At 36.5% G+C, this 144,179-nt stretch overlaps 1 protein-coding gene across 2 annotated transcripts; it reads left to right on the forward strand.

The window, feature by feature from the left end:
- The first annotated feature begins 1,411 nt into the window (after nucleotides 1-1,411).
- LOC124368694 (homeotic protein distal-less-like) lies at nucleotides 1,412-103,999 on the forward strand. Of its 2 annotated transcripts, XM_046825991.1 has the most exons (6): nucleotides 1,412-2,676; nucleotides 42,552-42,736; nucleotides 95,069-95,273; nucleotides 96,517-96,775; nucleotides 98,228-98,284; nucleotides 101,101-103,999. In XM_046825991.1, the coding sequence occupies exons 1-6, from the start codon at nucleotides 2,298-2,300 to the stop codon at nucleotides 101,117-101,119; spliced, it is 1,104 nt and encodes a 367-aa protein (XP_046681947.1). In that variant the 5' UTR covers nucleotides 1,412-2,297; the 3' UTR covers nucleotides 101,120-103,999. The 2 variants fall into 2 exon arrangements, with proteins under 2 accessions (XP_046681947.1, XP_046681948.1); XM_046825992.1 differs by lacking the exon at nucleotides 98,228-98,284.
- The last annotated feature ends 40,180 nt before the right edge of the window (nucleotides 104,000-144,179 follow it).

Raw genomic sequence — 144,179 nt, forward strand, 5'->3', positions numbered from 1 at the left:
AACTCTCTGATAACGCGCAAATTTTGTAAATGAAAGGTGTAAATATGCAGTGGAGGATATTTCAGGAACAGAGAAGAGAAATCATTTTGAAACGTTTTTTGTCATAAAAATTTTTAAATTTAACTTTAAAATGTATGTTTGGCATTTACGATGGTTTGGTGATGCAAGAAATCGATAAACGACTACATACAAAACATATTATATCATATGTATGAAACATATGTTGCCACATTAAAATAAATTCAAGGTGACTTTACAAAAAATTTTTGTTTGTTTGTAACAGTACAATTAACTTGAAATGTAATAGAGTCATTTATTATTAAGGAAAAATACTATGTTATGATATTTGTAAATAAAAGAAACTCTAACCCCACAAATGCGGTTATTTTTAGGTGTACTAAAAACATGGTAACGCGTTTTGCAAAACGTTCCAAAATATCTGAAATGTACTCGACCGACAATTTTGAAACTTACAAAAGGTGCAAATTTTAATCTGGGATTTCTATGGACTCTTGTTTTTCTAGTGAATGGATATTTCCAACCAAAGCGAACAAATAAATCGGCAGACTGTGACATATGGCATCCTGATCACAATCGTACCACATAGGACGTGAGTGTGTGGTGATACCACGTCTATATACAGCTCGTTCTGCATACAGCATGCAACATCATCGCTACCAACATGATGTCTTCTATTTGGGATTTATTGCAATTTTGTTGTTAGGAGCGGAAGAATGTGCTGAGCGTAGTGTCAGTTAAAATCTGTTTTCCTAAACATCGGACATTATACTTGAAGGTTAATTAGAAATTTTGTACTTAGCTCTGACTACAGAGAAATAAATCCTATATGCAGTTGGAACGATAAAAAGGAGGCAAAAGTTAAAATTTTTCAGGTCGCCAACAGCACGAAATTGAACAAATGATTGAGCACGAAAAAATGAAATCATGTTATAAGACACTCACTAAATATAAGCACGAATAAAGACACAGTTTATGTATTAAAAATAGTGTAAATGAAAGGGTAAACATTTTTATTTGATTTATCTGTTGAAGAAATATAGAAGCACTGGTAAAACAACACTAAGCACAGAATATGAATGTAACTAGTGGAATAGGGGACGCTTCCAGGGTAACGGGTCAGGGATAGTGTGGTGACAGAGTGTGAGGAGAGTATCCTAGCGGCCTGCGCTGCCCGGTTCTATCAGTGAACTCTTGGAGCGAGCGCATTTCGAGCTTTGCAAGTAAAATAATATTCGATAAATGAAGGCGGGTCTGGAGGCGGCTCGGCCAATGGCAGAAGAGGGAGGTCGGGGTGGTGGGGGGACTCCGCCCTCCGGGCTCCAGCGGGTGGTGCTGCGCCCTCGCGGAGCCGGCGGGAACCTCGGCAAGGCCAACCACCGGGAGAAGTGGTCGCGCGAACCGACTCATTTCTTAAGTGGTAGGCTGTCCGCGCACGTCGTCGGCTTACGCGCGCAGTCTACAACTTGTTTGTTCGGATATGTGTTTTTATCTAAAAACTACAAATTATTCGGTCGATTTTCGGAATACCGGTGAGTTGTGCGTGTACCAGGGCCATCAGGACCTAACCAGGGCGCGAGTTCTGTCTCGGGCTCACAGTGGCATCAGTGATAAATTGCCTGCATAATTTGTGATTATTTAGATAATCGATGTGCATTACGTGGGGTTGTGGTAGATCTATGTTGTTATCTGTTGTGCCAGGGAGTGTTTGTGAAAACTTGACTGAGAAGTTCTCGAATTACTCTTCGTTCTCGGATAATTGTTGTTCCCCCGTGATAATTGTGCTCGTTACATCTGACCACTGACTACCGCCCGTGCTCCTGTACACACTCATCGATTTACTCGACACCGAATCATTCACTAAACTCTTGTTTACGGTTGTGTTTTTGTAAAAGGACTTTTACGGGGCAGTCACTTGGAGTGGATAGATCGGTTGTTGTTCGAGTCGTGGTGGACTTTGAAAACGGTTCTCTGGTTACTATGAGTACGTCTTCGTCAGTAGAGTAAGACATCGAGATGACTTCGTAATCGACCCTACTGGCGACCGGAGACGCACACATCCAGTAGTGAGGAGTCCTCCCGTGATGAGATCGACAGAGCCGGGGACCTCGTAGTGCCACACACTCCAGCCACCAGTGTCCAGCGACTCCGGCCCAGGCCTGGAGAGTTTCGTCCCTTCGTGTTTCCACAAACTGACCACGCTGAATTACACGGATCTCGGGAGCCCCTTCGGATCGGGCGGGAGTGCAGGGGGTTCCAACACCCCTACACCCACGACGATGGCCGCAGGAGACACTCTGGAGGGTCATCACCACCACTTGCTGGGCGCCGGGAGCGGCCCTCCCAACCACCAGGACTCCGGCAGCTCCACCCCGGTGCCGACCTCCAAGTCCGCGTTCATCGAGCTCCAGCAGCATCCCTACAACCCCTCCGGGATCCGCTCGGCCTATCATCCTCACCACTTCAACCCGCACCAGCCCGGGCCCGGGCAGCCCAACTCCGGCAGCGGACCCCATCACCACGGTGTCGACCCCTCGGGATTCGCCAGCCCACGGACCGCACTCTCTGCCTATCCTTTCCCTCCCATGCACCAGAACTCGTATACAGGATACCACTTAAGCTCTTACGCGCCTCAGTGCCCTTCGCCACCCAAAGACGGTGAGTCCAGTGCAGATTTGTTCCTAGTCCGTAGTTTCCCCCCTTGAACTGTCAGGGCTTCCTTCTGTACACACAGCACCTGCCGTAGTTATCTGGTGGATCGCGAGACTTGTCGTAGACAGTTTTCATCGGAGATGTGCAGGTTAAAACAGTAGTAAAAATTTGAGATCGAAGTCACGCCCTTAGTTCGTTCTCAGAATTGTGAACCATCGTAATGTTACGGCATTATCACAACGATAATATCTTACACTGGTCAGGACTGCAAATATTTACACTAGGGCTTGCAGGACTGTCCACTGTAATTATTTTTCAAAAACAAAATGGTTCGCTAGTTTTAATTTGAAATGCACTCTTTATGAATTTACACAGCTTCTTTTTAAAGTATCGGATTTAGAGTATTAACGTAAATAAATAAAAATAACTCTAACATCTACTTCATTGTTTTGTATATCCGAATGTTCATAACATTGTTTTGATAACAACAAATTAACCCTCTCACCCTTTTGGTCTTGATTGTTCTGTTTCATGTGTTAAGAACTTAAATCGTTGGAATGTCTGTCACATATTTTCCGGGGGTTTGAGTCACTTGTTGATTTTTGACCGAAATAGCGAATGGGGTTTTTTAGAGCCGAGGCAAAAAATAATAATAAAGTGAAATTCTCTTACTTTCTGACTTAGACGTGAAAGGCCAAATATTTTAATCAACTAACTAAATACACCTCTATATCTATGTCAATTAAAATTAAAAGACCTAAATTAATAACTCTTTAGATGTTAGTCTCTTATGAATGAATACAAGATACAACTATATATGATAATGATGTAGCTTTTATACTAATAATATCCAAACATTATAAAATACCGAAGTCGTTACTTTTATTGCAATTTGATAGTTGTAACTGTGGTCTAATGGAAAACATTTCAAAATGAACAGAACATAATAAAGATAAAATTATGTTAAAGAGATTTGTAAAGAGTGTTAGTAGGGAAGCTCTTTCTCTTTCGTGGATTTTAAAATAACTCTAGAATAATGCTAATTTTAACTAACTTAAAATAGTATATTATATGGATTTACATATTTTGTCCGTCTGTTAATGGTTATTTATGGTATAGAATTTACTGAAAAACCCCCTTCAGATAATAATTGGAACGAAAATAGTACTTTGAAAATAAACACACAAACAAACACAAAATGAAAGGAAAAACACATTTTTGTAGTATCTGTTTCCAACATGCACAAGGGGATTTATTTAATTTAAAAATGTTTTTCACATTCATTTTAGTGGTTCGCAATAACATTATTTCACAGTAAAAAGAACTTTTTAGGTTAATTGGGAAACGTCAATTAGTTTTATTAATTTTTTCAGTTTTGAGTTAGTCACTCTTTAATACATCTAGATACAAACGAAAAAAACCCAAATCGTAATAAATACAAATAAATAGGCACACATTTATTACTTCAAATCTCGTCAATTTTCAATTCGTACTTAATATAATTATAAAATGTGTTAAACAAGGTAAAAAGACAACATCATATCAAGTATCAAGTGTCTTAAAAATGTTATAATGTGAAAAAGAAATATTAATAAAATATTTGTGTTAGCCTCTTATTTAGTTCAATATTTCTGGTTGGGTGACGTTTGTCTTTTAAATATCAATGCTAACCACCATACTAAGAAATAGTTGTAGGTATGCAGTGGTATTTACGTCCCTTCCTTAAATATAATTTATTTTATTTCCACTAATGAAAATCGAAGTACTTACAATAAAAAATATATAATGGTATTTTAGGGATAGGTAGTTTAAATATATGTTTATTTTTATGGTTACGAAAATCGACTTTGTAAAACCGCAATAAAAACATAACATACAAAAATTGGAACTAGGAGTTAATTAATAAATCTGTCTTTATTTCGGTTATGTACGAATTCATGCAGTACAAATACAGGCTTATATTATTTACCAACATAATCAAATTAGTGGTATAAATCACAATGCTGTGTACAGGATCTGCCTTTGAAATAATTGTTTTTTATATAGATTATTCTAAATCTATGTTAACCTGCTATAATAAAAATGAATATGATACAACCACATTTGAGGACCCATATTTCTTAAAACATATTTTATTTATTTATAAATTTAAGAACGATGTTTAGTACTGCAATACAATGGTGTAAAACAATTATATTTGCATGAATAGATTAGCCGTTAGAATAGATTTTTAGCGTAGACTATAAAAACCCGTGTTAAGGAGCCATAGTAAAATTAAATATAAAACGCTAATGATTTTAATATGGAACCTTCGCTAAAACTACATTTAAATATTTTATCTATTAAAAATGTATATGTTTAAGAACCAATAAGAAAATAATAACGAAATTGTATTATTTGGAAACCAGTAGAATACACAGATTTTATTGTATTTACGTTATTGAATATCGACTTTAGGTACCATAATACAAATCCAATAAAAATATTTATTTTAGGCATCATTAAAATCACAATTTTCTATAACTGACAATCGTGTTGGGGGTTTGTATTAAAGGCTGAATTAGTTAAAAAGTTTATCAAAATAATAAAGCACGATCTTTTACGTTCTCGGGATTATCGGCACTCCATATTTAGCAAAGTGTTGTATCGCAAAATACATAAACAGTATACGAGGCTCGTCAATTACAATAATAGTTTCTTCATTTAGTATATGCAAACTTATATTTATCAATTGAATTATTGTAATAAAAATTTAAAAAAGTCGTTTACGCGTTTGTACTGTAGTAATTTACTATACTCGTTTTGAATTCGTGCACTCAAATTGGGAATCCGTAAAGCAGTCATAAAGTTAAATGTATTCGAAACAAAAACACCGGTATTGTTGTATTGAGTCCGTTTGAGAATTGGAAGCTTCATTTCGACCGATCATATGTCGGATTATCCAAATAATAAGGGCTATAAGGGCTTGTGTTGTGCCGTCGACATGACCCCCGCTGTGCTGCAGCCGCACACCGCACCGGTACCGCCGCTTCGCGCCGCGCGGCTAGCCGTCCGCTTGCATCTTTCCTCGATTTTAGGTGGTTTATTACATCACAAAATGCACATATTAGTTTATTACCTTATTTATTTTATAGTTAAATGTTTGATAAACGACCAATGCATTTTAAAACTTTATTTTACTGAGCGATCTAAAATATTTAAACACAATGTTAGATATAGTTTTAAAAAACCTAAATATGATTTTTAATTGTGAATAAGGGCTCTTTAATAAGACAATTAATTTAGTTTTCTTACGATTTTATCGTAAAATACGATAAAAACCACAGGGTAATTTAATTTTCTAAATTATAAAATAGAAAGCTGTGTGTACTAAGCAATAAATACATTATTAAAAAAAATCAATTTGATATTTGATTTCAATATTTTTTGGATATATACAATTTTAAAATATATTTGTAATAATTATTTTATTTTTGTGATACTTCACGTTTCCTGATTCATGAATGTGGCTTTTACACATATAAATCTCTCGTTAAATACTCTCATAGTTTTTTTTTTTTAATTTTCTGAACCCATTCAGACTTGTCAGGCAATGCCTTATCACTAATAGTTTTTCATTATTTGTTCACTAATTAAATTTCAGTGACTGATTTGTAATTAAATGTGTGACCTGTAATTTATCAGATAGGCATTAAGGTTTTGATTATTTATTAATTATAAGTGTTCTTTGTGCCCTCAGTGTTATGACATATCGGGTTCATAAGTACGGAATAGTTTATCAACATATTAATCACTAATTTTTATGGCCACCTTTAAAAGTCGTATGCTGTCATTTCAAATTAAATATAATAAAACGTTTTTCGCAAAATTTCACCAAATTTGAGATGACTTGATTTTTATACTGTTACATCAATCTGAATATCGGTTATAAAATGTATAAAAATTCTTTTAATATTACAAAAATATAACAATTTTAACAATTGCCGAAGTATGAAAAGCCCTTCTATAATATAACAATATAGTACAATATAATATAATGTATCAGTTCTATATAATTTGAATATTTCGGTTAAACATCAGGCTTATTATCTGTGGTTATAATAAACTAAACATATTGATAAAAGTTCGTTGATTATGTTAGTATTCTTTTGTGTTTCTAATAAAGTAAGTGAAAAAAATATAATATTAGAATATAATTACACTAGGTAATAAACTAAATGGCGGTAAATGTTAAATATAGTAAACATATGTCATGTTTTCAAACATGTTTAGTAATTCTGTTTTATCAGCTCTAGGTGACCATTTCATTAAGCAAACTAAATATGTTTTAAGTGTATTCAGAAAATTTTCTAGAACTTTAGATGAATTTTAAACACAAGAACAGTTTTTTTTTTACTTAAAACACCATTTCAAAAATCGTTTAGCATTATTTATGAATATTATTGTTGCCGTGATAAGATCGAAATAAACAATTTTCCAATACATTTTCAGGAAACCACCAACATATTCTATAGGAATATATTAAAGCGTGCTATAATAAACTTGAAATGAAAGATGATAGTCGAGTTCACTTTACTAAAGTGTTAATACCAACTCTTGGATTTTCCTTAAGTTGAATTCACTTTTAACAGTGAGGATTGTACAACTATCTGCCAGGGCAGTAATGATTTACTATTGACTAAAAATCGCCTGTTTTCCTCACTATTTTTACAGAGCACAAAGACACTGTAAAACTAACGCACATTTACGGCGGCGGAGAACCGCACAAATGTGCGTCTCTATCGCTTGCTACAATTTGATCTAGTACTTTTTTCAATACCAACGTCTTATTTATAATAATTAAATCGCGATAAGGTTTGTAAATTTGTTTACTCTATTGTACATAATTACATGTTCTATCAAAGTAATGAAATTAATCATTAGCATATAAAGGTGTTTGTAATTTAACTGTAAACCATTCTGTAATTCAATTAGAATATATAAATCGAAATATAAATCTATAGATTTTAAATGTAGTTTTTCAATTAAATCCTAATAAACACTTCGACAAACATTATATTGGTTATTATCTACACTATCATAATTTTTAAAGTTTTCAACAAAAAACGTATAAGTAAGTTAATAGATTTTTAGATTAGATCTTTGTTATATAATAATAAAATATACTCTTTAAGGGTTTCCTTGAATTTATACGGTTTTGCAAACATCTTATGATGATGCTTCCTAACGAAAGAATGCCCAAATATACGCTTAATTAGTGATTTATTTTATTTCTTGTTTACTATTTTATTAATTTTACTAGATGATAATATAATTAAATAAACTATTACGCATTTTACCATATAAATAATTAATACATGTTTATGCTCAATTATACTGATTTACATATTTTTCATAATTGTAAGAATATCGTTAAATACTATTTATTTATAACTGTATTGTTACAAATAATAAATATGTCATTAATTATATATATTCCAAACACCAAATTATAATGCCTTTAGGATCTCAAAAATAATGATTCATAACAAGTTATAACAACAATTAATGATATCTGTGTGACAATGATTATAATGTCTAATGTGCAATAATTTAAACATCCATAGAATTACGTCCAGAAAAGTAAAACCTGTAAACAATAAACAAAATTAATTAAAACTAAACAATTGAATGAAACAGAATTTAGATAAATAAATTACAATTACAATTGACTGTGACTTCTACAAGGGAAAATCTGAATTGGAAATAAATTTACCACAAGATATACGAACAATACAATAATAGCCTACTACAACGCAATAAACAAAACAAGTGTTGTATAAAAGTAAGTAATAACAACGTGTAAGTTATTCACTAGTATTTACGAAATAACAATACGTTATAGAATATTCCAATTATAAGTAGGCTAAATGCTTTATAGTTATGACTTAGTGCCAAGAAATGTTTTTGAAATTGAACTAAATAATAGTATTATAGTTGTAGTTAAATAATAGGAAGGCAATAGAACTACATTCGGAGTTGTCATAATGATTCTTTTTATTTTTAATATTCTTTTTGTTTTATCTGAGATTTATGTTATTATATAAATCCAATATCACCATTTTTATTACTAAATATGTTTATATTTCCAGTGGGGTGTATTTAACTACATTAATAAAAACGCGCTTTCAAGATTTTATTACTTCTTAACAAAATATAGGGGTATGAAAATAAAATAAATTCAATGTTAGTTTTTTCATATAAACTTAAACAAGCCAGTTCACTTTACGCTTTCAAAGAAAACATCAACAGACTCACACAACTGAATACAAAATATATTGTTATGTATTTTATATTCAGTTATGTGTCTCTTACACCTCAAATTAAATTCTACAATATAACTGTATTGTTATATTTTAAATTAAAGAAGAATCATATCCAATAATTAAGATTGTCTATAATATAATACATTGAAATATATTCTATGGAAACATACGAGAATATCTGACATTTTATTCATAATAATGACTTTTTGTGGTTTATTTTTTTACGTATTCAATACTTTTACTAAAATGGACTCCCCATAACGATGGGGTAACCTTAATCCTTTAAAATATTATACACACGTTTGTATAAAATACTTGTGGTGTGTTGAGATTAACTTGAAATTACTATTTCCTTATATTTAAATTTAATTTTTAACTTTAATTTAAAATATTATTAGTTACATACGAAACAGAATTGAAGTAACAGTGTCGACCGATGTTGTATAAACTATGTTTTATTCGAATAATTATTGGTTTGAAAACGTTACTTAAGCGAACATAGTAATGCACTCCCACACAACTGTAAAATGAATGTTAAAAATGAAAGTTGCAGGAAGAAATATACTTGGTGTCTGTTCAATGAGCCCACGCCGGCTGTTGCTCAGACATCTTAGATTAGTTTCGGCTGGAAACTTAGATTAGTCTTCAAAAAACAAAGAGTCGAGCGTTATCGTATACAGTGAAATTCCAGTAACCAATTGTTATACTTCTAATATTCTGTACACAGTACTGAAGATAAAATTTCTTTGATATAACATTATTGTGTTATATTTTGGAATCATTAATAAAAACGCGTGTAGTTTAGTTTCTTATTTATCAAAACAATTACTCTTCTACCCATCGTCTATTTACTCAGTAGTTTATGTTATGTAGTAAAGAAAAACTTTCAATTGTCTACTAATTTATCTCCAGGTTTAGGTTGAGGCATGCGCTTATAAAGCTCAGAATTTCAACTTTCAAGATCCGAAGGTATACAAAAAAGAATAACAAATGTCACATAGTTATTAACACATTGTACATTATTGTGTGACATGTTTAATACACAACGGTAAATTGATTATTTTAATCACAATAAACCTTTTTATATGATAGTAGTAAATTAAAAATGCTTGTATAGGAAAGCTATTATAGTCATTAATTCAGTTTTCTTTTAATGTTTGTGAGACATTTTCTTTGAAACGATATAGTGTTGAAAACTGTAGCAGAATAATTAAATTGAAAGAATGAATGACTTATTTTTAATGCACATGTTATAGAAGTTCTAGTTGAAAACGGAATGATTTCTTGTTTAAAGTAATTTTAGCGTTTGTCTACTTTAAAACTAGCGTTTAAAAATCGATTTGTATTTAATTCAACACTCGTAAACAATGGACAGTTTTATTTCTGGCTTCCGTTATTGTGTTTCAGTAGCGGCGGTGTTGGTGTGGGTGTTAGGCTTTCAATAATACCCATAACCGCACCGCGGGTAAACCGATGGTTAGGCGGGGGCAGTGGTTGGTCATACTCGACTGGGCATTAATGTGCGTAGATAGGCGCATCGCGACGCTCTTGCTACGCTCTTTGCTACTTGTGCAGTTCCGAGCGTAGTAGGCCCCTCAATAGTTTCTTATAAATAAATAGTAATGTATGTTCCACGACGAGGGGTTCAAATGAGACCGCTTCAGCTGGACAACTTGTAGTAAAATGTAACCACACACGCAACTTGTAATCGTTAAGATATGAACCGATGGGGAATCCTACTACAAGTGAGTAAAGCGAAAAGTATACCACACTAAGGGTTGATTTTCATAAACCCTGAAAGTTTTTTTAAAAATTAAGTATTAAATAGCCCAAATATATTTTACGCGGGTTTTATCGATAAGCAACCCTTACTAAGGATAAACATATTTTCAATAACAAGTAGTAACAAATAGAATAGCCCACAAATTAAGGTCCATTAGTAATTAAAATATATATACTTTTTTACGAACCTCATATTCATACTTGAAGCTTGTTACACACATCTATATATTTTTTTTATAAACCTCATATTCCTAGATTGGACGCTTGTAATACACTTGTCTTTTTAGTTTTTTACGGACCTTATATTCCTAGACTGGACGCTTGTTATACTCGTCTTTATACTTTTTTACGGACCTTATATTCCTAGACTGTACGCTTGTTATACTCGTCTTTATACTTTTTTACGGACCATATATTCCTAGACTGGACGCTTGTTATACTCGTCTTTATACTTTTTTACGGACCTTATATTCCTAGACTGGACGCTTGTTATACTCGTTTTTATACTTTTTTACGGACCTTATATTTCTAGATTGGACGCTTGTTATACTCGTCTTTATACCTTTTTACGGACCTTATATTCCTAGACTGTACGCTTGTTATACTCGTCTTTATACTTTTTTACGGACCTTATATTCCTAGACTGGACGCTTGTTATACTCGTCTTTATACCTTTTTACGGACCTTATATTCCTAGACTGTACGCTTGTTATACTCGTCTTTATACTTTTTTACGGACCTTATATTCCTAGACTGGACGCTTGTTATACTCGTCTTTATACTTTTTTACGGACCTTATATTCCTAGACTGGACGCTTGTTATACTCGTCTTTATACTTTTTTACGGACCTTATATTCCTAGACTGGACGCTTGTTATACTCGTCTTTATACTTTTTTACGGACCTTATATTCCTAGACTGGACGCTTGTTATACTCGTCTTTATACTTTTTTACGGACCTTATATTCCTAGACTGGACGCTTGTTATACTAGTTTTTATACTTTTTTACGGACCTTATATTTCTAGATTGGACGCTTGTTATACTCGTCTTTATACTTTTTTACGGACCTTATATTCCTAGATTGGACGCTTGTTACACTCGCCTTTTTAGTTTTTACAAACCTCATATTCTTAGACTGGACGCTTGTTAAACACGTTTTTATACTTTAAAAAAATTCATATTCCTAAACTGGACGCTTGTTACATACGTCTTAATTAAAATCTATTTTAGGTCATTTTTCTGATAAACTTAAATTTGAAAAATGGCGTGTTGTACAATTCAGTGTTTAAAGGCCTTACACGACCAACATTTGAGCTAATTCCTTCTAATTTTATTCTCTTCTAGAAACTTTTTGTCTCTTGAACTACTGTGCACCAGAATTATTTTTCACCGACCGGTAGCGTAGCAAACTCCCGGTTCTGAATCGGTACGAAGTTTTACTATCATAAAATAAACCAAGTAGAAGTACTTCCTCCTACCCGATATCTATCAACACACTTGTATATTTAACTTACACGGAAGGCTATAATAGTTACTCGTATTGTAAGATGATGATTGAATTGAAACTATTACTGAAACTGCCATTGAAAGATTCGTTTATAATTTACGTTTGTAACCTACTATAATACAGTAGTGTGTTCACAATAACAAAAATTAACTTGTTATTAAACTATTTTAAATTTACAATTAGATATGAAATCGAAATTAATTTAACTTTCTGTCACTAAAATAAAAACATAGCAAACTTGAAACTTGTGTAAAACTGTTCCGTAATCAAGATTTTTGCGTTATATACTAAAAACAAATAACAACGAGTTAGAGGTAAAAGTTTGAAACTATTTAATACACTAGCAAACACAAAGATTGGTAGTTACAACGAAACTATACTTAAATCTAATCTAATTCGTGTTTTGATTTTGGTTGTTATATTGAGATAATATAACAATGTGTGTTTGGTAATTGAGTACCTACAACACATTGTAGCCTAGTATGCGACAACATTTTGTATGCGGCAGTTTTTACCAATTCTGGAGAAATGTTTAACGACAAAGAAGAAATACATAACAATAAATAAATAGCGATCAAAACAGCATATGCACTGAGCAAAATTACCATCGTTTACAATAAATAATATTAATTGATGGCATACCGAACATTAATAATAATTACTCTTTTATCGCCTGTATAAGCTAATAATAATAGCAATCGTATTTCAATTACTATACATAAACTACTGTACTAGACATTAGTTATAAATCAAAACTAAATAAAAAGTTGAACGGAAAATTATGACAAAATGCACATTAATAACTTAGACACGTATAATAATATTAAGTTATATACGTGGTAGTTTAGAGCTATGAGTTCGGACTGTAGGCCACCAAACTAACCTACGCTACAATCTACGTCGCTTCGAAGAACTCATTTGTCTTGCAAATCGGATTTTGTAGTAGATACCTTCACAAGACACACTTAACAATAATATTCGGTTATATCTGGGTCGTTATAAACAAGCCATCATCGTGTACACTAATACTGTATAATCATAATGCGTACCAAACCGAGCCTATTCCTGGAGAGGGAAATTGAGCTACTATTTCTAATTGCGAATGAGTAGAATGATAATGATATTTGAAATACTATTAACCTACTGTTGTAAAATACTGATAAAATATATGTGCTCTCGTCTGAGTGAGATTTCCATGACAAGATATAATTTTATTAAAACTTAAAGTAATTTCCACAGTTTTATCATTGCTATTTATAAATACTATTAACCTACTGTTGTAAAATACTGATACAATATATGTGCTCTCGTCTGAGTGAGATTTCCATGACAAGATATAATTTTATTAAAACTTAAAGTAATTTCCACAGTTTTATCATTGCTATTTATAAATACTATTAACCTACTGTTGTAAAATACTGATACAGTATATGTGCTCTCGTCTGAGTGAGATTTCCATGACAAGATATAATTTTATTAAAACTTAAAGTAATTTCCACAGTTTTATCATTGCTATTTATAAATACTATTAACCTACTGTTGTAAAATACTGATACAATATATGTGCTCTCGTCTGAGTGAGATTTCCATGACAAGATATAATTTTATTAAAACTTAAAGTAATTTCCACAGTTTTATCATTGCTATTTATAAATACTATTAACCTACTGTTGTAAAATACTGATACAATATATGTGCTCTCGTCTGAGTGAGATTTCCATGACAAGATATAATTTTATTAAAACTTAAAGTAATTTCCACAGTTTTATCATTGCTATTTATAAATACTATTAACCTACTGTTGTAAAATACTGATACAATATATGTGCTCTCGTCTGAGTGAGATTTCCATGACAAGATATAATTTTATTAAAACTTAAAGTAATTTCCACAGTTTTATCATTGCTATTTATAAATACTATTAACCTACTGTTGTAAAATACTGATACAATATATGTGCTCTCGTCTGAGTGAGATTTCCATGACAAGATATAATTTTACTAAAACTTAAAGTAATTTCCACAGTTTTATCATTGCTATTTATAAATACTAAACCATGACAGGTACTTGAAGCGGCCTTACAAAATATAGTACCGTTAAATTAGTTAAAATTTTAGAACATTGATGTCATTTAGCAAACGGCAAAGCTATTCCGAAAGTATATTATCCCCAGTATCAATTACTATTAATGACAATGGCAGAGGTCCCAGTACAGAACTTTTGGGGATTCCTCACCTATTTTGTCAGGAACTTCACTTCGAATAGGAATCAATTGATACAAATACTTAGATAACGCTTGTAGGTTAGTTTTTCACAATTCTATGTTCCCAATTTGGTCGTATGAAAAGAAAACGGCACTCATTCAAAACCACATGATGTGAAGATGTTAATCCGTGAATATTTTCACACATTTATGCAATACTTACAGTAGAAGTTCAAAAGAACAATTAAATGAAGTAATTAACTAAGTGTAATCTTAAGTAAAGTTGCAATATTAAAGAGGGTTCTTCCTCTATTAATGCAATTGATTTTTAGTAATTTTTATACTTATTATATTATACCCCAAAATTGAAATCATGAAATAAGACGGTAATGATTCTTATATTACTGCGTAACCGTTAAGAATCTCAGGATAAATTAACTGATGTTTTCAACCTGTTTTAAGTCCCTTTACATACATGGTTTAGTACTACAAAAAAGTATTTCCTGAGTAATTTATCACCTGATCGCTACTAATAAAATAAATAACTGTTATCAATTTTATGATAAACATTTCGTTTCTTGACTTTCTTGGATTTATACGAGATTTTGTAAAATATATTTACACCATAAAACAACCACCGGTTTACAGCTAATGATAATACTATATTAATTTGATCCATTACTGTTACTGCAGATCTTGAGTTAAAAAGTGATGCATATTACGATTATGTGACTTATACTGTTTATTAGTTAAACGTTGTTAACGCAAAAACGGACAGACGCTAATCGAAACAAATGAAAACTATTTTGTTATAAGTACTTTTGTTCATTGTAGGCTGTGTGATCACTTCTATTAACGTGTGAAAATTCATTGATGGCCATCAATTCTTAGTTACAGGTATAGCAATTCAGTTACGATTTATGTAAATATTTATTTATGAAACATCTAAACATGAGATAGAAAGAAAATGTCAATCCATGTAAGATACATTATAATACATCCACGCTGTCCTGAAGGATTTGATAATAATTTCTACTGTGATCGACTATATCTCCGGGAACATTATTGAATGTTCAATTCAAATCAAGAGAAGTAACTGGTTAAGTAAATTTGTTTTGAGATTTAAAGAAATCATAAATATTACTAACATATGGTCAGAACAAAACTAAAAAAACAGAGTGGACCTCGACTTAAAACAAGAAAAACCTTAATTAATTGTTTAAGCAAATCATAAAAAAAACGCACTAACGTAATTTCAATTATAAAACCAACTGACGAATTAAATAAAGTAAATAAAGATGATTTATTATAAACATAAATATTTCCATATTAATTTAAACATCTTACGATAAATATGACACCAAATTAATAATAGTTGTTACTAAACACAAGTTACATTCACGGTTGTGTGTGGTTCAGATTAAAAAATGAACACATCACTTAAGAACATTTGTAAAAACTATATTGGTTATTAAATGCTAAATATTACTTTTTATACTTCAATAAGAAACTGAAATAGCGCTGAAAGGTTGATTGTAATTTAATACCTTATTAGAATCTTAAAAATATAATTATTTATTACTGTTAATATTTTGTAAAGATTAATTGTCTTCTTTTACAATTATACGTAATTTAGTGAACTGAACTTAGTTGAAGTTTGGATTTCTTAGTTCATTTTGTATCTTACTCTTAGGCTACTTATAATTCAGCACTTAACATTTATATCATCAAAGAATAATAAACCACGAGCTCATATATTGTAAGCCATTCAATAAATATCAACCAGCGGTTCTTTCAAAGATACAAAATCGTTGAACACCTACAAATCATGCCTGATATATTACGTTTGATCATTTTACTTAAAATGATTTATTATTTGTATTAGTTTATTATCGTGCAATGTCGTCATTTTAAGCTGGTATTAGTTTAACTAAGCTTAAGAAATACTTCAATCTTAATACTTTGAAGTATTCTGAGTAAATACAACACTAAAACGTACATTTTCGGGGAAAGGCCCCGTATACCTTTTCTTTACCCTCATGGGATTCTGTATCTCTGTAAATAATTACATTCTTATTGTAGAATCCCTAAATCCCTCTTTCCACAAATGAATATTCTGTACTAATTCCGAGCTATCACGTTCGACAATGTGTACGACCCACGATCGTCTATGGATAGACAATAGGTATGGATAGTATCCACGGGCCCACGCGAATTAGGAGCGGAGACCCGAGTAACGTTGATACTGTGTAACGGCTATCACACAACCGAGTGAAAGCGTTATGACCCGTATAACGTGTTAATATGTTCACGCTGGAAATCAAATCTGCTAAGGTTAGTTAAGTCATAATTTCGTCGAAGTTATGGGTTTGTCGCGTGAAGTTTGACAGTGATCGCACACTGCAGTTACATGTATTATGTAGTCGGCCATGCGTCGTTTTTCGCACCTGCTACACCCCGGTCAACCTTCCATCACACGCCTAATCACACATGTGTATATTTAGAACTACTCGTCGCCAATACTGGAAACCGTGTTGATTTTCCAAAAAAGAACGACGTTGAACTGTAAACCGTTTTATTCTCTTTTCTCCAGAGAGGTTTGCGAAATACCTCATGTACAAATCAAAAGTCTTACGCAACTTTAAGTTCATAGTTGTAATCAGATCTAAAGGACGACGATATTGATATGCGCTTTTTTCAGTGTGAACGTGAAACACGATTTGAGGAAGTAAAATCTTTCTATTTACGGAAGTGTAATATCCTCATTACACTTACTGTGATAATTTAACGTTTTTATATTATGACGTCTTTTTCTGGATATGGCTACAAAATTTCTAATTTAATAATAAAAACAATAATTCCTTGTGAAATAATAAAAACACTTTGGTTTTATATTTTTTGTGTTCAGAGAAGTCGTATAAAAAGGGTAGGAATTGAAAATTGATAACATATTTTTATTTTCAATTCCTACCAAAAATCGGTTACATAGCCTTAAGAACACATTTGTGATTGAAATGGGAATATCAAATTTGTGTTAACAATTTTAGAGTAACGTTTTTATGATTATTTAAATTGGGTTTTTTCATACCACAAAGGATTTATTAACATCAAAAAATTGGAGGAAACGTTATTTTTGAATGACTTTTCAGTTACACTCCTTGCGTATTATTCCTTATACGTAATTCCTATTAATACCTAGTACGCTGACACGGAATAATTTCTAATCGGATTTAGTAATGAAAATGGGCATAAACATTCTTAATCCTGCCTTTCTCACGATCCGAGGACAGTCATTACTGCATTCATTAACGAGTGTAATTAAATTTTTATTGCACGAATACCGTTTATTATGGCTTAAATGCGGGACATGAAATAAATCCAATAACGTAATAACTCTATTTCACGTCGAAAGTGCAACTAAAATATACACTTTTGTATAGATATATGCAAGTAGGTTGAGAATGGTAAGTTAGGAAAGTATTAGAACTGAAAACTTATCTTGTATAGACGAATAAGAAATCAGTTAGAGAAACTAAATAGACGAACAAAAATAATCGAATTAAGATTCAATCACGTAGTCACTCTTTTGTTTGTTTTTTGTTTAGTTGAAAGTTTATGGAAAATTTCAGGTCTTTTTATTCCTAAAGATTATATTGTACGTGTCTGATAATTTCTTTAAAGTTAAAAATACACGTAAACAGATTTATTTTTGATAGTCCATTTAAAATCCCCCCAGAACTAAGAGACTCTGCCTATGTAGGAAAAATCCTTTAATCGATGAAAAACTAAGTTGTGTTCTCATACAATTCTACTTTGCTCTCTTTCCCTGAAATTGTGAGAGATCATTCACGCAAAATTTAAATTATTTCAGGAACGTCGGATTTATGAATGTTAAATCGATAATTTCGAGTGATGAAATACACGACGCAGCATTATTTTAAAAAAAACTGTTCACTTTTTTCAACTGTTACTCAGCTTGTACAGTTATAAAAGATAATTTTTGATACGGTTTAACAAAATATTTGACATTTTACGAAACGAGCTGTTTAAAAACACTCACTAAAAAGTATCTTTAAATGATACCTTGAATAAAACATCCAACTGATGATTTCCAGAGAAGTACATGACGCCTATGTCTATGTGACATTTGCTCACGGGATACGCGAAAAATATTTTGCTGAGAATAGCTCGTCGGTAATTTATTGCCGAAAAATTATTGAAAAGTTATTTTTGTGCAGGATAAACGGGATTGTGTTTGAGCCAATGGAGCAAAAAGCGTAAACATTCTTTGACACTGAAAGTAGGCTACAACAAAACAACTGATTTTGGATGTTTTGTTATTAGTTTTGTTTCATTACTAAAACATCATAATAAAATATAACTTAAACATCAACAAATACTTATAAATGAAATTTATTATGAATTTTTTTACAAATAAAGTATGGTGATACTGTTGTGTCATCCTGACGAGTTCGTATTTTTTCTAGTCCCCAGGATCTCGGTAGATTCACAGGTTAGGGAACAGGAATCATTATATCAAGAGTGTAATTCGTTTCCTTGAATATAAATGTTGATGTGGTAGAATGAAGCTTAGACGTTGAGGAGTTTGATGTCGAGGCAGCAAAGTGAAAACACGGCCAGAATCAAGGTCAGTTGTGTACAGGTACAGGATCTCGGTAGATTCACAGGTTAGGGAACAGGAATCATTATATCAAGAGTGTAATTCGTTTCCTTGAATATAAATGTTGATGTGGTATAGTGAAGGTCTACAACATCTATGTCCCTCGGTTTTATGTATATGTTCCTTGTGAAGTGTGACCACTACCTCAAGCATGGTTCTACCTCAGGTTATGTACAGAATTTTATGTTACTCAGGCGTTTGCTGAAGCATATTTTGGTCTCAATGTCGTATTTTGCAATGAATGCTTAAAGTGTGTTACTATTATTTATAATAATTATAATGGTTTAAAGTATTTGCAATTTCATCTGTATGTTTTCAACGAAGTTGGAAAATAATTCATGGATGGAGTCAGTATCCAATCGACAAATCTCAGGATTCACTTAGGTTCTCAGACAAAAACAAAACAAGGGTTTCCTGTAAGAAATGGAACCTAAAACAAATTCTTTGAGTTATTGGTATAATATGTTTAACATTATTGTGAAGAATCATTTTATGTAGGTGATGCGATAATTGTAATTGGTTGCACACAAGAAATCAACTTCTCTAGAAATTGCTACTGAAGAGACGAGATAGTGAACTTCTCTGTTTAAAACCTCTAAGTTGTGTTTGATACTACTTTTCCTCGTGAATGAGTTTGAAAACATTGATACTGTTGATGCGATCAAAAGAGGATTAGTTGGATCTTAAGAAGGCACACCGGTTAGCTGCCAGCCGCGCATCTGAGGGTTCACTTTTAACAGCTGGCTAAAATTTAAAACTGTGTTGTAAATAGAGATTCCTGGGGTTTAGAGCCTCAGTGCTAATGACTTATTAACAGTATGCTTATCTATTAATACCAATTGCTTATAATTAATATTCAATTACAGGTGTTTGTAAGAAAAGTCCTCTGTATAGTAAACTATTAACAATTAATATTTATATATAATCGTAATATTTGAACAATTTGCTAGCATTAGAACACTAAAGTCTAAGTACCTATTGGTGAAAAATTTATAGATTTGATAAGAATTTACTATATATAACGGAGTTAAGAATTTTAAGCCCGTTTAAAAAAGCGGACCTTAAGTTTCCCGGTCGGCATGTAATTAGGCAGCCCCCTTACATTTACTCTCGGCGTGTTGTTAATCAATTTTCACAGGTGTGAGTAAATATACGTAGCTGACAAACTGTTAAATGTTCTGTTATTATAAAAAAATAAAATAGTAAAACAACAGATATCATCTGATTTCTCATTAGTTGTCCTGTTAAAGCATTATCGTGCTTTGTTCACTTTAACAGGCTGGTGCGTATATTGCAATTAAAAGGTTTTACGGCTTACCAGTTTGATATGGATATTTTTATCTTCTTTGATTTTATGGTTACGTGATGTAACCATATCTGCATTATTTTATCACTTCGGTCGACGTAACCACATTTTCCTGGGCCGTAATTTTGTTTAAAAAGTACACGGTGACAGTTAAATTACCAATTTTAAGTACTTCCTATTTCTGGTTTAAACGTCTATCGGTTCCATGAAGGTTGTTCTACCGCGTACTTATTTTAAAGTTTCAGACCGATTATTTTCGAAACAACACGTGATATCAAAGGTTGAATATAATGTTTTTTATATTTTTTATAATTTATTTTATTGTAAATGATGTGGCAAAATCTGTACTCTTTGTTGAACATGCAACAGTAAAAGGCTGGTACATTAGTACATCAGTCAATTTATAAATCAGTATTCATTGATATCAGCTTAATACATACCATCTGACAGTAACAAATTCATCAATTTCGATGAACAATAGTACAAAAATGCTTAAGATATTATGAATGCAATTTACACCTAATAATACATAATAATAGAGAAGGCAGTAAAAGAACAATTCATACAGTGAACAACCACAGTCTTTGCAAATAATTTGTGTTCTTTTTATTCACCTAACAGTAACAATACATGGCTTATGTCCGGTGGCAATAATTAATGAACTATAACATAAAAGTGCGTTGTAATAAAAATACAGTGACATAAAGTTCAAGGTCAAAAAACAGTTAAGGTCGAGCAGAATATTAGCTAGCATACATAATAAATAGTTCATAAACATTTAGTAAGTGCGAGATTGAAAAAGATTACTATATCTTAAGGCCGTGATCGAACTATGGAGATGAATAATAATGATTTAAAATGCCGATGTTAATGTACCATTAAAGAATTAAATACGTTCAGAACATTTTACATAGGAAACAGGTGTACCAAAATTGAAACACACTAGTTAAGTTATCATGCAACTAAACATATTTGTTCATAAATGACGTTATATATTTATATATTTTGCACATAAAATAACTAATATGAGTGGGCGTGGGCTTAGCTTATTTTATGGTTAGAGGACATCGACTATATTTTCTTTGCTAGGCCTCTACAGAATAGTTTCTCTCGATTTGTAAAAAATTAAATCCATTCGAAATTATATGGACAATAACGAACTCAGTGAATAGTAGTTTGAATTTCTAGCTCGACAGTTCCATTAAACCATTAGTGTCCAGTATTGTGTGGAGGTGCTCCCCCAATTTGCAAAATTGTCAATCAATGCCACCATCTTCTATTTAAAGTTTAACTATCAGAATACTGACAAACGGGATATCAATAAATTTTGTATGTTTGATTAGAAAGATATTTACGTTCAAGAATCGGCTTATAATATGAATATAAAACACGTGTTACGTGAATGTTTACAAATGCATACATCTCACATACAATGCCATTAACTAGTTTATAATAATACTAACTGACTAAAATTTACTAATATTTTAAACAAACCTTTTGTTTCGTAAGAGCACAGAAATTACAAAATAAGTAACTTTTCTGAAATTGTAATATGCCCAAGTTTAGATATTGAATCACACCAATCAGTTAAATGTTAAGTAATAATGAAAGATTTAGTTTAAAACAATATAAAAAACTACAATTATTAAGATTGGTAGTGTTGTGATGTATTTTATTATCTTATTGTAAAATCATTTTTTATTAATTGTTAAAGTCCATAAGCAGCTTACAACGATTGTAATAATGAAATTATAATCTGTGAACCATTTCTACTAAAGTCTTCTAAAATTGAATCGAGCACTGTTCCCAATTTTGAATCGGAATTGTGTGGTACTCAAAATGAGTACGAAAATCAAATTAACGCATTTTGCATTGACCTTTAATTCGGTTCTTAACATTGGTGGAATATTTTCTGTAACCACCGTCACCTTCTATGTACTATATGTGTAACGCGAGTAACAGTGCGGGGGTTTGTGAGTAGATTGAGTAACGCGAGCAGAGAGCCCCAAGGGTAGGAGGTGGCTACGAAATTTGAAAAGCAGCTTCTCTTACACAAACTCGTAATTGCAGAAAATCTCCATCTAGGCAGCAGTGAGCTGTACAATAATTGAATGTACCTTGTCCTTGTGCCAGATAGTGGATAGGTTGCATGGCGCGGTTGCTCGGTTAATTCGGTACCACGACCACACAACCACACCGGTGGAGGCCACCACCACACGGTTTACGTCATCACACCCCTTTCGACAACCGACTCGACACCGTCCACCGAAGACGACTCACGATCTCGAACATCAAATCAATAACGTCAGTGTTTGGTCGGTACACTGTAACATGTAAAGGACGTCACTTGATACCATGATACAAAATGCCTATCAGTTACTATAATGTTTGCACAATCTTTAAATATATCGTTGTCGGATACTATGCAGTACTAATCATGCACTTGCAGTTAAGTATGTATATATATATATATATATATATATATATGTATATATATATATATATATATATATATATATACATGGTAAAACCCTTCAAAATTTTCGAAATTCCCTAACCCGTGTATTTACAGATGACACCCCACCTGAAGCAACACTCCTGAAAGAAATAAAGAACCTTAACATTCCAATTTGTTTGAAGATTATGTGCACAGGATTTTAACCTCTAAATTGAAAAGCCGAAGGATAATGTGTATGGTGTATTTTGCTACTGCATTTTCTCAATACCGTCCAGGAAAAGTGTACATAATTTGAAATTCACGAAAAATGAAAACAATTATTGGTAATTGTTATTGTAATAACCATTTAATAGTTATTATTATTGTAATTGATAATAATTACTACTAACTACTAATTACTATTAACTAAGTAAGTTTACTGGTATCATACTTCAAATTTATTTATTTATTTTATCCATTTTTGTAATTAGGGACATTCAAAACACAATTTCAGCTGCCCTTAGGCAATACGTCTACCTTAGGACAGGACATTTTGCCTTAAGACAAAAAACATTTTGCAACATGCTGTACTCCATTATGCTGAACGTTTTGTTCGATGAGTTAAAAACCTTTCAAATATATGGGATTCACAATGTGAAACTGACCCAAATAACTTTTTACACACAATAACATGTTATTCTTATAGATTTTCCCGAGAATATCGTCTAGATTTAACAGTAAGAACTATCTGACTAGCCAATTCCCACGGTTAAATCGGTTAATAAAATATAAAAGAATAAATTAGTCGTCCTGGTACCAGACAAGGGCATATAAAGCCGTCTATCGTAATCAGTAATCTGTGAATAGCGTCTAAATGAATATATTATAATCACTGGAGAAGAATTGTTTCCGCTTTTCGAGACATCGGGGTGTGTCATCTTCCATTTACTTTATGTCTTAATCATTTTTATGCTCATACAAGCTCGTGGATCGCATGTTAATGTAATGGACCCGATCAGATCTGTATTTACACTACAATTATTCAAACCTATTTTCTTCTTTACGGTTTTAATTTTTTTCATGTAAAAGGTATTGTAATAATTATAAATTCAGTACATTAGGCATTTAGTTACATAAACGATCCTGGCTCAATGGTAATATTTGTCCAGGTTTGACGACGAAGTGAGGATCATTAATGTAGTAAATGTGAATATAAAAGACCTATTTTTGTGAAAATTATTATGAAATCAGTTTACCATAACTGTTTATGTTAAATAAAACACCTGGTTATTTGCACGTAGTTAATTAAAATGTAGGTACAAAACATGTATATCCGAAGGAGCAGATTTATAATAATAAACAATATTTAAATTAAATATGTTGTTCACAAGGCTAAGAAAAGTATTGCTAGAATGCCTTTAATTTAATATTTAATAATTGTATACTCGTTCTTTCCATAGCATAAAAATGATTATGCTACCAACTATGTAGTGGTGGTCTACCATGCAAGTACCCCAAAAGTTCCGGTTCTACGAATGATTCATTCTGAAATCAGTAAAGCTGTAGGAATTCAATTTATTTTACAGCTCTTAGTTTTATAGATTACCTCGGAACTCTTTTACAGCCATTTTCTGATTTTTTGTTTTGGATTCATATTTACCCTGGGATCAGAAATAATAAGTATAGCGTCTAAATTGTATTTAGGCATTAACCCAAATTAAGTAAAAATTACACAAAACTGTAATACATCTAATTTTCTTAAGCTGTATAAGATGTACAAAACTATAAATATCAATTTACAAATGATTTCATCTTAAGATATTTTATAATACGAATAATGTATAGGATGCAACTAAAGAAATTGTTAATTTGTTTTTTAATAATCAAATAAATTCCTAAGAAAACTGTCAGTGTTCAAATAATATGTACATGAACTCGCCGAATCTAAGTATTACTTTATGCATTTAACTTCGGATTAATTCCACACTGAATGTGACGTTTTGCGGAGTTTCTATGACAATGAGTTGCCGAGGGAGATAAGTTCACACTTAATTAGACGTATAGTGGAGATTCTGAGATGATGGGTTGCCGAGGGAGATAAGTTCACACTGAATTAGACGTATAGTGGAGATTCTGAGATGAGTTGCCGAGGGAGATAAATTCACACTGAATTAGAAGTATAGTGGAGATTTTGAGATGATGGGTTGCCGAGGGAGATAAGTTCACACTGAATTAGACGTATAGTGGAGATTCTGAGATGATGGGTTGCCGAGGGAGATAAGTTCACACTGAATTAGACGTATAGTGGAGATTCTGAGATGATGGGTTGCCGAGGGAGATAAATTCACACTGAATTAGAAGTATAGTGGAGATTTTGAGATGATGGGTTGCCAAGGGAGATAAATTCACACTGAATTAGACGTATAGTGGAGATTTTGAGATGATGGGTTGCCGAGGGAGATAAGTTCACACTGAATTAGACGTATAGTGGAGATTCTGAGATGAGTTGCCGAGGGAGATAAATTCACACTGAATTAGAAGTATAGTGGAGATTTTGAGATGATGGGTTGCCGAGGGAGATAAGTTCACACTGAAATTAGACGTATAGTGGAGATTTTGAGATGATGGGTTGCCGAGGGAGATAAGTTCACACTGAATTAGACGTATAGTGGAGATTCTGAGATGAGTTGCCGAGGGAGATAAATTCACACTGAATTAGAAGTATAGTGGAGATTTTGAGATGATGGGTTGCCAAGGGAGATAAATTCACACTGAATTAGACGTATAGTGGAGATTCTGTGATGAGTTGCCGAGGGAGATAAATTCACACTGAATTAGAAGTATAGTGGAGATTTTGAGATGATGGGTTGCCAAGGGAGATAAATTCACACTGAATTAGACGTATAGTAGAGATTCTGTGATGAGTTGCCGAGGGATACTCGTCTACACGTGCCAATCAGAATGTGACCTAACTGAATATGCACGTTTAATGACGACCTCGTGTGCAAGTCATATGACACCTCATTTTACCATAATTTATACGGTGACTTACAGGAGACGTGAGTGAAGGTAGTAAAATCTCAGATGACAAGTGAGTAGTGTTGTTGCAGGCAAATTAAATACTCAACCTTTCACAGCTGTAACGCTGTCGGGTAGTTTTAACCAGTTGTTGACAGAATTTGCGGGGTTAATAATAACACTTTGATTTTTTATGATATCACCAGATTACAGCCGTAATTCGTTTCATTCTGATACGATTTCTAATAATCGCCAAAGGGAGGGACAGTCTGTATTGAAGGTATAGAGGTTCGTGCCGCGAGCTGTTAGACATGACCGTTTGTACCCTTTAAGTTCGTCCAGGTGCTGACTCCACACACCCGCATATTCCTTGTCTTTCTTAATTGGATGAAATTTAAAAAGCATCCGCTATAAAAAGTTTTTTATAACGATAATCTGTCTGTCTATAGATTATTCATGAAATGTGTATGAATTTATAACGGTTTGATTAGGAAAGCTTAAATGTTATGATGCATTAGATGTTACAACTGTTGGAAAGGAATAAACCCAACGTGATCATTGTTTCTCAGAAATGTGCCTTATTCAAATTATTCTAAGAGTACCTAATATAAAACAGCTCAGTTATTGTGTAGGCATTGTTGTTCTAGAAGTTTGTCTTAGAAGGTGTCCGCAGGTAGTACAAAACTGTACATACAAAAGTACGTATATTAAAACATGAATAATCAAAATGTAATCATTGTCAATGTATTTTGAAATCCTCACACTGGTTTACGGCGTACTTTAGCTCACAATATTTTTAAATAAGAGCTTATTTTATTTAACTGCCACAAACAATTAAAAATATTTATTGTGTAGGATGAAGCTAGGTTAAAGCACGGTTTAATTGAAAGTCATATACATCCCATTTGAAAGTATTTAACAAGGATCACTGTTTAGAGTAAAATTGTTGTATCTCCCACATAGCTAAATAGTCGGAAAAAACATAAATCAGGTTATTTAGGTATATAATAGCATGGACACATTTAGTGCGTAATTTAATTAATGACGAATAGCTTTGATTTGATCACCATCCTAGAATGTTTAACCTATTCAAATTATTAAAAATATCATCATGACAAGGCAAAAATGGATATACCATATAACATTATTAACATTGAAATATTAGTCTTACATTAAACATTTTGAAATGTTGCACTCTCACAATGGGTACCATGCCTTTTTTATTTTACTTTTTTTCTTATCACCATGAACGTTTTATTTCAATACTCTTTAAAGAGACAATTTGGTAGATAAAAATCTGTTATAAATATGTTTTGATAATTTTTTTTATTAAAGCACATATTTATGCTGTCATTCGCTAATTCTTTCAATTCCTTGGTTGCCAAAAACCAAATTCTAAACATAAAATAAACCATACAGTTTTTAGAAAGTTAGGCTATATAATTTAAACAGTTTGCTGTACAATAAATAACTGGGAAATGAATGTTAGATATACTTCACTTGTTGGCTGAGCGTAAGCGAAGCATATAACTAAGGGCGCATGACAATCAAAAGTTTTGCATGACAGTATAACAATTTTGATATAGAATTAAAACTTTGCTTGATGCTTCATTTTTTGCCTAGGCATAATCCAGTTCATTGACGGTTATGTCCCTCCATAAGATTTTTCTGTAGAGTGTTGAAATTTTACAGATTTCGCTTCCACTCAGGGGACTAGCAAAATTCTTCTTTCTGTCTGTCAGTATTTATGTCTGTTTACCGCAGAATATTTCGGTAATATATTAGGATACAGACTTGAAGTCTGCATGACAGGTAATTTTTAACGGACAACATCAAGGTTGATAATGGTGCACGGTTTTGCTGAGCGCTAGTGAAGCTTATTTGAACGCAGGATATTACGAGAAAAGATTAAACCATTTGAAAACTTTAAATTTTGTTTTCACTCACGGAGCTTTTAAATTTCTTCTTCAAATTTGTTTGTCTGTCTATCTGTTTGCTGCAAGATATCTCAAAAACAGGTTGAGATACGGACTTGAAGTTTTCAACGAAACTCCAGCAAATCCAGTTACACAACACGTGCTTTAGCGTACTCTGTTATATCGAAAAAAATTAAAAATTATTTTTAATTTTTTTCAATCTTTTTTATTACGTGTTTCAATTGGTAAATACGAGTATAAAGTGTTAGCACGCATGTAACAGTGTCAGGAATATTACATTAGACTGTATCAGATACCAATTCAGTGTCAGAGGTGGGGCTGTGAGTAAGGGATAAAACCGAATATATAACTGTTCCAGTTAATAAATGTATCATCAAAGCGATCGGTAGCTGGCGTGAGGACTGAGTACGTCTCAGATCAAATCACGTGAGGTACAAGTAAACGAACCCGGGCGGTTCATCGTAACACAACTGTTTAAATGTTTATATTCCCGTCATATTGGGTCGGACGTCTCCTGTCGTAGTCACGGCACGATACAATTACTCCTTTCATTGACTTCATGTCGTCTTTTACTTTCATCACCTAACATCTGAATGTTTCATGGCCGACGAAAAGTGCCGCCGAGACGAGGTTAGTTACATTTGATCCCTTCCAATCGTCGTTCGGCCGTCAGCTAATAACTTACTCACGCGAGACTCGCCTTTTATTCGTTTATTAAAGGTACCACCGTTATTAGCCGATATCAGTGTGAATTTATAACTATGGAAAAGTACTTTTCTTCGGTTACTGAAGGGAGGCATTTACGGTTATTTGGGCTCAGCAGTGTCAACAGCTATGAAAAATACAACAAATAATAGCTTAAACAGCCAATACCATTATCGGCATTAATGGCACAATGGAAAACTATGCAAATTAACAAGGTAAAAGTAATGTAATAAGCAAAAAGTTCACAATCGGTGCCCTTGTTAATATTCCACACTATAAAGGTTAACACATTTAAAAAGTACAGATTCCAGCAATTGAATCGAAAAGGAGCTAAATAATATATTATTACTTATTACTTTACTTTCCATATAATATATTATATTAGCGCGTTACAGTGTTTAAAGCGCTACATTTATTCTCAATTTCTGCTAATCATTTCAGTTGAATATCCTTATATTTAGTTACGTGATACTGCTACGAATTTAACAATTTTTACAATTTTAACTGAGAACTTTCGTTTTTAGACCATTGTTATAGCGAAACCCCTAGACGCGGTGTAAAAAAGGATAAATCAACGCTGTAAATGTTATAATTGGGATGTCTTTTGTATCGGTATAAAAATCTATATCAATACTGAGATTTAAATAAAAATACTTCACCTCCTAGTTTGTGTTAAATCTAATAAATGTTGATCGGTTTTTAAATTAACGCTTTTGTAAGTGTACATTTTTTCATTGTTTGTTTTTCTTCTTGTAAATTCATTGTACAGCCCCGTTCTCCATGGCAAGTAATCATCAACGGTTGAGTATCCCCACATACATTGAAACATTCTAACGGTTCGTCATTACTAGGAATTTTCAATATCACAAATTCAGAAAACAAACATAGTACATATAGTTGATAGTGAGCGAGAATGATTAGGAACCTAACGATATCCATGTCTGATTAATCGCATAATTTTTGCACACTTTGGATTTCATAGTCAGACTTATAATTATTACATAACTTTAAGAATGGGTTTACAGTGCTCAAAGCCACAAATTAAATTAACACTCACACGCTTGATGTAAATAAACTTCGTCCATATATAACGGAACTACCAAAACGCATACTTATTTTTGAGGACAACTTATCAAATCATTTTAAATTAAACACATTTTCAATTGTACTTCACTGTAAGAATATACAAAACGGTGATCATGAGATTGGGATGAAGACGGCTTGAGCATTGCAGAAGTTACAGTCTCATCACCATATCAGTAATTATGAAAAAATGAGACAGGTGGTTTCTACGTAGAAAATTGCTTGAGCATTACAGAAGTTAAAGGTTTCATTGGCAGATCGAACACTTCTGTCATACGTAGACTGACGTACCATAACCCAATTAATAAATAAAACTGCTTTCTGATCATTCGTTCCGCACACACTGCAGTTTTGTATTTGATGTAAGTGTCGCCGTTTTTGGCCAAAATCTCTCAGGTTAGGTAGAGTTATGGTGTTAAATTTCGATCACTAATTTTGACTATATTCTGTGCGGAAAAGCGAAAGGGCTTAAGTCCGAATCCACTAGGTCTCGACGTGAAATGACCGGTTTCGTTAATTAAGTTATATTTATTACATTCGTAGTTATCGTATAAAAATAAGACTGAATACGATTTAGTTCGGAAACTTAACAGAAAGGCTGACTTTTAAATACGTAAAGCTATTCTGACATCATTATTGCACAACTTTTACATTGCTCGTGTTTAGACTAATTTTCTTTACGTTTGCATGGAGGTTTATACAATTATTTCAATATATTATCATATAAAACCATATTTTGTTTGCGAAGTTTCTAGTCGATTAGAACGGCCAGCTGTGGGAACGTATGTAGTGATAACGGTCTATTACGTAATCACTCAGGGTCTACGTTTATCGGGACAGAGTGTAGTAAGTATGGATAAGATAAATGTAAGTATACAAGTCGGCTTAAAAGTTTGGCAGACGAATATACCAATGGCGCAGCGGGTACGGCGGTTATCGCAAGATAACCAGATCAAGCAAAGTCGAGCGTGGCCGCTGCTTGGATAGTTGACCTGCCCGGCCATTGGTGGTGGTTCGGAAGTCACCTTTAAGCCGTTGGTCCCCAGGTTAAGTGTTAGAGAGGGCTTCTTAGCCCCTAACTTCGCCTGGTAAAATAAGACATTCTTTACTTTTTTTTATCCAATTGTTCACTGATAGGGTGTAAAAGGCCAACTCATTTTGTAAATGAATATTGTCAAATTGAAATTAATTTGCACTGTGCGTACTTTCTTTCATACTTACTTGTCTGTTGGTCCCTTTTTTTAGAAACAAGTAATTTTCCTGTTACTTGTTACAGTACACGAAATAATAATTGATTGCCGTTCGTAACATCTTCATTTCTATGGACCATGCTCTCAAAGGAATTTTAAGAGTATAATGTAATGCTACCATGGACTGTTAGAGATGGATATATTCCTGCAGGCGGATGTAATGCCTGCACCTGCCAATCTGATGCATGAAACGAAGTCCCGCTTTAATTTATCTTATTATAAACACATCGTGGTTCTGTTTTTCGTATATCATAAAAATCTATGTTACAATATATTCCTACAATGAAATTTAAGTGTAATGCTATGGATACGAAGCGTTAAACACGAATTTGAAAATTTTACACTTATCCGAATTTGCAAATTTTAGGGATGGAGTAAAGACTAAGACTTACAATCGGAGTCAGTTTTGTGGCGTATTGTCAGTTTTTGGAATAGAGTTCTAATGGTATTATATAGTGTAGACAATGAGGGGTGAATCCATATCCCCAGTAACATCACCCACATCATGTAGCATTACGACTGTCGATGTCGGCACTGATGTCTTGAGCTGATAAGCGCTGAGCTGTTGTGTCAACATGGCCGATGGAGGTTCAATGCCCAGTAATTGATAACTGCCTTCGATGATGCAGACATAAATATTCATGTACTTGAAAGGTTGTTGATAAATACGGGGAAGCGTTTAAATTTCTCGAGTGACATAAAACGTGACAATTATTTAGATTATCCACTTTCATAGGAACCGTCCATACAAATACTGGATGAATGTAATATACCAAACGGAAAATATTTGAAAAATTCCTTTCCGATAAGAGGCCTGTAATTTAGATATGTTAAATTACCATTATTGAGATAACGTGCGTGGGAGGAGCCGTACGATTTGGGATCAGGAACCGTACGTTGTACGATCAGTTACAATTGATTCTGCTGGTTCGCTGTTTAAAGTTTCCTAAAAAGCTTTGAAAGAGTTTCGTTTTAATACCAGAATTCGTTTTCAAAGATTGACCCGTCTGACTGAACTAGGTACCTGAATCATTGCACCAATACCTACAGTCCCGCCCTGGATTACTGACGGAGATTAAGGGTGTGCAAGTTACTTTTAACTACTAATTTTAACTACTTGGTTACTTTTTAATCGTTCCAGAAATGAAGCCAAAGGCGCTAAGTGACAGGTTGTAAACTATTAATATTTTGTATTTACATGTCCCACATACGAGTGAAATATATAACTTGAAACCCAGTTTAAAAAAGGTAACTGTATTACCATCAAAATTTCATCAGACTCTCTTAACAATTATCACTACATTTTAATTTTAAATACTGGATTAATTTATATTTAAGGTTTCAATATTTCAACATCCTTTACTCAGCTAAATAATAATTGAATGCTTTGTTTTATAGTTATTCCCCATACATTTTTATAGGTGTATGAAAGGTTAGATAAACATGCTGTATTACATTACTTAAGACTTTTATGAATATTTATTGTTTCCAGTTTTAATAGATTAAACCTCAGATTTTGAAGCTAATTACGAGTAAACTTAAATCTATGTTGCTTTTTTACTATATAAGGCATTAGGTGTAAATACACTACATTTCAAAAAAACTGGAACACTTATTTTTATAATTATCCATTTGTTATGTTTTATAATGTGTTTAGGTTGCAACAACTGGTTGATTTTCCTTCAGTTGTGGTTTACTACTGTGACAACTATCACAATACATGTAGTTCCTTCAAATAACGTACAGCCTTTTCATTGACACAAAAACCAGCTGTTTTAGTTTTTTTTGTCGAATGAAAGTTCAGTTAAAACCCATAACGAATATCCCTGAGAGCAGCGTTCCTTAAAGTTATGTTTATAAAGTCACAATATAAATATGAATTACGTACCTGGCGATACGTTTACCAGTTTGGATTTTGCGATAAATCTTTGTTCGATTAGGAAATACTTATTTATTGACGCGTGATCAGCTGTTTTTGTGGCAATGAAACTTCCTCAATAGGCGTGTCTGCAAACACTGTCAAACTCCATAAAGTACTGTCGCAGAATTATGGATACCTTGAACGCCAACTTTCCAGTAAACAAATCATTCAGTAAATTAACTTTGGTCAGGTAAGAACAGAAGTATATATCAGATTAGGCATCAACGAGGATTTAACAACCCATTGTACGGTTTAACGATACGGCATTAGATGAGTTAGGCCTCGAGGCCAATTCGATGAAACGGATCTCACTTGTGCCCCTGGGGGACACTTTTAGAGGAAAGCATAAATAAGACATGAGTGGATAAAGTGTATTCAGAAACCTTGAAAAGTGAATATTTTAAGAGTGAAAATAATTTAGAAAAATGTATTATCCTTTAATGTTTTTGATCCGATGAGGATGGAATTTGAACACCAAATGTGGTGGAGGGGAAATGGAGGAGAACTTTGTTTATATCGAAAATGTTTCAAAACTCACTAACTTGGTGGCATTCCGTTCTTTAAATGAGGTTGATTGAGGTTATTATATAGAAGAGAGAAATTGTCACCATGTTGTTTTGGAGTTTTTGAAAAGTAAATTTTAAATGGGCAAAGGTGAGTGAAAAAGCATTACTTACTTTGCTGTGTACTAATATTAATTATAGAGAAAACTACCACATTTCGAACCCAATAATGTGTTATTAACATTAAATAACTCCGTTAACTCAGTTTTACCCTAAATTTTGCACTGTATATTTGAAATGTATAAATAAAAAAAATAATTTTTCAATAGAAAAAGTCTTATATTATGTCGGTTTATTGACTTTTTGATATAATTAAAACAAAAATGAATCATTAGTTATTAATTAAATTTACGAGTGTTACTGAAATATATTGAGAGATTATTAGTAACATTTTTAGGTTAGCTGAACGATCTTCTCCTTTAACAGAATACAATCCAGAGCGATTCAGTATACTTTGGTTTGTCTCTCACTCTGTCACTCTGACTGACATTTCACATCTACAACAGTTCTCAAACCCTGTTCTTCACAAATCAGGAGAAATTTGAGGAACGTTCTCTTTGATTTAGTCCTAACTAACATTTCGTCTTCTTCCGGAGTGACAGGATATTCAGGATGGGCAAGGAAGGTTAGAGGTAGGGCCGCCTCCTACTACAGGAGAAAGCTGGAACTACTTATATATCGGCCATGTCGCCACCACCGTACCAGCCTCTTCCATGGGGATGGTAATCTCTTATATGTCGGCTTGCAAAAACCTTCAACAATGAGGGATTTAAAGGCCCCGCTTCTGGACATCCATGGGTACAGACATGAATGACATTTCTTTTTGTTCTGCTCATTGTAGTTTCTAATTGAATTTATAATTCAGCCGGAAGTGAACACTCCTGGAATCGTGTCGTCCTGTAGATGGTTTAACTAGGAGACTCAAAAAAACGACATTGGCATGTAACTCGGCGTGGAAATTGCTCTTTAATTTCTTCTCGTTTTCCCACAAATTGTATACTCACTTTATCCACACATTGCATACTCGCTGTACCCATAAATTGCATACACACTTTATCCACACATTGCATACTCACTGTACCCACAAATTGCATACTCACTTTATCCACTCATTGCATACTCGCTGTACCCACAAATTGCATACTCACTTTATCCACACATTGCATACTCGCTGTACCCACAAATTTCATACTCACTTTATCCACACATTGCATACTCGCTGTACCCATAAATTGCATACTCACTTTATCCACATATTGCATACTCGCTGTACCCACAAATTTCATACTCACTTTATCCACACATTGCATACTCGCTGTACCCACAAATTTCATACTCACTTTATCCACACATTGCATACTCGCTGTACCCACAAATTTCATACTCACTTTATCCACACATTGCATACTCGCTGTACCCACAAATTGCATACTCACTTTATCCACACATTGCATACTCGCTGTACCCACAAATTTCATACTCACTTTATCCACACATTGCATACTCGCTGTACCCACAAATTTCATACTCACTTTATCCACACATTGCATACTCGCTGTACCCACAAATTTCATACTCACTTTATCCACACATTGCATACTCGCTGTACCCACAAATTTCATACTCACTTTATCCACACATTGCATACCATACTCACTTTATCCACACATTGCATACCTACTTTATCCACACATTGCATACTCGCTGTACCCACAAATTGCATACTCACTTTATCCACACATTGCATACTCGCTGTACCCACAAATTGCATACTCACTTTATCCACATATTGCATACTCGCTGTACCCACAAATTTCATACTCACTTTATCCACACATTGCATACTCGCTGTACCCACAAATTTCATACTCACTTTATCCACACATTGCATACCTACTTTATCCACACATTGCATACTCGCTGTACCCACAAATTGCATACTCACTTTATCCACACATTGCATACTCGCCGTACCCACAAATTGCATACTCACTTTATCCACACATTGCATACCTACTTTATCCACATATTACATACTCGTTGTTTTAGATCGGAAATGACTTACGACCAGTGGAATCTAATCTGAGACCCGCCCCGTTGCTGATACAGTTCCTGGTGTCATTAAAGTCACTACGCCACTGCCGACTACTCTACCGCCGACTACGCGCTGTCGTTTCGCCCCAATTAGTACTTGTGCCTTCCTTCTTTCATACCGTAACACCATCTTCCTTCTTGCTCTCCTATAATTACTTGTGATACATGTCGTTCATATTAAATATTCCAGAGATACCTGTCGATGGAAACGATGTTACCGAAATTACCATGAAATTACTGCGGATCACGTTATTTATTTATTTAACGGATCCACAATTTACAGTAGTATCAATATAAAGTATGTTTAATGAAGTGGAATACACACTATACGAATAACATTCATTTATTAATCTATGTTGGAACATATTATGAGTATACAGGCTTTGATAACAGATAAGTAGTGTTTAGTTGATCGAAGCAATGTAATGGCAATAAGCTATGTAATCTAAAACAATAAACATAACAATAGCAGTAATAACAGTATAACACCGTAAGGAACAATGACAAAACCTTAACAGTAATGGAGGTAATAATGTAACAGTATAATCAGTACAACTTGAAGATTATTTTCAGCGAACTTTAGGAAAAGGGCAAAATAGAGGAAAACAAGAATGAACGCAACCAACAATGTGGTCCTTTAGAGGCACCACCAAAGCAACATATGCTCGCCGACATCACATATGGGCCTTCGATGGTACCATAGAAAAACTGTTAAACAAATAAATGTGACAGTGTATATTTTCATACCTTTCACTAATTGTCAAGCAAATAATGCAAATTATGTTTTTAACTTCATATTGATATCAACTGCTTCACACAATATAATTATAACTTACTGAAATAGCGGTCACTACGGATCATATTATCAGAGGTTAGATGTAAACTGATTTTTGGACATCTCAGTGCTATCTTAATGCACTATGTTGTAATAGTTCTTTGTGGTAGGCGTAGCTACAGACTGTGTTTCGCAACATTTCAACACCGTTAGAGCCCGTATAGAGGATGAATTAACACCGGAAGATGGCATACCAGTTTATCGAAGTGCTACATCTCTTGTCTTAAAGCGGTGCTTATTACTAATAGACATAATTAATTTTGAAAGTGTTTGTACTTGGATAATTAGGCTCGGATCAGGTGCTCTTCATCTGAATCAATATTTAACCACAGTTTGTTTATGGCAACAGTTTGTTTAGTTGCTCCTCTTCCAGCCGTCTCGCGAAGCCCACTTTCCACAGATCAATTAGTGGAGGGTGGAGTATGATAATGACGAGTATACCATAACTTATACACGGTTACTTTGTTACTTTTACAAATCTTTGACTACGATCCACATCTGACGGTTTGCGACTTTTGCATTTTGTACTTTTTAATCCCAAATCAAAAATGTAATTTTTTTAAGTAAAAAATTACGTACTTAAATAATCATTTCTTATAAATACGCTGTTGTGGTGCATGACGTCATACTACTTCTATGTGCTTAATGAGTTCCCGTAAACATTTATTTTTCTTGTTCGACTTCAAAAGTATTAAAAACTAACTTTGCCTTGTACGTTACCGAATAACATATAATTTGAATTGTACGTATTTCAAAATGCAATTCAATTCATGTAAAGTAAATCTCATTGAAGAAACAGTGATAAGCACCTTTTTAAATCTACATTGAACTAACTGTCTCAATATCATTTTATGAACCGCGTTGACTTCTTACTTCTCAAGTTCAAAAAATGGGAACAATAAACACAAATATTATGATTACAAATATAACATTTGAATAGTTACCATTTGAATTGCCTAATATTCCATTTGTTCAGTATTAAAAAGTAACCTGTCACACCATGTCCACACATTATATACTATCCCGAATAAATTCTTGAAACACCGTGTTTTCTGTGTCTTCAGCATTTTAAAATACCGAAATTATTTGCAACAACACTATATTTACGCTGTATATTCAGCATTAAAATCTAACGCAATATTATCTATCATACCATATTTACTTTGTCTTTAGCATAAAAATTATCCCGAAATCATTCATCCTACTATGTTTAGTTTGTCTTCAGCATTTTAAAGTACCAAAATCATTTGTAACAACTCTATATTTACGCTGTATATTCAGCATTAAAATCTAACGCAATATTATCTATCATACCATATTTACTTTGTCTTTAGCATAAAAATTATCCCGAAATCATTCATCCTACTATGTTTAGTTTATCTTCAGCGTTTTAAAGTACCGAAATTATTTGTACTCCACTCATCCATTCCACCATTTTTACTTTGTCTTGAACATTACAAATTTTCCATAAATTAGTTGTCCACCGTGTTCAATTCGTCTCGGCATTAAAAAGTAGCCCAAAACTTGGTTTATTTTAAGTCGATATCACTTGAATAATGAAATATCTGAGAAGTAAAGCCGGGTGCAAAGTGTAAATAAAGCCATTATTCCTCGCCAGATGCGATCCAGCGAAGTGCAGGAGGACGAGCGCTCGGGAGATACGGGCCGTTGGTCAGGCTGCGTTAACGTACGAGTATTAACCGCTTCTGATTGATATGCGGCTCGAATCGGTGCCCCCTTAAACAAATAAAACGATTTTAAGAGTGGAAATCTTATTGATTGTTAATAGTGTTCGGTGGACAGCAACAAATTGAGCGTGGCCGGCCTTGTGATTAGTGGACATGGGGGTATTAGGCCACTCGCCTAACGTTTTAATTGCTCACATAACAAGGCTCATACATCGATCCTACAATAATCGATTTGTGCGTTCGATTAAGCGTAACAGTTTCGTCTGCTGAGGAGACCACGACATCCGAGTAATATCCGAGTTATTCCGTCCCTCCGTACTCGGATATCTCGCTGTTTTTGTCGTATCCAGCTTTGTTTTCCTTCCCACGGTCGTTGCTGATGTTTTTAGATCAGTTTTGGATGACTTATGGGTTGACGCCCCACCCCCCCCCCCCACTAGTCGATGGACACGGTTTCCATGTCAGAAGGTCCACCTCTTGTATGAGTTTAACAAGTATCTGGCGATAATAATTAGATCAGTGAGTGCCTTTTAGTTTTACATACCAGTAGAAACTTTCAATTGAAGAGCAATCGAATATTGTGTCATTCATTAATTTTAATCTTGTAAACATAGAATGTATTAATGGTATTCAATCAATAGCCTACAACATGTAGTTCAATTTGAATTGATTTATATTAATCGTTGAGTAACGATTTTAGTATCAACAGAATATTCTAGTTTTAAAATCCGCCGTTCCAAGTGACTATAGAAGTGTTATATATCACAAAAAATGTGTAATTAAAAGAGTAATCTCTGCTGCTGGCTGAAGACTTTCAGTCCAGTGTTCAAGAAGGTGTTCAATGTTCTCGCATCCAATTTGAATGCACATATTGAACAGTATCAGTAGAGTTAGTTCATGTCCTAATTCAATTTTGTATTTGTATATGTATATGTTTAGATAAAAAGAACTTAAGCATATATTAGGTGTCTTGTAAAAATTAAGTTATTATTTTTGTGCACTATAAACACTTTGTGCACAGGTAAGGCACAACGCAGGTGATATTATGAAGGTAAGGATATAGCTGATTGTTGTGGTTCACAAACAGTACTGTGACGTAATGGTAGTGAATATTTTTTAGTACTTGGTTTTTTGAAAGTGCAATATCGTCCTTATTTCTCAACGATTTTCACAAACTGATAGTGATATTATTGCAATGTAGTGAAATTGTCTAACATACATGCAATAACTGTGACTTATTTTATCATATGTCGCAAGATATTTACGCTTGAAAAATTGTAAGAAGCTGCCATATAGAAAATTAAGCTCCTAAAAAGTTACAATTCTTCCTATAATAAGACCCTTAGGTTATAAAGCTATATACCAAATTTCAACTTATTACAACAAGTTCTTAAATTAAATAGTTAATTAAAAATGTTTTCGAAGTTGGTTCAAACTAAATTTAGTTTCCGAAAGTTTGAATATGATTATTTTATTGAATTAGGTCCAGGAATAGGAACTGAAAATATTGTTCAGAGTTCTGGGACGTATGAAGGGCAAATATCAAAAACGAAAATGTTTTAATAGTTTATTATTTATATTCATTGCAACTAACAGATAAGTTGCAAACCACACCTATTGTCTAGCAAAAAATTAATAAAGAATACAAATCTTATATAGTAGAAGAGGTAAGCATGAGTCATCCTTTGAAGAAGACGGCACATATTTATCATTTACAACTTTGAGGTTAATGATGGGTTTTCTTCCTCTAATGCAGTATTACTGAAAGCTGCCCCATTAATTTGGGTGTGTAGTCAAAACCTTTGCATTTATTTCAAACTCATCAAATATCTAAAACGATTCCAGACAAGTCATTCAAAATAGCTTGCTTACATGACACCCCACTGACCGCCGCGCCGGTCTACGGGTTCAATACTGTCTTGTTCTCTCTGGTTACTTTATTTGAAAATAAACTCTGATAGTTACCAAAGATAATATTTAAAGACATTTTTAAACCCAATTTTATTGCAGGACGAGTGTCGGGTATCGCGTGACAAGGAATCTTGCCTTTACATTTTCCAGATCTAATATCATTTATATCCTTTCATGAATATTATTTATCATAACTTTTGCTGTATTTAAAGTTTTCTGAGGAAATAATCAAATTTCCCAATGTCCAATGATTGGCAAAATCCCTGAATGCATCTACATTGCAATTAGTAACAGCCACATCTTGAACATGTCAAACATCTTATCAAACTGCTCTCGATATGACGTTTTATTTTGTATAGGACATAAGATATTGTAACTTAAGTCTTACAACCTGGCTCTTAGCAAAAGTCATTACAGTAGTTTTCAAGATTTCCAGCGCAATATTTTATAAGTTTTATCTATTTATCGGCTCATTGGGATAAAATTAATTCTGATAAAAGATTTGTCTGCCTAAAATGTTGGAGCCATATTTTTGCAAAACGTCTAAAACAGTATCTTGTTATAAAAACAACCCTAACAAACCTCTATTGATAGTTCATATTATTCAACTTTCTTATATAGTTTTCTTTATATTTATTAAAAAATAAAACTATATAAAAAAGAACATAAATTACAAATTTATTTTTTAACGAAGTAAGTAACGAATTTTTTAAAACATTTATAACGTTCAGCACCGCCTTTTACTATGGCTTAGTCATTGCAGTTTCTGTACTCACCTTATCAACTGTAGTAAACCATGAGTGGGTTCCCAAAAGTCAAATTTGAACTTTTGGCCCAGCTTAGTGAACACCCATGTGTTTTTTGTACGTTTTAGTTTTGAGCTTTAAAAATTTACACAAACAATTGCGTTTTTTAAAACTTATGTCAAACAAGTACAAAACCGATGTTTGGAACCCAAAATGTTTGTCAAATTCTTAGATAGAAAGGTGATTTCTGTTGCACATCAAATGAATGATGAATTGATTTCCACAGTTAAAATATAATGCAAAACAATATAAATACTAGGAAATTACCTGATCACTTTTCCAACTAATTGTGATCAAACAACAAAAGATTGACACTAGTTGAACAAAAACAAATATTGTACTCAGGCGACGCTGTGATGGTAAATCAAATATTTACTTCTCTCACATTGATAATTAAAACATGGTGAAAATGCTTATGTAAAAAGGGGATCTTAAAGATCAAATAATTCTTGTATTGAAATTTCGATTCTATCTATGCAACTATGCAAATATGCATTATATTTAGTGTTTACTTGCAATTATCTATAATTTCCGCCCTATTGTCACAAATAATTACAATGTAAATTAAAGTGATATGTCACAAAAACTTAAAAGGCCATACGCCCCTCTCTTACAATTAATAATTACATAACACTAATATGATAATAACATTTCTTAATTCAAAATTACTACAACAGTGTTACAAAATTATTGCGTGCTGAGAAAATTAAGCTTAACAAAAGATTTTTTAGGTTTATCAATCACTTTTGTATATAAGCATTTAAATAAAATGGTCTTTGTGTTCTCAAAGATCGGGATTCCTGGCTTGTTACACTTATCTGAAAACGTAAACAAAACCAAAGATAACACATCTGGTGTATCCAGATTTTAATACCATGTATCGGAATCTTTGGTACAACGCGATAACGTTATCATTGTATTTTACAAACTCCCCGATTGTATCAACAATTACGTTTACACAAAACCAGTGTTTCAAAATTTCCGTATCGATATTGATATTGGTGATCATATGATAACGGAGTAGTGTTTAGAAATTTATACTAAATATCAGATAAGTAATCAATCGTGAATTCTACTTCATGTACTCGAACTGCAAACGTTATTTTACTTGAACGCCCTAAACTCTTATTATTTATTGAAGTTCTGTTGTGGATATGACTTACACTCTTAAAATATCTCACGGATAGGTAATACTTTGGTAAAATTTAGTAATACCGCAAAATAGTGTAACGAGCACCGTCACTCACATTCAGAGTAGCCTAGAGTCGCGTGTCGATACCTACGCAGTCGACTCGGACAACAGAATCACTCGATGGAGTGATAGGATTGACAAGTGAGGTGGACAAAGCGTGGAGAGTTGAGCTCCGAGCTGCCAGAGACCGAGGCGAGGCGAGGGCGAAGACGGTGGAGAAGACGGGACTTAGCCGTCAGACAATAGCTTCGCCGTAGCATTGTTATACAAAGATGCGTCTTTGTCAGCAAAATAGGTCCTATAACCGAGCCCATACACAGCCAGGCCCTCTGGAATTTGTGGGAAACAAGACTGCAGAGCGGTTTACTATTCACTTCATCCGTTGGATTATTAGTTTCATTATATTTTTTCATAGGGTATCGGATAACCGAAATATAGTTATCATTGTTTTTATTTACTGTCAACAATATTCTTATTTTCAATGCCAAACGTATTTATGGCTCTATCAGACTAATCGATTGTTCCTTAAATTATGTATTGTTACTAATCTGCATTACAACATTACTCGCCTTGGTAGTTTAGTATTTTAAATGGCTCTACACTAAGTTTATCATTTTCTTGTATTTGATATTAAAGTTGTACACTGGTGTTGCAGAGAAGTGCGGGGTAGATGACGGCGGACTGAGGGTAAATGGGAAAGGAAAGAAGATGCGGAAACCGAGGACGATCTACTCGAGTCTGCAGCTTCAGCAGCTGAACAGAAGATTCCAGAGGACACAATACCTCGCGCTACCGGAACGGGCGGAGCTGGCGGCATCTCTCGGGCTCACACAGACTCAGGTAACCCAGAAACCAGGCCTAATCGTGTATGTGGTACATCCGTAGCATAAACGTTACTGATGGTTTAACACTACCTCAGTGAAATGCAATCAGTAGAACGGGCGGCCGATTGAGTATGTCCGAAGGCTCAATCGCAGGTACTGTTGGTATTGAATTTCACTCCGAATGGAACCAAACAGTTTCTTGCACTTCCATAAATACGTAGTACGAACAAAATCAATTACATCTGTAAACAAACACAAACGTATAGTCCGGCTCGGTTTTGTTCAAACGAATAATGATAGAGAATTTTTCCCGTCATTTCGTTATACAGTGGTGGTTTCCAGATGGTCGATGGTGTGCATCGTAGCGTGTACTATTGGACCTAGTACCAGGTACGTGTATTAATTTTGACCAGTGCCGAGTGCGACAGGCCTGGCGACCTTCGCTCTTTTCTTGGCCCTGCGTTCGACCCGCTGCTAGTCAGTCAGTACCTCCTTTCACACAAATTAAGTTAGAACAGTTTAAAAAATAAATGTAAAACACGTTATAATATAAAGGTTCCAGTGGTGTATGCAGACTAGTTCGGTGTACAGCTATGGACCCTGAAAGACGCTTTCGGCTTAACAGAAAATGTAATATTTGCCCGACTTAACGATTCCAACAAGCCGTATATAAAAGTCTTATATAATTCGTAAAGAGCCATTAATTAATTGTTGTTCTGAAGGCCCCTTAAATATAATGCGTCTCCAATTCAAAAGTGTAATGAAATTCGGTTCTGAAAAATGTAATAGGAATTAGCCTACTACGTGCTACAAGAGTGGAGTTTCACTTCATTTAAGATAACATGATCACATCGCTGAGGAAAATTATCATAGCTACGATTACTCTTTTGCTTACTGTGTCGGGTAGACTTTAATAAGCGGCCTACACTCGTTGTTCGAGTGTTATTATCGAATGTTTCGATTTTTTTTTATCCGAAGGAATAATTCGATATTACGATTTATTTAACTATGCATATGATTTCAACTTGTTAGTTATAGTAATTTTAATGTAAACAATAAACAACAAGAAGTAACTGAGATTTTGAACCAGGCAATGAATATGAAGAAAATATGTGAGATATTTCTCACAAGTGATGAGATTTGTTTATGTAGTTTCAGCATGTGGGTTTGGCTCCTGGTATCACACGGGCAGAATTCTTTTTTCTCTATTTCACAAAAGTGGTTACTCATTGACATCAAACTGGGCAAGTTATAAATATTGTAGGGTTTCTTTAATATCTAAATATATGCCATAGTTGGTTTTGTTGTTTAGTAATGTTATTGTTAAATATATGTTTTTACAAGTGTAATGTACTAGAGTCTTCTTGTTATGGTAATTTATTATAACTCTTATTGTGTACGATTTTTACGTATCGAAGTTGGATAATATATCGAATTGTTCTATAATAGCAATCGAATAACGAGCCGCTTATTAAAGTCTCCACATTGAGTGAATGTAGCGCGATAGAGTGATTATTTTAACAGCCAACATTATGTTATGACCTTACAGCCAGTAAAATAAAACTCAACACTAATTTTTAATACTGAACGCTAAAATAATAATATTTTCAGGATGTGAAACATGGTGTGTTCACAGAATACGCATAGAAAGTTGATATGCATGGGATTGAATAGCGAAAAGTTGTATCGCATTTTCATACTTTCTTTATTGTTGTAAACATGTAATTCCGCCTTTTCTTCCAGTAGGATAATTATTCATGCTAACCTGTTTCACGCAATTTTTAATTATATAATTTTCAAATTGTATTGTAATGGATACGGACAGTCCGGCGCTAAACCAAATAGATACAAATTATTTTCATTATTTAAAGCACACACCCAAAATTTTCCCAAAATTCTGCTTCGTATTTTGTCAACATAGATTGTCACTTGACATTTTCACCTAATTACTGATTACAGTGTGCAGAACATCACTCGTACTCCGGTTGTTGTATTACGTAATGCGAGTTATCGTAATACCGTTCACAGTTCACATGATAGATTGACTGTATCTGCGTACATGGTAGGCGACGGTAGGGCGAGTGGGCTATTAGCCACGATATACGATGGGGTAGAGAAACATAATATGATACCGTACACAGTTCACATGATAGATTGTCTGTATCTGCGTACATGGTAGGCGACGGTAGGGCGAGTGAGTTATTAGCCAAGATATACGATGGTGTAGAGAAACATAATATGATACCGTACACAGTTCACATGATAGATTAACTGTATCTGCGTACATGGTAGGCGACGGTAGGGCGAGTGGGCTATTAGCCACGATATACGATGGTGTAGAGAAACATAATATGATACCGTACACAGTTCACATGATAGATTAACTGTATCTGCGTACATGGTAGGCGACGGTAGGGCGAGTGGGCTATTAGCCACGATATACGATGGTGTAGAGAAACATAATATGATACCGTACACAGTTCACATGATAGATTAACTGTATCTGCGTACATGGTAGGCGACGGTAGGGCGAGTGAGTTATTAGCCAAGATATACGATGGTGTAGAGAAACATAATATGATACCGTACACACAGTTCACATGATAGATTAACTGTATCTGCGTACATGGTAGGCGACGGTAGGGCGAGTGGGCTATTAGCCACGATATACGATGGTGTAGAGAAACATAATATGATACCGTACACAGTTCACATGATAGATTAACTGTATCTGCGTACATGGTAGGCGACGGTAGGGCGAGTGGGCTATTAGCCACGATATACGATGGTGTAGAGAAACATAATATGATACCGTACACGGGCCAGGGCTTTTATGTTAACTGGGGCCGAACAAAAGTTTAATAGAAAATTTATGGAGCATCGGGGACGCGGTCTGCGGGGCCGGGCCGGGCGGAGTAGGGTTCCCGAGTAATTGTGGTGTCCTCCAGCGACACTGGCTAGATATTAATTAATTGATACAGCCGTCCCTTTGCCCGTGTCCGTGTCCTGTGCCCTTACTCCGGCCCACCCTTTGAGTCTCGGATATGTGAGACAGCGAGTACACGATATTCCTCGTCTCGGGAGACCATCTCGACTTTCAGGTGGTTCAATCCGTTGGCGTTGGAATATTTAAGGCACACGTTGGCTATAACACTTTTAGATACCGTTTCTGGATAATCACGACAAATGTTAGGAATTTTTGGACCCAAAGAAAAAAGAGTGAAGATAAGGATACGAAATTTTTACTCTATGGAGATGAAAGATGACTTTTTTATTTATGAAACATTTTAATGTACTTAAATTACATTTAATAATAATATATTTTTCTTAAGTCATAAATTAATAACAATCACGTCACTCCCTGAAGTGTAACTCGTATCCATGTACACATTTCTCAGTTTCATCTTTAGCAGATTTATATGTCTGATTATAAAATTACCTAAATTTCCTGGTTTAATATCTTAAAATCCTGTTGGTGTGACAACACAATGTTACACCACATACGTAGGGCTGTGGATTAACAACAAAAGCATATTTTCCCCCAAAAAAGTGATTACACCACCTTGACTGTACAATTCGGCACATTGAAGAGATAAGTCAATGTCGTGTTCAGTTACCGCTTTTCGATTTGGACGTCCATTATTTTATTATTATTGTGTCTAAAATTAATACTTTTTTATACTAAAGTTATCAACTTATACTGCAAGGTTTCTAGAATCCCGTGTTTTAGTAGTTCTTCTAAAAATTGTCCTTCTTATGATGAATCATGCAGTTTTGTGGAAAATAATAACGAACTCGGAAACCTTAGACAAGAATAATGTCGTAATGATTATTGCTAAGGTCATATTGGTCTTACCAAACTTGACAGCGTCATTTATTATTTTTGTTATTTTATTATATTTGATTCAACTGTGTGCTAAGCCATTTTATAAACATCACATTTTGCATTGGTACTCAAACGCTGTAGAATTAAAATCGCAAATAAGAGTTGTGACATTTTAGTACATACAAGTACGTAGAATCGTAAAAGGGGATATCACAAAACCATTTTCCTAATATTTTTTTAAATTTCATAATTTTTGGAGATCTTCGAGAATTGGAAAAGTGTAATTTTTATTTTCTTCATGGTAATATCAACCCGTTTTTAGATTTTTCTATAAATTAATCGTTAATAGATACAAACTTAAGTGGCCACAGCAGACATTTTTAATCAGCTAATGCTAACCATAACGTGTATATAAAATACATAAATAGAGCTTCTGTTTGAAGTCTGACCAGGCAAGGTAAAAATTAATATGGATATTTTGTTCACAAGCCCGTTCTATACCAAATTAGTCGGTAGATAGACGAATAGAGTTTCGGATTCAATAGATGTCAAATTAAGTGGAAGAGAAGACTTTTAAATCTTAACTTTGCTTATAAAATATAGACACTTTTCATTTTATTTCCAATAATATTTAATAATCATCCTGTACGTAACAAAAGATAAGAAATCTCCTTAACCGACAGGTGTCCTGACTACAGGAGGTGGTTAGCCATTACCGTGTTTAATTCGTTAGACATTTATCAATGAAATAAGTAGTACAAAAATGTAGAACTCAGATAGAAAAATACCAATGCTAGCATTCCAACTACGTGACATACCATTACGTCTAAGCGTCAAGATTGTAAAAATGTGGAACTCAGATAGAAAAATACCAATGCTAGCATTTCAACTACGTGACATGCCATTACGTCTAAGCGTCAAGATTGTAAAAATGTGGAACTCAGATAGAAAAATACCAATGCTAGCATTTCAACTACGTGACATACCATTACGTATAAGCGTCAAGATTGTAAAAATGTGGAACTCAGATAGAAAAATACCAATGCTAGCATTCCAACTACGTGACATGCCATTACGTCTAAGCGTCAAGATTGTAAAAATGTGGAACTCAGATAGAAAAATACCAATGCTAGCATTTCAACTACGTGACATACCATTACGTCTAAGCGTCAAGATTGTAAAAATGATGTTAAGTACTTTTTGAATATCTAGAATGCAACAGGACTTTACAACTTTTTGAGTGAATGAGGACTTATTCGTACGTTTACCGTCGCTCAGTGGTACAAGAAATCAGTAACACTAAGTTTCGAGATCTGCAGTCCGATGTCTTTCTCAGGTTGATAACTAAATTGGTTATCGTAACGTGTCAGACACGTACTAGACTTGTACGTGTCACAAAGGTTTGATATGACTTGTTTATTTTAACAGGGCAAATTATTTACCTGAGGAAGAGGTCAGATTGCAAATCTCGAAACTTAGGGTTCGAAACTATTGATTTCTAGTATAATCTCGGTTTATATTCATTTTGAACTTTGTAATTCTATATAGTAGGTTATATAGAGAAAGGTTTCATACAATCGCGATTCCTCCCATTGGGAAATCACGATAAAATCCAGTCCTGACGACACAAGCATTAGTGCTTACAAGGCATTATTAATAATATTTGTCTATTTACTTGTAGAAAAAATTCAATTTTGTCGTAGTTTACTAATCACTTACTTTACGGAATTGTTTATTCTGCTTCACAAGATCCTTTCAATATAAGTTGAGGTGGTGCACAGTCCAACTAGGTTGATTGCAGTCTAGATTTTGAGACTGATTATACATGCTGTAGGACAGGCAGGTCGGCCTGGCCCGCATCTGTAGTTCCACTGGGGACACGATTTCTCCAACGACTCTTCGAAACACATGACCGTGCAGTCGATTATCGTTTGGGTGTAAACCGGAGAGGTGGTAGTACTTGTCGATCAGAGACCACCACAAGGGGTCCAACTGTGAACTGGAGGAATGATGATAACCCTTACTCGTACGGTAGAATTAAAGATAAGAAACGTTCAGGGTAATGTCTATACATTTCAAGATTTGGTCCTGGTTTGCTCTGATCGAATTCTGACGGAAGGGATAGAAACGTAAACGTTGGTGCGTTTAATCGCTGTAATGGTCTAAAAGATTATCGTTTCGATCATAATTTTCTCTCACTATTCATCAAACCGGAATATCGTGTACGCACATTTAAAGAATAGGTGAACTCACTTTAATACATCTTGTACTTGTATACAATTAGTATGAACGCGTGAACTTAGAAAGTTTGTACTACCCTACTACATATAACCACTACTACAGAAGTAGTGCTGAATACTTAGGAAGTGTTTGGTTCAGTAGTGACCATACACAGTGACAACTACTTTTAGAAGTAAAAACATATATTTGTTGTAAACTAAGTGTCGTCATGCGACCTTTCACGTCTTATTTGTAAAAAGATTATCTCTAACAATCTCCCTCAATAGTAAGATAAAAACCAAACGATCTTTCCTTGAAAATTGTTAAAGATGTTCATCCTAATAAACGATAAGAGACTTACTCGTAAAGTCGAGTAATGGATTAGACACGGTACAAAATTTAGAAATGAAACAGACGCTAAGTCGTATAATCTAATCGGTAACTTCTGAATTACGCAGAAACCCTTTTCTGACAGGACACGAAATCGAACGAGGCGCTGGAATCTGGCGATGCGAGGTACATCATCCGAGGGGAAGCCATTTCTGTTTCAGTATGGTGAACCGATTGGACGCTTGCGACACGCTACTCTGGGCGTGCCTCCCTTCGATTCGCTTTGCTACTGAAAAACCTCTCATCGCCTTGAACCGACCTACACCTTTCAGTCAACGTCCGCACTGCCCCAGGCGTTGCTTTGTCATTCTTTGTGGTCAGCGGCAGTCACAATACAGCCTCACATACTGGTGTATCGTATTCGGGGGTTTCCCTTTATAAAACCACGTCAGTCAATGTGGTAACAGAGTTAGGATGAACGACTATGAACCCGAGTGCACCACGGACGATGCTAGGTCAACGATGGAGTTACATCGTGCAGGATACCTGTGCAGTATGTTGTCGGCGAACTGACTACGGACATCGAAATATGAACGTGGAAATAAGATTCGCTCTGATCGTCAAACCTCGGCATAGAAAGTGATTTACTGTTGCCAAAAACTTAGTTACGTCATTGCGCGTATTTCACACAACACAACAATATCGGCTACTATAGCGGAAAACATGTTACATCCTTAATGAATGGAATGTTACACAATGCCTCAACTATCAGTGAGTTCGTAATTGTGGTTTCCTTATGAATTATGTTTTCCGCGATTACATTTTGAACATGTGCATAACCGTATATATATATTGGTAGGTAGCCCACCCACAAAGAATATAATATTTTGAATTTTGCATCGGTTTTAGAAAACTGAAAAGTTAAAGGTAATTACAACAGGTAGTAGTCTACTTTCTATTGCTTTGGTGTATCCGATGGGTTGCATTACTACTCTCTTAATCTCAGTCTGACTGCATTGTATTCGTTTGATACACAGAATGACTGCATTTTGGTCAGTATATTCCCATTCACAGTCCCATTTGATTGTGTATACTTGTCTCTGATCCACAGCACAACCACAGTTTCTATTGCTACTCTCTGAACCACAGTGCGGATGGGTCAGTTAGGCCTGGCGCACGGCCGCGGCGCTTGTCGGCTGGATGGCAAGGCGGCATGGCGAGGCGGCATGGCGAGGCAGACCTGTAGGCCATCAAACGTGTTTATTGTACCGGCAGATGTGACCCCAGGTGCCTTCCCTTCCCCACTTGCTTTTGTCGGTTTTCTCTCATACGCGGTTTTTGTCTAACATTAAAATGTAAAATCATAATTATTCCCCGGTATTTTCTAAAATACAAGAGTAACCTGAGTTAATTACAATACTTGTTTCATAGATGGAGATGGTCCTAGTTTGAGATCAGTATCACCCAAATTACTTCATATATGGTTCAGTTTTCCGAATTGCAAACCCTCACGGGATATTTACAATAATTTTTGGTGTTCTGAACTATGTATGCCATTCCCCGTTTGTGAAAATAAACACATACTTCGTAGAAATTTTACTAGTAGTAGATAGTAGCACGACGAGGCTTTGGAAGTCATGCAGTAGTCTATAGTTAGTGAGATGTTGTCACATAACCTCATGAGTGCCACGTCTGAAGTTTTATACTGTTTCAACAATCTACTGACGTTGACAAACTAGGAGGACAAGATATTATCATGTACTTCCCTATGATCAGTGAGATGTAGTCACGTAACCTCATGAGTGCCACGTCTGAAGCAGTATACTGTTTTAACAATCTACTGACGTTGACAAACTAGGAGGACAAGACATTATCATGTACTTCCCTATGATCAGTGAGATGTAGTCACGTAACCTCATGAGTGCCACGTCTGAAGCAGTATACTGTTTTAACAATCTACTGACGTTGACAAACTAGGAGGACAAGACATTATCATGTACTTCCCTATGATCAGTGAGATGTAGTCACGTAACCTCATGAGTGCCACGTCTGAAGCAGTACTGTTTTTAACAATCTGCTGACGTTGACAATCTAGATAGTCAAAACATTATCCTGTACTTCCTATAGTCAGTGAAATGTAGTCATACATCCTCCTGAGTGCGACGTCTGAAGCAGTATACTGTTTTAACAATATACTGACGTTGACAATCTAGATAGTCAAAACATTATCCTGTACTTCCTATAGTCAGTGAAATGTAGTCATACATCCTCCTGAGTGCGACGTCTGAAGCAGTATACTGTTTTAACAATATACTGACGTTGACAATCTAGATAGTCAAAACATTATCCTGTACTTCCTATAGTCAGTGAAATGTAGTTACGTAACCTCATGAGTGCCACGCCTGAAGCAGTATACTGTTTAAACAATCCACTGACGTTGACAATCTAGGAGGACAAGACATTATCATAGTCAGTGAGATGTAGTCACACAACCTTCTTAGCGGCTTCTGTAGTAGATAATTATAACAAGGTCGACACTGTATGAGGACATAAGTAGAATTTCTAGGCCAAGAAAAATAGTCCTGAATATGGAAAATGTATTAATTTTTCTTTTCCCTTTTTTACACTGTACAAGCTTTGACTAAGAAAGAAGTCTTTTTTTATTCGCAAAGCTAATATTTATTAGCAGTTCTAAATGTAACTTTTCTTACTTTCCAGAATTCCAAATTTTAAACGTTACAATATAAAACATTATTCACTGTTTTAAAACAGATTTTTTAGATAAATCGGACAAACTGTCAAGTATTAATTTGTTTGTTAGTACTTCTCTCGGCAATAACGCTCACAGCGTTACAATGTACATGTAAAGATATTTTTGTTAAAAATATCATAAAAAATACTAACATTTTAAACTATTTGAATGGCGTTAAGAAGGTAGTTCAGTAGCTTTAGTAATCGGTCAATATAATCTGATTCTAATTCGTAGTTTTCACCCGCATCATTGAAGTTCGCTTTCTAATAAAGTTACCGCCACCAGTGGGCCTGTATGTCACCGTAACGCACTGTATTAATGAAGCACATCAGATTTCCCGTACCGCGGAGTTCTTCAGTACAAATTAAAAACCAGAAGCTCACAACTGTCACATTAATTTACGGAGCCGTGTAAACATTTGTTCACGCCGGTATTGTTGATGCTGTCGGTTCAGGTCGTTCCCTTTCAGGACCGGTCCCCACCGCTCGGCCAGCTTCCGCACCGGGTCTGTAATTCACCGCGACAACCGTTTAAACATCTATTTTGTCAAGTAGTGGCCATTACTTGGATAGACCGCGTGTAAGATAGCGCCGCAATCATAAACAGAAGGAAAAATGCAATGAGATTTGTGGACCAGTCGTCCTTCGTCGTCGGAGGTGCCGAACCGATCACACGGAGGCAGCAGAGGTGAGATAAAGGTGTTGGGTTCGCGGCCAAACCATCGCCCCGCAAATCTCTCACTCTCAGTGGTCCGGACTCAGTGGTTAAATGTATCACCGGCCGGACCTATCATCCGATCGCCGCTCTCCAGATCCGTTTATATCTTCATACAACCCATTTGCCGTTCATAGCGCTTGCAACGCGTTCGGGTCCATGATGTGGCCCCTGGACATGGTGCGTGAACAGTTGCGGACTTGTTCCTACAAATTTTATTGATTGGGAAAAGTACATCACCGAACTTCTCATTCCTAGTCTTGGGTCTTAACAATCCTACTCCTCACTTTTTAGGTTTCCTTAAAGAACTAAATGAGGGAGATATGTATTGTTGTTGGCGTGACACATATTGATGGACAGAGTTACTGGTGAACTGTTTGTTACTACTTAGTAGTCCGTAAACCAATGGACACTATCTCTGTCGGTTCATCGAGAAAGTTTCATCACTCGACTGGTATGCTTTATCCATGCATTATCAAATTTTTATTTACATTTTTATAAGTAACTGAAAATTATACTCAAACTGTTTCAATGGCAACACCATTTTTATACAAACGGATTTAGAAACGAAAATGATTTAGCTTCAATTACTTCTGGAACTTTTTTGAGGAAAATGCCGATGATCTCCTTAGTGAGGTAACACATAGAAAATGAAGTCTTATTTGCACCATGTTCATCCCTGTAAAAGATTCTAAAGGTGTTTTCTTTTAATTCAAGAACACTCTGCATACGATCTACAAACACTTTTACGTCCACACTTTATTATTCTGAACCATTTATTATTTGTCCGTAGCAAATGCGACATGTTGACTCTCAATAAAGCTTTTACACGATCAATAATTTATCAATTCAAAAAGATCAGTCATACCAGGCGTCCAAGTCACCGGCTCCCCTGACGACTGATGTGGTTTCAGTTAAGTAGTTTCAAATCTTACTTTCAAACCTAGAAGTGTATACTTATTACCCGACTAATTATCAAAATAATGACAGAAATAATGTATTAACTAGGTAAAACCCTGTAAGACCTTTCAAAGAATGTATTCATGTTTAATTTTGTTACGACAGAAAGTATTTTAAGAAGCATTGATCAATTCAACTACACATTTTTATGATTATATACTACTAATTATATAACTGTTTTAAAGTAAAACGCTTTGTTGAATGAGCACAAATATTATTTATGTTCACGATAAATTGAATTTATCGCGATAAGGGTCAGAGTATTCTGATGAATCGAAGACGGTGCTAATGTTTCATGGTATACAAATGGAGTATGAGGATGACTAGTGGCTGTGAAGTAACCGGATCTAAAGAGTCCTCGAAAAGTAAACACTAATACTTCCTGGTATCGCCTGACAACTGTTGCACAATTGGGCCTAGAGAGATGAATTCTCCTCTGTCAGGACTAAACCGGGTTCGGACCCTCACTGGGTCAGTAGTTCTGAGTCGACATGAGCTGAGGAACCGGAGCTGGAGGATTCTGGAATCGCACTGCAACATCGTGTGACACTCTCAACAAAGCACTAATTGGAATTTATAATTGCGGCTCCTCTAATCAGAGGAAAAACCTGTACTCGTATACCAAGGAGCTCTGAACAATGGCTGTTTACTAGTTGCAGAGACTCGCGCACTCACACACGCGTTATCCAACAACTATTCGCGTTACTCGTTCCACCATAACAGCAGCGGCTCTCCTCGGACTAGGAGTCATTTACAAGGATAAGCGAAGTTAGCGGACACTCAACTACGAAGAAGATATATCCGGACAATCTCGTCTAGGACTTTTCCGCCAACAATCCGCGGAAAGTTCAGTATTCAACAATTCTCTTTGTGACGAATAACATAATCGTTCATTGGAAACTGCTTAAATTTACAAAGCGTGACTGTTGATGCTAAATATTAATAGGGTTCAGGCATTGTTCTCCACGAGCCATTGAAACAGGTACGAATTCGTTGAATGATCATCCTCTGTCTCGAGAGCTGTACTAACAACATCTCATCCGACTAACTATAAACAGTAGATTCGCTTCACGGCTGGGCTGGTCCCGACACGGGCTTGTTTGCGATGTTACACGCGGTCGAGAGAAACAACAAATAATAGTATAAATAGATCCACAATCCCACATTGTGGGATTCGCTCACAACGAAGTTTTTTACTGTGTTGTTATATATCCACTCTCTGTAAAAATCTTTTGCTGACTCGAACAATTTTTTAATCGATTTATGAGATTTTTCAGATTTGCAAAAATAACGACCTATGTCCTGTCGGTCTGTATATCAGATTTTGACTGGACTTAATCTTTGATGTATTCATATTTATGCAAATGAATGGAAATTGTGACATAGCTAGCGAGATAGCCTTGAAACACCACTCGCTCTTTCACAACGGAGTAAATACAGTTGAACGAAAAGTGGCGTAGTGTCGGAGGCATTCATTCTGACTGTTGTGGCCCGAGGCTAGGTACGTCAGGTCGGCTGTCGGCCCGTAGTTCGGTTCACCTCGGCCTGCTCAGCTCGGCTCAGCCGTCAACCCACGGCGCTGCCACATATCACTTCCAGCATGCATCAAACCATAGAACGGCCACGAACTCAGGCTCAGGTCGTACCACTCGTCAAACTGTAGAATGCCTCCATTCACAGGCCATGTCATTCGTCAAACTTTAGAACGCTTCTATTCCCAAGCCACATCACTGGTCAATCTTTAGAACGCGTCCATGCCGAGGTCACAACAATCGTCAAACTATACAAAGCCTCCATTCACAGGCCATGTCACTCGTCAAACTTTAGAACGCTTCTATTCCCAAGCCACATCACTGGTCAATCTTTAGAACGCGTCCATGCCGAGGTCACAACAATCGTTAAACTATACAAAGCCTCCATTCACAGGCCATGTCACTCGTCAAACTTTAGAACGCTTCTATTCCCAAGCCACATCACTGGTCAATCTTTGGAACGCGTCCATGCCGAGGTCACAACAATCGTCAAACTGTACAACGCCTCCATTCACAAGCCACACAGCTCGCCAAACTGTAGAACGCATACAATATTTGGTCAAATCATTCCTAAAACTCCTTCAGAGCACCTTCAATCACGTTTATCACAATACTCGACAACATTCTACTTATGAAAAAATGCCGTTTATGATACGTTATTTTTAATCTACGCTCACAATGTCGTAAAAGTATTACTTTCAGAAGTGTAGAAAACATATCCTTCTCAGTAGAATTACAGAAACAGCTTTTCAATTATAAAGTAGTTATATATTCGGTTATTCTGCTTTATACTAAAGAATTTGCATGACAATGAACCACTTAAAACAATGATTATGTCAACTGCATGTGTTAATGTCAATGGGGGTTATCTGGCCGCTTTATATACACAGGTCTGTCTCACCCACGACGTCTAAGCAGCTGATGCCCGTATGTCAGCAGGTGTCATATATTCATACACAGTATAATTAATGTTACTAAATTAGAGCTTACTATTCAACCACGGGCAATCAAACCCGCATTCGTGAACTGGGGAACAGACGGCCACGCTACTAACTAAATTGGGAGAAAATCGTGGAAACCTTTCGCATTCTTAGGAATACTATCGGAGATAAGTCATTTAGTAGTACATCCTTAAAAATAAATATTGTGCGAGAATGCTGTAATTAGGTTGATGCGCATCGCACAAAATCAAATTAATATTTTACACTAATAACTTTTACACTAAAGATCAACTATAAATCAAGTTTACTCAGGATCGTAGACGATCTTACATTTTCTGATGTATCGTTCCCGTTGAAGTACGAAGACGTAATAAGTTTTTGTGGTATTTGCAACGGAAACCACAGTGTTGCAAAGTCTGACGGCGAGAGTAGATGTGGCAACTAGCAACAGGTGGACGAGGCAAGCCTAGGGCTATTCCACGACCTCGGCCCGAGCCCGCCAGGCCGCTAGGCCGCCAGGCGACCTACAAACACTTTTTGACGGACGAGAACATCATCATAGATCGAGACCTCTCTCACAGTCCCTTCAGAACCACACGTCGTGAGCCATATTTTCCACCTCGCCTATGCCAGAAATAAACATTTTCAATATGAAGCTTCCGAAAAAATTGTTATTGATAACAATAACGTCATACAAGTGTGAATGTGATATGTGAGACATCCATCGTTCGCACCAAATAGGGGGGCAAATTTTAATGTTTACGTTTCCGGACCACGCGTGGTCCCAGTTACCGAAGATGTGACATAAATATATTAAGGATGGTTTTTTCCTCAGTACCCAATATTCTGAGAGTGACAACAAGGATCATACTATATGTGAACATTCATGTCTGAGAACACCCGTGACCATAGCACCAACCTTCGAAGCCGAGACGTCAAGGATCGTACTAAACGTGAACATCCACGTCCAGATACCAACCGTGATAGCAGCGCTAGTCCTCGAAGATGTTAGGCCAAGACGTCAAGGATCATACTATATGTGAACATTCATGTCTGAGAACACCCGTGACCATAGCACCAACCTTCGAAGCCGAGACGTCAAGGATCGTACTAAACGTGAACATCCACGTCCAGAAACCAACCGTGATAGCAGCGCTAGTCCTCGAAGATGTTAGGCCAAGACGTCAATGATCATACTATATGTGAACATTCATGTCTGAGAACACCCGTGACCATAGCACCAACCTTCGAAGCCGAGACGTCAAGGATCGTACTAAACGTGAACATCCACGTCCAGAAACCAACCGTGATAGCAGCGCTAGTCCTCGAAGATGTTAGGCCAAGACGTCAAGGATCATACTAAACGTGAACATTCACGTATGAGAACCGCTCGTGACAGTAGCACTAGTCCTCGAAGATGTTAGGCCGAGATGTCAAGGATCATACTAAACGTGAACATCCACGTCCAGAAACCAACCGTGATAGCAGCGCTAGTCCTCGAAGATGTTAGGCCAAGACGTCAAGGATCATACTAAAAACGTGAACATCCACGTATGAGAACCGCTCGTGACAGTAGCACTAGTCCTCGAAGATGTTAGGCCAAGACGTCAAGGATCATACTAAACGTGAACATCCACGTATGAGAACCGCTCGTGACAGTAGCACTAGTCCTCGAAGATGTTAGGCCGAGATGTCAAGGATCATACTAAACGTGAACATCCACGTCCACGAACCACGCATATCCGTAGTCCCAGCACCCGAGTCACCTGTCATGCCCTGACGACTAGACCGGCAGCCTCTGAACGAGTTATGGAATAATTAATTGCCACTATCGCTCTCTCAACATCTCGCCGCCTAACAGTTCTAGGCGGGAACTACCTAGTCACTGCGAATATTGAATAATCATTTTATATCTGCGATAAAAACATCGTTCAAACAAACTCCTTAACGACAAAATCAGTAAGACGTCTGCATGTATTAAAACGAACAAAATTAATGAATTCCCGTTGCTGAGCAACTTTTACAGTGCTCACAATACGGATTTCATCAAAGGTACAAAACGACGGTCACACAGTACGTATACGTACGTTCATCTCTTGAGACCCGCATGCCACTACAACAATAGGAGTACTACGAGTTAATGAAACACGAGGTGACAGTGTCGTCCCTCGCCGGTAGTCGTGAGGATGTCTAAGTAAGTAATCGGGTTAGTGTTGAGGAGGCCGCGAGAGTTAATCATGACATAATGGAGCAGATGATAGTCGTGCGGTTCACGGTCGGAGGACACTGAGGTGGCGAATTGTACCCTGCTGATTACACAACTCTTCATGACTCTGTGGTGGACTCGGAGGAACGAGTTCTTCAAACGAGCTTTTATACGTTTAGTGTTTGCGAAGTCATCATTGACCTGTAATTCCTTGAAATTTATAGATCGTGAATATGCATTTCCTTGTGAGTTGGATCCTGAATTATTTCGCTGATAAAAAACTTTTCTTGAATGTAATGTTCTACCGAAGGATCTTGTCTCTTGTTCTAGCAACAATACTCTTACCGGATTTTACAAAACGCCTTCGTGACTGGATCAGTTAACTCGTACAGTATCTAAAGACATTATTTTTATTTCAGAAAGAGTTGACGAACGATAAGAAACGAAACGCGTTCTGTTCCGTGGTCTCTTCGAGCTCCGAGCTCAGTAGGCCAGCCAGCCACATAATTGCCCAGAGCCTACATGTTTGTAGCTCCAGTCCTACATGTAGTGTTACGCCCCTTTCGCCCGCCCCTTCTCTATTCTATCTCTCTCTTGTGGTTTTTGTCTGTCCCACGTACAATTGTACAGTCAGCCACAGAATTCCTTGTACACTACGTGCCAAAATATACTGACAATTTTGTTATAATATTATGCGTCCACAGGTGGCCTCCTAGCTTGAGTTGTATCGCTAAGCGGCCTTTAAACGTAGTCAATTCTTTGTACTTGGGACACGAGTGACGGGGGGATGATTGGCTGTAACTTCAAGTTGAACTGTTAATATAGTGGGATGACAGAGGCGTATAATTGACTTAAAGATTAACTTGGGGTAACCTCAATATATAGATCTACTTTTATCGATACTTGGAGTTATACCTCAATATACAGGTATACTCGTACTTCTGGCCGTACTTTCTAATATACTGTGGGTTAAAGAGTCCTGCACGGGCTTGATAGTTCCTGAAATATTAGAGGTAAAGCTATAAAAATTGATACGGCACTACTGCACCTATAAATTTACTTTTTGAAGTGACTACCGTTTGTTGTCCTGTCAGTGGGGCCAGCAAGGAGTCAGAAGGAAATAAGAGCATAGGTCGAGTAGTACATCAAATTGAAGGTCTTTATTAGTAGAGTGCGATCCCATCAGTTTGACCTCAAAAGATCCACTCTTTAAAAAGCTATGCTGGTTGAAAGTTTGAAACATTTACAATGTAGGTCTTTATTATTAGATGGTGTAATATTCTTGTCTTGGCTCAAGTTGTGAAAGTTAAACTTAGTAAATGACTACTGGATTACAGTTTTTAAGGTAGTTAGTGACTCTTCACATCCAACGGAGGATGGTCTACAAGGAGTTTGGAAAAAATTTAACGTAAGCATAACAAAAGTTTAGAGCATATGTAACATACAAACCAGCGCACTTCGACAACCGATTCTTTTCCGGAACGTTTGCATGTGTTCCGGCTCCGATGTTTTCAATACTCTTTGTCACAGCTTGACAATGGTCCTGGGCCGAGCAAAGTTACAAATGCGGATGTCAGAACAATAAATGACACACTGTCGCACGCGTAAACACGCGCACACTCGGCTGACACAAAGATACGTGTACACGCACATCCAGCTACTTTATAATCACCGCTGGGAAAATCTAGCGGACAATTTGAAACATAAAACGTGAGAGTCGAAACGATTGTATTTCCATTCCAAGTTGACAGTGATGGTTATTAGATGTATACCCGTACAGCGTAGTGTGATGGGTATACCTTATACGTTTGAGGCACCCATAACGCCTCACGACGGGACGGCTGAGTCTAGAGGCTCTCTGCAAGAATGAAGATTACATCAATAAAGGTTTTAATCACTCCTGTGTCTATGCCTGTGTGTGTTCCACATTGCTAGCACTTCTACATTTACAACTAGACAAGGTGACTCCCTGTAACCGTGAGCATGCTCCACACACGTCTGTATTGTAGCAAAACTACTCATTCTGAGTCGTTAATAATGTTTTCCTTCGGAAGTCAAAACGACAACGTTCTGCCAATAAATTTCAAGAACCGAGATTCCTTTGCTCCGTTATCAACATGCAAAAATGAGGCTCGAGGAAATGATATCGAATATCCTGATTGACCAACGAGTTAATCGCAGCAACATTTCCACTGGTATTGTGAACCCCAGGTCAGAGGTCTCGCACATGCCGGCACGTCTCGTATCATCCCGCCACTAGTACTTCCCTCCCACCGGTCGCGGTCGCAGAACTCCTCAACGATTTCATTTCAATTCTATCCGATATTCAGCGAGCTCGGTTCAGCAATCACGGAGGAAGATCTGCAGCCTTCATGCAGATCAGCATGAACCCTGCAGGTCCGCCAATACAATTTATTACACCAGCGATCTTCTTGACAACTCTGTAGATAAAAACCTGAGCTTCTGCCTCCACAAAATGTTAACAGTTCAATCCACAGGTAATCGCAAACTCAGCTGATTCAATAGTCACATTTAATCGCAAACTCAGCTGATTCAATAGTCACAGGTAATCGCAAACTCAGCTGATTCAATAGTCACAATCATTCAAACGGGTTACTGAGTGATATAGTTCTTGATTTTCACGACGAAAAGGGTGTTTTAAGGGTGGAAGGTGAGCTTCTAGTTAGAAAGATGCCACACTAAAGGAGGTGACTATGCTTACTTAATGCCCTCAACGCACAATTTCTAGATTTTCCGAGTGTGTTTTGACGATTTAATGTCAAAAATAACTGACCACTGTTTTTTTTTGTAAAATAAAGGCAGGTTGTATCGCGTTTAGTCAAAATCGGGCCTTGGGCTTTCTGTTTTCTGTAAAACAGCACATTTTAACCAAATTTGATAATTAATTAGAATTTCCTCTTTTTTTGTAAGGCGAATCCTTACGTTTTCGTCTAATGCGATCTGAAGAACACTGATTCGAAAAAGAATTTAAATTTATATATTTATATTTAACCTGATAAATAAAATATGGAATATAAATTCTACAAATATTGCGTGGTGTTAAGGAATATTGCAGACGTCACTACGAATCGAATTTTCTCGCTCAACTTCATCGGTTGATTAAATAATTAAAACTTGACTGTATTAAACTTTATCAATACGTATCCAGTTTGTGGTGGGTAGCAGTAAAACCAGAGGTTATAACGACTGGACTGTTTACTTTAGTTGCTGATGGGTCAGATAACGTTTATATGTGAGGGGTCAGCTGGTCCCCACCTGTGCTGTCTATCCGACCGTCTCCACTGCCACCTACTCGGTTCTGGGTACTGAACACTCGAGTCGCTCTGTACTTGCCGCCAATATTGACAACAATATTTCATACACATATTTCACTTTCTTTTTTGGTAGTGACTGTGTACAGCTCCTGGTTTAATGAGTGGAGCTTTTTACATCAGGTCCCTGTCGGGTATCTCATTATATTGTCATTATAGTTGGCTATCTCTTCTTCCATTTTACCTGTCATTCTTTCTCTTGTCTCACACCTGTTACCGACCTTCCGGCAGCCCCTTCCATTCCTCGCTCGCTCCTCTCAAGTCTGTTTGTCTCTCTCGGCTCTCTCAGTATCAATTATATATAGTTCTCTTTCCATTCCTTGTATTCCATTCCTCGCTCGCTCCTCTCAAGTCTGTTTGCCTCTCTCGGCTCTCTCAGTATCAATTATATATAGTTCTCTTTCCATTCCTTGTATTCCATTCCTCGCTCGCTCCTCTCAAGTCTGTTTGCCTCTCTCGGCTCTCTCAGTATCAATTATATATAGTTCTCTTTCCATTCCTTGTATTCCATTCCTCGCTCGCTCCTCTCAAGTCTGTTTGTCTCTCTCGGCTCTCTCAGTATCAATTATATATAGTTCTCTTTCCATTCCTTGTGTTCTATTCCTCGCTCGCTCCTCTCAAGTCTGTTTGTCTCTCTCGGCTCTCTCAGTATCAATTATATATAGTTCTCTTTCCATTCCTTGTATTCCATTCCTCGCTCGCTCCTCTCTCAAGTCTGTTTGTCTCTCTCGGCTCTCTCAGTATCAATTATATATAGTTCTCTTTCCATTCCTTGTGTTCTATTCCTCGTTCGATACTCTCGTTTTATCACCTTATTGGGTATTCTAGTCTCAATTCGGACGCTTTTAAGTCCGCACGCCTCTCACGGCCCTTACAGTTACGATTCTTTTATAGCCCTGCCTCATGCTAACTCTGCTCGACTCAATAGAGTCTTTCCGTCTGCAGTAGAGCTGTCTACTTAACTTTCTCGGTCCTTCCATATCCCGCTATTTAGTCTGCTCTCTCAACTCTTTCGTTCCTCTTTATCTGTTCACCCTTCTCCGGTTTTCCATTCATCACTTTCCTGTTCAGACAACTCCATCATCGTGATGTTTTGTTTAAAAATATTTGTCGCACAATATACATCGACCGAAATTGCCATTGTGTGGCATATATTTTCTTTCATTTGGTGACAAGCGTGAATTATATTACCAACATATTAATTTGAATTAGCGAGAATACAGAACATGGTATAATAATTGACGTTTCCTCCAATGGCGTCAGCAATGTTTGTATTCGTTGTTATAAGTTTTTCCACATTTACATTAGTCCAGTGATTAATGTAAAACACGATCTGATGAATAAATTATCAACACCTCCGTATGAAACAACTTATCGAATGGTCAACAGTGTTGATTTCGTGTTCAAGGCAATTACTATCACTTGGCTCCCTCTGTACTTCCAACGCACTCACACACATACGCGCGCGCGCGCACACACACGCATACACTGACTTGGTACTCTTTTCGAGAATGAAATTCTCCTCAAGTTGCCTTCAAGAATTCATCTCAGTCTCCATGTTTCTAAATAGTGATAACAGAATACCAAATTGAAAGTATGTTATGAATACTATATGTTATGTTTTGTATGAGCGAGTAAAACAAGCAACGCATCTAATTAATATAGGTTCCAAGTCGAATCGACACAACCATTCGACATTCTACAAGACCAATTATGTAATATTGAACGGCTATTATGTAATAACGACCACGATGATCGGTCAAACGGTTCCAAAGTAAAATACGAATATTCTACACTGTCACATACCAGTGAAGTTAAAACTGCCGGTCAGCCGAGCGACCGAGCTTCGCTTAATGAGACGATAGGTAATTTAAGTGAGAGGTATAAATGAGATGTTTAAACCGACGTTACACAGCTCAGAACGATTCACACGTACAGAAGGTTCCGGAGCTCATTAGTACTGCAGGTAGGTAGACGTGGAGTCGTAAGGGGGTATTACAAGGTGGCCAGGTAACGCTACAGCGAGGACGTTGTTTTTTCCGCGTACATCATTTTGTAGGTGTGGAGGATGCATCAGATACTGCGAGACAATAGACGTAGGGCTCGACTCGGCACCGGCCGGGCCGGCCAGCCGTCCTCAGTCGAGCGGGGGCATTCGCTCGCGCGGCCCGCCCGCCGGCCGCCGGAAATAGGAAGGGTACTAAAACGGAAATATACAATCGTATCAATCTTCAACCGAGAAACGAGCGAGAGAAGACGCAACAGGTAGAATTAATAATGGGACAATTGTAAGGCCATGACAGTGCGTGGCTCTGCGGAGCGGCGACTTTGTGGGAACGGGAGGACTCTGGGAATCCGCCTTTGTTGACATTTCCTTGGCTCGCGACCTCCGTTGCCGATTGAGTCTTTGTTTCCGACGGTCACAGAGCTCGCCAAAGAATATATTTCCTGCTCTTTTTACCGGCTTAAAAATTCATTCTGGTCGCCGACTCCGCGGTATCACGCGACGTGAAGACGTGTGGCAGATCAAAAGGCCCAATGAAAACAATGTTTACCGCTCGATAACCAGGTGAAAATGTTGTTAGAACAAAACGGTCCTTTTTAAGCTTTCACGACTTGCGTGGCCCCAGAACACTTTCATGTATTTTTGTTTGTACACCGTGGAATTATTTAATTACGCTGTTACGTGACTCGTTGAATGGTTTGGTACACGAAGAACTCGAAAATAATCACAAATGTTTCTAATTATTTAAACAAACCTGTAACGCCTATCTGCTTACTGAGCTTATTTTACCTTATAATTGGCATCAAAGCAGTAGAGCTTAAAAGTACTATGTAACCGCACTATCTTTAATTCTAATCATCGTATTTCGAACATGTCGCTAAAAGTAATCCCACACTATGAGGAAAATATATATATTTACTCAAACACATGAATACGAACCAGAAAAACAGACTGTACAGTGGTAGTTACAACATGGCAGTATTATATAACAAGAAGGTTCTATGAGTAATGTCTTTTATATATCCCATCGTGTGAGCAAGAATCTGGTTGTGCTTCTGATGTATACGCCAGAGAAATGTGTATAATAAACAGGTGTGAAATCTAACACGTAAATCAGCGTTTCAAAACGTACATAGTCATTGAAAAGTGAGCTAACTACCATCAAAGATTCCACTTTATTCGAACAGGAATGGTTTAAACTAAACACATTGATTTGAATAGCAAGTTTTACGCGGTGACGAGGTCATCAGTTGTTAAATCGCGGTGTTCTCCAATCTGCATTTGTATGAGAAATATGACATTCCAATTAGTTTGCCACTGGTTTTATTATATAATCGGGTTGAAATATCAAAGACCGTATTCGTTCTTTATTCGACATCGGCGTAGCGGAGAAATTGGAAATTTTGAGACCCCTCGATCGACTAGACCACTCCGAGCTTCGGAATCAATACGAACAACACGTGTCCTGCAAGTACGATCCTGTACAGGACAACAAATGTCTGACGGAATTAGCGAGTTTGATTTATCGCCGAGGTGATGGTGTTCACCGCACACAGCAGTGTGGACTGCAGGGAAGTGTGGCGCAATCGGCCTTGACAGACCTCAGCGCCGCCACGCCGTGCCGCCGTGCCGTGCTCGCAGCCTTCACCAGCTTTTCACGTTACAAGGAAAATCCAGGATTTCCCACTCCGTCGGTATAGCGTCTTTCCTAATGATAGCCGGAGTGCAGTCTTCCGTGGAGCAAAGGGGACGAGGAAGCTGCTATTTACGACTTTTGTAACAACACAAAATATAGACTGTTCGAACATTTAACTGTCTATAAAGTGTGATTTTGTGTTCAATAAAGACTATTATTCCGGTAGTACACGAGTACTGTTTTCATCATCCTAGCTATAGGGAATCAATGAGTGTGTCATCCACATGTAAAATATATGATTCATCAGTAAAACGTTCCGAACCTTCCTTACTCTCTTCTAGAATAATTAAGGACTTTCCGACTGTATACCACAATAATGCTCTAAAACACCATTTGTTATATTACAGTATAAACTGAACGTGGGATGGAAATAACGGGGAATAGAGACAGATATGCTTATAGTGGTAACCGCAATATTGAAACCGTTTTATTTTAACCGACTGGCAAGAGCGATTGAACAGTGGTCTTATCCACACTTCGCACCTCGGAAGACCGTGGTAGATAAGAAGTAGCTAACTTGTAAAGGAAATCCCGTCGGAAACCAAGCGGGTTTTCGCCAAACAATTGTGGTAACTGTTTTAATCACAAACCATTATCGCGCATTCACTCAGTTCGCCGATCTGCAGGGAATTGAATGCCGGAGTGTGCATATTGAATATTACGCTTTACTCGAGTTCCAAGTGGTTGCAAGTATACAATGAAACTCTAGGCTTAGAATTGAAGTAGACACTCAGGTTCCGAGACCCGGACATTAGAAGGATGAGATCCGAACATTTGCAGGTTGAGATCCGGATATTTGCAGAGCGAGATCAGGACATTTGGAGGGCGAGATCCGAACATTTGGATGATGAGGTCAGGACATTTGGAGGGCGAGATCGGGACTTTCGGAGTTTGGAGATCCGGACATTTGGAGGCCGAGGTCGGAACATTTGGAGGGTGGGATCCGGACAATAGCAGGACAAGTTCCGGACTTGAAATTTCATAGAAGCTCAGGCCAAAGATACTAGTGTTCTCTATTTAATCATTTTATACAACATTTTACAACAAATCATGGATTTCAGTTGTACGAACTTATTATTTGAAGAATGAGAGTGTACACCATGTGTAGTCCCGGTACTATCTAAGGTCGACTGGTTCATAGGAAAGGTCATTGATAAATATCCCCGTAACCAGTATGGGGACCCTACAAACCTTGGTTTTGTTCTGGCGAAATAGTACCTTTAAAATAGAATCACGTATGAATATTCTGTGTTGTTCAGTAAATGTAAATCGAGCTGGCACTAGACGGACGAAAGTCGGTCCGCAGAATTAAGGAAGGGGCCTGGGGCTCCTGGTCGGGCTGCCGACAGACGGGTTCTCAGTTGCCTGTTGTCGGTTGTCGGTTGTCGGTTGCCAGTTGCAGCAGATGGCGGTGCGGGTGGGTGTGGCGGCCTCTGTCAAATGACACAATAAACACTGAATAAAACCACTATAACGGAAGAAGGGGATGGTCGCGACGCTAAAGGGTTTCTCTCATATCATCCGGCTACTCCATTCTGTAAGGGTGTATAATTTATCGCCCTTTGTGTAACACTCCTGGAAGACTAACACAACGTCAGTTGTTCGAAATCAGTTAGATTTCTTGGAGGATTCCGCTCGATTAATTCTAGAGCAGATTCACCAAGAGATCCTCCAATTCAAAGGAAACTGGGAAAATAACTGCGCCATTTCATCGTTAGTTAAAACTTGAATATTTCTAGATCGGTGTTTTATTATTCATAATATTGAATACAGCAACCAATGGGTCTCTTATAATCATTAGTTTGTATTTTTTCGGGTTCAAAAGTGGGAAAAATCCCATTAACCTACTAATGTCCGAAATAAAAATATTAGGTACGAATATATATATATATATATATATATATATATATATATATATATATATATATATATATATATATAGTTATTCAAGAAGTGTTGTGAAGAGAGAACTGCAGCAATGTTCTTTATCAGATTTTAAGATGAATTAGTAGACAATTATTACAATTATTTAATGTTACTGCGATTGATATTCTAATTAATTTAAACAATAGGTCTGTAGGCCTACTGCAACTAGTTGTGTAAATGGTTAATAATGTGTGGTAGTGAACTATAATCAATGTAGTGTTTAAATGTGTTTTCCTAAGTAACTTGTCCAATATGAGAATCTGCAGAGCAGTGTGTTTGTTTTGTTTATAAAACTTAATCCTACCTTCGACTAAAACTCCACAAGATCCCCCGGGGAAATAGGGGCGATAACAGGAATATGTGTGCTGACAAGATAAAGATCATCTATTGTACCTTCCCTTGTCGTCGAGATGATCTTCAATCATCGTTCATAAGCGGTATTTACCCGGACATACCACAGTTCTCTAGTAGTATCCGTGACGACTGAGATAACGTGATAATGTCACTAAAATGTAAATGTCGACCAAACGGCATCGCATTACATCTCCCCAAATCTTTCGTCTCTAAGGAAACACTTTATATGGATAAAGGATTGTACTTTTAATAATCTATGGTGTCAGGCATGTACATCGAAACATCATTGTATTGGTGAAACGGTAAATTTGGTTTTTGAAAATTTGTAAAACGAGATAATAAACGATCGGAAACTGGTTATTTATGCACAAGTACAAGACAGTAAGAAATGCACGGAAAATCAGTAAAATAGTCTAAAATGGCGGCAGAAAATGTCAACCATGTCAAATAAAGTGATCGGCAATAGATCGATATCGATGTCTCATTAAACGCAGAACAGGATAAAAGCGTTAAAACACAAAATTTGGAATTCACGAAATCATATGAGGAATCCATTAAATAGACCTACTAAAGGATTACCGTCATTTCCCAAAGTACTATTTAGGGTCATAATTAATTATTATGATAGTTAGGAAGATTTAGATTATTGGTTGTGCAATCGTAAATCGAAACATAAACATTAACACCATGGATTTAAGTCTTCTTGTCTCAGACGTTTATTACTCTTAAAATTAAGATTGTCTATAGCCATTCAGCGGGTACGTACCATTACGTATTATCGGTAAGTGTGAAAAATAGGTATTGTTCTCAGTTATATGTTTTATGATTATGGCCCGTCGAAGTATGGACAAATAAAATTAAATTTCAAAACATTCTTGAGTTGCAGTATAATATATTTTGCATTTCCCATACTAATTTTTCTTGTGGAGAATCCGGTAAAAGTGTAAAAAAATATTTTACTTTCATAAGCAAACTGCCCCCCCCCCTAAAAAAAAGAAGAGAAATTCCACTTTTATTTAACGTAATCTAGATGAGATATTATAATTGCAGAGTATGCTGGAAGATCATTAATCGTGTTATGATAAAGAACTGCAAAGAAGTATTATTCTTTATTCCCTAATATCATTAATACACCCTAAACCTTATGCGACTAAAAAAATAATTTCCGTTGTAACAGGTAGTGTAAAGTCAATCCTACAACAAATATCAATACCTATTTTCCAGAAACCTATTCTTGATATATTAATGTACTAATGTGTAGTTCGCGTCTCACACTATGGATGCGCTCTTCTTACTCGCATTATAATTAGGAGTGCTCTGTGACCTGCCTTTAATATTATGATCGGATTAACCTTAATTATTGAGTCCGTCCTGACACCAGTGACCAGACACGAATGTCTCTTCTTCTCACCCTCGTCCACACTCCTCTAACGCCCGTGTCGGACATCCGACCGGCAGTCCTCGAGGCCGCGGGCCGCAGAGCTCACAAAGCCGTGAGAAAGTACCGCTCGCTTGCCGCCAAAAGCACCAAAGTTGTTTATTTGTATCGGAGTTTGTTTTATTGCAGTCGTTGCTACTGTTCACCTCGCATCTCTGTCATTCCAATATTTTATGTGGAAATCTTCTATCTGTTTCAGAATGCTATTCTTCTCCGAGCTCGCTCTCGCCTCGCGGATAGGTAGTCGTCCCCCCCCCTCTACACCGCTATGCCACCACTCCCCTCTTGGTTCTCTCCAGTATCTTGTTATACACCTCTTTAAGGCTTCTACCTTTCCGATCGTAACGAGCTTAATATCTCTACAGTGTACTTTTCTGAATTAAAACTCGTAGGATGTCCTTGTACGACTGATGAGCGCGGTGCGTGTGTGTCACTGCTTCGTACATAAAGAGACATCACTGATACAACGTTTCGTATTTTTATCTGTATTGTGATGTTTCAATTATCAACCTTACAGTAGTTTTCGTTCTCGGTAGCTTGACAGAAAACCGGATGCAACTTTAAAACGCTTAACTTATATTCTAAAAATGTGTGTTTATCATATAATTAAACCTCATGTACTCAGTATAAAAAAACAAACAGTTTGAGAGTAAAGTAAATAAGGCGAAAATTATTTCATGTTTTTTTTAAACGTAAGTACAGGTTTTTGCCTCCTGGATTGATGTTAGATTACGAGTAAATAAATACTTTTTATTTATTTACTCATGAAATTTAAAAAATGATCTGACGTGACAGCGGGAAACCGCTTCAAAAACCAGTCTGATATGCAACCTCATTTATTCATAGTAATTCACGAGTGTTTTAAAAACGGACTGTAGAGAAACAACATTGAGTTTTTTTCCTCCACACACTTTTACTTGTTACACTTTTATACTCTCATTTCTTATCGTAGCGTTACGGGAGGTGTCACCTTTTCAAGATATATTAATACGTATCAAAACGCATCTTTATATGTTTACTTTTTGAATATTTAATCAAAACATTTCAAAACTCTTTAGAGCTTTTGTAAATAACCAATAAAACTATCGAAAAGCTCAAAAGCGTTTGGATGCGCATTAATCTAAAATGATGCCTCTTTCATGATCCTACGACTAAAAATAAAGTTGTAAAATTGAATGAGGTTTAAAACTGTTCCTTTAGGGCTAAAATCAAGATGGCCGCCAATTTTCTTTAGTCTAGTAAAGAAATATGTATAAGAAAGAAATCGATCGTCAGCTGCGCTAGTTTTAGTGGAGGTCGAAATGAGAGGGTACCGAAAGGGTTAAATATAGAAATGGTATTTTTTTCAGATTATAATTTTCTTATCTCTACTTAAAACCAACCGCCAGACATGTAAATAGGTTTAAATCAGCGTCAGTCAACCATGCGCAAAGCCTTACATTCGGGGATCGTCAGTCTCTTTCTCTAGTTGTCTGACGATTATATAACTGTTATTTATGTGTCGGACGGTCAATTTTAAGTATATCAAGCCAGAAAAAATATAATATGAAAATGGAGTTATAGTTTCATATATTTATCCCGTTCGATACCGTCCTATTTCGACCTCCACCAAAACTAATGTGTCTCACGATCGAATTCTTCCTTAGGAAAATTTTACATGAAGTAAAAACACGAGATACAAGCTTTAATACAATCCGAACAAGAAACTATTTATATAAGTATATACATATAAATATAAGTATTCGCACTGAATTCACCAATAAGTTCCTAATAAAGAATTTACTTATAAGCAAATAAGAGTTAAACTAACATATGTATGTTTTATTGCAGGTACAGTGACAATCTAAGGAGGTAGCTGAGTGGTATGTTCTAGTTAAGTAAAAATATTAGATAATTATTTATATTTTATAACATGCTGATTATAGCCTGTCGTAGTTGTAGTGCTTCAAGTCTATAGTTTGGCCTGAACGAGAACATTACCGCTATCATATATTTTTACAAATTCTTTAGAAAGTTCACCAATCCACTTTGCAGTGAATAATTTAGGTAGATGAAGCCAACTGGTGTTATGTCGAGTTTTAATAAAAAATTCGTTCTTTCAGTTGACCCACATAGTTGATTTCGTGCATATAGTGACAATGAAAATGAAATCCAGTTTTAAAGTAAAATGCTACTAATTTAAATCACCTGCAGCGTTTTTCTAAGACTGATACTTCATCTTAACTAATTCTATTGGCGTTTGTGGACTTAATGAAATCGCAAGATGACTTTAAAGCAGAACAGACATTCCAATAAAAGTTCCTTGTTCCAGTTTTGAGTTATTTCGTTACAACGTCAAATCCTACTAGTAATTAACTGATTTTCACATGGACCATACCTTTGCTCTTTCCCGTTTAATTCAATCCTCTTTAATGGGTTAAGGCTCTGTTCAATGAGTTTGTGGTAGGAAAAAGACCGACAGAATAAATAAGCGTATACTTAATTTGTCCATTGAACGCAAGGTGAGTAAAACACGTTTATTGAGATAAAAAAATGAACCATCATACAAGAAAATGTATTGGCAACGACTAACGCTCATATGAGGTATAAAAACATGACCATACACAACTTTTCTCCTTGTCCACGTGCCTTACTCTTAGTTTCACATTATCAGAGCAAATCTCAACCCAGACAAGTTTCATGCATATCTCCATGTCTAAGTCAGTCCGATGTACACCTCACCGTGTTTCTGAAGTTTTGTCTTGAAAGTTGAGATAGTGCCGTTATCCTCAGTCCCATTGTTAGTGTTACATTATCAGAGATACATCTCAACTCAGATAAGTTTCAGGTCTATCTCCATGTCTAAGTCAGTCCGATGTACACCTCACCGTGTTTCTGAAGTTTTGTCTTGAAAGTTGAGATAGTGCCGTTATCCTCAGTCCCATTGTTAGTGTTACATTATCAGAGATACATCTCAACCCAGACAAGTTTCAGGCCTATCTCCATGTCTAAGTCAGTCCGATGTACACCTCACCGTGTTTCTGAAGTTTTGTCTTGAAAGTTGAGATAGTGCCGTTATTCTCAGTCCCATTGTTAGTGTTACATTATCAGAGATACATCTCAACTCAGATAAGTTTCAGGTCTATCTCCATGTCTAAGTCAGTCCGATGTACACCTCACCGTGTTTCTGAAGTTTTGTCTTGAAAGTTGAGATAGTGCCGTTATCCTCAGTCCCATTGTTAGTGTTACATTATCAGAGATACATCTCAACTCAGATAAGTTTCAGGTCTATCTCCATGTCTAAGTCAGTCCGATGTACACCTCACCGTGTTTCTGAAGTTTTGTCTTGAAAGTTGAGATAGTGCCGTTATTCTCAGTCCCATTGTTAGTGTTACATTATCAGAGATACATCTCAACTCAGATAAGTTTCAGGTCTATCTCCATGTCTAAGTCAGTCCGATGTACACCTCACCGTGTTTCTGAAGTTTTGTCTTGAAAGTTGAGATAGTGCCGTTATCCTCAGTCCCATTGTTAGTGTTACATTATCAGAGATACATCTCAACTCAGATAAGTTTCAGGTCTATCTCCATGTCTAAGTCAGTCCGATGTACACCTCACCGTGTTTCTGAAGTTTTGTCTTGAAAGTTGAGATAGTGCCGTTATCCTCAGTCCCATTGTTAGTGTTACATTATCAGAGATACATCTCAACTCAGATAAGTTTCAGGTCTATCTCCATGTCTAAGTCAGTCCGATGTACACCTCACCGTGTTTCTGAAGTTTTGTCTTGAAAGTTGAGATAGTGCCGTTATCCTCAGTCCCATTGTTAGTGTTACATTATCAGAGATACATCTCAACCCAGACAAGTTTCAGGCCTATCTCCATGTCTAAGTCAGTCCGATGTACACCTCACCGTGTTTCTGAAGTTTTGTCTTGAAAGTTGAGATAGTGCCGTTATCCTCAGTCCCATTGTTAGTGTTACATTATCAGAGATACATCTCAACCCAGACAAGTTTCAGGCCTATCTCCATGTCTAAGTCAGTCCGATGTACACCTCACCGTGTTTCTGAAGTTTTGTCTTGAAAGTTGAGATAGTGCCGTTATCCTCAGTCCCATTGTTAGTGTTACATTATCAGAGATACATCTCAACTCAGATAAGTTTCAGGTCTATCTCCATGTCTAAGTCAGTCCGATGTACACCTCACCGTGTTTCTGAAGTTTTGTCTTGAAAGTTGAGATAGTGCCGTTATCCTCAGTCCCATTGTTAGTGTTACATTATCAGAGATACATCTCAACTCAGATAAGTTTCAGGTCTATCTCCATGTCTAAGTCAGTCCGATGTACACCTCACCGTGTTTCTGAAGTTTTGTCTTGAAAGTTGAGATAGTGCCGTTATCCTCAGTCCCATTGTTAGTGTTACATTATCAGAGATACATCTCAACTCAGATAAGTTTCAGGTCTATCTCCATGTCTAAGTCAGTCCGATGTACACCTCACCGTGTTTCTGAAGTTTTGTCTTGAAAGTTGAGATAGTGCCGTTATCCTCAGTCCCATTGTTAGTGTTACATTATCAGAGATACATCTCAACTCAGATAAGTTTCAGGTCTATCTCCATGTCTAAGTCAGTCCGATGTACACCTCACCGTGTTTCTGAAGTTTTGTCTTGAAAGTTGAGATAGTGCCGTTATCCTCAGTCCCATTGTTAGTGTTACATTATCAGAGATACATCTCAACTCAGATAAGTTTCAGGTCTATCTCCATGTCTAAGTCAGTCCGATGTACACCTCACCGTGTTTCTGAAGTTTTGTCTTGAAAGTTGAGATAGTGCCGTTATCCTCAGTCCCATTGTTAGTGTTACATTATCAGAGATACATCTCAACTCAGATAAGTTTCAGGCCTATCTCCATGTCTAAGTCAGTCCGATGTACACCTCACCGTGTTTCTGAAGTTTTGTCTTGAAAGTTAAGATAGTGCCGTTATCCTCAGTCCCATTGTTAGTGTTACATTATCAGAGATACATCTCAACTCAGATAAGTTTCAGGCCTATCTCCATGTCTAAGTCAGTCCGATGTACACCTCACCGTGTTTCTGAAGTTTTGTCTTGAAAGTTAAGATAGTACCGTTATCCTCAGTCCCATTGTTAGTGCCACGATGTTCAACGCCGTTTCAATATTTCACATTGCCGTAAATCCATTTAAATAATTCCAACCGCTGTACTCTCGGCTGTCGTGTTCCGCATGGCGGGCCGTAGAGCGCCGCGCCTGGTCGCGGCCGGAGCCGAGGACAGAACAGGACCGGGGACATAGAAAGTCAGGGACCGCAACAGTAGCCGTGTTCACTAATGCTAAATCTGTCCACCTGTCCAACTAATCATCAATCAATCTCTCACTAAGACTTTCCGGCTTGTCCCTGCTGCCGTCACCCGTCCTGTCCACTGTGCCGCAGTCCCTGCCTCGGCCGCTCGCTGGATTTACATTTATTGGACCGGACACGTTTATTTGTCAACCTCATTTCCTATAAGCTCATTTGCTACTGTGTTTACATGCTAAGTGGTAGTAGGCCGTCATCCTGATGAGTTGCCAAGGAATAAACGTTCCAATCCCTCTGATTTTATCGATTCGTTGACCGGTTCTTCTGTGTAAGCCAATTCTCCCGCTTCCTCGTTTCGAAAACAGTAGCGGCATTACACGAAAACTTTGCTCGCTATACACGTTAAATAGCGTACGCTAGATCCCAAATCCTCATTTTTACTCTTTCATATTTAAAGTGTCTTCAAGGATTCTGTTTATAAAATTAATGTAGCATTTACTTAATACATTGAATAGCTTCGTGAATAAATTAATTTTTTAATGGGCGTTTGCTTAACGACCACATCCCAAATTAAATTTGTATGTAGTGGTGACCCATCTCCCTTTTACTCTAACTTTGTTCGTCCGCGTTTAGCCACATGTGTGTCTTTGGTGGGGGGGGGGGGGGTTATAAGTTCTGTAGTACTGATTTACTATTTTCAATTTTGAGTTGGTACCGGTAACTGACACCATACGATGAGTACTTATAAAACTTACCGAGATCACAGGCAGAATGTTGTCCTGACTCAAGATTCTAAGACTGTCAACTCTTCAGATGTTATTTAGCGTCTTCTATTCGCAGTGATTTTCGTACTGCAGTTGTGAGTTCGGGAGTGCGAAAAGCCACCGTCTCGCCCAATACACGGGGAGAAGATAAGTTTTACCGACACGACAGGAACGCTAGAACGCTAGAACGCAGGATGATAGTGTGTCTATCCACTGGACATGTTTATCCGAGGCATGTGGTGGTTATTGTTCCTCCTACTTTAGTCTGACAATGCCCGTGGCCACATGCCAACGTATTTCTGCCACATTTTAATATTCACCATCGTATTCCTTTTACCCGTCACAGGCATAATTTTGCATATTTAATGTTGGGAAGTGATTATTTATAGGTGCAATAATTATTTGTTTGTATAATAGAGTATGATATTGCCGTCATAACAGGCTTATGGTATACAACAAATCAGATGTATAAGCAGTACGTGTCGTCTAACTAGTTCTCGGACTTAAAGACTAAAAACTATTTTAGCTTACACAGACGGATAGTTTAAACCAGCTCTTTCTTCATTCTATCGAAGAGTTCATAGCTGGTCCCTGGGAGAATCAAAATTTAAATGAAAATTAATAAGTTAGAGCCCCGAGTCTCATATTGGCGTGAACGGATAAGAAACGTTTGTTTAAATGTGTATTGTAAGTATGAATGTGAATAATTAGGGATTTTAATTAATAATATCAAACTGACTTTTGCAATGGAATTTTTTATTGCCAAAATGCAATAAAACAATTATTATTATATTTGTTATAAATAGCCTTTATTTTTAGATATCGGACACAGAACGATTGGGATGATCGGTTTTGTTCACACTTATGCAGAAAGAATAATAGTTTCTGCCCAGGATGATTCTCAGGTCGGCAACTGGAAATCCCGGTAAAAACCAGAAAAATCACAAAAAAATCTAATAAAATCGATAAAACCCATTTTAATGTTTTGTACAGGCCCCTACTTGTGATTAGAACTACTTTTTACTCTTACGTAGCCTTAGTAATACGCATTTCAATAATAATAATTAAGGTTATGGTTACATTAATGTCAATTACAGTTTTAAATTACCACCGAAATAATTTCAAATAGAATTCATTCACACATCACTAGAATGCTATTGATCCGTTCGAGCTTCAGATCTCACGAGGACTGTTGTGGAGGACAGAAGTTTGGAACCTCGTAGTTTTCAAACGGTTGTATCGTGGAAACACGATAACCCGTGCATGTGTGGAGGTCGAGTCGAGGCGCAGGCGGTCGGTTTTCACTTTCAATTGTCACTATAAATAATGAAGCGGCCAGTCGGCAGTGAGTTCACAGTCACCTACCACCGACAATGGCTGGAGGACAGTGGAAGTATTTTGTTGAGGAAACGCGGTTGGCGGAGCACAATATAATAATACTAGTGGGACAGCTCGCTTCGGATAGAAGACAGCGGCAGAGGCCCACTGCTACGCCACGCCACGCCGGGTCTGCACGGTCCCTACCCACACAACCGTGACCGTATGTTTACTATAATTATATATTCAATTGTCATTCGAGCGAATTTTATTACCGGAGGAAGAGGGGTAGCTGATACAGGTTATCTGATGAAAGATGGGCCTCTTCTGTCGGCTCGTTCTGCTTTGTGACCAATTAGGTGTACTTGTTGATGTTCGTGCCTGTCTTGTTTGAAACCACCTTTAAATTCGTAAACTATTTTCGTACAAAGGACGTTCCAGCCCAGTAAAAATAAAATATCCTTTACTCGTCTCGCGTTATGCCATAAACTCTAAAAAAGACCATTTTGTCCGAACTGGCTGGTTTAAACCATTCGTTATCCAAACGGTTCAGGTCTTCCGTTGTAGACAAAGGGTAGCGGCGATCGCCAGTTCCGAGCGTGGGGCTGAAGATAATTAATTACTCGTTAATACAATCAGTTCCACTTGTTGCTTTTGGGGGAAACTTCCCATCCCTGTATACCGAACATCATCGCGGTCCTGTATCGTTGGACTCCCACAGCATTCAGTCACTAAAATGTGGGGACTTAAAGTGTAATTTTTAATTCCATCCATTATTGTTCTTTAACCCGCATTTATTTACGTGAATATTATTTAAATGCACAACTTCTGTTCTATACTGTCGGTTTACTGTACGACTGTAAACTGTTATAAATAATATGTTCACGTAAATATAAAAACAACGCACTCCGTAATATTTAGTTTATGAGTGTTTTATATTTGTAATTTCGTGACATTTCCAACTCAAAAACGTTTTGTACAATTAAGCGTTTACATAGTTTATGAGACTATGTTGCAAATGGTATATCTACAATATAAACTGGAAAATATAGTATAAATGGGACAATTAAAAACTTGTATCTGGGTAGTTGATTGAGTGATCCGTCTGTTGAAGTATCTGGATGTCATAAAACATTAATACTATAGTTTCATGTCCATGCCACCTACTAAAACTGCTGCTATTTATTCCGCACATGAAAATGTCCTAGACTGAAACTGTTGCTATTCTATTTACTTAAAGAGTGGGAACTAATATTTAATAACTTATCTGTCTTTCATGTTTTGGCGTGGACTTAAGAATGACGACGTGATAATATTATCACCCAACTAAAATGATTTATTCTCCCCAACCATTTCAAGTTCAAATGTCTACAATTGTGGTGATAATTATGGGTTTTTAGTATCGTTAAACAATTCAATTATGTTCGTGACAAACTTCTGTGGAAAATCTAAGTAAAAAGTAAAGAAAAAAATTATAATCGTTACTTTTGTCTTACCAAGAGCATTAGTTGGATATGTCAAGTTTTGGCTGGCCCCTTTACACAAATTTGTGATTAAAACACACAATTACAAAAATATTAAAAAAAAACAATTTTATGTGATTGTTACCAAATCTACGAAATGAATATTCTGAATAAAATTTTAAATCTCTATTTTGTTCGATAGTTAAGGTTGGAGAATCGTGAAATAATTGTAACACCTCGTTATAACTATATTCTACACTGTTACTCGCTTTTATTTTACTACTTGCATTATCAATAGATTAGTACAGATCTGTTAGTCCAACAAGAGATAAACTCCTCTATATGAAAAGTACCTAATCGTCTCTGTTAGGGTCAATAATACTCGTATTACAGTGAATAATCTCGATTGGCTAAGGGGTAATGATTTACGTCTCCGCCAAATGCTACGTAGTAAAGACAGTGAGTTGGTTTAGTGGAAATCGGCTAACAAGTTTATAGCGAAGAGCAGACCGCTGCGCGGGGCCGGGAACAATGCAGCAATAAGCGCTCAGCACGTCAGCAGGAGCGACAGCAGCAGCGGCGCGGCACGGCGCGGCAGACCCGGGACTTGAATGCGTTTATGACGGTAGCTAACGTCTGCAGAAGTGCTAACTCGACGCATTGTATGGTGATCAGCAATACATTGTTCACCGACTCATGCTAGTGCTGTGCGTCGGTACTACACGCTATTCGCGATTTATGGATCATACTCACATAAAACAGTTATACGCACACGTACGAGTATGTATCCTTGCAACTAATCATTTTAATGTTTATATCCAACCCACTATATTGTACTCGTCAATCGTATAAGGTACAGTATTGATGGAATAAAGTGTTCATAACAATCCTGTGAATAGAACGCATGTGAAAATATGGTTTGATCGAGGATTATTCCCGTAACATAATGCCATCGGAAAATCAATCATCCGTACACAGTGGTGTTTTAGAAGTTTATTGGTTAACAAGGTGTAGTAGATTACTCTGGTATTTCTTGTTAGCTCGGTCCAACTTCTCTATAGGTTTTTATACATACATTCTAATATGTTATTGTTCTCTCAGACATTTGAGGTCAGACCCTCTAGAATGTTATTCTGTTACGTGATAGGCATTATCTCCAGGGATGTATTTCGTACGTCGTTATCAGTGAGGGACAGTACCGAAGGTGCTAAGGTAACCCGCACTGATGGCGGCGGGACTATTAGATAAGATAAGATAAGGAACTTCACCTGACCTCATTCTTGTAAAACGAGGTAAAGTATAATTCTGTGAATATAAAACGGCATTGACAAAGGTTGCAATGTGATAGTTTCGTAAATGAGACTTTACAGGCTCACAAAACAGACCCAAATACTGTCTCTACCCTATTATAAATGCACCGAAATTCTTCTGGTCAAAGGTGATGATCGAAAGACCTGGTCCATTATTATAAGTCTTACCCCAGTGTTGGCTTTTCACGAGCCTTCCGAAGCCTACAAGTAGTCCTGATGCGGGTCGCGGGCCAGGGCTGTCCGATAGACGATTGATTGCCATTCAGCTACAGGAGGCCCGTTCCCCCTCTAGTAATAATCACAATTAGCCCGTGTGATAGAACTGTTATCACACCAGAGGGGGTGATTACCGTTCATTCAGGGACACGTGGCGCGGTGGAGAGTCTATACCTCCGTCGACCCCTGGCCTACGTTATCAATTTACTCTTGGCGCCCTAGGAACTAGATCTTTGATTTATTCAGGTTTGGTACAAAAGTACAGGAATTTTGCAAAAGCTTGAAAAGTCGTCAACCTTAGAGTACTCTCTCCCTAAAAAGAAATAGATTATCGCACAGACATGATATATTCTGACTTTGGTAGACGGGCTTTGCTGAAACCATTTTGTTCAACCCCTTTATTCTCTTCTATAGTATTAAAACAAGTGGTTCCTTCTGAAGAGACACCTGTCCCACCATTTAGCTTAAAACAGCTCTTACAAAATTAATTATCCATTCCTCAACTTAACATCATTTGCAAAAAATTATGTATTTCTCAAATTCTTATCAAAAGTCTTGGATGACAATTTTAAAATATTAGAAACCCTCACCGTGACGAACTAAACATTTTTGGAAACGACGATTAACACTTGCGGAGAAATAATCTTTCTATAATTTTGACTACCTAATAATACTTGTCAAGAGACAATTTATCATTTATTTTAGTAGATAAATTAAATAGTGAAATATAAGTTCACTATAAAATATTTTATTAGTATTCTCCAAAAAGCCTGCAAAAGAATATAACATTAATATTGTGCAGTAAAAGGTCAGTTCACTCTTTATATAAATTATGGAGTTAGACAAGTTCTAAGTACATTATAGAGGCAGTAGAGACGTTTGCAAAGTGTTATTTCCTCAGCTGTGTTTTGAACCCAAAATTCATGTCTCTTTTTAACGACTTAATGCCCATAACTATTTGTTTTTGTATTAGTAACTGGTAAGCACAAATTATTCACTGATTCTTATACGCTGGTTAAAGAGTACTTGTATATATGTGTACTTTTGTAGGTGTATTGTTACAAATACTTTATATTTAGTATGTATGTGCACATATACATTGTCGTACGTGTGTTTTTAAACAACATTTTAAACAACAAAATTTAGTTTCGTCTTTATTTTTGCGCAGGTCGAATTTTGGTACTTTTCCCTAAAAAATATAAATAAGGTCATGTAAAATGTCATATAAAAGTACAGATTTCTTTACATTTATTTTATATTCTAACTATACGATAAAATAAACATCTGTTGTTTTATTGTTAGTTTAACAATAATAACGAAATAAAATATTAATTTATGGTCATGAAAACCCCAATACGGGTTTACTAAGTGCCTCTTTATTGTATTGATTTTTGTTTAGGGATATGTATTCGTTAATCAAGATTAAATAATTGTTTAAATGTTAAATTAGGGTTTTGGTTTGTAAAGTTTTTAATTTTTTAGTGTATTAATGTCATGTCATTCCTCAGAGTTTTCTGAATATGGAATAGAATTTTTTTATTTTATCTTTAGTTCTACTTTTATGATATGGCCAAGCTTGTATGGTTCCCTTTCAAGGACGAAGGCCAAAAGAAGTCGTATCCAGGGGTAAAAGTTCTAGCATTTGTTATTGAATGTTCCCTTAACACTATCACAAAACGGAACTGATAGTATTAATCTCTTTTTAAACTTGCCGTATACCACAAATAAGAAGACAGTGTTAAATTGCTTCTGCATATTAGCGTTAACATTCCAATAATTTATTTTATTTTTGTTTAGTTTAATTATTGGTCAAGGAAGTTGTAGTAGAGATTAATTAAAAAATCGTTAAGGCAATTTACCGAACGTTTGAATCCTGTGATGTTGTATCACGTGATAGGTTATTGGGACTTCATTACCTTGTACTACACGGCATTTTGTAATAAAAATTTATAAAACTTGATAGAGAAATCGATATGTACGGTTGAAAGCGTCATGATACGTATTAAACGTTGCAATCTAACTTTACGATTGCAGCCAGCAGAATATCAGCAAGAAGCATAGGAATTTTCTACGTTGTACTGTTTTAGTATTTTATTTTTTCCTTTTTTTGCAATTAATTGAATGTCAAATGATTGACTTCCTGACAGAAATTCTTCCGTGTAATTTTCCAGTTATTGTCCTGTAATTAGACTAATTGATGGGAATTTTTGCGGAAGGCGAGGGGAGCAGTTCTCTCGAGGGTGGCTACAAACGTATGGCATATGTTCTGTATTTCTAACTAACTATTAATATTAAATAACACTATATTCCACAGTAAACCCAGTACATGAAGAATTTTTCCATTTCCTGGCAATCTTACAACAGGAGTTTTACTGTACTGCCTAGGAATACAGTTTAGAGCAAAGTAAACTCTTATTGTGGGTGAGTGAATTAGGGCGTAGGTGCCGTTTAATGTGTGTTTGCAATTATAATTAATGTATCAAATCATATATATATTATTCTATTAATTGCGAGTACCTACCATAACGTAGCTATGGTGGGAAGGGTTGACTCAATGCGAATATTGCGTTCAGACGATCTATAGGTGAAATATTCGTCTAACCGAATACTTATGTCAGATTCAAAATCAATAATAATAAATAACAGCGTCACCTCGAAAAAAACTCAATAGAAGAATTAAATAAGTTACGAGTAATCGTATAAACAACTTCGTCTTTTTATTTATTTCTGTATTTTATTCCTACCAGAAATGACAATTTTTACACCCGTCCAGAACCAGCCACGTGTAAAATATTTATGCGTAGTTAAAATAATCAATATTTGTCTTTAAAAGTTTAAAAGTAATATAATTTATATTAAACTATCAGCTGTGTCTCTTAGACGAGGGATAAAATCGAACTACCTTTCTCCCCTATTTTGGAATTCGGAATTTCATAATCCTTTTGTAAGAAAACTGAGGCTAAAACAATTTAAATAGTGCAACAATTATCTGAGTATTATTCCGATTTACGCTCGGACAGGCACTGGACTGTAATATCGAGATTAAGGTGGATCCCTAATTAGTAGTGGTAATTTAATAAATGTTAAACGCCGCTTGTTTTAAACAATATTTATGGATTAAAACTGAGATAAAGTTTAATACATTACTCTCTACATACTAAAATATAGCACTGTACACAGGACAACACTAAAAGAAAGTACCTACAACAGATTGGCACATAACCAAATACAAATTAATAACTTGATTAGTCGGTGTCTTTCTAAAGATTTTAAGTGTGTTTATTCGATCCTTATTTTATTTATTTGTAACTATCAACAATTCTTGTTGCGTTGTCAGATATAATCATTATTGTTTGGAGTTTAATTGGGTCATTTATATTTCATCACTGTGGATTACTCGTCTTTTTAACGTGTTATATGTTATTATTTGGATTACCGTAAATGTTTTCTGGAAAAATTACTAAGTGAAGAATATCCAACCGCCCATATAATTTTATAATTTGTTCTCTCAAACTCTTATCTTTTTGTCTTTTTGTTCTTATCTTCGTATTACAATTTTTGTATGAGTGCGAATTATGGGCATGTGTAATCATGTATCATTCTCGAAAGGACGGTTAACAGTACTAATTGATACGAACTGAGCCCTTGCTTGATTGTTACAAGTGAAGAGCATATGGGTGTCAAGTGGCCATTAGTAGAAGTTTAGGGGTGGCTCCCTGTGGTGTGACCCTAGTGCCCCCCGCACGCTCACCACCTCGCTGTCCTGCTACGATTGCTCCTAATTAATTCATACTTTCGCATAATTGAATTAACAAGCTGCGTGATTACTCGGATTGGTATCGATGGCAGATTAAAATCACTTAAAAAGAAGTATTTCAAAATTTGGTAAGTTAACAGATTCGAGTGTTTTACAAATGCAAGAAATCTCGGTTGTGTTGTTTTACATATAAAGTAGTTTTTACAGTGAAGTCCTAAATTATGAAACCCTTTATTTCTTAAACTCTAGAGTTTGTATTACAGGAGCGCTTGTATAACAAAAAACTTACTTTAAAGTCGAGGAGTTGTAATAGATCTTCGAGTTTCCGAGTCCTGGGTATCTAACAACTAAACTGCCCTTACAGCTCGTACATTTTACATATTAAGAATTATGACTGTATTACTTAATTACAACCTCGCTTGATTACGGTAATTCAAAATCCTTATTATCAACAGACAGTCACTCTTGCACGATTACAGAAACCTTCCGCTGGTTTATTTGTATTTCATACCAAACTGTTGTGACACGCGTGACTTGTGATTAGTTGTCACAACGCTTTGGTATGGTTTTGTTTTTTATTTTATCCAAGACTGTAGTTTTTTGTTAGGTTAGTTATCCACCTGAGGAATACATCAGAATTGCAGGGCACGAAACGTAGTGTTACTGTGTTTTTGATGGCGAATGTCCGAAAAACCCTGTTAGAATCTCTATACAAATTTGATAATACTCCTCAGTGTGGTTGTTCAATACTACGAGACTTATTAGCATTCATCTAAAAGTTTTAATCTGATAATGATTTGTAGATGAAATGAGGAGAGTCTGTTTTTATTCCCAAGATGATTAGACGTAATATAAACTATTACTTGATCAAACGACCTTTGATATCTAAGTTCTTTAAGAATTTCAGACATCCTCTATTTTGTTGATGAGAAGCGCTTTGTCTATTGTAATTTAAATGGATTATACATATCACTCATAACATAACTTAACAAATTATCAATTCTTTACAATAGACTGAGCAATAGACGTTAGGGTTCAGTCGCTCCAAGTGAAAAACCTCCCAAAATGACGAACAATCGCTTTAGCCATTCTATAAGTGATGATCACGTTCACTTTATCGACTCACATTGATGATCGCTTGAGCGGTACAAACAAATCGCCCCTTCAAACGCACTAAACTTTATCAAACAGACTCGGACCAAGGTTAGTTTGTTTATGAGTTTCAGGGTCTATTAAGATACGCGTATCTGTCGTTCACTGTATATTCCAGTCCGTGTAAGGTTAATATTTTATTACGTAATCGTAACGAAACCTGCGGTTCTCAATTCAATCTGGGGTTCACTGATTAAATATTCCACATAAATGTTGTTTGGACGGACTTAATATCGTCGATAAGGGGAGGGGGCGTGGTATATTTTCGATCCGGGGACCCGAACGATCCAGGCCCGGCCCTGGACATGACCACACGCCCGATCCGAGCCGAGCTCGACTCTAGGCCACGGAGAAGAATCCTGATGATGCGGTTAGAGAGGTCACAGATTCACGTTCCAATTACGCAATACGGAGGGACGAACCGAGTCGCCTCGTTTACAACTTACCAAAAACCTTTACAGCGTGCTGTAAAAAGCTGCAACATTTTCACACGTGGTGCGGCCTCGGCTGTTGAACCTGTCCTCGTCCGCTTGTGTCCTGGCATCTTTCCTGTCAAAGTCTTTGGCAGCGGTGGTGGCGGCTGCGGTATTCACGGTGCGAGCTTTCCACTGCCCCACTAACAAGTCCAGACGGGGAAGTGACGCTGTAAAACCCTTGCATCACCGAGACAAAATATTGTCATTCGGTGACTTCTAAATAAAATGTGGGTTACAGGTGAGCTAGCGAATACAGCTCATGTATGATTGACCTGTACATAGCGTTTAACAGAACACAATCTTTTAATGTGTAGTGACCGAACAATAACGGTGAATTCAAATATTCGAATAGACCTTAAACAATTTCATAATGCTGGCATAGTCAGAAATTAATTCCCACGCCGATGTTCTGCTGCTAGGAGTGTACATGGTGGTTAACATACCTAATAAATGTAACCATAATAATGTGTTTTCGTGTTGATGGCTAGGCTAGAAAGCAACTATTGTAATTGTATTATTGCAATAAAAACGTTATTATTTTTATGGAGTACAAAACACATACATGTTATGTAATTGGGAGTGCCGATGCCGAGCTGTCTAAGATGTTGGAATTAGAGTTTGAATTAACGATAGCGCAGGTTCGAATCCTGTCTGTGACCCTTGCACTTTTTATCAGTACCATCGCCTTGTACTGTATCGACTCTCCCCCTTATTCTGTTTGATAAGATCCTCGCACTGACCAGTAGGCTATGAGGACGGGCAGAATAAGGCATAAAAGGGGATCGGCTTCTCCTATACAAAAAAATGTCAAGTTGTATTGTCAAGTAGTTGATAATATTTCGATCAAATTAATAAATGCCAGATTATTCTACATACTGATATAGCAAGATGGGCCTTGCCGTGCATTTAAAGAAAGGTCGAAAGATAATAAGTTTCATAAATAAACTTTATTTATAAAAAGTTTAAGAAATTGCCAAAAATCTCGTTTTTACGGCTTATCTCTGACGACTTTCCATGTTACAATCGCATGGCATACACAACCCCGAGAGGTTACGTAATTGGTTACCGTTCGTGAACAAAGACTGGTAGTTATACATTTATCTGTAAGGAGCTTAGCGTGATTATATAATGGCTATTTAAACCATTTTCCTCCCCTTTGGAGCTATGTAGTTTTATGGCAAACTCACCGAAAAATACACACAAGCTTTTGTACAATTCACAACAGTGTGTAAAATATCGTTATTTCATATAAGGTCACAAACTTCGGGCCTCGATAAGAACGCGTTTGATGAAACCTGCTAGAGAACGAGTATTGGAATAAACACCTCGAGACAAGATAACATGATATTTATATAAATCGATCGCTATCTAATCGACCACAATGTCCTAATATTGGAACAGATGGAGAGATAGGCTGCGGCGTTGTGCGGCGTTCTCTCAAAGCCAATCTCTCTCCGATCCGTCCCAAAAGCATTCCATTCCATCGTCTTAATTTCGCGTTTCGCTCCTTCTCTTTCTCATTTGCAGACTCACTGGATTTAAACGTGTCGTGGACAGTGTTAATGTAACATGTTATCATCGATTAGGATAAAAAATATAAGGAGCCAGAAATCGTTATGATACGTTAAAAATCGGTTTGAACCTTAATTAATTACTTTTACTGTAACTTGTAAAGGTTTGTAGTTGACATCAGGATGGAGAGTTACATAAGGATTACTCAGTTTTCGTAAAACATGAATTAATAAATAAGGTGAGATCAAAGAAAGCTCGACTGTCTTGGTTGTTGTCCGGCTTTCATAAGCCTGCATCGGGTCGTAAATGTGATTGCGGGTAACCTATACTGAATTTCAGTAACTGTCTTTACCCGTGGGTGGGAAAAAACTTTTTCGACTGCCTTAGATATCGAACTTTAATCTGGAAAACTTCCCATCGCGTAAAGTCTATATGTTTATTTTCAACGTCGAAAATATTATACAGTATACATATTAGTCATATACTCAAATATATCTAAGAAAAACACATGTATGTTCATTCCAGAATGGTTAACCTTGCTAGATCTATAGGACATGTAGATAGTATGAATTGTTTTGTGCTAAAATAATCCAATATGGCTTTAGATAGACAAATTTTCTGATTATGACACAATTATACATATTTCCGACAATCCTTATGGTAACAGTTTTAGTCTTGAGTCCATTATTGTTGATCGTGAACAGATTTGATTTCCTGGAGTGTGTGGACAGAGTTTTATATATAACGTGTATTTTCACAATTCTCAGCAGCACTTTCTTCTTTACGGTTAAGTGTGAGAAGAGGGTATTTCAATTGTACGTCTTATAACTGAGGCAGAGTTCCATACGATTACAAAAGCCTCTTAATAACATCAGCCAATTATAGTCAACCACTGTCTATAACTGTAAAAATTGTCGTATAGGTTTTGTCTCGAAAGAACAAAAAAATTGACAATTCGTCTCATCTCAGATCTGGCGAGATGTACGCACAGTGGACGTAGGTCTTAACTCTCCAACAACAGTTGGTCAGAATCGCTCAACTTGCCTTCACACCACAACAGATTGCAGTAACGTCGCCTCACACACAGATTCAGGTCCTAGCGCATTTGACAATGTGTCGTAGATAATGTATGTGGGTGGTGATGGATTTTGAGACTTGCTTCCAGAATCCCCCAAACTACACCTGACTTGTAGCGAGAGCTCTGTGATTCTCTTAGATCGAGTATTTTGCTACCCAAGACATTGAGGTTTTCCAACTCTGCAAGTGGTTTACGACAATTCAGCTTATGTTGTTGAATGACATCTTCCGTCATATTTTAGCCAATTATTCTGCTAATTATAACAAGGACCTACACTTTTCAATCTTAACTTAAAGGCCTGAACCGTAACAGATACATAATTAGTTTTGAATTACATTGTAACTTAGTAACGGGTATTGCCTTGTCTTGCCAACTACTGTATTTGTAGCGTTGCCTTTTTGTTATTGTTATTTATATGTTAAGCTTCAAGAAACGCACAACTATAAGGCATATTTGTTTATCTATAAAGGGCATATTTGCATATAATCCACGCTCCCAATTCACAAGTTTTACACCTGAAGACGACCCACTGTCGAAGTTCTCATTCAATTTCCATAGCAATTTTGTTAAGTTAAAGGACAGCGACTTTGACGAGGTTTTATCAACCGCGCGAGTCGATGCCGAGGCTGTGCAAGAACAGCGGAAAGTGTGCCGTGAGAACAACTTGGCAATTCCTCGAATTGGGAACAACGAATATGCCAAGCGTTTCTGGCCCTCATGCAGATTTATTTCAGTTCTGTCAAGACCTTCTGACAAAGATACTGTTTAGTGAGTTGTTTTAATTGTTCACCTCTTGGGAATATAGAACGGTTGAAATATCTGAGGTGTTATATTAAAATTAAAATGAATTTACTCGATAGTAATTTTTGGCTATATTTTTCAAAATGGACATCACAGCCATGATGCCCTCTCAAGTACTAATTAGTCATAGCACTCTGTGTCACCCACTTTGAATAAATGTTGAATTACAAATTCTATTATGAATGATGAATAGCACGTTGTGCTAGTTGGTCTGTGAGTAACACGGGCTGGGAAGACGGATTTAGCGTCTGCCGTCCGTATAAATCGCATCACAACGAACCCTTTTCTTGAACTGCACTTACGTTCTTGGGGTTTGTAGTGTCGTCGGCCGAGCAAAGGTCGGCGTGAAGTATAGCGCCATCGATCTATCAGGCGTAGACAAAAAACGATCTCCCGGCCAACGGATATCGTTTGGAAGTCACTCGGATCGGGTAATTATCGCAAAAATAATTGCGAATTTATTCGCAACGACTTGTCAACTCGACTGGGCCGCGCTCAGGCCTCGGGAACGTTTCTATCGGGTTCCCTGTGAAGTTTTACCGGCGAATTCCGCGGAAGACTTACACCGCAACGGCCAGTCTCAACAGCATTCTTACTCTTGTTTTTACCTTCCATTCCTCATCTGGCTTCGGGCCGCTCGAGGAAATGCAAGTCCTCCAGGCTTTTCAGCTTTCCACTGCACTCGAATTCCCTCCGTCGCCAGCCACTTTGTCGTGTTCTTAGGTCACAGAGATTGTAATGGCATTTTTTAATTGATACAATCAATTTAACTATAGCTTTTTGTCGATCGACGACTGTTCCTATACTTTATGAGGTTATATTAACCGCACAGAAACACGCCGCTACTTATTTAAAAGTCGTACTTAATAAACACGTAATATTGCCTTCAATGAGTATAATAAGTACGTTATAGGTTTTATGCCATAATACAGAAACGCCAACCAAGAATTGCACGATGTTCAAGTGTTATGCAATAGTAAAATAAATGCTAAATTCGGCCTTTTTACAGGCACATTTTGATTATATCGAGCAGCATGCATCGCAGTCTCCAACATGGTTTTGGACAAATATTGAAGTACTCACTTCCTGACCTTCCTTATATCCTTACAGTAGGAACAAAAGAAAAAAGTATTACAGCTGGACCCACACTGACTTTAGTTTGGGGCGCAATAAGGCAATTTTCATCTGTAGTTTCCAGAAATATGGGAGTCATAGCCATACGAGCAGGAAATTTGGCAGTTGGAAGAAAACAGCATTTTAGTAATAACTGATGTGCTGTGCGCCAAACATCGGTCAGAAATCTAATAAGAAGAGCTAACAAACGAAAGGGAATTCGTTAATTTAAAGAGTCGAATGATTTTGAATGCTTCTTTGTTATGTTTCACTTGTAGTAAAGTTAGAAATCAGGAAGCAAATGAAGGAGATCGACGTATACTAGATTTTTGCAATGTTGCATTTAGAAACATTATCAGTACGAAAATCCATAAATTTGAATAAATGTCAATCAGAGTACTTGACTCTGATAACTTTCACTGGCGACCGTAATGTTTACTCGCACCGAAGGAAAGACTTGAACTGATCCTGGGAGCGCTTCTCTCGGCGGCAGACAACTCCGAGGCTCGACCGCCGCACCGAGGACTTGTAGAATGCCTCTGACACCGACAATGTGCCCGTCAGGGAACCGTGACGACGCCATCTTGTAAGCTGTTCACTCATTTGTCACCCGTATGGCTCCTAACGGATATGCCCATTTATAATCGTTTATGGTTTGAGTGACTAAGTCACGGCCAATGACAGGCAGTCACTGTAAGTCCTGGTGGGTTCATCTGGTCTACGTTTCCGATTCGATATTCATTCCAAAAACCGATGCTCGAATCCCCAAAACTTATACGCCACGCTTAAAAAACAGAATCAAAGCATTTTCGCATAGTAGCTAAAAATTGACGATTCGTCGGTAAGACCACTAAGATATTCACCGACATGTTCGACTGGCCTTATCTGATTGATGCGGAGGTTCACGACACGCTCCTCAGTGGGATCTAACGCGTTTTCGTTACAACCTGTTAAAATACACAAATCCATACCACATGCGATTGGATTGTTTCAATCGAATTCCAGTCGAAAACACCAATACTTTCTGTGAACATTTCATAGTAGCCCTATCTGCAGTAACTGTTACATTCCAGTAACCAGTCCCATGGCCTGTGGAGGTGTCCTCAGTACTCACCAATGCCCTTCTAATTGTGGGCAAGTCTATAAAACTAGTAGGAAGGAGGGTATGCATGTCAAACATCACGCATGTCAACAAACTTCAACAACATTTCAAAGGCTGCCAGTTTTGTTACTGATCAGTATATGGTAGGAGATTCAGTATAATCAGAGATACTTTTAGTATTAAAATAAAAGTCGATTTCTAGAAAGGCCCTTTCATAATTCAATCCCATGAAAGGAGACGTCCTTTTTATTATGGCTAGCTAAAACACGACGTTATTATTTATACATTTTTGGAAACAAAGGGCTTAAAGAGTATACGTTAGGGCTAGATAATACTATTTATGGGAATATTACGAACACCCAACACTTCATTTTTGTAAAAAGAACGATTTCCCATTATTCTTCCGTTCGTTGCAAAATTATTTCAAGCTGATCTGCTCTTTACAGGTGTTACATATTACACAGAAGAAGTAATTGTTCTTAAAGCTAAAATAAGCTTATTGTAACTTATACCAAGTTTGACCTCAAGAAGACCAAGCTCATAAAATATTAAGGAAGTTTGTTTTAGTTTACTAAGCGCACACGTTCGAGAAGTTGGATCCGATCGTAAAAATGTAAAATATATCGTCAAACTGTTATAAAACGATTTCGCACAATGAAAATCGCCGTTCACTGGTACATAAGTTAAGATGGAATCAATTAACAGGTCAGTAAATCAGAGCACCTGTCGGATCGGGGTCGGTCCCTGAAGAAGAGAGAAATCAAGGAAACTATTTATACAGAGCACATTGCACGGGTCGTAAAGAACAGAAAGGTCGTTCAAAAACAAGAATAGGAATACAGCGTTATTTGTATTCAAGGCAGGTCGTCGTGGCCGCGGACATCAAACATTGATGCATTTGTCAGGAGTAAGAAATTATTTTGTCAGATGAGAATTGTGGTGGGGCGCGGACACGGACGGTGAGAGAGAAGGTTTCCATCCTCACCTCGAGTGTGACAGAGACGTCGGAGGACTGGTTCTCGGTCCAAGCCTGAATACTAAATGTATCTGTTAAACAAGTACTTCTTTTTTATTCTTTCGATTTAACTTAAGTGTGACTAACTAGTGTCCGCTGAGTAATTGATTCTACACACTCAAAAAGAAGATCTAATTGGGTTTCTTTGGACCCTAATCGTTCCCTTTATTTATACATATTTTTTATAGCAACGCCTGCGTCGATCTTCCTGTGATGTGTGCCGTTCATTTGGTAGCTATCCACTTGTAGGCTTAAACGATCAAACGATATTCCTCTTTGTAAAACATGCGTTTTAATGATTTTTGTCACCTTACAAAGTAATATTGTCTACATTATACATACATATCGACATCCACTAGTTGGAAGAGTATTCCTTTCAGTCATACCACATTCTTCTCTCTTCTGACTGGGATTGACGATATTATCTTGTGTATCCTTCAGGAGATGGTACTTGATAACGTGATAATCTTGGCTACATTACCCACATATTTACTTCAACAACACCCACTAGTTGGAAGGGTCATTCCATACTCAGTCATACAACACTCTTCTCTCTTCTGACTGGGATTGATGATATTATCTTGTGTATCCTTCAGGAGATGGTACTTGCTAATGTGGTAATCTTGGCTACATTACCCACATACTTCAACAACACCCACTAGTTGGAAGGGTCATTCCAGACTCAGTCATACAACACTCTTCTCTCTTCTGACTGGGATTGATGATATTATCTTGTGTATCCTTCAGGAGATGGCACTTGCTAATGTGGTAATCTTGGCTACATTACCCACATACTTCAACAACACCCACTAGATGGAAGGGGCATTCCAGACTCAGTCATACAACACTCTTCTCTCTTCTGACTGGGATTGATGATATTATCTTGTGTATCCTTCAGGAGATGGTACTTGCTAATGTGGTAATCTTGGCTACATTACCCACATACTTCAACAACACCCACTAGATGGAAGGGGCATTCCAGACTCAGTCATACAACACTCTTCTCTCTTCTGACTGGGATTGATGATATTATCTTGTGTATCCTTCAGGAGATGGTACTTGATAACGTGGTAATCTTGGCTACATTACCCACATACTTCAACAAAACACACTAGTTGGAAGGGTCATTCCATACTCAGTCATACAACACTCTTCTCTCTTCTGACTGGGATTAATGATATTATCTTGTGTATCCTTCAGGAGATGGTACTTGCTAATGTGGTAATCTTGGCTACATTACCCACATACTTCAACAAAACACACTAGTTGGAAGGGTCATTCCATACTCAGTCATACAACACTCTTCTCTCTTCTGACTGGGATTAATGATATTATCTTGTGTATCCTTCAGGAGATGGTACTTGCTAATGTGGTAATCTTGGCTACATTACCCACATACTTCAACAACACCCACTAGATGGAAGGGGCATTCCAGACTCAGTCATACAACACTCTTCTCTCTTCTGACTGGGATTGATGATATTATCTTGTGTATCCTTCAGTAGATGGCACTTGATAACGTGGTAATCTTGGCTACATTACCCACATACTTCAACAAAACACACTAGTTGGAAGGGTCATTCCATACTCAGTCATACAACACTCTTCTCTCTTCTGACTGGGATTAATGATATTATCTTGTGTATCCTTCAGGAGATGGTACTTGCTAATATGGTAATCTTGGCTACATTACCCACATACTTCAACAAAACACACTAGTTGGAAGGGTCATTCCAGACTCAGTCATACAACACTCTTCTCTCTTCTGACTGGGATTGATGATATTATCTTGTGTATCCTTCAGTATATGGCACTTGATAACGTGGTAATCTTGGCTACATTACCCACATACTTCAACAAAACACACTAGTTGGAAGGGTCATTCCATACTCAGTCATACAACACTCTTCCCTCTTCTGACTGGGATTAATGATATTATCTTGTGTATCCTTCAGGAGATGGTACTTGCTAATGTGGTAATCTTGGCTACATTACCCACATACTTCAACAAAACACACTAGTTGGAAGGGTCATTCCAGACTCAGTCATACAACACTCTTCTCTCTTCTGACTGGGATTGATGATATTATCTTGTGTATCCTTCAGTATATGGCACTTGATAACGTGGTAATCTTGGCTACATTACCCACATACTTCAACAAAACACACTAGTTGGAAGGGTCATTCCATACTCAGTCATACAACACTCTTCTCTCTTCTGACTGGGATTAATGATATTATCTTGTGTATCCTTCAGGAGATGGTACTTGCTAATGTGGTAATCTTGGCTACATTACCCACATACTTCAACAAAACACACTAGTTGGAAGGGTCATTCCAGACTCAGTCATACAACACTCTTCTCTCTTCTGACTGGGATTGATGATATTATCTTGTGTATCCTTCAGTATATGGCACTTGATAACGTGGTAATCTTGGCTACATTACCCACATACTTCAACAAAACACACTAGTTGGAAGGGTCATTCCATACTCAGTCATACAACACTCTTCTCTCTTCTGACTGGGATTAATGATATTATCTTGTGTATCCTTCAGGAGATGGTACTTGCTAATGTGGTAATCTTGGCTACATTACCCACATACTTCAACAAAACACACTAGTTGGAAGGGTCATTCCAGACTCAGTCATACAACACTCTTCTCTCTTCTGACTGGGATTGATGATATTATCTTGTGTATCCTTCAGTATATGGCACTTGATAACGTGGTAATCTTGGCTACATTACCCACATACTTCAACAAAAACACACTAGTTGGAAGGGTCATTCCATACTCAGTCATACAACACTCTTCTCTCTTCTGACTGGGATTAATGATATTATCTTGTGTATCCTTCAGGAGATGGTACTTGCTAATGTGGTAATCTTGCCTACATTACCCACATACTTCAACAAAACACACTAGTTGGAAGGGTCATTCCAGACTCAGTCATACAACACTCTTCTCTCTTCTGACTGGGATTGATGATATTATCTTGTGTATCCTTCAGGAGATGGTACTTGCTAATGTGGTAATCTTGGCTACATTACCCACATACTTCAACAAAACACACTAGTTGGAAGGGTCATTCCACATCCAGTTTATCATCTTGGTTACATTACTCACACACTTCAACATCCTACTGATGGAAGTGCCCTTCATACTCAGTCATACAACACTTTTCTGTCTCGTGACTGTGATTGATGACGTTCTTGACCACATTAATTTACTCTGTTTAGCAACAGCTAGTTTATCGACACTAGTCATACGGTACTTCTCTCTTCTGTTTGGGATGAATAATATTCTTGTATGTGTTCTTCACTGGACAAGGATATAAGAATTGATTGAACATATAACATGACGACCGTAGATGTTCCACCTCTCGAATTGATTCGAACGTACAACGCAGATCTGTTTTCTGATTGGAAGTTGATGATAGTCAGAAAGGCACTAGTAGCAGGCCGTGTGTTTATTTTACCACGTGCATCCGCATACTGTGATGACTATTGGTGACTTAATGTTAGTCACTGACGGGTTTAATGGATGTTTTAACTTAGAACTGTTTTAGGAATATAACTTTCTCAACTGTCATTTTAACCTGGGTTCTAATTAGGATGTGAATAATTGGTTTTGAGTGATAGAGTTGTATGTCCTGTGTTCCAAAACCAGGTGTCATTCAGATTAACTGAGAATAGGGTATTATTGGAAGGCTTATTGGACGGTATTTATTTACGACCTTTTTTCTTTTCAGGTTAAAATCTGGTTTCAAAATCGAAGAAGCAAGTACAAGAAGATGATGAAAGCGGCTCAGCAGCAGGTGACAACTCCTAGTGGAAACTCCAACAACGGTGGCAGCGGAGGTCCCGGGCACGGCATGCTTGGGAGTGGACAGCCGCACACGCCTGGCGCACTACCAGGAGGCAACAGCCCTCAGCCGCCCGCGGGCATCCTAGGAGGTGAGCACAAAGTAGGAGTCCTATTGGTGGACCTAGTAACTCAACTACTAGGAACTCATTTGGAAATGTAGAAAACTGAGTACGGTCTATTTGGTTGTAATCATAGTTATGCCAAAACCCAAATTATCCAGTCTATCTTAGTATCCAAAGTGAAGCAAGCAAGAGAGTGGTAGGTAGCAAAGTACTCGGAATCACGTCCGTTTTGTGACACAGTCCAGGGTGTTTATCAGTGAAATTACGGTGTAGAGGTCCACATCCACATGGATGTTATAAACAAATCTGGGGCTCGAATTAGTTCACTTTGCAAAAATACAATCGTTGTTCGTCGAGTCATCAAAGATTTGAGGCACACGACTTTCCCTGTAGACAGAGGGTTCGGGTCGCCAGGAAGACAACAGCTCAATTATACTCGAGTAGCAATCACTCAACTATTGCCCATCGTTAGACCCCTCACCGTTCCTAAGTAAACAACCCTAAATCCTGTCAGCATTTTGCTAAGTCATTCTCCGCTCGTCAGCCGAATTTCTGGACAGCGTTGTTTTGTCGTTTTAAACCGACCTCCTCAAAATACTGGTAGTTCGCAGACTAGAAATAAAACAAATTAAATTTACTGAATGAATAATCCGCGAATTTATGGAGGTGTTAGTAATTTTTAGGGCGTTGGAAACGGATTATATGTGGGTCTAGTTTTATCCATAAATTATATAATGAGAAACGTATGACAAGTACTTTCCTACCACACGGCCCAGAATATCGCTTGCAGATTGGTAAGCGCTGTTTATTATAAGGTGTGAGTAGATCAATGTAGACATCCGTAAAACAGCTAAGATCCTCGACTCAGAACTTTGTCATCTGTAGAATGTCTTTCATTTTCATGGGAATGGATTGAAAACCGACTCGATCCTGGCGAGACATGTTTTGTATTTTATTTACTGAGAATGGACCTCGAACAGTGTACAAAATGAGGAGCGTTAGGTGAGTCGGGCGCCCGGCATTTTACTCATTTGCTTCACTCGCACGTCCAAGAAAGACTACCAGAGAGAATATCTCCGAGTACGAAGGTCAGTCATGGATTTATACATTTTGAAACTTCCAAATATCACCCTCCCCCGCAAAATCCACTTCTCACTTTCTCTTTCCTCTCTCGATCCAAGCCTGGACTCCCTACTCCTTGCTCCTGCCCAGGAGTACCTTATCCGTCCTTTCTTCTTCTGACTCCGACTGACAGAAGACTTTGTTGCAGGAAACGGATCGTCCAGTGGGAGCCAGCCCAGTCCCGGTGGCGGTTACATGCCACATCCCGGGAACCACGGAACCCCCACGCCGAGTTCGACGCCGGTCAGCGACATGTCTCCCCACGGCGTGTCAGGGTCTCCGCCTCTGGTCGCGTGGGACATGAAGCCCAACATCGCGCCACCCAGTCACCACCACCCGCACCACCACCCCGGCTACATGCCTCAGTACTCCTGGTACCAGGCGGACGCTAACCAAGGCCTCCTCACGTGAGTACCATTAACTCACTACATGATGCCCAACATTATAAATAAGCTACACGGGACACTCCCTGTTCTTTAGCCCATTTATAAGTTCTAAACATAAAAGCCCTAAATTTAATCTGTAACTTTACTAAAAATACCGGTACGGCACATCATTTCGCTTGATATAACTGAATATTACTAAATTGACATTGACTTACCAAGATCACGAGAAAATCACAATCACAGATCTTAACATGAACTGTCTCAGAATGCCTCGGTAACAAATGTTGTCGGTGATAATTCTTAATTGTCTAATTTCATGTTCTTTTTTCAGTTAATCCCTATTTGTTTTTAATGCTATCGATAGTCCTATGTACTGAGGTGACGTGATGACTTTATAGTCCTAACTTCACCTCATTGTGCTGAGGTCAAGTGAGGACTTTATAGTCCTAACTTCGCTTGATTGTACTGAGGTTAAGTCAGGCCTTTACAGTCATTACTTCGTTTATAATATAGCCAAGTTTAATTTAACCACTTTTTGTTTCCGTTATAAAAATCTCAGTATCTTTGGTATTTAAAATGTAGTGTATCAATGTGATGTCAAGGCGAAAAACACAACATTAATCCAGTTTTATCACGAATTAAGCTAATTAAATAACACAAAAACAACTAAACATCATAATATAGCTTTTTATATATGTGTTATTTTTATCATAGGTTATATGTTCGTACATAGATCTTTTCATCGGTATGGATATAAAAACTTGATATTATAAATGACCTAGTAGAAATGTTAGTACACATAATTATTTATTATAAATTTATAGTCATTTCACTAATTTCCAAGATGTGGGCGTTTTTAGATCACTATAAGAAATAAAATAATCAGTACACACAATGATTTGTTTTTAGAATTTACAAACATTTTGATAAATTCCACGTTAGTTTTTTTTCTCAATTAGAAAGGGGCAAGTAAAAATATCAGTAGCCTATATAATAGTGTGTTCTAGTTTCTATAGACATTTTACAAATTTTCACTATTTGTGTTTTCTCCAGATTAAATAAGTAATATGATCTGATCAGGTTGTTGTATGTTGCAGTAAAGTACAACCTGAGCGGAAATATATAATATAAATAAAATAATAAATGTGGTATGAAATAAATTTGAAAAATACTTTTCTTGTCTTATGATGTCACTATATTGATTTCAAGTAATGTCAAAGTTTTTAAAAACGAATTTAATGTCAAACTTAAAATTCTATATCTGAAATTCAGTGAAGCGCAACGTTTTGGGTCATACACTTCAATTATTTTAAAAATTTACGACTGTAAATTGTAAAATGTGTTTTTTGTTATTCTGCAGAAAACAAAGATGCATAAAGTAAACTTTTATTGTGTCCAATAACTTAATAAAATTCATTAATGTACAAAAAATGGTAAAATCTTAATTTAAAGGGACAATTTTTTGTTTTTCAGCAAAATGATGCATGATACAGCGTTCTATTCGAATCAACAAGAAAAATCTTGTTTAACGTAAGTGATTTTGCAAGTTCTAAAAATAATATAATTTTCATTGTTATTGTATTTGTCTTGGCATTGTCGTGAGGAAAAGCTCGAGTACAGAGTGTGCACTCTGATAGTATGTTCGTTGTTGGATCGCCTACCAGGAATGTCGAGTCCTGGGGGTGAAGCTGGGCATGCCGCAGCGGTGTGCGACGGGTCTCGATAGAACACGCCCTCTCTTTCCCTTGGAGGCGGGATAACTTTCCGGTTTTGTACTTGTCTAAAATTAATTACAACAACGTCCGTAAGGGGTTTTTTGTTTTATGTGGATTATCAAAGAAATCTGCCTCGTTCGACCGATTGCAGGTCAGCGCGACCGATAAATGTATATTTGAAATCTTCGCACACCATGCCATCCACACAGAAGTGAATACCCTTTTCCAAAAGAGGACCACTTTGTAGCTAGCTATTTACTTATACTATTTAAATTGTAATATACTAAAACGCCCGTAATAATAACGCTTTCAGTGCCAGATAGTATTTTCAGGTGACGTTGCAAAAAGTGCAAAGGTGTATGCCCTATGCTGTATCATGAAGAGCCAGCCCAAAATTTACTTTCTACAGCCGCCCACAGTAAATTTTATAACTTTGTTCATGTTAATTCAAGCACATGATTTTTTCAGAAATCTCGCTTAAAATAACTAAAACCTTATTTTATTGTGCACGCATTAATATATTTTATGTTAGTAATGAAATCTGACTTACGTTGGATTATTTTCTTCTTTTATTTTGCTTCAATGAATGGACAGTTTAGTTCCGCACGCAACACAAGGCGTTTTAGTTCTCAAAGAAATGTGTTATTGTACATAACCTCAAACATTTACAGAACTGTCTTGAAAAATTAAGTTTTAAGATTTGATCATATAAAAAACATGTAGTCATAATAATATTTTATGATTTGGATATAATTTATGAACAAACAATAGATTGTATACACGAATTATATTCAAATATAAACTCTCTAATGCAATAATTAAATATGTAGGCTTATCAAAAGCAACAGTTGCAAGCATTACACTTTATTTTTATTTTTACATTTGTTTATTGATGTTGATAAAACGGACGTTGGCACTGATAGGGTTAAACCGATCTCACCAAAATTGGAATAGTTTCGCCTCCTACTGATAATATATTCAATCATAACCCATAATAAATTAAAATATATATATATATATATATATATATATATATATATATATATATATATATATATATATATATATATATAAGACTTAAGAAACAAAAGTAATAAATTTCATCAGAGTCTAAAATGGGCGCACCGGTAATTTCAGGCATTACAGACGTAAACATTATTCCTGAGGAAATTTCCGTTTCGGAAAGTGCGAGTTCAGGCGCGTAATGTAGGGGTGAAAGAGAAGAAACTTAAAAATTGGAATTAATATTTAAAAATGTTATAACTCAGACTTGAAACTACATTCATACAACAAGTAAAACGTTATTAATACATGACTATGTCAGTTATCTCCGATTTGAATGTGTTAATGATGGGAATTGATCAGATCACGATCAGATGTTTCGTGATTGTGACACACCTTTTGTAATTGCGCCAGAAGGGCTGTTTTCAAATACAATAATTCGAGGCCTATTTATACAAAGGTAGGAAACCGTACCAGCACGTCAAACAACACATGACAAGCCTTTCAATTCTTTTTACCCCGCGATAAAAGACAAGCCATGCGGCCGCGCAGCACGACACAATATAGAAATAGTTGTCACAACATTGCTCCTGCATTTTATTAACGACCAAATACTCAACCGTTCGGAGGAGATCACGCAATAATGTTGAAACTATTTATAATTCAATTACGTTAGCTAAAACATTTTTCAAACATGGCGGACGACACGCGACCCACGTTGCCAGTTGCGACTCAACTCGTTTGCGTTAACCTGCTTCATTTCATTTTAGTAACTTTGCACTTTCTTAGCGTTATTCCTATTCTTAAGATTGTTTGTATCGGTAGCTGTAAGTGTATGAACTTTGTGTAATTTGTTTCATTTAGTGTTGCTTTTACTGTAATTTATTTCTTCATTTTCTTTATTGCCTATCTTTAAACCATGGGTGTAAAAATTTGGATTTCGGAACGTCGTCTTCAACAGTAACTTATAATTAAAAAAATCTTTATCTTTACTATATTGTTTTTAAATTTTGATATTATCATTAGTTGAGTATTCACTATTAATCGAAATTCTGGTGTGGAATTGCGTTTTCTACAAATATTTTTAATACGAAGTTATCACGTTTTTAAATAATGCTGTTTTCACGGCTAAAATATGATTGTCTGTTACTGGCATTGGTTCTAAAAGTTCTCCTCCTTCAGTTGCTGTGTAATTTGCGCAAACTTTAATGATCTAATATAATTTTATCAAGTGGTAGTAAAGAAACTACGCTAGATTTCGCTCTCGGTTTAAAAAGAACATACAAATACAAATCTAGTTTATATGACACTATTTCACACATCATGCATGGTTGGTTCATTTTCCTGGCTCTGAGCATGTCCTGAAATCACACTGTAAACGCTCAACTGTACGCAGTTTGTTAACATTGTGTAATGCAGGCATCCTCGTGTTTATTATTTGTGTCGAGCTTCACATATGTATTTACTACTCAAAGGAAACCAATATGTTATATTGTTGACTAGATCCAAATCAGTGCACTTACTTGTGACATGTTAATTCTCTTCTTTTACCTGAAGTACTCGTTTAATCTGTGTAGACTACACATAGGTGCTGAATATTGAAATCTGACGGATTTGTATATGTTTCAGTGTGTGGCCTGCAGTCTAACGAAGACGTCCCTACCAACCAGTGTACTGTGAAGGACCGCTATGTTAGTGTGTGTGTGTGTGTGCTACTGTCGTTACCGGCCAGACCAGAGTGTCTCGTCTCCACTCAACCCCGCGGTCGCCAGCCACTAGTCGCTGCCATAACTCGCCGGCCACCAGTCGCTGCTACCGGACACCGGCCGCGAGTCGCTGCCGCCGGTCGCCGGCCACGAGTCGTCGTCGCCTCCAGTCACCGGCCACTAGTCGCTGCAACCAGTTGCCGGCCGCCAGTCGCTGCCGCCAGTCGCCAGCCTACGCCCAGCTCCAGCTGTACATACAATATCTTTGTTCCTACGTCTCAGCGCACTATCGCCACGACCCAGACAATCAACACTGGCCGCACTTCCTACAGCGATCGCCGTATTGATTCTTTGACCTACTTTCCTTTGTAATTTATCTAATGTTATAAATGCGTTGTAATTTAAGACGATTGAAAGTGGAAATAGAATAACGTTAATTTTATTGTGATTTAAGGAACCGCCTGTGTATAATATAATAATTCGAGAGGAATTTGGCCTCTGATCGTTCACGCCTGTACTTCGAATTTTCGCCAAGTGTATTAGACTAGAATCCAAAGGTGTTTTCTTCTAGGAAGCTCCCAAGGGCCTGAGTGGTATTTCCGGCCCTGTTATAATGATTGTGATTTTAAAACACGACTTCAAAGGCCACTGTAAATCTGTCTTGAGTTTGTGGTTAAAAAAGTTAACCAGTTGGTTATAAATATAGTTTTACATAAGGACACGCTTAGTTTTGGAGAAACAGTTAAAATATTTAAATATAACCCACACAAAATCATTTTGTCCTTTCATGAAAGTAAAAAGCATCTAACGAATTATGTGAAATGGTCTGAAATGTCATTGTAAATATAACAGTATCTGTTCATGTCACGAAAACAACCTGTTAAGTTAAGTAGCCATTTATGTTTTTCTCCATAACGGGAAAACGGTTTTCCCTAATTTTTCACAATAGGGCAGTGGTGTTCAAAGTCGGTGGTTTGAGCATGAGAGTACAATCTATTTGTGTACGATACAAGATTTTTACTATCAAATTGCTTATTAAATCTGTGAATCACATTGTGTAAACAAATTTGGACATAGCAGAAATTAAAATAGCCTCAAACATGTTTTAATTGTAAAAAATAATGTCTTTGAACAACTTTACAAATTATTTATATAAATGTGCTAATATTGTGTTCTACATTACTATTGGTATTTAAGTGTTACAATAAGCATTTTTAGTTTTTATTCATTGCGTCTGCGTATACATTCATTACAAATTTGACAACAAATTGGAAATGTTTTACAAGAAGGTGGATTAACACGTTGTCCAGCTTGTATTATAACTAATAAAATGTTAAATTGTTGATAAAGGCGCAGGAGATTTTGTTTTACACCTCGATGTTATTTTGTCTTATTGTCTGAAAGATTAGGCTGGATCATCATAATTAATCAAAAAATACATTGTGAAGATCCTTGTAGTAAATTGTAGGACTGTCTGGATATTTTTCAGTAGGTAAATTTTAAGCCGAACTGTTGGTTTGGAGATGAATTTCATATTGAAGTATTTCTGGTTATGGACGTATGATCCTTCTGTCCATTACTTTTGAGTTCTCGTTTGTGCAAAATGTCCTTAAACAACGTGGATGAAATGAGCTCGCTAAATAAGTACTTTGGTACATGAACCAAGAGAAAGACAATTGAAAGATTGGGTCTCAGAATTGGGAAATTGTGAAGAGAGTTGCCACGTAACACCAAAGCATGCTCTCGCTAACGACAGAAAGGTAACCGCGTTGCCCGATGTTTCTGTTCAGTGTTACCATTGTCAGTGAGCTTAAAAGTATGCCGTAGTACAGCACGGTTACAACACAACTTTTGTCATCGATGACGTTCGAAATTTTTCCGGTTATTTTACTGAATTCGTAATGAAGTGATCCTGACATTGAGAACTTTCATTGACTGGGATTGTGTCCGATAGATTTGTGTGGCAACCGAACGGGTCTACGGCAGTCACGCAAACTGACGTCTCTTTCCCGTCGGAATCGATGCCTTGAAATATTCAAGGACCACAACTCTTCTCTTCGCCGGGAACCCTTGTCGATGAAATGCGGTCCGGGTTCCGAAGCCCTCGAGACTCCGGAGGGTCACCACACTCGAGTCCACGCGAATTTCTTGGAAACAAAATATTCCTTTCACATTTATGATAGATGCAGTGATGCTCCTCGCCGTTCACGATGATTTTGTCGATAAATGACTGCACTGTCGTATCCAGGTAAGATCATCGGCGGTGACCGAGAATTTCACAGTGCAAAGTTCGACCAGTCCGTCTACGGATCCACGCCAATTCCTACATTTATTTAAATCCACTTTTAAGCTGAGTCACCGACGTCGGCGCATGAATATTCAAGACGATGCGGCCACGGCCTTCGGTCGCCCTCCGTCGCCCGTCACAGACTCGACATTCGGCCCTCGCCCTAGCCCAGTCGCTCATCGGATATTCCAGTAACCCGTTATTCGTTATGGATGTTTTATGTGATGTATACTTTCCACGTTAGATCTAGATGTAAACTCGAGCCCTATTTTCTTATCAAAATTCGATTTGTGTATTTATGTAAACCGGATGAAACTTCATTCTGTTAAGAACCGACTCGTGTCCTGGTGGTGGGGGATCACCGCCTCCAGTAACATATACCAGCCTTTAGTCTCATGTGTGACCTGTTAGTTCGTCGTATCTCATGTTCATTATAGAATAGCTATGATTTTCACAAATTTGTAATTTGTACATATTATATATTATAAATGAAACTTGTGTAGTAAATAAAATGGCAAATTATGTGTATAGCGAACCACTGTGTTATTCATTACCTATCTACTTCGTTCAAGTAACGTCACCACATGTACACATATTGTGCCATTCTGGGCAGTAAAAATAAAAGGAATACTTATTCTACTGCAGTTTTATACTGTGGGTAAAGTGGTCCTTGATATCACGTACGTACAGGTATAACATGCATAAAATATTCAAAATTAAAGACTACTTCATGCATAACTAAGCAATGACTTAGAAATTTAAAACACTTGTTTTTTCTTTTTCTATTTGTGACTAATAATCAAACGTACAATAATGATTGAATATCTACCAGACATTTAATTTAATCAGTATGGAAAGGCTTCTAGCTAGGAAATTGTGTCATAAAATCATATCATAAGGAAGATGTCCAAAAAATCCTGGAGAGGTTAAATGTTTTTGAATAATAATAATCTCTTTATTGCATTCTTTTAACAATTTCTACATCGTATCGCAATCGTCAATAGTTTTCATAAGTCAATTTACACGATTTAGTCTACACATTCACAAAACTTCATACTCACAAATCATACAGTAATTCAAGACACAATCGCACTGACCTCATCCAGCAATCTCAAATATCCCACCGGCTTATCATGAATTCATCAACAGATTAGAAAGCTTTGAATACCAAAAGGAGTTTGAAACCCGTTTTAAATTGATTTTGATTATTGGAAATTTTGATTTCTTCAGGGAGCCTGTCGATTAATCTGACACCAACTTCTTGCGGTAGATGTTGAAACAATTTAGGATAGAGCACAAGACTTGGCACAGACTTGCTGAGCATACAAATATATTTAACACATATCCAGTGATCCGTTACTTCCTCAAGGGGACGGCCCACAAGGAGTCACAAGAAAATCTTAAATGTAAGCATAGGTTGGTAACTACATAAAATTAAAGGTCTTTCTTAGTTGAGTACAACAGCTTTAATTTATAATTATTAGGTACATAAAACAAAGTTCATGGTAATTTGATTAGTTTATTCACAGGCAAAAAGCAATTGATAATTGCTGACTCCCAGTAAAATGGCATAATCTGGGATGAAACGGCAATGGTTCACGCATTAGCAATTTATTATTTAAAGTAGAGTAAATATGTCTTATTTTACCAGTAGAAGTTATGGCTAAGAAGCTCTCTTTACCTTTTAACCTGGGGACCAATGGCTTAAAGGTGACTTCCGAACCACCACCAATGGCCGGACAGGCGGACTGCTTGCAAGGACAGGATTGTTCAGCGGTCACCCATCCAAGCAGCAGGCAAGCTCGACGTTTATTTATCTGGTTATCTTGCGATAACCTCCGTACCCGCTACACTGCGCCATTGGCAATTTTGTACAGTGCTTAATTGAAAATTCAAGTCATCTATGAATATATTTTAAATTATTTCAAAAACATTTCCGTCCGTGACTTTTTGGACACGTTGTACTTAATTCTTTATAAAGTCGTTAAAGTGTCATAGTGATCTCCATTATTCTCAGAAATTGTTCCACTCTGTTTATTTTTTTGTTCCTTGTATTATTAGTCAGTGTATTTCTTAAAATACTTTTCCAAACACGGTTTTAATTCTTTACTTTCCTTGACAATGCAACCCTTAAACTCAAACAAAACATTTAAATGCCTCTTCTACTTTCAGAAGATGTCAACCCCTGGCCTAAGCTCTCAGGTCTAATGTTGCATATGATTATGGGTTCCTATATATTTCCTAATACTTGTAACTACTACAGCTCGAGACTCTGTACAACCGTCCCCGCCAGGCCAGTTGACTTACATTCAATCTTGATACCCTTGAATGTATTTATGGAATACACTTTTTCTCCGGGCATGTTATAAGACGATTTTTGTACTGCCAGAAATTAAGTAAGTAATTAAGTAACAAGTAAACGCTAGGAGTAATTAAGTAGTCTGCATTTCGAAACCTGATGTCCGAATGCAGAGGCTGCTACTTCTGAATTTATTTTTTCTGGAAAGTGAGACTTTTAAAAACCTAAGTACAGTAAGAAGCTTTCTTTTAATGTATAAAATATTTCACAGCAGCCACATAGATATGGGCAAACTCTTACTCTATTAAACTCTTTAATAAGAATGAATTGAATCAGTGCAAGCCCAAGATCCTAAGTAAGTAAATTGTCATAGATCATGTCACAATTTACAATAAAAGATACAAGTAGTTGGAAACCGAAATAGCTGCTCGAATTCCTAAAACTCCATATTATGGTGACTCTGGCTCTGTCAGGAGATAAAAATGAAACGGTGTCCACGAAATATCTCAACCAAAATTAATGAACATGTCAATAGGTGATTAGAACAAAGGGGCTACGGCCACGCTCCAGCGCTCTGCTTTATACAAGGACCCTGAGTTGGGAATACTAGAAGCGACTGATTCCCCGGAGTGTTGTCAACAGTAACCTACCAGTGGATAACATCGAGTAACCTTTCTCCCGCCGCGCTGTTCCCAAGAGGATCAGGAAATTTCCAAGATAGGGAATATACAGGGCAAAAGTCGTGGAGCAATTGTGACCTGGGCAACTGTCGCTTGGGCAAATCTTACCTATGAAACTGTCGCTCGGACAAATCGTACCTAGGCAAATGTTGCTTGGGCAAATCTTAACCAGGCAACAGTCCCTTGGGCAAATTTTACCTAGGCAACTGTCGCTTGGGCAAATCGTACCTAGGCAACTGTTGCTTGGGCAAATCTTAACTAGGCAACAGTCCCTTGGCAAAATTTAACGTAGGCAACTGTCGCTTGGGCAAATCGTACCTAGGCAACTGTCGCTTGGGCAAATCGTACCTAGGCAACTGTCGCTTGAGCAATTAGTACCTAGGCAAAAGTCCCTTGGGCAAATTTTACCTAGGCAACTGTCGCTTGGGCAAATCGTACCTACGCAACTGTTGCTTGGGCAAATCGTACCTAGGCAACTGTCGCTTGGGCAAATCGTACCTAGGCAACTGTCGCTTGGCAAATCTGACCTATGTAACTGTCGCTTTGCAAATAGTTGACATTGCACTTATTGCTTCGGCACCTAGACAAATATTACTTTGAGAACCGTTATTATACCAACGGGGAATCGTGATCTGGGAAAGAACCAGGTACGAATCCGTGACATTGCCAACTGTCGCATGAGCAACCATCACGTGTGCATGTAACTAAAGATTGCCTTCAATAACTACTACTAGACCAAGAGGAAATTTTGACTAAATTATTAATCATTAATTACGCAGCTTCAGACTTGTTCAATACAAAGTTTTTAGCTCCTCGTGATCTATAGCTCAAGTCTTCATAGGTCTCTCCTGTATTGTGTATCTTTATGTTGCCCAAACTTGTATTATAAGTATCGGTGCACATTATAATGCGGGACTGGTAAACAAATATTGAACGAATTCTGAAATTTTTAATCCACACCTTTGCAAAATTGTGAACGGACGTTGACAAGTAGAGACGACTGACCAGGAATTGATAGATATGTTCACAATAGCTTTTGAGACCTTTTTCAATAATAAGTATTCTTTTGAAATTAGTCTAAATGTAAATTGAATTTTCAATGCTCACAAAATACTTGAAAATATGATGTATTTTGTTCCAATGAGCGATAAAAATAAACTTGATGCACATTTAAGGCAACAAGTTTAACTACAAAAAACCTTTTTATCAACCTCTTTCAGAGACTACTTCAATCCAGATGCTTTTAAGGTTCTTGGAAAATGTACACTTTTTGAATATTCAAACGATGAAGTTGCGATGATTGACATAAAAACATTTTTTTTTAATCGTTTGGAAGCGTATTTATTGTACCTTTAAAATTAAATACCTTCCACAATTTCACGATTAAAAATACGGGCGTAAAACTGCATGAGGTTTAACTTTATTTTAATGGGAAATACTCAAGGTCGTTTACTATAGCCGGCTCTTAAGCAGTTACTACTTGCTCCTAAGAGCTCTATATCCGCATTCCTACTTTTCTAAATATTTTTATATTTCTCACTGAAATAAATCAATATTTTGCCAATTAATAATCTCGTAAACCGGTTCCTCATTGTAGATCGTGGGGAAGGTGCAGTTAAATGCCTTTTCAATTGTGTTCAGTAAGTAATTATTTAAGAGGTGAATTTAAAACCAGTACATTTACGATTCAAACACTTGCGATCAGCTTGAGCTATTAGAGCCTGTGAGAAAGTACGCAGTTCAATACGCAGCTTCGGACTTGTTCAATACGCAGCTTTTCGCTCATTGTGTTTCCCAAAGTCTTCTTAGATCTCGTCTGTATTGACTTGAAATATATTAATATTGAATACTGCCCATCTGATCTTACTTTTCTAGTTTTAAAAATTAGGTTCGTGACAAATCACTTAAATAATTGGTTTGTAAATTTTGTTTAATGTCAACAGTATTTTAGAAATATATTTTTCGTAGTGTTTTAAGTGCGCTAATTTGGTCTAAGGTGTTTTTTATTCATAAAAGGTTTTATCCAACACGCCAATGTCTGAGTATTCTTCAGTTTATTACGCTTCTAGTTTAGGTATACTTGGAATTGTATGCATTCCACATATCCTGCCTGATCTTTAAGGTTCGGTTATGACTTAAGTTATACTCATTTTACTTCATCGAGTCGGTATTACAGTAGTACACACTTGTGTTTATTTGCACGTTATTCACTAAATAACACTTTATGTATGCAAAAATGTGCTAAAATTAGATTGTATTTGTTGTTTTTGTCCGTCGTTTCTTCATAAAAAAAGCTTCTTGATAGTTGCGTTGTTGTGATCTCATGTTTAAGTTACCTTTAAAAACGTTTAATGGAAGTGACGTTTATGTTATTTTGAATCATTTTTATGTAATTATAAATGGTGAAAATTACCAAAAGTGTAAATGATACAACTTTTTTTGACCAAATACAAAACATAAAAATAATAGTTATGATAACAACTATTGTTTATTGATCAATGAATCTGAACTCTTTTAAATTAAAAGTTAACAAAGGGTATATGGATACACTCGTAAAGTATACTTACACGCCAAATTTTACAAACAAAATCAGACAAACCTCTGTGTAGCACGGTTATAGTTGTAACTGGTCAAACATGGTCAATACTTTAATAACCATAACAACAAAAAATATACTTAACACTTTTTATTTTGTGAGGTCTTTCAACAGTACGGATGTCTTCATCAGAAACTTCAGTAAAGAAAGATCTTATTGTTGTAGTAAAATGTCAGATATGATAGATTTCCGAAAAGTCTAACGATATAAACAATTTTACTATTTAATTTGTTTGTTGTGACTTTTTAGTTTTTGTATACAATATAACAAACAAATAAAAGCTCCACCTTCTACATTTGTCAAACGTTTATGTCTTACACGTATTATAGCTTTAGGAGCTTTATAATTTATTAAGTAAATTGTTCTATAGAGGTCTAGAATGCAACCAAAACCGTAGTAGCGATGGTGTTATTAAGTAAATTGTTCTATAGAGGTCTAGAATGCAACCAAAACCGTAGTAGCGATGGTGGAAAGTGTTGATTTCATGTTAATGTTGAGTTACGCTCAATTCATTTTCCTTTTAGTGCAGCGTCTGGTATCTGACGCTGTTACAGCCTTGCCTCCTGAAACCTGGAGTCTTGCTCGTCTGAGGAGATCCCACAACATTGTGCACCGGATGGGACAATAATAATACCTCTTCACCTATATTACACTATATCTTGTGGTCTAGGTGTCTGTGATGTCGAAACGTTGTAACGAGTTAATTTTGAGCTTCTTCGTCATCGACCTACTAAAGTATCTTTTATTTAAGCCTTTTCTATAAAATATTAAGTATAAATTTTCTAATTTCGGTACACCTTCAATGTCCTTGAATGTAAAAAACTAACAATAATGAAAAACTATAAATCGGTAATACAATAAATTATTTATGACTTGCATTTGAAATGAGTTTAAAATGCATACTTAACGTTACTACGAATAATAAGACATACGACAAATATACTCTAAGAGCCATAAAAGTGATACTTAAACAAATTGCAAGGCGACATATAGTATAGATCTCTTTTAGAAGACAAAGTGGAGTCGTGGATTAATATATATATATAATTAAGTTTTAAAGTGAACTAAGCTAAGCGAGGCTTTAAATGTAATAAATAAATAATTTTAATTGTTGACAATTGTAATAGTGTAATAGTCCGTTTTACGTGGTTTATAATATACTACCCCTTGTTTCCCACAACGCCCTTAGTTTTCGATTCACATATTATTAACCTTTCACATATTCTATTAACAGCTGATCTTCGACAGTGACTAAACTAAACAGAGCATGCACATTCACTCTACACATGATTGATTGATCTCTTATTCCTTGATGAATTGACCTTCAGGACCTTTCGAGAAAAGAGAATCAACGTAAAGACCATTGCTGATTTTAAGTTAAAATTAAAATTCGTTACAAATTAAGCTTACTTAACTGAAGTTGGAAATTCTCTACATAGATTGGGTTATTAGCTTTCTAGATAAATGGCCTAAATAGACGAAAATGATGTCGGTCACGTTTATTTAAACATATTTGTTTGGGGAAAAAGGTTGCTTGAGAAGTACATTTCAATTAAAATTAAATCAATAATTATTTATTCAAATGTATAATTTTGCTTGGTTGTTAATTGCAATACACAGGAGGAATTATGCACATGGATATTGAAAATGTTCGATCAGTTTATTGATTGTTTAATGGTTTTCATCAAAGCTTATCCCCATAATAAAACAACTTTAGGCCTAAAAGTACACCTTTGGTGTTCCATCATTTCACCATGGGGACAAATCGAGAATGTATAAACAAATCGAGAAACATTATACAAGTCTTCATGAAAGGGAACAGTGGAATGGAAATAATACACTTCTGACATACCTTTATACAATCAAGAAATTGGGGGTCATATAATGATTTTGTATACAAAATTATAAATAAGTCATGTAAGATGAACTGTTCTTAGTTATTTTTTGTTTCAATGTATATTTACTGTATATAAAAATAAAGCCTTAATTTGATTTTCTCATACTTCATCTTATACTGTATAGCATTAAGGAATAGAATAAAATTACCACTAGGTCTACGTGAGCAGCATTTCAAGCACCTTTCATTTTATCTTTGTGCCCTAGCAAGAATGATGCTAACTGTATAGCATTAAGGAATAGAATAAACTTACCACTAGGTCTACGTGAGCAGCATTTCAAGCACCTTTCATTTTATCTTTGTGCCCTAGCAAGAATGATGCTAACTGTATAGCATTAAGGAATAGAATAAACTTACCACTAGGTCTACGTGAGCAGCATTTCAAGCACCTTTCATTTTATCTTTGTGCCCTAGCAAGAATGATGCTAACTGTATAGCATTAAGGAATAGAATAAACTTACCACTAGGTCTACGTGAGCAGCATTTCAAGCACCTTTCATTTTATCTTTGTGCCCTAGCAAGAATGATGCTAACTGTATAGCATTAAGGAATAGAATAAACTTACCACTAGGTCTACGTGAGCAGCATTTCAAGCACCTTTCATTTTATCTTTGTGCCCTAGCAAGAATGATGCTAACTGTATAGCATTAAGGAATAGAATAAACTTACCACTAGGTCTACGTGAGCAGCATTTCAAGCACCTTTCATTTTATCTTTGTGCCCTAGCAAGAATGGTGCTGGTACAGAAGAAGTCATTTGAAATGTAATATGTTTTAGTCATGTCATAAAAATATTAAATCAAACGTACTGGGCGTTCTGAAGTAATTTTTTGTAATGTTGGGATGTTTTGCGGATTCTAGGGATCAATCTATATTATATAACATAGAAACGATAGAATGAGAATAAATCGAAAATTAATGTAATATTGTAAAGGCAGAAACGCGTTCTATAAACATTCAAAGTATCCGTTTAGTTTAATGATTAGGCAATAAACATTACAACTGATAGTTACACCAAAGTTTCACTTCTATATTGCACGGCTGTTAAAGCAATAAAAAGTTGTTCAAAGTTATTATATTTGAAATAAATTAATAATCAGGTTGCATAGTGTGAGATTCGTGAAAGGAAGAACGGGGTGAGGGTTTACGGGTACAAAATTTATACGAAACATAAAAAAAAACTTTAAAGGGGGTTAAAATAACAATATTCTACACTCGAGAGGGATATGCTTGGTTTATTCTTTCAAATTCAGAACGAACACACCCCTCTTCAACAAATTAAATGCGAGTAAAACACAATGCTTTATAAGTCGAATAATAACACTTACAGCGTTCCTATACTTCTCAGCACTGGTATTATCAGCACATCGGGCTACAACCAGCATTTTTCAATCTAGTGGGTAGAAATTGTTCTCAGAGACGACACAAAACGTCAAATGAAGGACAGGACATGGCTATTGAAAAAAGTCAGTACATAAGTTGAAAGTAATGAGATTCTGAAACAAGCAAAATAGATAATAACAGACAAGTCTGTTTTCATTTTCCATAAAACGTTTTCCATGTCAATATCAAAATACTTAGTTTTTTAAGACGGCTTGTGATACCAGCGAAACTAAATTCCCTTATCATACATTACAATATATGCACTCAGTAACACTGTGTTTCGAGATGTACAATCTGATCTCTTCCTCAGGTCGACAACTAAAAAAACAAATCTTACCACAGCGTTGTGACACGGGCTAGCCAGGATACAACAACAAAGACGAGTATCAGTTCCATGGACACTATTTCCAAAACAAGAACTCGATAGAAACAAATCACTGGTTGTTAAAACTGAACTAAAGATAACAGGTCTGCACAGAACAACCAATCACTAACGACGGAATTGATACTGAAAAGTTGTTACTCGAAACGTAGTAATAACGATTTCTGGTATTACTGAACCATGGGAAGTGTCCGGAATAATCCTGTTTCCCTCACAATCCTTCCATCCTCAAAAATAAACTTTTAACAAAGGACTCAAAATAGGTATTAATGTATTATTCTGGAACTTATGTATTTCCTGGAGAAACGCTCTGAGGATACGAAACTGCTGCCGTACATCGAGCCAGGTGCACTATGGAACAATTCACATGATGACGCAAATTCTCTCCTAGGAGCTCCGGAAAGTTTCTTCTGCACGGTTCTTCTGCTGTATCTGTGTATGCCGAGACTGTTCCTGACAACCGTGACAATCGGGGTCGCCTGGACCTTGAGTGATATTGTAATGGCAGTGACTGCATGGCTGCAGTTTTTACAAAAAGTGAAATCGTAAAAGAATAACATTGTAATAATCAATACCCGTCAGAATAATGCTAGGCGTTTTACAATATTTTTAACAATTCATTCGGTCATGAATCATTTGGATTCTTTACGATAAGGCAGTGATGTGTTTGAAAAATATATTTAAAAAGATACCTGGTTTGTCCTAGTAACCCCGCCAGTATGCAATTCTTTGTTTTAAAGTTCGTTTTTGACGATGGAATTATTGTGAAGGAAACATGATTTTCCAGATATTTCCCATTTTTCAGTGATGCAAGAAACCAGTATCACTGTTTCAAGATCTCCAATCTGATCTCTACCTCATATGAATACCTAAAGTAACACATAACTATAATCCAAGTTAAAATAAACAAATCATACCGGAGTTTTTTCTCACTTTTACAACGCTCTGGTATGAAAAGATCTCTGAGGAAGACATCAGATTGCAGATCTCGAAACTTTGTGTTAATGATTTATTGTACTACTGAACGATGATTTATGCAATTATTTGTTTAAAGTTAGTTTTTTACGATGTTAGGATTGTGAAGGAAACATGATTTTTCCAGATATTTCCCATGTTTCAGTGATGCAAGAAACCAGTATCACTGTTTCAAGATCTCCAATCTGATCTCTACCTCATATGAATACCTAAAGTAACACATAACTATAATCCAAGTTAAAATAAACAAATCATACCGGAGTTTTTTCTCACTTTTACAACGCTCTGGTATGAAAAGATCTCTGAGGAAGACATCAGATTGCAGATCTCGAAACTTTGTGTTAATGATTTATTGTACTACTGAACGATGATTTATGCAATTATTTGTTTAAAGTTAGTTTTTACGATGTTAGGATTGTGAAGGAATAATGCTTATTTTCGGACGTATCCCATTATTCAGTGATATCCCAAATCAGTATAACTACGTTTCGAGATCTGCAATCTGATGTCTTCATCAGATGAATAACCAAAGTGACACATAACTATAACCGACGTTAAAATAAACAAATAATAATAATAATATGGCGTGTTTTCTGACTTATGAAAGTCACAACGCTCTAGAATAAAATATCTCTGAAGAAGACATCAGACTGCAGATCTCGAAACGTTGTGTAACTGACTTCTTGTGATGATTTATTCAGTCCTGCACAAGAAACGAATGGAGTCAAAATGAGTTTAAATTCAAGGCACAGGGACAAGAAAGATACAGCAAAACGAATGGTTGGAACGGTACGGCCAAGTCCGACGAGTGGAAGGATTCTGTGAATGGTGGCAAAGCTTGGGGATAATCGCTGAAGAATCTGCTAGGAGGTGATGGCGGTGTGGACAGATTACGAGGACGCGGCGCAGCATAGTCGCCACCCGTCGAGGCAGCGGGTTCCACGGCAAAGCGAATGCGTGAAAATGGTGCGCCCTCGCCTCCACCAGGAGACCGACGCTACTGCTTTCTTCCCAGTGAAAAAGTTCGATATTCCGATAATTATCGATTCGATCGGCTGTCGTTTAGAATCGACGTGAGTTCTCGGCTCTCCCATTGTTGCTCTCGATTCGTTCCGGAGTTTGAGCCAATCGCTGCCGTGTAGTGTCCCCGTGTTCCAGCACTTCTCGAGTTTCTTACAGACCCGAGCACCGGGAACTCTCCCCGCCAGCCTCGGCGCGTCGAGCTCTCCGCTCAGCGAGGTGACGATATAGCTACCGCTACCGGTCCCTTTCATTTTCTTGTCCGAGTAAATTACGCTACATCGAGCAGCAGACTGAACCACTCGACACCTTAATACTCACTATTTTATGATTTCATTGTTTGTTAGTGTAAAGTATCAGAGTGGCAAACACTTTTAGTTTTTTTATCTATCATGCATCAAATGGTAATAACAATATGGCAGCACCTCAAACAATAAAAATCCTGAGTAAATTTAAAATGTCGTACTACTGAAAAATAAGTTATACTCTTATCATTAAGTTAAATATAGTAAATGACAGCTCTAAACTAGTGTAATATACATTTACAGCAACGACGTTTATTATAGGGCGATTGCAAGAATCAAAGATTTCAACGAAGCGTCTTCAGAGAAATAGCCGAGAATTGAATGAAACTGTTTAATTTTGTTTCTGAGGATAAATTTCGGGGTGGGCTGGGTTCATGGCGTTGTATCTGACGTTGTAAATTAGCCGACCGGTGGGAGGGTCGGGATAGACGGCCAGTTGTAGTCACGAATACCGGCACCGACCCGGCACCGGCCCGGCACGGCGCACGAGTATATGACACTGCAGGCTAGTGGACTACCACGAGGCCCACCAATTGGCGGGTGATTCATGTGAACATTTCCATTAGACCTTTACACATGTAACCTGACATGGTCAATAACTTCCAAGAGTATTCTACTGCTCTACTAGTCCCCACAGTCGAGAGCGACTGCAGGCTAGTGGACTACCACGAGGCCCACCAATTGGCGGGTGATTCATGTGAACATTTCCATTAGACCTTTACACATGTAACCTGACATGGTCAATAACTTCCAAGAGTATTCTACTGCTCTACTAGTCACCACAGTCGAGAGCGACTGCAGGCTAGTGGACTACCACGAGGCCCACCAATTGGCGGGTGATTCATGTGAACATTTCCATTAGACCTTTACACATGTAACCTGACATGGTCAATAACTTCCAAGAGTATTCTACTGCTCTACTAGTCACCACAGTCGAGAGCGACTGCAGGCTAGTGGACTACCACGAGATCACAGTTTCTGCAATTAATTTGAAAATTTCTATTAGGCCAACGACATATGTAAAAGTTGTGTAAAATGACATCTGTAACTTATAGTACAAACGAGGCCTGAAGGAAGAGCCTGCCATTTCGCATCGTTGAGAGAGGTAATATTTTTTATTCGCTCACGCCCAGGTTATGTGTAGACTGTTGAGAAAACAAGCGAGTTGAAGGCAGAGTGGCGAAGGTCATTACGGAGCATGAGTGTGAGAATAGGGGAACAGCTCACCCGCACATCCCGCCTAGCTACCGTCTAGTTCTAGAGGTGCCTGTCTGAATATGGACTCATCTTTCCATCTGTGATTGAATACGTAATCGATTAGGACTAGCAGGCTCTTCATCCCTTCAAGTAGCAGTCAAACTCTGTTTTAAATACTGTTTTTTAACTATTTACTTTAGACAGTATGAGTATTTTAAATAAAACTCTAAGTTTGATGTACTATCTGATCACGAAAAAACCAGTGTCTTATAATCATTTATGAGTAGTGTAATAATTTCTAGAATTATGAATATGATAAGAATGTATTATATAATAATTTTATATATAACTTTATATCGGCAAATCGTTTTGTAGAAATGTGTATAATATATTAAGTTATAAAGTAACATTTATATATATATATATATATATATATATATATATATATATATATATATATATAAAATACATATTTTTGATATGGGCTGGTTGGATAGCGATATTCAATTTGCTGTGTCTTAGTATTTAATTTCAAGTTACTAATTTGCAAGTTAAAAATGTTAGTGCCCTTCTATAGTTATGTAGTTCAAATCTTCAAGAAAGTGTATATTCCAAAAAAGCATATTTTTTATTACAATTCTGATTTAATAATTTTTAACGTAACTTTTGGAGAAATTAACATTTTACTGTAATTCTCGTGAAACTACTTTTATGTGTTTGTCAGTTTTACCTAGTTGACAGAAGTGTTAACTAAAATAGGGATAAGCAAATGCTGCTAATTTAGAAGCAGTTTTACTCTTGATATTTTCTTACAAATACGGAAACACAATCTTACCATCCACTTATAATATTGTGTTATCATATATTACTATTGTGTACATATCATAAAGAGATTTGTTTGGTGACAGAAGCTTCTTTATATCTTTAAATGTCACATACAAAGTGATTGAAATACAGATTTCAGGTAATTAAACTTAGTTCTAATTTGTAATGTTTGAATACAACGTTTTTGGGTTAACATATACTTCCATAAATAACAGAACTACTGAAATAATTATAGAACAAACACAAGTTTTATTATTTTTCAATTTCTAAGCCATTATATTCACAGCCAAATTTAGCAATTGAATTATTTGAGTAAAAGATAGTCGATAAAACTGCGTGAATTAGTTTTTTTTTTAATAATAATTTAGAACAACTATTGTAACAGTTATATAATGTTAGCAGTTGAGCCACTAATTGAGCCACTAATTGTCTATGCCATCACACTACTTTATTTGAGAAAAATATATATTAAATCGACCTAAAATAATAGATTTTTATTCTGCTGCAATTTTTATTATACGCATATTCAGGTCTAAATGTTGCTAATTATGTAATTCTCATGGTTATGATTTACCAAGTTATCAGCTGTTTTATAAAGGCAACTAATGCAGGGTTCACAGTTAATCGCTATAACACTTTTTTACATTTGTTCATATCCTTCAATGAACGTGGACACAGAGATACAAATATCCACATATTATATATATATATATATATATATATATATATATATATATATAGTCGACATGTACACTTATCAAGCCCAATTTGTAAATGAGCTAATCTCTCAATAAACTCTTTATTTTATACTAGAATACATAGATAGAAGCATGTTTGACGTGATGGAGCCATCAAGGGTGTAACTAGGAGTGTATGAAGCTGGAGATAACTATGATAACGGTAATTTCGCTGGGTAAATTTGAGATAACGTAGTATAGAAAATCCTCATGCAGAGCTGGAATGAACTGCAAGTGTCATTTTCATTTGGCAAATGACTGTCTCATTGTAGAATAAAATGTACTATCTTTGTATTACTTTAATCAAGGAATATACGTTATATGTTGTTCCCCTTGTTTTATTCAGTAATTAATGTGGAACACCTTTATACAAATATTAAATGCACAATTTACAAATTTTGTAGAAGTATTATTTAGTGATAAGGTCAATTACGGAAAATCAATAAAATTTATTTATTAAAAATTAATTTCAATCACCAAATAAAACCTCTTTGAAACAGTACCAAAACCGAACCTTTTAGGATTTTTTTTTTTTTAAAGGAGAGGCCAATCTCCTTTTAAACCTTATTCTGTTCTTACTCATGGGCCTTTGCGAAGATCTTATCAAACAGAATAAGGGGGAGAGTTAATTACAAGTTCGATGGTACTTATAAAAAGTGCTTCGGTCACAGACAGGAATTGAACCTGCGCTATCTCTAACTCAGACCCAAAGTCCAACGACTTAGACCGCTCAGCCATCGCCACTCCCAAATAAATAAATACGTTAAATATATTTATTTATAAGGGTTCCCAAATAAGTACAAAATCGCATATGCGAGGTAAGACAGTCTGACCGCCCTTAGGGACGACATTAAAGTAATTTTGATCCGCCGATGGTTCAAATGTACGATGATAAATCGTCAACCAATCGGTATTGATATTTTCACGTTATGTGTCGTGTAGGTGTATGGCTTATGCCTAAATCTTCCACAACACGATGGTCGTTTAATGAAAATGATATTTGTAGATTTGGCCGAAAAGCGGGGGCCAGGTGGAGATTGAGGTGCGAGGTAACGGGGACGTGGTGAGCGGCAGGACAGGCCTCGGCACGGCTCGCTCTGTGTTTAACTCGTCACATTCACTGTTGCGTACTGTTTGCCTCTCTGTATGTAGGTTACGCTTGATTCACTGAGGACATGACAGCCAGGAAGACGGCCAGACATCTCTCCCTCCCCCGGCCGTGCTTTCATCAACTGCTCTCACGGCGACCTCAGTCAAGCACGGGTAGTACGGCTGAGAACGTTCGGTTTTACGCTAGAACGTAGGTTACTGTATGTAGGTTACGCTTGATTCACTGAGGACATGACAGCCAGGCGACCTCAGTCGAGCACGGGTAGTACGGCTGAGAACGTTCGGTTTTACGCTAGAACGTAGGTTACTGTATGTAGGTTACGCTTGATTCACTGAGGACATGACAGCCAGGCGACCTCAGTCAAGCACGGGAAGTACGGCTGAGAACGTTCGATTTTACGCTAGAACGTAGGTTACTGAATGTAGGTTACGCTTGATTCACTGAGGACATGACAGCCAAGCGACCTCAGTCAAGCACGGGTAGTACGGCTGAGAACGTTCGGTTTTACGCTAGAACGTAGGTTACTGTATGTAGGTTACGCTTGATTCACTGAGGACATGACAGCCAAGCGACCTCAGTCAAGCACGGGTAGTACGGCTGAGAACGTTCGGTTTTACGCTAGAACGTAGGTTACGCTTGATTCACTGAGGACATGACAGCCAAGCGACCTCAGTCAAGCACGGGTAGTACGGCTGAGAACGTTCGGTTTACGCTAGAACGTAGGTTACGCTTGATTCACTGAGGACATGACAGCCAAGCGACCTCAGTCAAGCACGGGTAGTACGGCTGAGAACGTTCGGTTTACGCTAGAACGTAGGTTACGCTTGATTCACTGAGGACATGACAGCCAGGCGACCTCAGTCAAGCACGGGAAGTACGGCTGAGAACGTTCGGTTTTACGCTAGAACGTAGGTTACGCTTGATTCACTGAGGACATGACAGCCAAGCGACCTCAGTCAAGCACGGGTAGTACGGCTGAGAACGTTCGGTTTACGCTAGAACGAAGTGCACGGCCGGCGAGAACAACAGAGAAAGAACAATATTCCCCTGGAGTGGACCAGGCGACGCGCGGAGAGGGTCTGGGGCCTCCTCTGAATAGCACAAACACAACACCCGAAGCTACCTTTACCTGGTGCTCCTAATCCTCCAGTCGTGTAATCTTTTAAGAGGTTCAGTTTGCCGAGGGGAAGGCACAGAAGGGCTCGTTTCTAGGTTATGTTTTGGTAAGCTGTAGATAGACGTGTTGTCGGTATTACGTAGATCCTACTCGTAACGTTTGACACGCTCTTTGTTTAGGATATGGGGTTTTTACGATGGGGGATTTTGATGGAAACAGGATTATTTCCGGATATTTGTCATTGTTCAGTGATACAAGAAATCAGTAACACCTTTTATTCAGAAAAAGGTCCGGATAAAATCAGAGAAATCCAGTTTCCTTCATTTGTCACTGATATCTCGACTAGATTTCAGATAGTTATATTTCTAGCTCGTTATCAGGATAAAAACATATACGAATTGATTATAAGTAAGTTAACTATATTAATTAAAACCAAACGAGTTAAAGATATACAGATGCATTTATTAAATCACTATTGTTGCCGTGCATTGGCTACGCCGTGGTTGTATTTAAGCGACATAATATCACAAAATAAAGAATCCTTAAGGTACTATAACTACTTATAATATTAAAAATAAGTATTAAACATAAATAAAGATACAACATAAATGTTATCTTTGGTAAAAATAACATACACTGAAAAGTAAAAATTGAACATTCGATTCTACAAGAATCTGAACATGAACATTAAAACTATAAAAATTTTATTTTTAAGCAATTAGTATGTTGCTAAAAAATATTTTTACCCTCAGTAATTGCACCAAAAACTAAATATTTCATGAAAATAAATATTTAATGTTAAAATTCGTTATAATAAACTAAACTAACTTGCCTGTGTTTAAACAGAAGATGCTATCATAGGCTGCACAAACTATCTCTTATATCACGTAGAAAAAAAATTAATGTAATAACTTTAAAATTTTTAGCATATACTGTAGTTATGAAAGTTTCTTGATTACTGACAACCTGTGAAGTATAAGGGAAGTGGAGAGAAGTAAACGATACTGGCATATAACGCGATTGATGTCAAATATTGACTGTGATCTTATCAAGGGGGTCTCCACTGGGTATCGAAATAAGATGGAGGGTGATAAAATCTATTTAGTAGTAAAGGTCGAGCGATACGCCTGCTTCGGTATCTGATGGGAGATATGTCGCCACACAGAGAGGGGAGTCAGCGAGGAGACGTTAGAAGGACATCCGTCAAGCATCCTCGATATCCTGGTGTTCAAGGTGTACTGGGGGTCCTGGGTCTCCTTGTGTCCTGGTACCCTGGAGTTCTAGGTGCCTTTAGTGTTCTAGTATTTGATCATTTATGGTTTGAATATTCATCCGTATATGAGGCAAGTAGATAGAGAAAAACCGGGTGGATATTGGCAGGGATGGAAGTTATAGGAACTTGTACCCACAAAATTATAGTTAGTAGAACCGGAACCCATCCTTGCTTACTAACCTCTGATCAATCCTTGCTTACTAACCTCTAACCAATTCTTATTTATTAATTTCTAATCCATCGTTGCTTACTAACCTCTGATCCATCCTTGCTTACTAACCTCTGATCCATCCTTGCTTACTAACCTCTGAACCATCGTTGCTTACTTACCTCTGATCCATCGTTGCTTACTTACCTCTGATCCATCCTTACTTACTAACCTCTGAATCATCCTTGCTTATCAACCTCTGATCCATCCCTGCTTAATATCCTCTGATCCATCGTTGCTTACTTAGCTCTGAACCATCCTTGCTTATTAACGTCTAATCCATCCTTGCTTACTTACCTCTGATCCATCCTTACTTACTAACCTCTGAACCATCCTTGCTTATTAACTTTTAATCCATCCTTGCTTATCAACCTCTGATCCATCCCTGCTTAATATCCTCTGATCCATCGTTGCTTACTTACCTCTGAACCATCCTTGCTTATTAACTTATAATCCATCCTTGCTTACTAACCTCTGATCCATCCTTGCTTACGTATCCCTAATCCATTTGTGTATCTCGGTGTACCTTATTCTTACAAGAATATAACACATTAAAAATGTCCAGTGAATATATATTTTTGGCTTAAGTGCATTCATAATTGTGAGACGAGCTGTGTATGTTAGCCTCAAACATACACAGCTCGTCTCACAATTATGAATTGACCGTTTATAACATGTAATCTCACGAGAGTACATAACCCTCTGCATCCCGACCATAGATTACAATAAGACAAAGATAAGATACAATAAGATTACAATAAGATTTGGTCTTATTGTAATCTATGGTCCCGACACATACATAACAACGGAGATCACATCAACACTTCTGTTTCTTGGAAGTAGAAGAGCAGCGACAGAGCAGTGGCTCACTGGCCGAGGCTCGTATCTTAGCCACGTGGCGCCAAGGTTAACTTTTATAACACGGAGATAAACTAGTTATAATTACTTACGTACCTTCTAGGAATCCTTTATTGCGATAGATTATAAACAGTCTATGACAAAAACTAGAATTTTATTGCTTTATATTAGTGTTATTTTCAATGTTTTACTCGTACTCCAACTCGATTCTAGATTACCGATCCTCCCATTGAAATTATATGGTACAGTTACGTACGTGTCATTTGTATATTTAATTAGAATTTTCCAAAGTTGCCATTAAGAGGGCGAAACTATAAATTATGTCCGCGAGAACTGCACACGTAACTACTAACATGTTAGTTATTCCGATGTAGGCCTCTCGACAAAACATGTACATTAATGTATTTGTTATAAAATTAAAGTAAAGGTCTTTCGAATAACCGATATTTAACTGTGAATGGTCTAAAATATTTAATTAAGCAAACAGTTAAAAAAAAAAAAACATTGCCAACAAAAATGTAAACATCCGTGTCAAGGGCCGTAATCTAACTAGCTATTATAAAGATTAGTTTTAAAAATAGAAAAAAAAACTCTTTCTGAAAGTATTAAAGAATGAACAAGGAACTAGAGTATTTCACGCCGTTCAGAGTTCTGACTACATTCAGGAAGCTGTTGGGGCTATTGTACGACGAAAGACGAGTGAAAATACTCGGTAGAAGTGCTTCCACCTCTGAAGGATCCCAGGACTCTCTTACAATCCCCATTCAAGAAAGCTAATATTTCAATACTAATTTCATTATGTGCGATCTACGTCCTTAATAGGGTCGAATGAATCGTCATCATCAATTAGGCATTACTTAGGGCTTTTAAGTTTTTTGATTTTTCTAGAATATCTGGAGTACCTGCAAAATCCACAATGTCAACAGGTGCCGATAAAACATTGAGCTCAATAAAACTGCACGTGGGCCAGGAACAAAATCTTCGGAAACGTATCTTTATATAAAAACCAAATGGGATTAACATTTAATTTTTCATAGAAATTCGTATCAAATTATTTAAAACTTAAAACGGAATACGTTTCGAAATTACCCACTGTAATAAACGCACCATATCAAAAGCTAATTACGTGCTTACTTAGTGTTTTTAGTAACGCGTGAATAAATCTATTCGGAATTCTGTATTTAACTTACCCCTAAACGAAATAATGAGAATAATGATTTATTCCAGCAGATTCAATATTTACACAAAAAGATAGCTTTTCTGGAGTCAAATCGACCATATTTTCGAGTATCGTGGCCAACGATAACAATAAAAAGCGAAAGTTGTTTTATAGAGATGAATGCTGAAAACTGTCGTTTAATATTTAATGAAGTTCGTTATTTAAAATCTAATACTTTATTGTAATGCAGATCATAAGAAATTGCCTTTGCTGTTTTAAAAAAACAATAATAGAACAAACAATGTGTTTTTCTTTTTACACCTTATTTTTACTAATAGAAACTGCATTGTGGACAAATTACTTTTAAGAATTCATAATTTATTGATGTGCAGAAGAGTAAAAGCAAACTGAATATAAAAGAACTGAAGAAAAAAGGAGATAAAAGCACCTATAGAAGTAATTGTCTTAGCTATTTTACCATCAGTAGAAAAAAATGCAATCTTTAACATTACGCTCAAATATTCTTAGGTTACTAGATTCTTTAATATCAACTGGTAATTTGTTGAATTAAAAAGAACTATTATAACTGAAAGCATGTTTAAAAAATCAAGTTTGGTTCTTCTACCTTGTGAGCTGAAAAGCAAAAATGAGGAATTAAAATTTAAAAGATCAGAAATTACAAAAATATCTACCATTGATTGATGTTGTTGATGTTGGCGGACGACAGCAACGATTGGCCTGGCCGTGGCAGGGCATAAGCCCAATTATTCTGCCGCTGTATGATGTCCCAATGAGAACCGTTGTCGACCAAACATATGCTCACTCAGGGTGCTATCATGTTACCTCCATTGAGCTGGGAGCTGCATTGTGGCGAGCGTACGGACACCCGATACAGCGACCCTGCCGACCCCGCTGACGACCCCCACCGAGCACCCTACGACCGCCGACCACAAAAAATTGTTTTAATCGCAAAAATATATATGTTTACATTGTCTGTTATCAATGGGTCGCGGTCGAGACCTGCTTCGTACCTCGTCAGGGAATCCCACTTCGAGCTCGGGACCAGGTTTTTTGTGTGAATCCATTTTGTGTTTTATAAACCGGAGGTAAATGAGAACACGGTTCAGTTCGCGGTGCATTCAACACATAAATATTACGTTACCGTGCGAGTAAGTTTGGGCTTGTGCTATATCGACTGAGTTAGGAATTTCCTACTACGCTTAAACTGTACGTAGTCAAAAATACTTTATGAATTTTACTTTTGTGTTAGGCACGCATCATTATGGTTAAATAAAAATTAATAACTAAAAGCGAAACCTAAATATCCGGAATATTAAAAAGTAAATATTAGATCACTTTGTTACTTCTTTACCAAAGTAGAAGTAGAAGTCTCAAAACGCACAACGTTTAAGATGCAGTGACGTTTCTAAAATTAATATTATTTGGTATGCTTGAACCTATACAATTTCAGCCAAAATCATATGAGGAACCAGTAGCCACAAAAGGTAGTTCTCGTCATCAGCTAGACGTCGTGTGCATGTACAATGATGCGTATTGAAGATCCAGTTGAACTTCGAGGACCAAATTCTTCAAGTGGTTTGTGACCAGGTCGAACAGACTATTGTCCTCTTACTGAAATCCACGGCGAACACTGAGCAGTGTACACAAAACCGACATTCAGATTACCCCAAAGCATCATCTCCTGTACCGTGTATACTACTCAGTTGAATATACCTTTTAATTAAGCCAATTTTGTATCATTTATTGAGTAAAATAATTTTTATTCAGGTTTTATGTAATATAGTCATTACAATCATTCTTTTTTTAGACTTGAGTTAGTTTTAATTAACTTTAGCTTTAAGAAATGTTTTTTACAATTTTATGAAAGGTCGTGTTGACTAAACAAGGCGTCATATGTAATGTGACACTGGAAATATACAATACAATATACAAGTCATTAACTAGTGACATTGGATTACGGCTAACAACTAGATACAATGTATATTTAGAACTATATATATATTACAATTCCAGTTGGACATCGAAGATTAGCTTCCATAATAGTTTCAGAACATGATACTGATACTTCGTTACCATTATCCTACAATATGCATAGTAAAGTATATATATACAAGTTCGTATGTATAAATATATATTCGGCGTTTTGTACCGAATGGACGAAACGCGTGGGGTTGGAGATCTCTGTGGCCATAGAATAAATACCCGATTTGCAAAGTTTACTTATAAGTTTAATTGAGGCATCACATAAATCTCATAAGCACCACTTCTAGAGGTTAAAAAAAGGTCTTGCCACGTTGCTGCCAAAATAGATTAATAATTCACTAAAATGGTATATTGGAGGTTGGCTTGAAAGTTCCAATGTTCTCTGGAAATTTTCCTAGGAACTTAATCGTTTAGTAAAACTTATGACTTCTCTTCAAGTTGATGTCGACTCACAAACCGCGGTATCTGCATCTTGGCTGGACATTGCAACTGTAGTCATAAATAGGGAGATTAGAAGAGTAGACGACGGTATAAACCAGTTATAGAGAAAACTTATAATCACGACAACGTGATCTCTCGGAAGACCATAACTACAACTTAAATCTGTATTAATCTGGCAAATAAAACATCATAATAGATAAGTTTCTTTACTATTTGCAAATTGACTTTATACTAAATCCCAAATTTCGTATGAAAGGGCTAATTTATAAAAAGAAAAATGTAAATTTTACTTACGGACAAGGCGCGCGAGGGGTTGCTCGGCAGCAAGATCTTCAGTGACAAAGTTCAAGAGAAAAAAATACTACGCGTGGTAACTAGGTTATTATTGCGCCAAGAATTTATTTCCAAGAATTATATGAACCAGTAATGAGTAACACGGTTGCGAATATAACGGTACAGTTTCATGGACTAGTATATGTTTTCTTCTTGAGTTATCAAATATTGTTCAAACCTCAAAGGGACTGCTAAATCAAATAGGTTGTACCTCAAGAAACACAAACACACCTGTGCCGGTACTCGTAATGGTTTGAGAACGGAATACCGACACCGGTTTACCGTCAATCGCTTCTTGACGTGTAATGTGATTTTACTCTGAAATCACAAGTGTGACCCGGTATCGAGAGGACACCGTGTGACCACATGATGTGACACGGCTAATGAGTGGCACCCTCGGTCATCTTGAACCCCTCCCGACCTCCTGGTCACTGAAGCCTTGTCACTCGATTCCTCCCTTAGATGGGTGTGAAAACATGTTCTAAAAATAAAAATCAGTAATACGAGACCGACACCACGGTAGCTGCTGTGTACCAGTTTCGTCCTTTAGCGATCCAGAGATATACGAGTACATGGTCACATACGCAATGGCTGGTATGTCATGCGCTAATTAATCACATGTTGTGAAAAAACCAAGACATCAGCATTCCATTCAAATTTTCCTACTAAAAGTGAATACTCCACAGCAAGACAGCGTAGCAGGCTTCGCTCATGTTGCAGCACAATTTAAATTCTATAGCTTATTTCATCTTCGAGATGTCTAGCAGATAGAAAGACTTCATAATCATAAAGAAATTTATATATACCTCGACAGGCAAAAGAACAACTGTGTCAGCCTACTCAGTAATAGTCTTCGATGACGCGCAGACAAATTCCACGGCTTTCATGTACCGTCATAGAACTCATTCTTACTATGTAAAAATGAAGTTCCACGCAAAACTCAAAGTCAACAGATTAAACCTTTCTCTCGAGATAACTTACCACATAATGCATTCCCATTATAGCTCATTAAATTAGGTTCCATAGCAGTGTTCCAAATAATAAAAATTCCGGTGAGCTAAGGGGTACTACAACGCAATCAAATCTTGTCACCGTGTTTTAACAATCACTTTCCTCTCTTTTTCTTTTACATTCAAAAGTAAAAATGTCAAATAATTGGATTGTGTTTGTCATACATATGTTTGAATCTCTTAAGGGCGCATTGAATTTGTCGGAAATGTATTTATTCTGATATTTCTCGATGCCATCATGGTTACCCTTAGAGCCAATGTAAAAATATTCGATAACGATAAAAAAATCCTATGGAATGACATGCACCATTATCTGAGCTTATTGTTCAGTTTGTTTTCGAAATATCGTGCTGACAGACATACAGACAGACTTTTCCGTATTCACGAGTGATAGGAAGGAAAATATATAGTAATTCTTGCAATAAATGTGTATTTATAGAGTTTCCAAGCAAAGCTTTAAATATGTCTACGTAGTTGAAACAAAATAATTAAAGTAATTTACCTTATAGTTGTCTTCTATGTTCGAAGAAAAATATATCTTTCTTCGGTATTTTTATATGTAAAAAGACAATAAGCTATGTACAAATATACGCATAGTATTGGACATTAAAATTTAAATTAGATTAAAATGGATTCTACAAATAACTTAAACTTTATTAACAACAGAAAACAAAAATAATGTTTTTCACTCTCCAGACATAATTACAACTACTACTAGAATTCAAAGCACTGGTTAAGAAATGTTCGAGAACAAATATTTCAGAAATAATCATTGATAGAACTAGCACCAAGTTTTCCAGTTAAAACCGCGTCGAAACATAGCTTACACATTTAATTTTTTTCATATTTCGGCTTCGTTGAGAGAAGCCGTCTTCAGGCCACAGATGTTAAACCCACAGTTTCAGGATGAAGTATCAGAATGTATATTCAGGCTAAATGTTTATTCTCGCAGTTGCTACAAACGAAGTCGAACAAAATACCTATTCTCAGCCCCCTTAGGACAAAACTTAGAGCGAAGTTCCTGGCTAATCACACTAAATTATATATCTACATTTCTGACATAAAAAACATTACTAAATCAACTCAACTTAGGTCCAATTGTTTAAACAATAAACAAGAATTTGTATAACAAATAGGCCATATATAAAAGTATAAATTGTGTGATTGATTATTGATTTATCCATGAACTGATTTTACTGGCGATCACAATCGCCAAACAATTTCGTACTTACTGATGTTACTTTTGATAAAAGCAGCTGAAACCACCAGGCAGTCTAACCAGATATGGTAACAAGAACGGAAACGTCCAAAATCACTTGAAGTTGTGGAAAAAGGTTTTTCACGATCCTCTTTTTATCCAGGTGGGATTAATGAATTCACCCTTGAACAGATGTGTAAATATAAGTGGTTAACGTTCTATCAAATAAAAAATGTTTATGGATTTTAAAGAAATCTGTATGAATAATTAAGCATTCATATGTCTACGTAATACATAACCACAGGCAGTGGGGTTAGTGTCATACATAGTACGTCATACAGGAGTGGTGATAAATGATTGAGTATTATAGGAAGAGTACTAACCAAAAACCGCAACAAACGGAACAACTTAATTAGTCCTCGGTCGAGAGGAAAAGCGCTAATCGAATCAATCGGTTGAACACGTAATTGAATTAGAACACCGCAAACTATCGTATAACCCGGTCGACTTGCAGTGGAATTTATTTCCTCCCAATTATCAGTACATTAAAGAAGATCAGATGCGATGACGCCGATAGGACACAAGAAAATTACTGAACATACAACACTGCAACGTTATAAACAACGGAGAAGGCGAGGAGGCACACACACTCACAGAGCACACACACATACACACGCGCGCTCTCTCTCTTTCTCTCTCCGTCTCTCTCGCACTCACATAGTTTCCGTCTCTCTCCCACAGAATGAAACCCTGTAATTATTCTCTCTACGTCACAATCTGGGTGTGCCCCGCCCCCATCGTGTACATTCACTGCTAGTAAAACTAGACACCCCCAAACAAGAGATCAATTCGAGCCCGATTATCGCAGCGGTTGCGGCGGTCCGGTCCGACTCGCCTCACGGGCCCGTCAACCACTCGTTCGTCGTAATTTAATACCTAATAACACAATTGCCATCGAGCCCTGGCGGTCGAGGTGACGACGGTGCATATCCTAGGTAGTTTATTGTCTGTATACTTTGTTATGTCAAGGCCGGCTGAGAACTGCACACCGCTCAGGGCTTATAAATTCCTGTCACCAGGAAGGCTCGTTACTGGCCGATTCTGGCCGCCTATGGCTGGGTACACTACATTGTGCCCCGTAATTGTACGAAAAATTACACGATTTGTCCATGAAAAATTAGGGCGCATTTGCCGTCACGTATATAAAACATATGATAACCTGTGCAATGCGAATGTTTTATTTTAATATAACTCGAAATATTGCAATTACTGAAAAATGATGATTCGGAGGTATTCACATAATGTGAAATCTCCACTCGGTATACTTTTCAATGTGGTGTAAATTATCTGATTGTATGTTTCCGTTCCATTCGAATACATTAGTATATCAGTAATAAGTATCTAACACAAATTTTCGAACAAAAACGTACACTTGATAAACTCTAATGACGTAGGTATACTTTGGATACGTAGTTTGTGTTTCACTGCCAAACCAAATTAAAGTAAAGTAATGTGTTATTTTCCAGGCGAAGCCTCTCTAACACAACCTGGGGAACACGGCTTAAAGGTGTCTTCTGAACCACCACCAATGGCCCGTAAGCGGACTGCTTGCAAGGACACGATCGCTCAGCAGTCATCCATCCGAGCAGCAGCCACGCTTGACTTTGCTTGATTTGGTTATCTCGCGATAACCCCCGTACCCGCTTCACTGCGCCATTGGCAAACTATTCAGACATTTGCCACCTAAACAGAATCCTATAACCTGATACTGGACGGGAAGAGGAAATTTCCTTGTTATACAGTTCGCTCTAGTCATTGTATTGTCAAAAAAATGTACAACATAATGACTAACCTACGTTATTCGTATTCGGGTTTAATTGTCATGATGAAAACTCGTTAACTTTCCAGTAGTGTCTATGTTAGATAGCATACAAAAATCATTATAAAACGTGACATTTAATTAATCACAATTTAAATATTCTGCGCAATAAAAATTGCTAAATACTTGCATAAAATCTATCTCAAAGAATGTAAAAACGGACACATTATATAGTTCTAAAGCCTATATACAAAACAGTCCATATGATCTTACTACTTATTCTCTTATAGAATAAAACGACATAACTAACCTAAAAAGTTCTAGTTATACCTATTGTTCCGATGGAAATTTGTAAACAAAAAGAATGGACATATTCAAATCTTAATTGTATGCTGTTTGTTTATGAAGTAGCAGAAGAAAAACGAAGTATCATACAAGTTAAAAACTATTTCATAAGGTGTTAAAAAATACAATTCCCAATATGAAAATTAAGGTAAAAAATTATCATAATTTTGTATATATCAGTACTAACATTAAATTTGAATTTGTTTGAAATGCATCATATTTACAAGTGTAAAACAAGCCTATTTCTCTAGTTCCACCTTACTTAATCAATTCTCCTGAAGCCAGTTTCCCGCGTATTTAAGTACAACTGTTTGTGTTTGAAATGCATCATATTTACAAGTGTAAAACAAGCCTACTTCTCTAGTTCCACCTTACCTAATCAATTCTCCTGAAGCCAGTTTCCCGCGTATTTAACTGTTCCACTCAGAAATGATCAGAAAAAATACTTTTGCATGCCTTACCCTAATTACATTACTTACATTTATATCAGCATTTTATCTATGTTATGTATCTGTCTATGGTTTTAATCAATTGAGTACTTACTTACTTTCTTATTTATTTAGTTTTTTTTATTGTTCAATACAATTTATTCTACTACGATCTATAAATCCTAGTATACAGTGTACAAACTCTCTGGCTAAAGGTATATCACATTATTGCTCAGATCAAGTCATCCACATTTCACCATATACACATGGTTCTCCGGTGCTTAGTTGTCCATCTGTTTATACTTATGTGTATTTTGTTAAATCCTTAATGTTAAATATCTTAAAAGCTATTTAATTAAATCCTATCAAATTGGGTCCAATTTTTATGGTAACAAGGCGAGTTACTGAAAAAACATATTATGGTGTTATCTTTAATACTATCAAAATAGTGGCGATTTAAACGTTTTAACTTTCAATACGTAAACAAACATTAAAATTACTAAAGAATCATAAAAGTTTTTTTTTTAATTTCATTACAAATCTAATTATTCTAAATGTGTTTGCAATCGAATAATAAATACCTGATTTAGAGCAGATTTACTGTGACAATACAGCCCACAATGAGGATCTAAGGCAACAATAGAAAAATTGAATAAACGGCAGCTCCAGAATATATTATGCCTATTGCGTTCAGATCGAGTTCATTGACTTAAAACAATGAGGTACATTAAGTTGCTAAGTAACTTTTGTTTTATCTGTATAAATAAAATCCCTCAATTTATAAAATACGTACAGACAGGCAGATGGAGGCTGAGCAAACGGAGACCCATGTTCATATGATGAAATATGTATGTCCTGAACCGAACAATAACGAGATGTATCGTTAAATTTATCATGATTGCAGTTTCTTTTTACTTTTTAATATCAATGTTTTATTGTATGGTTATTGTTAAGCTGAACTGTTTTAGGTACTATTAATTACGGTTGAATTGTTATCACTTGTTATTGCTTAGTTGTTGCCTGCAAGGGGTCGGTCGATAACAATCATGACGTTATTATTGTATTCAAAACTGTGTTCGTTCCTTACTTATATTTTTTCTTTTTACACTGTTCAATTTTATTCATGAATTCTTTCTGTATTTAAATGGTGATTGCCATTTAAATAAAAGGTAATAGAAGCCCCTTGTAGGTGAGGGAAAATATCAGTAACTGTATGTGTTTATTGACCATGCCAAAAGAATAAAAACAAATAGGAAGAATGATAAAGTAATTGTGGTATGATTAATTAAACTTAAAACTCACGTCTAATATATTCGGATGTACTTACTAAAACAAGGATGGGTAAACGACCTAGCGAATATCTCTGGAGTCAATTCTTCATTCGAATTCATATGTATCTATTGAAAATATGGGAGGGTAACGAACTCGCAATTACCTGTGAAGTAAATTCTTCATTGGAATATGGATGTACCTATTAGAGACATGGGAGAGTAATGACCTTGTGAATATATCTGGAATCAATCCTTCATTGGAATATGGATGTACCTATTAGAGACATGGGAGAGTAATGACCTTGTGAATATATCTGGAATCAATCCTTCATTGGAATACGGATGTACCTATTAGAGACATGGGAGAGTAATGACCTTGTGAATATATCTGGAATCAATCCTTCATTGGAATACGGATGTACCTATTAGAGACATGGGAGAGTAATGACCTTGTGAATATATCTGGAATCAATCCTTCATTGGAATATGGATGTACCTATTAGAGACATGGGAGAGTAATGACCTTGTGAATATATCTGGAATCAATCCTTCATTGGAATACGGATGTACCTATTAGAGACATGGGAGAGTAATGACCTTGTGAATATATCTGGAATCAATCCTTCATTGGAATACGGATGTACCTATTAGAAACATGGGAGAGTAATGACCTTGTGAATATATCTGGATTCAATCCTTCATTGGAATACGGATGTACCTATTAGAAACATGGGAGAGTAATGACCTTGTGAATATATCTGGAATCAATCCTTCATTGGAATACGGATGTACCTATTAGAGACATGGGAGAGTAATGACCTTGTGAATATATCTGGAATCAATAATTCATTGGAATACGGATGTACCTATTAGAGACATGGGAGAGTAATAACCTTGTGAATATATCTGGAATCAACCCTTCATTGGAATACGGATGTACCTATTAGAGACATGGGAGAGTAATGACCTTGTGAATATATCTGGAATCAATAATTCATTGGAATACGGATGTACCTGTTAGAGACATGGGAGAGTAATGACCTTGTGAATATATCTGGAATCAATCCTTCATTGGAATACGGATGTACCTATTAGAGACATGGGAGAGTAATGACCTTGTGAATATATCTGGAATAAATCCTTTATTGGAATACGGATGTACCTATTAGAGACATGGGAGAGTAATGACCTTGTAAATATATCAAGAGCAAATTGTTCATTGGAAATCGGATGTATTCATTGAAAACGTTGGAGGTTAAAGACCGTTTAAATATATCTGTAGCTAAACCTTCTTTTTGATTTGAATAGAGCTATTATTGGTGATAATTAGTTTTTAAATTCTTTGGGAGAAATAAAATCCACATTTGTAAATACCATCAAATAAGTATTACGTCCCTGTTATAAATCAAAATGTTCTTCAAATAGTGTATGTAAGTAAAGTGCGGTATTTTTCATATTCATTTAGTCAGTAGTAGTTCAATATCTAAAAATAAAATAAAAGTATTGTCTTCATTATTGATTTCCTAATTTTTAATGTATTTACTTTAAACACAATAATATTTACACATCTGTAGACTGCCAATTTAAAGTAAATGTATAACCAGATCTTTATAAGCTATTACAGAATAACCTGTACTCCTTAAGTAGTTTGTTAAAATATACGTAATGGTTTACTAGTCTATTGCTGGTCTATTCGAAGGTCAACAACCAAACGTAGTCACACAGGAATAATGAGTTACAGTTTTTCGACTTTAGCAGTAAAATAGTAAGTACGGATTAGCCGATCGTAAGAGACCGCGACAGAATGAGCGGCCGAGACCCGTCTAGCAGCACAGGTCTCCGGCACGCCTCCTACAATTGACCACTTAGTAGATCAATTATTGAATTAAGAATCCCTCCTTGCATGCCCCTTTTCTCTAGGTTACACTACTTTTAACTTTCCTTGACCCTTTGCTGGCATTATGATCTGCAAATAGATAAGTTGCACTGTGTTCGACACAGGTACAACCTGCAACTACGATACATTATCTATCTATATGGTCTCAATAAACAGAGACTCCACTGTGTTCTAGGCTCATAGATAATTAGCTGAAAAGTAATTAAAACAGGTCGTAGAGCATAAGGTAGAAAAGGACTCAATATAAACATTACCGTTAGGGATGAAGCATTTAATATAAACAATAGACCTTAATCCAAAAAGAAAGTACCTTCAAAAGTGCGAGGTTTGATCTTCTCTTTCATTTGGTGAAAGTGGGATCAGAAATTCATATGGGTATTTTTAAGTAAGGGATAGGTTGGATTTTGAAACTTTTTTATAGTTGAGTTATATTCAGCATTTAATGAGGTTTAAAAATATATATTTCCGATTAGTGTTTCATAAGTTATAGCCAACTTTACAAACGCATGTAGTGACAATTTACGTTCGAGTACGGTGTGAAAGCCCATTCATTTTTATAGTACTTTTTGTCGTGCTTATATTACAACCGGCTAAAATATTTTAGTCATGAATTCAATGAAGCCCGTATGTATAGGCTTCATAGGGTACATAATGAACCCCTTAGGATATGCCTTCACAGAGGCATTCAGAATTCCAGCGAATCTATGAATAGTGTCATATGGTCGTTGTACCCAAAATTACGTGCTGAAACGGTTTTTCGAATAAATCCTGGTTCAAAATGAGTTCAAGATGTATGTCGGATATAAAAAAAGAAAAGGCTTAACAGGAAATCGAGAAACAGTCCCAAAAGAAACTTTCCATTGCAAAGAAAAAGAGTGGGGATGAATTTTAAGACCGTGAGGACCCACTTATAGTGCTTATAAGTAAATCTTCAGATATATATTTTGTTTAAATGCAATGGTCCAAAATCTTACACACTACTCTTTTTTATCTCGAAAGCTATTGGAGATATCTATGTAATGTTTTGTATTTAGTTTATTAAGTCCTACGGTATATGCTACATCCTTATGTTTGATATATTCATATTTCTTATTCATAAGTCATTTAAATGTGTATATATTTATTTTCTAAAAAGGCATTTAAAAAAAGATTTTAACAACTAACACAGTTTATAATTTTAAAGAATATTAATCAAAATAATTTATTGAAATACGCATTTTCTTATAAAAGCAAAATACACATGTATTATACTGTTACTATTATCAATTTTATTATAATGTAATATTACCATGAATACTGTATAATATTACAGAATTTTTGGAAAATTTGAACATTGAACATTATATAAGATACCCAACCATTTGTTATATCTAGGGGTTTGTTAAGATATTAGCAATAAATGTAAGGCCCTTTTAATATTGGACATGCTTATGGTCCTTAGCTATTCAAAACAAATGATTTAAATAATTTAACGTATAATATATTGACAACCACGAACCTTTATAATAATAAAGAGAGCTACGCAACTATTGGGAATTGAGGAGAGAGCTTTAATCACAGTTAAAACTGTGGTTCTAAGTTTTGTTTTACAAATGGTTAATAAAATGTAAAATTGATAACACTTCCATACCCATAACGAGGTAACTATCGAAATATTATTAAGGAACAATTTTCTTAGATAATTTGTATGGAGAATTAAGTTTCTCAATATGAATTATCTGTATAATGCCATATATCACTAATAATAATTACTAAACTGGCAAACTTCTGCTTCAAGAACAAGCTTAGGCGTATTGGGCTTGGAACTATTAGGAACTAAACTTTAAACTTCCTATTCAATATTAAATTTTGTCTTCATAAATCTGTTAAATTTTAAGACAGTAACAAAATCCAGTGTTGGTTCTATTAATTTCAGTTATGCTTCAAGTAACCCCTCCGTATAAAACCACTAAATAATCATATTCCACCTATGATAATCACGAATCTTTGTCGAGAGCTTAGTCTCCTATACAAACAATCAGTCCAGGAGACTCTTGTTGTAGGGTATTGCTTGGAGTTTTCTCCTTCTTTCTTTCTCTTTCATTGATGTAGCAATTCCTTCATATACTTTACAACATGGTTCTAATATTTTTAATATCGGCAGACACAGGAAGACTTCCGAATGGTGACCTTCTCAAAACCCTTTCAAGGGCTGACGTTTGGACGTTAGACCAGTTTGATAATTCCAAGCCTCCTTACCAAGAATATACCTTATACTCTTAGGCTGTTCCAATTGACATCAGACATCATATTTCTACTTGGTACTGGTCTTATACCTTCATTCTTCTTTTTTCGAGGTATATATAATCTTTTTCTTTTCTAACTTTCTTTTATTCCTGCGTCAGGCAGCAATGTTATTGGTGGTACAAAAACGTCTGCCAAGAGTTACACAGCGAAATGTTTGTTAATCGGATTTATAATTTTTTCTATGCCCATTGGAACGCGACAGATATTGAGGAAGCTAACCAAATCAATCATATGCCTGAGTTTCTTGAAAACTCAGAACTACTTCCACCGACACAGGCACCTCACGCTGTACTAGCTTCCCAAACAGGAAGCCGAACTTACACGGCTACTAGCAGTTGTCTCTGGGAGCTGCAAATAAAGACCAGATCGAAAAAATAAGTCAGGTGCACAAGGAGAATCAGTCCGGAAATCGAGAATTGAAAGTGACGGAGTGAAATTGGATCTCCATAACTGGAAAATGGACAGGGCGATATTTTGAACGGTTTCCACGCACCTTCGTCTTTCAAAGCGTAATGGTTCAAATCATTCATATTATCACTTATCGGGGGCAAACAAAAACCAAAGAGCTGAAGAAACACAAGGAAGGAGTAGAACCGGATTCACCTGCAACACAAGACAACGCAGCTGAATCCTTATCCAAAGTTTTAACATCTATCTAGATAACAGTAGTTGTTGAGGGTTACATTAAACTCAAACTGGTATGAGAACAGGGAGAGTCACTTTTGGAAGCATTGATGGAGTACCGTAGTTCTTTTTAAAATCACCAGCGAAAAGGGAACTCAACTGCTCGGCAGTATAAAAACAGAAATGTGAACGATCGGAGCTGGCAAGTCCTCAACGTAAAGAAAGCCACCAGAGAAATGGTTGTCTTGCAGAGTCTGCAGGTCTCCATTGTTACTTTCTTCAGGGAGGACGGTAAGGGAGGCCCAGATAAATCTAATTTAGCATACTGTAGCGAAGTAACTCTGGTGGATGCAAAGTTTTCTTTTAAGATCTCAATATCCTGACTGTTCACCCATTATATAAGCAGGAGGCACAGTAGGGAGAATTTCAATGGCACCACGTGATACTTGGGCACGATACCATGCAACTGGAACTATCAAGAGTCTTTTGTACTCGGAATGTTATTATTTATAAATAAATTAATTGTAACAATAAAGCGCTTATTGGTTATCTATGTATCGAGGAGAACAAAATGGTCTCATGAACCTTCGACAACACATTGGGTTTACTTGCCTTAACAGGTTTCATCCGGATCAATTTGAGTCCTCATTTTTCATTCGGAAATTTAAAAAAATTCCACATTAAAATGATGAGCTTGACTTCAGACTGAACCTTTTCAAAACCTACCCTTAATACCTAAAATGTATAGCTCATCCTCAAATCTAATTCAAATACAAAGAAATGTTGATGCATTTAAAAAGGACTTAAGAGATTAATTGATGACTTTTTACAGTCTCCAGAAGGCTCTCGAGATACCCATGTCTTGAGACGATAGTGATAAGCAGGTTCGTTCTTAATGTTAAGTATAAAACAGAACACACTCTAATAACCACCATTTCCCAACGGTGGTTATTAGAGTGTGTTCTGTTTTATACTTTCAGTGCTGTTTAATGGTTCGTGTATTTAATAATTATTTATTCTAATATTTTGGCTTGCACAACACCCCGTAGTGCTTCATGGTGTAAATCAATTATTATGATTCTCCCATGGGCTAAAGCCGCACATCAGCCACTAGTTGTGTTCGGTGGCCATTACACCACAGATTGCGTATGGTTTGGTGGCCCAAAGGGCGAACACAGTGGTAATGAATATACTCACAAGTCTTCAAAGCCTTCTGACCACTAATGCCATTTTGGCTATTCGCAGCACACACTCAATGGCACATTAGGTATTATTCGATCTTCTCCCCTCTGCATCTTCCTTAAAATAGAGACATACGAGTATACTGCATCGTACAGGTTGAGTGTTAATGACAAATGGAGGAAGCTATTTGGTAGAGAAATATTCTGATAGAGAATAGAGAAGATAGAGAAATAAAAGTGTTGGGGAGATTATCGAATTCCTTAAATTAGAGAAAATATATTCCTGTGTGAAGGATATATAAGATACCATGCCAACTCATTCGTTACTTTTTCACAGTCCACTTCGACCTTGAGGACTGGAGCTTACGAGAAAACTAGATCAATTATATTACATATGAACTATCAACAGTTTCAAATAAAATACTGTGGTTTACTGATGACTACGTAATAGGAACCAAAGTGGGATTTGGCATTCACGTTACACCCCAAATGTCAACATAAGCGGGAGTCTCTAGCACAATTTTTCAGAGAAAGTTTTACGTAAAACTCATCTGTGCCAAACTGGTATTAGAGTAGGTAATTACGCTATACAGGTAATCTTCGTCCACTCAGACAGCCAAGCCGCGTTTATAGAAGTTAACTCGTGCAAAATCTCTTCTGAACTTTTGCCTGCATTTACAACATTTACAAGATAGGTCACGGACTCCCTGAAGGAAGATCCAGAGGTACTTCAGATATTCAGGTATTAGATTGGAGACTCACTGGCGAAAAAGGAGGTACACGATAATCTAACCAGTAAATCTACAAGTACCAGTAATTTTAACAAAAATAAAAAAAACCTACATTTTACTTATAGAAAGCCAAAAAGCTCATCTTCAATAACGACATCTAGCCAACTATTAGAATTTTAAGCAAGAAACTTTTAAGTTCGCCATTCTAGTGGTAATATCGCCGCCTTATAAAAACGTTATAATGCCACGTTTTACTATGGAATTCCACTAATAAATATTTATTTAACCTCATAAGTTTTAACTGAGAAATAGATTAGCTATCCAGTACGAATGTTCTCACATTAGCATCTTATCCTAATATCTACGTAAAGGGGTATACCATAAAATCCAAAATAATCATAGATATTTTTATACATGATCTTAAAGAAATGGTTTCACTCTTTGACTTCAGAGGCCAACAATTTCGGACTTAGCATTAATTTCATGATAAGATGTGGCACTCATTTTTTAAGTTTTGTCCTAATAATGGATTTATGTGGTGGCCACGAGCTTACACAACCAATGCAGGAAGACAGGTTGTTGCGTTAGAGTGCGGAGGACTTTTAACAATGACCATTGGCTGATTGAAGGACACTTAGAGTTGTTTGACCAAAGCCCTTGATCTCACTTCAACCCCGTTCGTGGATTAATTTTAACTAACTTTATACGTTAGTCACATTCTTACATATCTCCCATCTTCCCATTATTTCTGGTTTCGTTTGGTAATTTCAATCCATTTATCTAGATTTCATAACATATAGTTTCATTCTTTCTCTTTACAACTCTTCTGTTCACTGGGTATTTCCATCATCCAGAATTGTGATGCTAGTTTGCACGACCTTCCTTATTACAGTTTACGTATAATATTTTTTCTTTCTTGCTCTTTAATCTTTGAAGTCGCGTTCTTTACCACAGTGAAAGAAACTGGGATTCGCCCGATTGCATTGCAGACCGAATCTGTAATATTTCCTTAATTCTATATAATACTTGCCGTTACAGCTCTATCTTTCTAGGTAGAGCCTTTCTTTCCCTTTTAATGTATTAATAACAGAACATTATACCACTAAATGAACCTGATCTTTCAACGTTTCTTCCTCTTTCTTGATTTTTCAGTTTATGATTAATAACGTATCCATGGTTTCTATGGTCACGCATTTTCTCCACTATGCTTAGAGATCGTGTCTAAAACGTAGTGCTCTCAATTGTGCACCTGATGAGGCAATAAGAATACCTCTCCATCTATGTTACACTATGTTTTCTAGTCTGAGTGTCTCTGATATCGAAACGATGTAAAAAGATCATTTTGAGCTTCTTTGTAGCCGACTTTTCTGGCAGATTCCAGACGCTGCACTAAGAAGGTGAACTGGAGTTAGACTCAACATTTCCATTACGCTTAGAGCTAAATTTCTTCTTCAAATTTACTCTCTTATTTCATTTCCTTCATTATTTTTGCCAAACACATCTGCGTTTATTTCATTGTTTGCTATTTTGAAACTTTCTTCGTATAACATTATCACAAGTTTCTTTCTCTTGGCTTTCTATTCCAGCATCTTTTAGCATATCCATTTACAACAGCTCCTCTGCACCCTCTTCATCTTCCATCTCAATTAGTACTCAATTCCTAACAATATTAATCCTCTTTACCATTAGTTCTAGTTCAGACATCAAGCATCTTACTTGTCTTTCCCTCTTGCCTGTTCATAAATAAAAATAGGAGCATGAATCACCAGACCTCTCATTCATATCAGGTTTGGAACGCTCCTCTTTTCTTCCCTTTGCAGCTTCGTTATAGGACATTCCCTTATTGCCAAATATTCTTGCAACTTTTCCATTTCCTCTCTGAAAAATACTCATCACAACATGAACAAACTCTCTTCTTTAACGGTTACGGCCTGATTTCTTATTACTGCTTATAACAACCTTTCTAGTTGGCTTTTTCGTTTATTCTGACACGATTGGTATCACCGCATCATTGTTTCACAAGATGAGCCTCTTCCAATGTCTCTCGTCCTTTATATTCACCTCTCTGAATGATACGTTCTCCTGAATTTGTTCGAGATTCTTATGTATTAACCCCGGACTCTAATTCTCTTAGTCTGTTCATAGACACAGAAAAGCGTTCTCCTGAAAATCCTAGTTCGATTCACTTCTCTCTTTGCCTAACCTCCTTTACTTCAGGTAGGTACCACTCCTGAAATTTCCTCTCTGAAGCAATAATATATCCTTAGTCTTTCTTCTTCCTTACTTCTTCACTTCCTTCTCTTCTTTTCCTAAAATAAATCAGGGTTTCAAATTAATACCTGTTAACAACCCAAATGATGAACTGCGCAATATTCCAGTGCTAACTACACTTATCTTTGCCATAACAATGAAATGCCAAAACAGTTCGAATTCCACGTATGGGTGTTACGGTTACCAGAATAACCAAAGCTTTCAGCCAACTCTTCTGGTCCGTACTCTGGCTTGGACCCGAAGATTGAACTCCATTGGAAACCTTTAATCCACCTAGCACAGTCACTGGAGTTGGAGTATGCCCATGGTTCCTCGGTCAGATTCCAAAAAATTATGGGTCATTGCTGTCAGTATGGGCTGCTCACTGTCAGTATGATCCCTGTGGGAATAAATTTCACTTCAGCAAAACATTATTAGGTCCGGGGTTCACATTCGAGGTATTTACACGAATGAATTAGAACTTATTTCTCTCAAACCAATCGCAGAAGACTCGAACCTCTTATTCTTCTTCGTAATTTTAAAGAATTGTTCTGCATGTATTCCTCTTATAAATAGACCGCCATAAGATACAAACTTTGTTTGCAGAAATATTAAGCCTGCATACTGCGGCCAACGAAGATCAGTAGAACTACAGGGCGCATTAATCTCGTTTTAATATTGGTTTTAACATTACTCTTGAGTTGTAAGCCTACCGTCAACAATCATCGTTGATACCACCCATTCTCTGACATTGTCTTGTAAAAGTGAAAAGAGGTATTCTCATTTCTTTTGCTTTAATATGCTTTTGTATTATTGTAAATTGGGAGACATATATGATAACGGAGACAGATAAAATTTTAAAATAGCCAGTACGCAAACAAAATGCTTTAGTTCTGGTTGCCTTTTAGACAGCCTCCTAAAACACGCTTGTGGTATGTCTGGAGAATTCTGAAGGTTCCTCCACAATAAATGATACTTCATCTTGCCAACGAAAGTGCACGATAGTTCCCGCGAGGTTCCACACCTAGTGCAGTGGGACAGGATAGAAAGGGGTGATGAACCATTTGGGTACCTTTTTTGACTCATGATCACTTATAGACATCTCGCCACCCATGTGAAGATAAACTGTAGTACCCTGGAGATCCACACCTAGAGCAGGGAGACGGAATAGACAAAGATGATGAGAACTTATTACGATGATATTCCTTTACTCATGGATACTTATAGACAACTCACCAACTATATACGGGTGCTCGTAGTGGCGTTATGCTTGGCAAGTTTCAATTCATAGTAAGTTTCGTAAATCATGATATCTTCCAACAGCAATCATATCTCAGGAATACATTTAATGTTAACATAGTATTATTTTGTCGTCGTCAGCTCTGGAGATTTTGAAATAAAAGTTTAGTTTTACTGTTACAACGGTACACAGAGCGAACACTAGATCATTGTGCGGTGATATCGATTTGACAGTTATCTGATGCCATGAGTTTGTGTTACTCGTACATAACACGATTTAAACATCCGCACAATTACACAATTACTGTTACAACGGTACACAGGGGTGGCGTGCGCATGCGCCAAGAGACAATCGTGCTTTTACATCGTGTCCGTAATTGTTATTTATTATATTATTTAATGCGATAATATATTTCTTAGAATATTATAAAGATGTTTTATAAGTACTCTTGACTTTAAATTAACTATAAGTGTCAGGATCATTAACGTGGTAAGAACACAACAACATTCACTAACTGGGCTGGCCAATTAACCTACAAAATAATTCTTGTAGAGCACACAGGTGGCCATTCGTTCTTGCGTTATCTTGACGAGGCTTATCAGTCAGCCGGCCACGTTATCAATTATAGCCGCTTTGTGGCTCAGAGGCATAGTGGAAGAATTACTATCACAAGATCCTGAGTTCGATCCCAGCCCACGCTCAATACTTTTTGCTTGGGTATTTAATTTGTGTAAATTTGTTTTATCATTATAATATCTGGAAGAGATAAAATTACATCCTTTATTAAATTTTAAATAAATATTTATTTTTATATTGACAAAAAACACACAAAATGACTTTTGAATTAATAAAAAATTCAGGTAAAACAATATCTTAGAATAAAATCATATAAATTTCGAGAGTACAGAACTCTCGCCAAAGGAGATATATCCTGGCGGTGCTGCGCAAAAGATTGCAATAGTTTTGGTCAGAACAGACAGCAATATATCAGTTATTTTAAAAGAGAAACACGACCACAAGCATAAAACCCACTACTCTAGCCCTATGACAACAAATACGCGGCGATCGGAGTCCGCCTCCTCATCTCCGGCTGCTGCCCCAGCACCGCACCTCCAGACTGCACTGCCGCCCGACCCTATCACACCGGTTGCCGCATTATTGCTGTCTTCTTCCCCGATACCGCACCTTCACACTGCACTTCGGCCTCACTCGACACCGACACCCTTGCCGACGACACCTACACCATCGCTGCCTACAACACCGTCCAGATCTAATATCATGAAGGAGAATGAAGTATTAAAAGAAGAAATAAAGTCACTGCAAGAACAGTTAAAAATCATTCTAGACCATTCCATAGAGTCTGATCAGCGTCTACTTAAATATACAACCGAAATGTTTCCTACAAATCACATTAAACCAGCGAATAACCCGAATAAAATTCTCACCCATCAAGGAACTCAAACCATGATTGAAACATCATCTAAAAGTATTCAAACTTCTAAACCAGAACGTGACGATGAATTAAATGAATTAAAAACCACACATGCACTTACAAGTACCTGTAATAATTGTAAATTGTTGACAGAAGAAACACAAAAAATGGTTTTATCAATTCGCTGTTTAGAAGAAGAAATTA

Source organism: Homalodisca vitripennis, chromosome X (assembly GCF_021130785.1).
Source record: "Homalodisca vitripennis isolate AUS2020 chromosome X, UT_GWSS_2.1, whole genome shotgun sequence".
NCBI classification, from domain to species: domain Eukaryota; kingdom Metazoa; phylum Arthropoda; class Insecta; order Hemiptera; family Cicadellidae; genus Homalodisca; species Homalodisca vitripennis.

Bases quoted from the DNA above. Each gene is read 5' to 3' on its own strand.
- LOC124368694 (XM_046825991.1), top strand. From the start codon at position 2,298: ATGGCCGCAGGAGACACTCTGGAGGGTCATCACCACCACTTGCTGGGC. The intron at 2,677-42,551 runs GTGAGTCCAGTG...CTGGTGTTGCAG, and splicing joins CCCTTCGCCACCCAAAGACG to AGAAGTGCGGGGTAGATGAC. The intron at 96,776-98,227 runs GTGAGTACCATT...TTTGTTTTTCAG, and splicing joins GCTAACCAAGGCCTCCTCAC to CAAAATGATGCATGATACAG.